The sequence below is a fragment of the Siniperca chuatsi genome, linkage group LG22 (assembly GCF_020085105.1).
Source record: "Siniperca chuatsi isolate FFG_IHB_CAS linkage group LG22, ASM2008510v1, whole genome shotgun sequence".
Taxonomy (NCBI): Eukaryota; Metazoa; Chordata; class Actinopteri; order Centrarchiformes; family Sinipercidae; genus Siniperca; species Siniperca chuatsi.
In genome coordinates this window covers 12,119,499-12,261,265 of record NC_058063.1, presented here as the reverse complement: position 1 = coordinate 12,261,265, position 141,767 = coordinate 12,119,499, and the positions used below count along the sequence as shown (strand labels likewise).

The following is a 141,767-nucleotide window of genomic DNA, read 5'->3' as shown; positions in this document are numbered from 1 at the left end:
CTACAAATGCTTCTTCCAAGGTTGCTGCGAGAACCACAACCGGTGAGGGAGCTGCGGTGCCTCCACTTGTCGTCGGCCCGGTAGTTGTTGTTGACCCGCCAGTTGTTGAGCCTACAGGTGTTGTAAATTAGTGATGGGTGACAAAAGGTAAATATACGTTGCCCAGCATTAATACTTACTGGAGAGAAATTTAGGTTCATGTATTACATGTTTACTTACGAATCACTTGGATGGAGGTGGGATCAACAGCGAGGCCGAAGGTGTTGTTGGGGTTATTTAGAGCACTTATTAAGGTGTCTGCAACAGCATCAGCCTGTGGGATTTGATCGGGTGACGCCACGTTGTTGAACTGGAGCCCCAACTCTGCATGGATGTTGCCCCTTTGTGGCCTTCCGACAGAAAAGCACACATCTTCGTCAAATGATCATATTTCAAAATTGCAGGGGGTTCTTTCTTTATTTCAGAGTGTATATTTTTTCATCACTCACACCGAAAGACTTTAATACATGTGACCATTGCCCAAAAGGTAGCGTTCTAATTATGAGCTGATGCCGTTTAAGTCAGAGACTTTCAAAACTTAAAAGATTACCAAATCCGATGACAAAGGTGCGGATGAAAAGGAGGCCAAATCTCTCACTGAAGATGGAGTCGAACTGTAAGCGGGAAACAAAAACGAGAAACATTAAGCACAGTAAAGTGACAGTGCTTTTCTAATGAAATCAAACAGGATGGCAAATGGACTCAAGACAGCATCAAATGTTATAAATAGCTTCAAGTTGTACGCACCGCTGTTTCAACTCGTGTTTCGAGAGCTCTGTATTGTACGCTGCTGCGATTGTTGAGTTCTTCTACAAATGCTTCTTCCAAGGTTGCTGCGAGAACCACAACCGGTGAGGGAGCTGCGGTGCCTCCACTTGTCGTCGGCCCGGTAGTTGTTGTTGACCCGCCAGTTGTTGAGCCTACAGGTGTTGTAAATTAGTGATGGGTGACAAAAGGTAAATATACGTTGCCCAGCATTAATACTTACTGGAGAGAAATTTAGGTTCATGTATTACATGTTTACTTACGAATCACTTGGATGGAGGTGGGATCAACAGCGAGGCCGAAGGTGTTGTTGGGGTTATTTAGAGCACTTATTAAGGTGTCTGCAACAGCATCAGCCTGTGGGATTTGATCGGGTGACGCCACGTTGTTGAACTGGAGCCCCAACTCTGCATGGATGTTGCCCCTTTGTGGCCTTCCGACAGAAAAGCACACATCTTCGTCAAATGATCATATTTCAAAATTGCAGGGGGTTCTTTCTTTATTTCAGAGTGTATATTTTTTCATCACTCACACCGAAAGACTTTAATACATGTGACCATTGCCCAAAAGGTAGCGTTCTAATTATGAGCTGATGCCGTTTAAGTCAGAGACTTTCAAAACTTAAAAGATTACCAAATCCGATGACAAAGGTGCGGATGAAAAGGAGGCCAAATCTCTCACTGAAGATGGAGTCGAACTGTAAGCGGGAAACAAAACGAGAAACATTAAGCACAGTAAAGTGACAGTGCTTTTCTAATGAAATCAAACAGGATGGCAAATGGACTCAAGACAGCATCAAATGTTATAAATAGCTTCAAGTTGTACGCACCGCTGTTTCAACTCGTGTTTCGAGAGCTCTGTATTGTACGCTGCTGCGATTGTTGAGTTCTTCTACAAATGCTTCTTCCAAGGTTGCTGCGAGAACCACAACCGTGAGGGAGCTGCGGTGCCTCCACTTGTCGTCGGCCCGGTAGTTGTTGTTGACCCGCCAGTTGTTGAGCCTACAGGTGTTGTAAATTAGTGATGGGTGACAAAAGGTAAATATACGTTGCCCAGCATTAATACTTACTGGAGAGAAATTTAGGTTCATGTATTACATGTTTACTTACGAATCACTTGGATGGAGGTGGGATCAACAGCGAGGCCGAAGGTGTTGTTGGGGTTATTTAGAGCACTTATTAAGGTGTCTGCAACAGCATCAGCCTGTGGGATTTGATCGGGTGACGCCACGTTGTTGAACTGGAGCCCCAACTCTGCATGGATGTTGCCCCTTTGGCCTTCCGACAGAAAAGCACACATCTTCGTCAAATGATCATATTTCAAAATTGCAGGGGGTTCTTTCTTTATTTCAGAGTGTATATTTTTTCATCACTCACACCGAAAGACTTTAATACATGTGACCATTGCCCAAAAGGTAGCGTTCTAATTATGAGCTGATGCCGTTTAAGTCAGAGACTTTCAAAACTTAAAAGATTACCAAATCCGATGACAAAGGTGCGGATGAAAAGGAGGCCAAATCTCTCACTGAAGATGGAGTCGAACTGTAAGCGGGAAACAAAACGAGAAACATTAAGCACAGTAAAGTGACAGTGCTTTTCTAATGAAATCAAACAGGATGGCAAATGGACTCAAGACAGCATCAAATGTTATAAATAGCTTCAAGTTATGCGCACCGCTGTTTCAACTCGTGTTTCGAGAGCTCTGTATTGTACGCTGCTGCGATTGTTGAGTTCTTCTACAAATGCTTCTTCCAAGGTTGCTGCGAGAACCACAACCGGTGAGGGAGCTGCGGTGCCTCCACTTGTCGTCGGCCCGGTAGTTGTTGTTGACCCGCCAGTTGTTGAGCCTACAGGTGTTGTAAATTAGTGATGGGTGACAAAAGGTAAATATACGTTGCCCAGCATTAATACTTACTGGAGAGAAATTTAGGTTCATGTATTACATGTTTACTTACGAATCACTTGGATGGAGGTGGGATCAACAGCGAGGCCGAAGGTGTTGTTGGGGTTATTTAGAGCACTTATTAAGGTGTCTGCAACAGCATCAGCCTGTGGGATTTGATCGGGTGACGCCACGTTGTTGAACTGGAGCCCCAACTCTGCATGGATGTTGCCCCTTTGTGGCCTTCCGACAGAAAAGCACACATCTTCGTCAAATGATCATATTTCAAAATTGCAGGGGGTTCTTTCTTTATTTCAGAGTGTATATTTTTTCATCACTCACACCGAAAGACTTTAATACATGTGACCATTGCCCAAAAGGTAGCGTTCTAATTATGAGCTGATGCCGTTTAAGTCAGAGACTTTCAAAACTTAAAAGATTACCAAATCCGATGACAAAGGTGCGGATGAAAAGGAGGCCAAATCTCTCACTGAAGATGGAGTCGAACTGTAAGCGGGAAACAAAACGAGAAACATTAAGCACAGTAAAGTGACAGTGCTTTTCTAATGAAATCAAACAGGATGGCAAATGGACTCAAGACAGCATCAAATGTTATAAATAGCTTCAAGTTGTACGCACCGCTGTTTCAACTCGTGTTTCGAGAGCTCTGTATTGTACGCTGCTGCGATTTGTTGAGTTCTTCTACAAATGCTTCTTCCAAGGTTGCTGCGAGAACCACAACCGGTGAGGGAGCTGCGGTGCCTCCACTTGTCGTCGGCCCGGTAGTTGTTGTTGACCCGCCAGTTGTTGAGCCTACAGGTGTTGTAAATTAGTGATGGGTGACAAAAGGTAAATATACGTTGCCCAGCATTAATACTTACTGGAGAGAAATTTAGGTTCATGTATTACATGTTTACTTACGAATCACTTGGATGGAGGTGGGATCAACAGCGAGGCCGAAGGTGTTGTTGGGGTTATTTAGAGCACTTATTAAGGTGTCTGCAACAGCATCAGCCTGTGGGATTTGATCGGGTGACGCCACGTTGTTGAACTGGAGCCCCAACTCTGCATGGATGTTGCCCCTTTGTGGCCTTCCGACAGAAAAGCACACATCTTCGTCAAATGATCATATTTCAACATTGCAGGGGGTTCTTTCTTTATTTCAGAGTGTATATTTTTTCATCACTCACACCGAAAGACTTTAATACATGTGACCATTGCCCAAAAGGTAGCGTTCTAATTATGAGCTGATGCCGTTTAAGTCAGAGACTTTCAAAACTTAAAAGATTACCGAAATCCGATGACAAAGGTGCGGATGAAAAGGAGGCCAAATCTCTCACTGAAGATGGAGTCGAACTGTAAGCGGGAAACAAAACGAGAAACATTAAGCACAGTAAAGTGACAGTGCTTTTCTAATGAAATCAAACAGGATGGCAAATGGACTCAAGACAGCATCAAATGTTATAAATAGCTTCAAGTTGTACGCACCGCTGTTTCAACTCGTGTTTCGAGAGCTCTGTATTGTACGCTGCTGCGATTGTTGAGTTCTTCTACAAATGCTTCTTCCAAGGTTGCTGCGAGAACCACAACCGGTGAGGGAGCTGCGGTGCCTCCACTTGTCGTCGGCCCGGTAGTTGTTGTTGACCCGCCAGTTGTTGAGCCTACAGGTGTTGTAAATTAGTGATGGGTGACAAAAGGTAAATATACGTTGCCCAGCATTAATACTTACTGGAGAGAAATTTAGGTTCATGTATTACATGTTTACTTACGAATCACTTGGATGGAGGTGGGATCAACAGCGAGGCCGAAGGTGTTGTTGGGGTTATTTAGAGCACTTATTAAGGTGTCTGCAACAGCATCAGCCTGTGGGATTTGATCGGGTGACGCCACGTTGTTGAACTGGAGCCCCAACTCTGCATGGATGTTGCCCCTTTGTGGCCTTCCGACAGAAAAGCACACATCTTCGTCAAATGATCATATTTCAACATTGCAGGGGGTTCTTTCTTTTATTTCAGAGTGTATATTTTTTCATCACTCACACCGAAAGACTTTAATACATGTGACCATTGCCCAAAAGGTAGCGTTCTAATTATGAGCTGATGCCGTTTAAGTCAGAGACTTTCAAAACTTAAAAGATTACCGAAATCCGATGACAAAGGTGCGGATGAAAAGGAGGCCAAATCTCTCACTGAAGATGGAGTCGAACTGTAAGCGGGAAACAAAAACGAGAAACATTAAGCACAGTAAAGTGACAGTGCTTTTCTAATGAAATCAAACAGGATGGCAAATGGACTCAAGACAGCATCAAATGTTATAAATAGCTTCAAGTTGTACGCACCGCTGTTTCAACTCGTGTTTCGAGAGCTCTGTATTGTACGCTGCTGCGATTGTTGAGTTCTTCTACAAATGCTTCTTCCAAGGTTGCTGCGAGAACCACAACCGGTGAGGGAGCTGCGGTGCCTCCACTTGTCGTCGGCCCGGTAGTTGTTGTTGACCCGCCAGTTGTTGAGCCTACAGGTGTTGTAAATTAGTGATGGGTGACAAAAGGTAAATATACGTTGCCCAGCATTAATACTTACTGGAGAGAAATTTAGGTTCATGTATTACATGTTTACTTACGAATCACTTGGATGGAGGTGGGATCAACAGCGAGGCCGAAGGTGTTGTTGGGGTTATTTAGAGCACTTATTAAGGTGTCTGCAACAGCATCAGCCTGTGGGATTTGATCGGGTGACGCCACGTTGTTGAACTGGAGCCCCAACTCTGCATGGATGTTGCCCCTTTGTGGCCTTCCGACAGAAAAGCACACATCTTCGTCAAATGATCATATTTCAACATTGCAGGGGGTTCTTTCTTTTATTTCAGAGTGTATATTTTTTCATCACTCACACCGAAAGACTTTAATACATGTGACCATTGCCCAAAAGGTAGCGTTCTAATTATGAGCTGATGCCGTTTAAGTCAGAGACTTTCAAAACTTAAAAGATTACCAAACCGATGACAAAGGTGCGGATGAAAAGGAGGCCAAATCTCTCACTGAAGATGGAGTCGAACTGTAAGCGGGAAACAAAAACGAGAAACATTAAGCACAGTAAAGTGACAGTGCTTTTCTAATGAAATCAAACAGGATGGCAAATGGACTCAAGACAGCATCAAATGTTATAAATAGCTTCAAGTTGTACGCACCGCTGTTTCAACTCGTGTTTCGAGAGCTCTGTATTGTACGCTGCTGCGATTGTTGAGTTCTTCTACAAATGCTTCTTCCAAGGTTGCTGCGAGAACCACAACCGGTGAGGGAGCTGCGGTGCCTCCACTTGTCGTCGGCCCGGTAGTTGTTGTTGACCCGCCAGTTGTTGAGCCTACAGGTGTTGTAAATTAGTGATGGGTGACAAAAGGTAAATATACGTTGCCCAGCATTAATACTTACTGGAGAGAAATTTAGGTTCATGTATTACATGTTTACTTACGAATCACTTGGATGGAGGTGGGATCAACAGCGAGGCCGAAGGTGTTGTTGGGGTTATTTAGAGCACTTATTAAGGTGTCTGCAACAGCATCAGCCTGTGGGATTTGATCGGGTGACGCCACGTTGTTGAACTGGAGCCCCAACTCTGCATGGATGTTGCCCCTTTGTGGCCTTCCGACAGAAAAGCACACATCTTCGTCAAATGATCATATTTCAAAATTGCAGGGGGTTCTTTCTTTATTTCAGAGTGTATATTTTTTCATCACTCACACCGAAAGACTTTAATACATGTGACCATTGCCCAAAAGGTAGCGTTCTAATTATGAGCTGATGCCGTTTAAGTCAGAGACTTTCAAAACTTAAAAGATTACCGAAATCCGATGACAAAGGTGCGGATGAAAAGGAGGCCAAATCTCTCACTGAAGATGGAGTCGAACTGTAAGCGGGAAACAAAAACGAGAAACATTAAGCACAGTAAAGTGACAGTGCTTTTCTAATGAAATCAAACAGGATGGCAAATGGACTCAAGACAGCATCAAATGTTATAAATAGCTTCAAGTTGTACGCACCGCTGTTTCAACTCGTGTTTCGAGAGCTCTGTATTGTACGCTGCTGCGATTGTTGAGTTCTTCTACAAATGCTTCTTCCAAGGTTGCTGCGAGAACCACAACCGGTGAGGGAGCTGCGGTGCCTCCACTTGTCGTCGGCCCGGTAGTTGTTGTTGACCCGCCAGTTGTTGAGCCTACAGGTGTTGTAAATTAGTGATGGGTGACAAAAGGTAAATATACGTTGCCCAGCATTAATACTTACTGGAGAGAAATTTAGGTTCATGTATTACATGTTTACTTACGAATCACTTGGATGGAGGTGGGATCAACAGCGAGGCCGAAGGTGTTGTTGGGGTTATTTAGAGCACTTATTAAGGTGTCTGCAACAGCATCAGCCTGTGGGATTTGATCGGGTGACGCCACGTTGTTGAACTGGAGCCCCAACTCTGCATGGATGTTGCCCCTTTGTGGCCTTCCGACAGAAAAGCACACATCTTCGTCAAATGATCATATTTCAAAATTGCAGGGGGTTCTTTCTTTATTTCAGAGTGTATATTTTTTCATCACTCACACCGAAAGACTTTAATACATGTGACCATTGCCCAAAAGGTAGCGTTCTAATTATGAGCTGATGCCGTTTAAGTCAGAGACTTTCAAAACTTAAAAGATTACCAAATCCGATGACAAAGGTGCGGATGAAAAGGAGGCCAAATCTCTCACTGAAGATGGAGTCGAACTGTAAGCGGGAAACAAAAACGAGAAACATTAAGCACAGTAAAGTGACAGTGCTTTTCTAATGAAATCAAACAGGATGGCAAATGGACTCAAGACAGCATCAAATGTTATAAATAGCTTCAAGTTGTACGCACCGCTGCTGTTTCAACTCGTGTTTCGAGAGCTCTGTATTGTACGCTGCTGCGATTGTTGAGTTCTTCTACAAATGCTTCTTCCAAGGTTGCTGCGAGAACCACAACCGGTGAGGGAGCTGCGGTGCCTCCACTTGTCGTCGGCCCGGTAGTTGTTGTTGACCCGCCAGTTGTTGAGCCTACAGGTGTTGTAAATTAGTGATGGGTGACAAAAGGTAAATATACGTTGCCCAGCATTAATACTTACTGGAGAGAAATTTAGGTTCATGTATTACATGTTTACTTACGAATCACTTGGATGGAGGTGGGATCAACAGCGAGGCCGAAGGTGTTGTTGGGGTTATTTAGAGCACTTATTAAGGTGTCTGCAACAGCATCAGCCTGTGGGATTTGATCGGGTGACGCCACGTTGTTGAACTGGAGCCCCAACTCTGCATGGATGTTGCCCCTTTGTGGCCTTCCGACAGAAAAGCACACATCTTCGTCAAATGATCATATTTCAACATTGCAGGGGGTTCTTTCTTTTATTTCAGAGTGTATATTTTTTCATCACTCACACCGAAAGACTTTAATACATGTGACCATTGCCCAAAAGGTAGCGTTCTAATTATGAGCTGATGCCGTTTAAGTCAGAGACTTTCAAAACTTAAAAGATTACCGAAATCCGATGACAAAGGTGCGGATGAAAAGGAGGCCAAATCTCTCACTGAAGATGGAGTCGAACTGTAAGCGGGAAAAAAAACGAGAAACATTAAGCACAGTAAAGTGACAGTGCTTTTCTAATGAAATCAAACAGGATGGCAAATGGACTCAAGACAGCATCAAATGTTATAAATAGCTTCAAGTTGTACGCACCGCTGTTTCAACTCGTGTTTCGAGAGCTCTGTATTGTACGCTGCTGCGATTGTTGAGTTCTTCTACAAATGCTTCTTCCAAGGTTGCTGCGAGAACCACAACCGGTGAGGGAGCTGCGGTGCCTCCACTTGTCGTCGGCCCGGTAGTTGTTGTTGACCCGCCAGTTGTTGAGCCTACAGGTGTTGTAAATTAGTGATGGGTGACAAAAGGTAAATATACGTTGCCCAGCATTAATACTTACTGGAGAGAAATTTAGGTTCATGTATTACATGTTTACTTACGAATCACTTGGATGGAGGTGGGATCAACAGCGAGGCCGAAGGTGTTGTTGGGGTTATTTAGAGCACTTATTAAGGTGTCTGCAACAGCATCAGCCTGTGGGATTTGATCGGGTGACGCCACGTTGTTGAACTGGAGCCCCAACTCTGCATGGATGTTGCCCCTTTGTGGCCTTCCGACAGAAAAGCACACATCTTCGTCAAATGATCATATTTCAACATTGCAGGGGGTTCTTTCTTTATTTCAGAGTGTATATTTTTTCATCACTCACACCGAAAGACTTTAATACATGTGACCATTGCCCAAAAGGTAGCGTTCTAATTATGAGCTGATGCCGTTTAAGTCAGAGACTTTCAAAACTTAAAAGATTACCAAACCGATGACAAAGGTGCGGATGAAAAGGAGGCCAAATCTCTCACTGAAGATGGAGTCGAACTGTAAGCGGGAAACAAAAACGAGAAACATTAAGCACAGTAAAGTGACAGTGCTTTTCTAATGAAATCAAACAGGATGGCAAATGGACTCAAGACAGCATCAAATGTTATAAATAGCTTCAAGTTGTACGCACCGCTGTTTCAACTCGTGTTTCGAGAGCTCTGTATTGTACGCTGCTGCGATTGTTGAGTTCTTCTACAAATGCTTCTTCCAAGGTTGCTGCGAGAACCACAACCGGTGAGGGAGCTGCGGTGCCTCCACTTGTCGTCGGCCCGGTAGTTGTTGTTGACCCGCCAGTTGTTGAGCCTACAGGTGTTGTAAATTAGTGATGGGTGACAAAAGGTAAATATACGTTGCCCAGCATTAATACTTACTGGAGAGAAATTTAGGTTCATGTATTACATGTTTACTTACGAATCACTTGGATGGAGGTGGGATCAACAGCGAGGCCGAAGGTGTTGTTGGGGTTATTTAGAGCACTTATTAAGGTGTCTGCAACAGCATCAGCCTGTGGGATTTGATCGGGTGACGCCACGTTGTTGAACTGGAGCCCCAACTCTGCATGGATGTTGCCCCTTTGTGGCCTTCCGACAGAAAAGCACACATCTTCGTCAAATGATCATATTTCAAAATTGCAGGGGGTTCTTTCTTTATTTCAGAGTGTATATTTTTTCATCACTCACACCGAAAGACTTTAATACATGTGACCATTGCCCAAAAGGTAGCGTTCTAATTATGAGCTGATGCCGTTTAAGTCAGAGACTTTCAAAACTTAAAAGATTACCAAATCCGATGACAAAGGTGCGGATGAAAAGGAGGCCAAATCTCTCACTGAAGATGGAGTCGAACTGTAAGCGGGAAACAAAAACGAGAAACATTAAGCACAGTAAAGTGACAGTGCTTTTCTAATGAAATCAAACAGGATGGCAAATGGACTCAAGACAGCATCAAATGTTATAAATAGCTTCAAGTTGTACGCACCGCTGTTTCAACTCGTGTTTCGAGAGCTCTGTATTGTACGCTGCTGCGATTGTTGAGTTCTTCTACAAATGCTTCTTCCAAGGTTGCTGCGAGAACCACAACCGGTGAGGAGCTGCTGCGGTGCCTCCACTTGTCGTCGGCCCGGTAGTTGTTGTTGACCCGCCAGTTGTTGAGCCTACAGGTGTTGTAAATTAGTGATGGGTGACAAAAGGTAAATATACGTTGCCCAGCATTAATACTTACTGGAGAGAAATTTAGGTTCATGTATTACATGTTTACTTACGAATCACTTGGATGGAGGTGGGATCAACAGCGAGGCCGAAGGTGTTGTTGGGGTTATTTAGAGCACTTATTAAGGTGTCTGCAACAGCATCAGCCTGTGGGATTTGATCGGGTGACGCCACGTTGTTGAACTGGAGCCCCAACTCTGCATGGATGTTGCCCCTTTGTGGCCTTCCGACAGAAAAGCACACATCTTCGTCAAATGATCATATTTCAACATTGCAGGGGGTTCTTTCTTTTATTTCAGAGTGTATATTTTTTCATCACTCACACCGAAAGACTTTAATACATGTGACCATTGCCCAAAAGGTAGCGTTCTAATTATGAGCTGATGCCGTTTAAGTCAGAGACTTTCAAAACTTAAAAGATTACCGAAATCCGATGACAAAGGTGCGGATGAAAAGGAGGCCAAATCTCTCACTGAAGATGGAGTCGAACTGTAAGCGGGAAACAAAAACGAGAAACATTAAGCACAGTAAAGTGACAGTGCTTTTCTAATGAAATCAAACAGGATGGCAAATGGACTCAAGACAGCATCAAATGTTATAAATAGCTTCAAGTTGTACGCACCGCTGTTTCAACTCGTGTTTCGAGAGCTCTGTATTGTACGCTGCTGCGATTGTTGAGTTCTTCTACAAATGCTTCTTCCAAGGTTGCTGCGAGAACCACAACCGGTGAGGGAGCTGCGGTGCCTCCACTTGTCGTCGGCCCGGTAGTTGTTGTTGACCCGCCAGTTGTTGAGCCTACAGGTGTTGTAAATTAGTGATGGGTGACAAAAGGTAAATATACGTTGCCCAGCATTAATACTTACTGGAGAGAAATTTAGGTTCATGTATTACATGTTTACTTACGAATCACTTGGATGGAGGTGGGATCAACAGCGAGGCCGAAGGTGTTGTTGGGGTTATTTAGAGCACTTATTAAGGTGTCTGCAACAGCATCAGCCTGTGGGATTTGATCGGGTGACGCCACGTTGTTGAACTGGAGCCCCAACTCTGCATGGATGTTGCCCCTTTGTGGCCTTCCGACAGAAAAGCACACATCTTCGTCAAATGATCATATTTCAAAATTGCAGGGGGTTCTTTCTTTTATTTCAGAGTGTATATTTTTTCATCACTCACACCGAAAGACTTTAATACATGTGACCATTGCCCAAAAGGTAGCGTTCTAATTATGAGCTGATGCCGTTTAAGTCAGAGACTTTCAAAACTTAAAAGATTACCAAATCCGATGACAAAGGTGCGGATGAAAAGGAGGCCAAATCTCTCACTGAAGATGGAGTCGAACTGTAAGCGGAAACAAAACGAGAAACATTAAGCACAGTAAAGTGACAGTGCTTTTCTAATGAAATCAAACAGGATGGCAAATGGACTCAAGACAGCATCAAATGTTATAAATAGCTTCAAGTTGTACGCACCGCTGTTTCAACTCGTGTTTCGAGAGCTCTGTATTGTACGCTGCTGCGATTGTTGAGTTCTTCTACAAATGCTTCTTCCAAGGTTGCTGCGAGAACCACAACCGGTGAGGGAGCTGCGGTGCCTCCACTTGTCGTCGGCCCGTAGTTGTTGTTGACCCGCCAGTTGTTGAGCCTACAGGTGTTGTAAATTAGTGATGGGTGACAAAAGGTAAATATACGTTGCCCAGCATTAATACTTACTGGAGAGAAATTTAGGTTCATGTATTACATGTTTACTTACGAATCACTTGGATGGAGGTGGGATCAACAGCGAGGCCGAAGGTGTTGTTGGGGTTATTTAGAGCACTTATTAAGGTGTCTGCAACAGCATCAGCCTGTGGGATTTGATCGGGTGACGCCACGTTGTTGAACTGGAGCCCCAACTCTGCATGGATGTTGCCCCTTTGTGGCCTTCCGACAGAAAAGCACACATCTTCGTCAAATGATCATATTTCAAAATTGCAGGGGGTTCTTTCTTTATTTCAGAGTGTATATTTTTTCATCACTCACACCGAAAGACTTTAATACATGTGACCATTGCCCAAAAGGTAGCGTTCTAATTATGAGCTGATGCCGTTTAAGTCAGAGACTTTCAAAACTTAAAAGATTACCAAATCCGATGACAAAGGTGCGGATGAAAAGGAGGCCAAATCTCTCACTGAAGATGGAGTCGAACTGTAAGCGGGAAACAAAAACGAGAAACATTAAGCACAGTAAAGTGACAGTGCTTTTCTAATGAAATCAAACAGGATGGCAAATGGACTCAAGACAGCATCAAATGTTATAAATAGCTTCAAGTTGTACGCACCGCTGTTTCAACTCGTGTTTCGAGAGCTCTGTATTGTACGCTGCTGCGATTGTTGAGTTCTTCTACAAATGCTTCTTCCAAGGTTGCTGCGAGAACCACAACCGGTGAGGGAGCTGCGGTGCCTCCACTTGTCGTCGGCCCGGTAGTTGTTGTTGACCCGCCAGTTTTAACATTTCGTTAAGACTAGATTTTAAGTTTATGTCATTCAATCGATAGAAATATATAGGTGAAAGCGTTGACATTGAAATGAGTGGGATCATTACTTGGTCTGGCCTCGTAAAAATCGGCCCAGAAAAACACTTGGACAGCTTCCACCACAGCTTTTTGATCTACTATGTGAGCTGTTCTTCTGTTCTGCATCATGGATGCGCTGTGGTATATAAACTGTTTCAGAAAATTTCTCAGGACTCTATAATCCGACGAAATCTGAGGTATTATCTCCTATGGAGTTGAGTAACTCTGAATTGAGCAGAGAGAGCTGTATCAACATCAGAAATACTGATTTAGTGAATAATATACTGCTGTTGGTCTTTTGGATTTAAATACAGAAACACCTGATATGTGTGAATATCGACAATAAGATTAATAATAATGAATGAATAAATTTATGAATGTCCAAAAACCAAACCTGGTTAAAGGCTTTGATTTTTCTCTACATTGATTTATGATGCCTTAATAAATAATCAATAACTTCAAATACTGGATGAGCTTGATCTGTTTTTTGGTCGTTAATATGGTAAATTAGGAAAAATAAATTAATCTGGAAGAATTTTTTTTTTTTTTTAGGGATGGCAAATGTCGGGCTGTATATTATTATTATTGGATACACACATTCGTGGCTGCCATACGATGAAGCCTAGTGACTTGGGGTGATCCTCTGACTTTCCTCTAGCACCACTCCTGAGTGAAAAGGTCTCAAATAACAATATGATGGATTAAAAATTTGGTACAGACATTTAGCCCTCAGGATGAATTCTGATAACTTTAGTCATCCCTTAACTTTTCATCCAGCCTCAGCTGTACCGCATGTTGCCAAAACAGGGCTGCTATTAGTTGCTTAATGGGAATGATATTGGTTGTTAAAATCTTTTTATTTGTTTCACGTGCAACTTTATACAATGCTTAATTGTTGAGTACTCTTTAAATGTATATATATTACAAATATTAGAAAATTATCCCATAGAACCACAACCGGTGAGGGAGCTGCGGTGCCTCCACTTGTCGTCGGCCCGGTAGTTGTTGTTGACCCGCCAGTTGTTGAGCCTACAGGTGTTGTAAATTAGTGATGGGTGACAAAAGGTAAATATCGTTGCCCAGCATTAATACTTACTGGAGAGAAATTTAGGTTCATGTATTACATGTTTACTTACGAATCACTTGGATGGAGGTGGGATCAACAGCGAGGCCGAAGGTGTTGTTGGGGTTATTTAGAGCACTTATTAAGGTGTCTGCAACAGCATCAGCCTGTGGGATTTGATCGGGTGACGCCACGTTGTTGAACTGGAGCCCCAACTCTGCATGGATGTTGCCCCTTTGTGGCCTTCCGACAGAAAAGCACACATCTTCGTCAAATGATCATATTTCAACATTGCAGGGGGTTCTTTCTTTTATTTCAGAGTGTATATTTTTTCATCACTCACACGAAAGACTTTAATACATGTGACCATTGCCCAAAAGGTAGCGTTCTAATTATGAGCTGATGCCGTTTAAGTCAGAGACTTTCAAAACTTAAAAGATTACCAAAATCCGATGACAAAGGTGCGGATGAAAAGGAGGCCAAATCTCTCACTGAAGATGGAGTCGAACTGTAAGCGGGAAACAAAAACGAGAAACATTAAGCACAGTAAAGTGACAGTGCTTTTCTAATGAAATCAAACAGGATGGCAAATGGACTCAAGACAGCATCAAATGTTATAAATAGCTTCAAGTTATGCGCACCGCTGTTTCAACTCGTGTTTGAGAGCTCTGTATTGTGCGCTGCTGCGATTGTTGAGTTCTTCTACAAATGCTTCTTCCAAGGTTGCTGCGAGAACCACAACCGGTGAGGGAGCTGCGGTGCCTCCACTTGTCGTCGGCCCGGTAGTTGTTGTTGACCCGCCAGTTGTTGAGCCTACAGGTGTTGTAAATTAGTGATGGGTGACAAAAGGTAAATATCGTTGCCCAGCATTAATACTTACTGGAGAGAAATTTAGGTTCATGTATTACATGTTTACTTACGAATCACTTGGATGGAGGTGGGATCAACAGCGAGGCCGAAGGTGTTGTTGGGGTTATTTAGAGCACTTATTAAGGTGTCTGCAACAGCATCAGCCTGTGGGATTTGATCGGGTGACGCCACGTTGTTGAACTGGAGCCCCAACTCTGCATGGATGTTGCCCCTTTGTGGCCTTCCGACAGAAAAGCACACATCTTCGTCAAATGATCATATTTCAACATTGCAGGGGTTCTTTCTTTATTTCAGAGTGTATATTTTTCATCACTCACACCGAAAGACTTTAATACATGTGACCATTGCCCAAAAGGTAGCGTTCTAATTATGAGCTGATGCCGTTTAAGTCAGAGACTTTCAAAACTTAAAAGATTACCGAAATCCGATGACAAAGTGCGGATGAAAAGGAGGCCAAATCTCTCACTGAAGATGGAGTCGAACTGTAAGCGGGAAACAAAAGCGAAACATTAAGCACAGTAAAGTGACAGTGCTTTTCTAATGAAATCAAACAGGATGGCAAATGGACTCAAGACAGCATCAAATGTTATAAATAGCTTCAAGTTGTACGCACCGCTGTTTCAACTCGTGTTTCGAGAGCTCTGTATTATGCGCTGCTGCGATTGTTGAGTTCTTCTACAAATGCTTCTTCCAAGGTTGCTGCGAGAACCACAACCGGTGAGGAGCTGCGGTGCCTCCACTTGTCGTCGGCCCGGTAGTTGTTGTTGACCCGCCAGTTGTTGAGCCTACAGGTGTTGTAAATTAGTGATGGGTGACAAAAGGTAAATATCGTTGCCCAGCATTAATACTTACTGGAGAGAAATTTAGGTTCATGTATTACATGTTTACTTACGAATCACTTGGATGGAGGTGGGATCAACAGCGAGGCCGAAGGTGTTGTTGGGGTTATTTAGAGCACTTATTAAGGTGTCTGCAACAGCATCAGCCTGTGGGATTTGATCGGGTGACGCCACGTTGTTGAACTGGAGCCCCAACTCTGCATGGATGTTGCCCCTTTGTGGCCTTCCGACAGAAAAGCACACATCTTCGTCAAATGATCATATTTCAACATTGCAGGGGGTTCTTTCTTTTATTTCAGAGTGTATATTTTTTCATCACTCACACGAAAGACTTTAATACATGTGACCATTGCCCAAAAGGTAGCGTTCTAATTATGAGCTGATGCCGTTTAAGTCAGAGACTTTCAAAACTTAAAAGATTACGAAATCCGATGACAAAGGTGCGGATGAAAAGGAGGCCAAATCTCTCACTGAAGATGGAGTCGAACTGTAAGCGGGAAACAAAAGCGAAAACATTAAGCACAGTAAAGTGACAGTGCTTTTCTAATGAAATCAAACAGGATGGCAAATGGACTCAAGACAGCATCAAATGTTATAAATAGCTTCAAGTTATGCGCACCGCTGTTTCAACTCGTGTTTGAGAGCTCTGTATTATGCGCTGCTGCGATTGTTGAGTTCTTCTACAAATGCTTCTTCCAAGGTTGCTGCGAGAACCACAACCGGTGAGGGAGCTGCGGTGCCTCCACTTGTCGTCGGCCCGGTAGTTGTTGTTGACCCGCCAGTTGTTGAGCCTACAGGTGTTGTAAATTAGTGATGGGTGACAAAAGGTAAATATACGTTGCCCAGCATTAATACTTACTGGAGAGAAATTTAGGTTCATGTATTACATGTTTACTTACGAATCACTTGGATGGAGGTGGGATCAACAGCGAGGCCGAAAGGTGTTGTTGGGGTTATTTAGAGCACTTATTAAGGTGTCTGCAACAGCATCAGCCTGTGGGATTTGATCGGGTGACGCCACGTTGTTGAACTGGAGCCCCAACTCTGCATGGATGTTGCCCTTTTGTGGCCTTCCGACAGAAAAGCACACATCTTCGTCAAATGATCATATTTCAACATTGCAGGGGTTCTTTCTTTATTTCAGAGTGTATATTTTTTCATCACTCACACCAAAAGACTTTAATACATGTGACCATTGCCCAAAAGGTAGCGTTCTAATTATGAGCTGATGCCGTTTAAGTCAGAGACTTTCAAAACTTAAAAGATTACGAAATCCGATGACAAAGGTGCGGATGAAAAGGAGGCCAAATCTCTCACTGAAGATGGAGTCGAACTGTAAGCGGAAACAAAAACGAGAAACATTAAGCACAGTAAAGTGACAGTGCTTTTCTAATGAAATCAAACAGGATGGCAAATGGACTCAAGACAGCATCAAATGTTATAAATAGCTTCAAGTTATACGCACCGCTGTTTCAACTCGTGTTTGAGCTCTGTATTGTGCGCTGCTGCGATTGTTGAGTTCTTCTACAAATGCTTCTTCCAAGGTTGCTGCGAGAACCACAACCGGTGAGGAGCTGCGGTGCCTCCACTTGTCGTCGGCCCGGTAGTTGTTGTTGACCCGCCAGTTGTTGAGCCTACAGGTGTTGTAAATTAGTGATGGGTGACAAAAGGTAAATATCGTTGCCCAGCATTAATACTTACTGGAGAGAAATTTAGGTTCATGTATTACATGTTTACTTACGAATCACTTGGATGGAGGTGGGATCAACAGCGAGGCCGAAGGTGTTGTTGGGGTTATTTAGAGCACTTATTAAGGTGTCTGCAACAGCATCAGCCTGTGGGATTTGATCGGGTGACGCCACGTTGTTGAACTGGAGCCCCAACTCTGCATGGATGTTGCCCCTTTGTGGCCTTCCGACAGAAAAGCACACATCTTCGTCAAATGATCATATTTCAACATTGCAGGGGTTCTTTCTTTATTTCAGAGTGTATATTTTTCATCACTCACACCGAAAGACTTTAATACATGTGACCATTGCCCAAAAGGTAGCGTTCTAATTATGAGCTGATGCCGTTTAAGTCAGAGACTTTCAAAACTTAAAAGATTACGAAAATCCGATGACAAAGGTGCGGATGAAAAGGAGGCCAAATCTCTCACTGAAGATGGAGTCGAACTGTAAGCGGAAACAAAAGCGAGAAACATTAAGCACAGTAAAGTGACAGTGCTTTTCTAATGAAATCAAACAGGATGGCAAATGGACTCAAGACAGCATCAAATGTTATAAATAGCTTCAAGTTATGCACACGCTGTTTCAACTCGTGTTTGAGAGCTCTGTATTGTGCGCTGCTGCGATTGTTGAGTTCTTCTACAAATGCTTCTTCCAAGGTTGCTGCGAGAACCACAACCGGTGAGGGCTGCGGTGCCTCCACTTGTCGTCGGCCCGGTAGTTGTTGTTGACCCGCCAGTTGTTGAGCCTACAGGTGTTGTAAATTAGTGATGGGTGACAAAGGTAAATATCGTTGCCCAGCATTAATACTTACTGGAGAGAAATTTAGGTTCATGTATTACATGTTTACTTACGAATCACTTGGATGGAGGTGGGATCAACAGCGAGGCCGAAGGTGTTGTTGGGGTTATTTAGAGCACTTATTAAGGTGTCTGCAACAGCATCAGCCTGTGGGATTTGATCGGGTGACGCCACGTTGTTGAACTGGAGCCCCAACTCTGCATGGATGTTGCCCCTTTGTGGCCTTCCGACAGAAAAGCACACATCTTCGTCAAATGATCATATTTCAACATTGCAGGGGGTTCTTTCTTTTATTTCAGAGTGTATATTTTTCATCACTCACACGAAAGACTTTAATACATGTGACCATTGCCCAAAAGGTAGCGTTCTAATTATGAGCTGATGCCGTTTAAGTCAGAGACTTTCAAAACTTAAAAGATTACGAAATCCGATGACAAAGGTGCGGATGAAAAGGAGGCCAAATCTCTCACTGAAGATGGAGTCGAACTGTAAGCGGGAAACAAAAACGAGAAACATTAAGCACAGTAAAGTGACAGTGCTTTTCTAATGAAATCAAACAGGATGGCAAATGGACTCAAGACAGCATCAAATGTTATAAATAGCTTCAAGTTATGCGCACCGCTGTTTCAACTCGTGTTTGAGAGCTCTGTATTGTGCGCTGCTGCGATTGTTGAGTTCTTCTACAAATGCTTCTTCCAAGGTTGCTGCGAGAACCACAACCGGTGAGGGAGCTGCGGTGCCTCCACTTGTCGTCGGCCCGGTAGTTGTTGTTGACCCGCCAGTTGTTGAGCCTACAGGTGTTGTAAATTAGTGATGGGTGACAAAGGTAAATATCGTTGCCCAGCATTAATACTTACTGGAGAGAAATTTAGGTTCATGTATTACATGTTTACTTACGAATCACTTGGATGGAGGTGGGATCAACAGCGAGGCCGAAGGTGTTGTTGGGGTTATTTAGAGCACTTATTAAGGTGTCTGCAACAGCATCAGCCTGTGGGATTTGATCGGGTGACGCCACGTTGTTGAACTGGAGCCCCAACTCTGCATGGATGTTGCCCCTTTGTGGCCTTCCGACAGAAAAGCACACATCTTCGTCAAATGATCATATTTCAACATTGCAGGGGTTCTTTCTTTATTTCAGAGTGTATATTTTTTCATCACTCACACGAAAGACTTTAATACATGTGACCATTGCCCAAAAGGTAGCGTTCTAATTATGAGCTGATGCCGTTTAAGTCAGAGACTTTCAAAACTTAAAAGATTACGAAATCCGATGACAAAGGTGCGGATGAAAAGGAGGCCAAATCTCTCACTGAAGATGGAGTCGAACTGTAAGCGGGAAACAAAAACGAGAAACATTAAGCACAGTAAAGTGACAGTGCTTTTCTAATGAAATCAAACAGGATGGCAAATGGACTCAAGACAGCATCAAATGTTATAAATAGCTTCAAGTTATGCGCACCGCTGTTTCAACTCGTGTTTGAGAGCTCTGTATTGTTATGCGCTGCTGCGATTGTTGAGTTCTTCTACAAATGCTTCTTCCAAGGTTGCTGCGAGAACCACAACCGGTGAGGGAGCTGCGGTGCCTCCACTTGTCGTCGGCCCGGTAGTTGTTGTTGACCCGCCAGTTGTTGAGCCTACAGGTGTTGTAAATTAGTGATGGGTGACAAAAGGTAAATATCGTTGCCCAGCATTAATACTTACTGGAGAGAAATTTAGGTTCATGTATTACATGTTTACTTACGAATCACTTGGATGGAGGTGGGATCAACAGCGAGGCCGAAGGTGTTGTTGGGGTTATTTAGAGCACTTATTAAGGTGTCTGCAACAGCATCAGCCTGTGGGATTTGATCGGGTGGCGCCACGTTGTTGAACTGGAGCCCCAACTCTGCATGGATGTTGCCCCTTTGTGGCCTTCCGACAGAAAAGCACACATCTTCGTCAAATGATCATATTTCAAAATTGCAGGGGTTCTTTCTTTATTTCAGAGTGTATATTTTTCATCACTCACACGAAAGACTTTAATACATGTGACCATTGCCCAAAAGGTAGCGTTCTAATTATGAGCTGATGCCGTTTAAGTCAGAGACTTTCAAAACTTAAAAGATTACGAAATCCGATGACAAAGGTGCGGATGAAAAGGAGGCCAAATCTCTCACTGAAGATGGAGTCGAACTGTAAGCGGGAAACAAAAACGAGAAACATTAAGCACAGTAAAGTGACAGTGCTTTTCTAATGAAATCAAACAGGATGGCAAATGGACTCAAGACAGCATCAAATGTTATAAATAGCTTCAAGTTATGCGCACCGCTGTTTCAACTCGTGTTTGAGAGCTCTGTATTGTGCGCTGCTGCGATTGTTGAGTTCTTCTACAAATGCTTCTTCCAAGGTTGCTGCGAGAACCACAACCGGTGAGGGAGCTGCGGTGCCTCCACTTGTCGTCGGCCCGGTAGTTGTTGTTGACCCGCCAGTTGTTGAGCCTACAGGTGTTGTAAATTAGTGATGGGTGACAAAAGGTAAATATACGTTGCCCAGCATTAATACTTACTGGAGAGAAATTTAGGTTCATGTATTACATGTTTACTTACGAATCACTTGGATGGAGGTGGGATCAACAGCGAGGCCGAAGGTGTTGTTGGGGTTATTTAGAGCACTTATTAAGGTGTCTGCAACAGCATCAGCCTGTGGGATTTGATCGGGTGACGCCACGTTGTTGAACTGGAGCCCCAACTCTGCATGGATGTTGCCCCTTTGTGGCCTTCCGACAGAAAAGCACACATCTTCGTCAAATGATCATATTTCAACATTGCAGGGGGTTCTTTCTTTTATTTCAGAGTGTATATTTTTTCATCACTCACACCGAAAGACTTTAATACATGTGACCATTGCCCAAAAGGTAGCGTTCTAATTATGAGCTGATGCCGTTTAAGTCAGAGACTTTCAAAACTTAAAAGATTACCGAAATCCGATGACAAAGGTGCGGATGAAAAGGAGGCCAAATCTCTCACTGAAGATGGAGTCGAACTGTAAGCGGGAAACAAAAGCGAGAAACATTAAGCACAGTAAAGTGACAGTGCTTTTCTAATGAAATCAAACAGGATGGCAAATGGACTCAAGACAGCATCAAATGTTATAAATAGCTTCAAGTTATGCACACCGCTGTTTCAACTCGTGTTTGAGAGCTCTGTATTGTGCGCTGCTGCGATTGTTGAGTTCTTCTACAAATGCTTCTTCCAAGGTTGCTGCGAGAACCACAACCGGTGAGGAGAGCTGCGGTGCCTCCACTTGTCGTCGGCCCGGTAGTTGTTGTTGACCCGCCAGTTGTTGAGCCTACAGGTGTTGTAAATTAGTGATGGGTGACAAAAGGTAAATATCGTTGCCCAGCATTAATACTTACTGGAGAGAAATTTAGGTTCATGTATTACATGTTTACTTACGAATCACTTGGATGGAGGTGGGATCAACAGCGAGGCCGAAGGTGTTGTTGGGGTTATTTAGAGCACTTATTAAGGTGTCTGCAACAGCATCAGCCTGTGGGATTTGATCGGGTGACGCCACGTTGTTGAACTGGAGCCCCAACTCTGCATGGATGTTGCCCCTTTGTGGCCTTCCGACAGAAAAGCACACATCTTCGTCAAATGATCATATTTCAACATTGCAGGGGGTTCTTTCTTTTATTTCAGAGTGTATATTTTTTCATCACTCACACCGAAAAAGACTTTAATACATGTGACCATTGCCCAAAAGGTAGCGTTCTAATTATGAGCTGATGCCGTTTAAGTCAGAGACTTTCAAAACTTAAAAGATTACGAAATCCGATGACAAAGGTGCGGATGAAAAGGAGGCCAAATCTCTCACTGAAGATGGAGTCGAACTGTAAGCGGGAAACAAAAGCGAGAAACATTAAGCACAGTAAAGTGACAGTGCTTTTCTAATGAAATCAAACAGGATGGCAAATGGACTCAAGACAGCATCAAATGTTATAAATAGCTTCAAGTTATACGCACCGCTGTTTCAACTCGTGTTTGAGCTCTGTATTGTGCGCTGCTGCGATTGTTGAGTTCTTCTACAAATGCTTCTTCCAAGGTTGCTGCGAGAACCACAACCGGTGAGGGAGCTGCGGTGCCTCCACTTGTCGTCGGCCCGGTAGTTGTTGTTGACCCGCCAGTTGTTGAGCCTACAGGTGTTGTAAATTAGTGATGGGTGACAAAGGTAAATATATGTTGCCCAGCATTAATACTTACTGGAGAGAAATTTAGGTTCATGTATTACATGTTTACTTACGAATCACTTGGATGGAGGTGGGATCAACAGCGAGGCCGAAGGTGTTGTTGGGGTTATTTAGAGCACTTATTAAGGTGTCTGCAACAGCATCAGCCTGTGGGATTTGATCGGGTGACGCCACGTTGTTGAACTGGAGCCCCAACTCTGCATGGATGTTGCCCCTTTGTGGCCTTCCGACAGAAAAGCACACATCTTCGTCAAATGATCATATTTCAACATTGCAGGGGGTTCTTTCTTTTATTTCAGAGTGTATATTTTTTCATCACTCACACCGAAAGACTTTAATACATGTGACCATTGCCCAAAGGTAGCGTTCTAATTATGAGCTGATGCCGTTTAAGTCAGAGACTTTCAAAACTTAAAAGATTACCGAAATCCGATGACAAAGGTGCGGATGAAAAGGAGGCCAAATCTCTCACTGAAGATGGAGTCGAACTGTAAGCGGGAAACAAAAACGAGAAACATTAAGCACAGTAAAGTGACAGTGCTTTTCTAATGAAATCAAACAGGATGGCAAATGGACTCAAGACAGCATCAAATGTTATAAATAGCTTCAAGTTGTGCGCACCGCTGTTTCAACTCGTGTTTGAGAGCTCTGTATTGTGCGCTGCTGCGATTGTTGAGTTCTTCTACAAATGCTTCTTCCAAGGTTGCTGCGAGAACCACAACCGGTGAGGGAGCTGCGGTGCCTCCACTTGTCGTCGGCCCGGTAGTTGTTGTTGACCCGCCAGTTGTTGAGCCTACAGGTGTTGTAAATTAGTGATGGGTGACAAAAGGTAAATATACGTTGCCCAGCATTAATACTTACTGGAGAGAAATTTAGGTTCATGTATTACATGTTTACTTACGAATCACTTGGATGGAGGTGGGATCAACAGCGAGGCGGAAGGTGTTGTTGGGGTTATTTAGAGCACTTATTAAGGTGTCTGCAACAGCATCAGCCTGTGGGATTTGATCGGGTGACGCCACGTTGTTGAACTGGAGCCCCAACTCTGCATGGATGTTGCCCCTTTGTGGCCTTCCGACAGAAAAGCACACATCTTCGTCAAATGATCATATTTCAACATTGCAGGGGGTTCTTTCTTTTATTTCAGAGTGTATATTTTTTCATCACTCACACCGAAAGACTTTAATACATGTGACCATTGCCCAAAAGGTAGCGTTCTAATTATGAGCTGATGCCGTTTAAGTCAGAGACTTTCAAAACTTAAAAGATTACCGAAATCCGATGACAAAGGTGCGGATGAAAAGGAGGCCAAATCTCTCACTGAAGATGGAGTCGAACTGTAAGCGGGAAACAAAAACGAGAAACATTAAGCACAGTAAAGTGACAGTGCTTTTCTAATGAAATCAAACAGGATGGCAAATGGACTCAAGACAGCATCAAATGTTATAAATAGCTTCAAGTTGTACGCACCGCTGTTTCAACTCGTGTTTCGAGAGCTCTGTGTATTGTGCGCTGCTGCGATTGTTGAGTTCTTCTACAAATGCTTCTTCCAAGGTTGCTGCGAGAACCACAACCGGTGAGGGAGCTGCGGTGCCTCCACTTGTCGTCGGCCCGGTAGTTGTTGTTGACCCGCCAGTTGTTGAGCCTACAGGTGTTGTAAATTAGTGATGGGTGACAAAAGGTAAATATCGTTGCCCAGCATTAATACTTACTGGAGAGAAATTTAGGTTCATGTATTACATGTTTACTTACGAATCACTTGGATGGAGGTGGGATCAACAGCGAGGCCGAAGGTGTTGTTGGGGTTATTTAGAGCACTTATTAAGGTGTCTGCAACAGCATCAGCCTGTGGGATTTGATCGGGTGACGCCACGTTGTTGAACTGGAGCCCCAACTCTGCATGGATGTTGCCCCTTTGTGGCCTTCCGACAGAAATGCACACATCTTCGTCAAATGATCATATTTCAACATTGCAGGGGGTTCTTTCTTTATTTCAGAGTGTATATTTTTTCATCACTCACACCAAAAGACTTTAATACATGTGACCATTGCCCAAAAGGTAGCGTTCTAATTATGAGCTGATGCCGTTTAAGTCAGAGACTTTCAAAACTTAAAAGATTACCGAAATCCGATGACAAAGGTGCGGATGAAAAGGAGGCCAAATCTCTCACTGAAGATGGAGTCGAACTGTAAGCGGGAAACAAAAACGAGAAACATTAAGCACAGTAAAGTGACAGTGCTTTTCTAATGAAATCAAACAGGATGGCAAATGGACTCAAGACAGCATCAAATGTTATAAATAGCTTCAAGTTGTACGCACCGCTGTTTCAACTCGTGTTTCGAGAGCTCTGTATTGTGCGCTGCTGCGATTGTTGAGTTCTTCTACAAATGCTTCTTTCAAGGTTGCTGCGAGAACCACAACCGGTGAGGGAGCTGCGGTGCCTCCACTTGTCGTCGGCCCGGTAGTTGTTGTTGACCCGCCAGTTGTTGAGCCTACAGGTGTTGTAAATTAGTGATGGGTGACAAAAGGTAAATATACGTTGCCCAGCATTAATACTTACTGGAGAGAAATTTAGGTTCATGTATTACATGTTTACTTACGAATCACGTGGATGGAGGTGGGATCAACAGCGAGGCCGAAGGTGTTGTTGGGGTTACTTAGAGCACTTATTAAGGTGTCTGCAACAGCATCAGCCTGTGGGATTTGATCGGGTGACGCCACGTTGTTGAACTGGAGCCCCAACTCTGCATGGATGTTTCCCCTTTGTGGCCTTCCGACAGAAAAGCACACATCATCGTCAAATGATCATATTTCAACATTGCAGGGGGTTCTTTCTTTTATTTCAGAGTGTATATTTTTTCATCACTCACACCGAAAGACTTTAATACATGTGACCATTGCCCAAAAGGTAGCGTTCTAATTATGAGCTGATGCCGTTTAAGTCAGAGACTTTCAAAACTTAAAAGATTACCGAAATCCGATGACAAAGCTGCGGATGAAAAGGAGGCCAAATCTCTCACTGAAGATGGAGTCGAACTGTAAGCGGGAAACAAAAACGAGAAACATTAAGCACAGTAAAGTGACAGTGCTTTTCTAATGAAATCAAACAGGATGGCAAATGGACTCAAGACAGCATCAAATGTTATAAATAGCTTCAAGTTGTGCGCACCCGCTGTTTCAACTCGTGTTTGAGATCTCTGTATTGTGCGCTGCTGCGATTGTTGAGTTCGTCTACAAATGCTTCTTCCAAGGTTGCTGTGAGAACCACAACCGGTGAGGGAGCTGCAGTGCCTCCACTTGTTGTCGGCCCGGTAGTTGTTGTTGACCCACCAGTTCCACCTGCAGTCGATGTTGGTCCTGATGTTTTTGATCCATCACTTGTATTTGTTCCAGCAGATGTAATTGATCTGCCAGTGGCTGCTATCATTGTTTTTTGCCCCTTTGTCAGGGATGTCCCGCCTGACTGTGCAGCAGCTGGTGTTATCGCAAGCTCAATGGCCACTATTTGCAGAAAATATGGAAATGTGTTTAATATAAGACCTTTGGGTTTTGTGAGCAATGTTTTTTACTTTCTTGTTTCTCTAATTGCTAACTTACCCATAAATATCATCAAAATTGATAAGATGGGTCCAACACCCATCTTGTCTGCCTTTGAATCTGTAAAATCATTTAGTACATAGTTGTTTACATCAGCAGAATATTAACAGCCAACATGTTAATATTGTGTTTCGGTCCCTATAAAGTTCCTTTAATTCATTGCCTTATTGCCCTGATGACAGTTCACACTAATTTCAACATTTAAGTTCTTTATCTATGCTGTTGTCTTAATTTAATAAATACATTATCCGCTTCCAATGTTCAGAGGCATACAAAAATTTAATTTAACATTTGTTAAGACTAGATTTTAAGTTTATGTCATTCAATCGATAGAAATATATAGGTGAAACGTGACATTGAAATGAGTGGGATCATTACTTGGTCTGGCCTCGTAAAAATCGGCCCAGAAAACACTTGGACAGCTTCCACCACAGCTTTTTGATCTACTATGTGAGCTGTTCTTCTGTTCTGCATCATGGATGCGCTGTGGTATGTAAACTGCTTCAGAAAATTTCTCAGGACTCTATAATCCGACGAAATCTGAGGTATTATCTCCTATGGAGTTGAGTAACTCTGAATTGAGCAGAGAGAGCTGTATCAACATCAGAAATACTGATTTAGTGAATAATATACTGCTGTTGGTCTTTGGATTTAAATACTGAAACACCTGATATGTGTGAATATCGACAATAAAGTTAATAATAATGAATGAATAAATTTATGAATGTCCAAAAAAACCAAACCTGGTTAAAGGCTTTGATTTTTCACATTGATTTATGATGCCTTAATAAATAATCAATAATCAAATACTGGGATGAGCTTGATCTGTTTTTGTCTGTTAATATGGTAAATTAGGAAAAAATAAATTAATCTGGAAGAATTTTTTTTTTAGGGATGGCAATGTCGGGCTGTATATTATTATTATTGGATACACACATTCGTGGTTGCCACATGATGAAGCCTAGTGACTTGGGGGTGATCCTCTGACTTTTCCTCTAGCACCACCTTGAGTGAAAAGGTCTCAACAACAATATGATGGATTAAAATTTGGTACAGACATTTAGCCCTCAGGATGAATTCTGATAACTTTGGTCATCCCTTAACTTTTCATCCAGCCTCAGCTGTACCGCATGTTGCCAAACAGGGCTGCTATTAGTTGCTTAATGGGAATGATATTGGTTGTTAAAATCTTTTTTATTTGTTTCACGTGCAACTTTATACAATGCTTAATTGCTGGAGTACCTCTTTAAATGTACATACACAATATTAGAAAATTATCCCATATTCTTTACTAAACTTGTCATAATGTTTCTTCAAATTGTCTTTTTTGTCCATTTTTTTTACAAGCTATAGTATTTCTACTACAGTAGCTGTCCCTGACCTGCAATCTCACTATGGAGAGGGATATTAAAATAATGTCCATACAAGAATCAATACAGCCTCCAATTGTTATTTTTCAATATATATATATATATATATATATATATATATATATATATACATTGTAAAAAGGTGTATATATTTAAAGATTTACTTACCCAAATTAGAAGAATAGAATAGATACCACTTAATCGACAGTCGTTATTTATTTAATCTATTTCACATCGGTGACATTGAAAACATTTTTCCTGTTATGGCAGTCCTCATCTATTAAAGCCTTTATATAATGGAGCTCTATCACCAACAAATGGTGTGACTAATTTTTCAGAAATGTTATGACACCACAGCAAAGAACAAATCAACTTTGAATCTGACAGTTTCTTGGCTTGATCTCATAGTACACTCCCTTCTTGTGACATCCGAGTTCCAACAGTGTACCAGTAAGTTATGTCAATGGATGAAAGTTAAGTAAATTGGAGCTTTATGAAATTTTAAACAGTGATATGATGAGGGAATTGCATAATTGAGTATGTCCATATACTACAGTCGAGTTCTACAAAATACAAAAACAGCAATGATTTTATGCACCAGTAAATTTGCATATACTGGTTGCTGACATGGTGTGTGTGTGTTTATGTGTGTGTGATGTGGGAGTACCTTAGAGATGTCAAAATACTTACACCTGGTGTGCATGTGTAGCTTCAATTAAACTTAGAAAATAATCCCACAAAGCCAACAACTGTTTTGGTCCAAGATAAACTGCCTTTAATGGAAGTATCTTCAATATAATATGATGCACTTTTTGTATCCACTAGATGGTAAAAATTTAACTTTTTTGTATCCTGATCATCCTGAAGACCTAGTATTTTTTACTCAAGTTGTACAAACATACAGGCAAGCTCACAGAATACATATGATAATATAAATACATTTAAATAAGAAGAGTGACTGGATAATAATACAGGGCATTGTTGAGACATCATATATTTCATGAATCCCACGACATTCGACATAACTCTGACTGCTGTACAACTTTACTAATTAAGCAGCTCTCATATGGAGTAAATCTGATTTTAATGTAAATAATCTTGGGTTATATTCATTTCAAAGGATTTACCTTCATATTCACTTTAAATGTTATTGGTTCTAAATTGTGTTTTTATAGAATAATAAGTTGAAATTATATTTGTACATAGTGAAAATTGTATGTGTGGTGTGATATACAAGATTTCTATGGTCATTATTCTCATTTTCAAGCCATTAATTTCAGTGATAACAGTGAGTGTGATCATCCCAACTTTCAATTTAATATCTAGAAGTTCTTTCAAAGCCATATTACAGTTTCAGTCCTCAGAGGTCTTCTAGGATTTTAATGGGAACAAAGTCCTTTTTCATACCCGTGATAGTAGTCACTTTTTAATGGGGTTTCACATGGTCATCAGCACTGACTATTGCTGGCTTGACAGTAGCCATGAGAACAGCACAAGGAAGGATGCAGTGATGAGACTGATCTTGTGGCTTACTCCACTTGAAACTTCTGTAAATCGGGAGAAAACGAAACAAGATATTGCTTTAACAAACAGTTCTGTAATAATGTACATTTTTGATGAGATAGCATTCAGTATTGCTTACGTGCGCCATCCACAGAAATGGAGTTGGTGTCAACGTTGAAGGCTGTGATGTTTGAAGCTGCACTGACCAAAACATTTGCAATCTGAGTGTTACTGGGAACCGATGTGGATGCAAAACTTAGGTCCAGATTGTTGATGATTGATCCATTACTGCAAAAGGAATGACCAAAAAATATAGTTTTATTCATATGAATTTATGACCAATATTCTTTCAACACAACATTAGCAAAATTATTACCTGAATGAAATCACTGTCAAGGAGCGGAATGAAGAAAATGCTATTTTGTAGAAAGGTTCAAGCTGCAGGTATACAAGCAAACAAATTGTAAGTACAGAAATGAAATGCCATCTTTTAAAAACATGTAGGGTTTCCAGTTTCCACCCAATGTGAAACGAGAAACAATCTAGTGCCATTAGGAAGTATCAGGAGAACCAACACATAAATGTTGAATTAGAAATGTGTTTGCATTAGACTGGGCTATTTTGAAACATGTGTATGATCCATCAAAGTGTGATGGAGTTAGACTTTATAAAGTAAATTAGAGAAAAACCCTTAAAAAACGTTTTAAGGGTTTTTCTCTAATTTACTTTATAAAGTCTAACTCCATCACACTTTGATGGGAAATTTACTATGTGCAGACTTGAGGTTAAAATCATAAAGAAATGTGTTTACAAAGGAGGATGAATGTATGAATGAAAAGAAAAGATGGAATATTGCAGAAATACTGTGACATTTTAGATATCTTGTAAAAAGTTTCCAATTAATTAGAATGCATACATTTTGCTAGGTTTACTCTAAGAGAGAGACTTACTGTCGACTTTATCACTGAGGCTCGTCTTCTAAACGCTGCGGATGACTTATTCTGCAAGTCACTTATAAATGTCTCTCCAGCAGATCTGAAAGTCATCCGCCTTCTTGTGACTGCCTCAGCAGTTGTAGTAGTTGTCGCCACAGATGTGGTGGTTGTAGGACTCGTCGTGGTTGTAGTTGCAGCAGTGGTAGTTGTAGTTGCAGCACTGGTAGTTGTATTTGCAGCACTGGCAGATGTATTTGCAGCAGCTGAGATTACTGTATTTGTAGTATTTAAAGTGGGGGCTGCAGTTGATGAATTTGATGGAAGATTACTTTCTGTAAAAAACAAATATGGAACAATATTAAGAAATATGGAGAAAACAACATTGCAATATACTGTATGTTTATGTATGGTAAGTCACATTTAAAGTGGTCTCACAGCAGACTTCATAGTAATTATGATTGCATGTGCTCTTTGACGACCCAGCAATTTGTCAAAAAGGGATCAGGAAAGGAATCGATAATAATTTTGATAGCAAAGTCAGTAATGGTATTGGCACTGAAAAATATCCTTTAAACCCAATCCTTAATTGTAGTAGGACATAAAACTAGGATGGTTATTTTCAGATGAAATTTTGGAGAAATCAATCACTTTGTATTGTTAATTGAGAGAGCTAATCACTTTGTATTTAGACAAAAGAATTGTTTTACTTTTTTACTGTGTTACTTCACCAAAAATAAAAAATAAACACACCCACACTAACACAGTCATGTCACAGACAATGAAAAATAAACGAATAACAATGGGTGTATTTCAATGATCAAAAAACTACTAGAGTAAAGTGTAGGGCTACTGTTTACTTACGAATTACTGCGATGGAGTTGGTATCAACAGTGAGGTTGAAGGTATTGTTGGGATTTGACACAGCATCTACTAAAGTTTTAGCAACAACATCAGGCTGTGGGATTTGATCTGGTGATGAAGTATTGTTGAACTCAAGCCCCACCTCTGCTTGAGTATTATCTATTCGTGTTGTGGCCACAGCTGATCTGCATAAAAAATGCACATATCTTAATCAAATGATATTAACATTGATAACGTATGCATATCTGTAATTAAGCCATTGTTTTTGTCTTGTTAACATTAAAAATTATATTATTGATGACCATAACTCAGAAAGCAAAGCAAAGTTAGTCGGACTCTCAAAATTTAAAATGTTACCTAAACTGTATGACAAAACTTCTGATGAAAAGAAAGCCAAATCTTGCTCTGTAGATGACATTGTACTGTGGGAAGGAAACAAATAGAACAATATAAATAAACAAATACAGTATGCTCCAAATGAAATTAAGAACTGAAAACTCACTTAATACACCTAGAAAAATAAGGGGAACATTGTACTCACCACCGCTACAACTTTTGCCTCAAGAGTCTTAAATTGTTTGCTGTTTTTATCTCTAAGTTCTATTACAAATGGTTCTGCAATAGTTGCTGCAAGAATCACAACTGGTGAAGGTGCAATAGTTGTAGTAGTAGATGTTGTTTTTGTTGTTGCTGCTGTTGTTCCACCAGTTGTAGTTGAAGCTCCAGTTGTTATTGATGAACCAGTTGTTGTTACTACACCAGTTGTTGTTGATGCACCAGTTGGTGTTGTTGTGACACCAGTTATTATTGATCCTCTAGTTGCTGTTGATCCTCCAGTTGTTGTAGACCCTGCTGTTGTTGCTGTTGATCCTCCAGTTGTAGCCGAGGCACCAGTTGTTGTTGATCCACTAGTTGTTGTTTTTGAACCTCCAGTTGTAGTTGAGGCACCAGTTGTTGTTGAACCTCCAGTTGTAGTTGATGTACCAGTTGTTGTTGTTGTGGCACCAGTTGTTGATCCACCTGTTGTTGTTGAAGCTCCACTTGCAGTTGAAGCTCCAGTTGTTATTGATGAACCAGTTGTTGTTACTACACCAGTTGTTGTTGACCCTGCAGTTGTTGTTGATGCACCAGTTGTTGTTGTTGTGGCACCAGTTATTATTGATCCTCGAGTTGTTGTTGAAGCTCCAGTTGTTGTAGACCCTCCAGCTGTTGTTGATGCACCTGTTGTTGCTGTTGATCCTTCAGTTATTGTAGACCCTGCTGTTGTTGTTGATCCTCCAGTTGTAGCCGAGGCACCAGTTGTTGTTGATCCACTAGTTGTTGTTGTTGTTGAACCTCCAGTTGTTGTTGAGGCACCAGTTGTTGTTGAACCTCCAGTTGTTGTTGAAGCTCCACTTGTAGTTGATGTACCAGTTGTTGTTGATCTACCTGTTGTTGTTGAAGCTCCACTTGTAGTTGATGTACCAGTTGTTGTTGTTGTGGCACCAGTTGTTGATCCACCTGTTGTTGAACCTCCTGATGTAGTTGAAGCTCCAGTTATTGTTGAAGCTCCACTTGTAGTTGATGTACCAGTTGTTGTTGAACCTGCAGTTGTTGTTGATCCACCAGTTGTTGTTGAAGCTCCACTTGTAGTTGATCCACCAGTTGTTGTTGAAGCTCCACTTGCAGTTGATGTACCAGTTGTTGTTGAACCTGCAGTTGTTGCACCACTTGTTGTTGTTGATGCACTTATTGTTGTTGTTGTGGCACCAGTTGTTGATCCACCTGTTGTTGAACCTCCTGATGTAGTTGAAGCTCCAGTTGTTGTTGATGCACCAGTTGTTGTTGTTGATTCTCCAGTTGTTGTTGAAGCTCCACTTGTAGTTGATGTACCAATTGTTGTTGAACCTGCAGTTGTTGCACCAGTTGTTGTTGTTGAACCTCCAGTTGTTGTTACTACACCAGTTGTTGTTGATGCACCAGTTGTTGTTGTGGCACCAGTTGTTGATGCACCAGTTGTTAATCCTCCTGATGTAGTTGAAGCTCCAGTTGTTGTTGATGCACCAGTTGTTGTTGAAGCTCCACTTGTAGTTGATGTACCAGTTGTTGTTGAACCTCCAGTTGTTGTTACTAAACCAGTTGTTGTTGACACACTTGTTGTTGTTGATGCACCTGTTGTTGTAGACCCTGCAGTTGTTGCTGATCCTCCAGTTGTAGTTGAAGCTCCAGTTGTTATTGATGAACCAGTTGTTGTTACTACACCAGTTGTTGTTGACCCTGCAGTTGTTGTTGATGCACCAGTTGGTGTTGTTGTGGCACCAGTTATTATTGATCCTCTAGTTGTTGTTGAAGCTCCAGTTGTTGTAGACCCTCCAGCTGTTGTTGATGCACCTGTTGTTGCTGTTGATCCTCCAGTTGTAGCCGAGGCACCAGTTGTTGTTGATCCACTAGTTGTTGTTTTTGAACCTCCAGTTGTAGTTGAGGCACCAGTTGTTGTTGAACCTCCAGTTGTAGTTGATGTACCAGTTGTTGTTGTTGTGGCACCAGTTGTTGATCCACCTGTTGTTGTTGAAGCTCCACTTGCAGTTGAAGCTCCAGTTGTTATTGATGAACCAGTTGTTGTTACTACACCAGTTGTTGTTGACCCTGCAGTTGTTGTTGATGCACCAGTTGTTGTTGTTGTGGCACCAGTTATTATTGATCCTCGAGTTGTTGTTGAAGCTCCAGTTGTTGTAGACCCTCCAGCTGTTGTTGATGCACCTGTTGTTGCTGTTGATCCTTCAGTTATTGTAGACCCTGCTGTTGTTGTTGATCCTCCAGTTGTAGCCGAGGCACCAGTTGTTGTTGATCCACTAGTTGTTGTTGTTGTTGAACCTCCAGTTGTTGTTGAGGCACCAGTTGTTGTTGAACCTCCAGTTGTTGTTGAAGCTCCACTTGTAGTTGATGTACCAGTTGTTGTTGATCTACCTGTTGTTGTTGAAGCTCCACTTGTAGTTGATGTACCAGTTGTTGTTGTTGTGGCACCAGTTGTTGATCCACCTGTTGTTGAACCTCCTGATGTAGTTGAAGCTCCAGTTATTGTTGAAGCTCCACTTGTAGTTGATGTACCAGTTGTTGTTGAACCTGCAGTTGTTGTTGATCCACCAGTTGTTGTTGAAGCTCCACTTGTAGTTGATCCACCAGTTGTTGTTGAAGCTCCACTTGCAGTTGATGTACCAGTTGTTGTTGAACCTGCAGTTGTTGCACCACTTGTTGTTGTTGATGCACTTATTGTTGTTGTTGTGGCACCAGTTGTTGATCCACCTGTTGTTGAACCTCCTGATGTAGTTGAAGCTCCAGTTGTTGTTGATGCACCAGTTGTTGTTGTTGATTCTCCAGTTGTTGTTGAAGCTCCACTTGTAGTTGATGTACCAATTGTTGTTGAACCTGCAGTTGTTGCACCAGTTGTTGTTGAACCTCCAGTTGTTGTTACTACACCAGTTGTTGTTGATGCACCAGTTGTTGTTGTGGCACCAGTTGTTGATGCACCAGTTGTTAAACCTCCTGATGTAGTTGAAGCTCCAGTTGTTGTTGATGCACCAGTTGTTGTTGAAGCTCCACTTGTAGTTGATGTACCAGTTGTTGTTGAACCTCCAGTTGTTGTTACTAAACCAGTTGTTGTTGACACACTTGTTGTTGTTGATGCACCTGTTGTTGTAGACCCTGCAGTTGTTGCTGATCCTCCAGTTGTAGCCGAGGCACCAGTTGTTGTTGAACCTCCAGTTGTTACTACAACAGTTGTTGTTGAACCTCCAGTTGTTGTTGATCCACCAGTTGTTGTTGAAGCTCCACTTGTAGTTGATGTACCAGTTGTTGTTGAACCTGCAGTTGTTGCAGCAGTTGTTGTTGTTGATGCACCAGTTGTTGATCCACCTGTTGTTGAACCTCCTGATGTAGTTGAAGCTCCAGTTGTTGTTGAAGCTCCACTTGTAGTTGATGTACCAGTTGTTGTTGAACCTGCAGTTGTTGCAGCAGTTGTTGTTGAACCTCCAGTTGTTGTTACTTCACCAGTTGTTGTTGATGCACCAGTTGTTGTTGTGGCACCAGTTGTTGATCCACCTGTTGTTGAACCTCCTGATGTAGTTGAAGCTCCAGTTGTTGTTGATACACCAGTTGTTGTTGAAGCTCCACTTGTAGTCGATGCACCAGTTGTTGTTGCACCTCCAGTTGTTGTTACTACACCAGTTGTTGTTGACACACTTGTTGTTGTTGATGCACCAGTTGTTGTTGTTGTTGATGCACCTGTTGTTGATATTGTTGATGATTCTCCAGATGTAGTTGAGGCACTAGTTGTTGATCCACCAGTTGTACTGGATCCACCAGTTGTTGTTGAACCTGCAGTTGTTGCATCAGTTGTTGTTGTTGATGCACCTGCTGTTGTTGTTGTGGCACCAGTTGTTGTTGATCCACCTGTTGTTGAACCTCCTGATGTAGTTGAAGCTCCAGTTGTTGTTGATGCACCAGTTGTTGTTGATTCTCCAGTTGTTGTTGAACCTCCAGTTGTTGTTGATGCACCAGTTGTTGGTGAAGCTCCTGTTGTAGTTGAGCCACCAGTTGTTGTTGTTGAACCACCAGTAGTAGTTGATCCACCCATTGTTGTTGAACCTCCAGTTGTTGTTGATCCATCAGTTGTAGTTGATACACCAGTTGCTGTGGACCCTGCAGTTGTTGTTGATCCTCCAGTTGTAGTTGAGGCACCAGTTGTAGTTGATGCACCAGTTGTTGTTGATCCCCCAGTCGTTGTTGACCCACCAGTTGTTGTTGATGCTCCATTTAGTCCACCTGTTGTTGTTGTTGTTGTTGAATCTCCAGTTGTTGTTGATCCTCCAGTTGTAGTTGATCCACCAGTTGTTGTTGAACCTCCAGTTGATGTTACTGCACCAGTTGTTGTTGACACACTGGTTGCTGTTGATTCGTCAATTGTTGTTGTTGATCCTCCAGTTGTAGTTGAAGCTTCAGTTGTTGTTGTTGATGCACTAGCTGTTGTTGTTGATCCTATAGTTGTTGTAGACCCTCCAGCTGTTGTAATAGCAAACTCAATGGCCACTATTTGTAAAGAACAGAAGGATTCATATGTTTAATATAACATTCTTATTTTTCAGAGCACTGTGAACACCTTCACTTTATATTACAGTAATCACTAACTTACCTATAAGTATCAGCAAACTTGATAAGATTGGTCCGACACCCATTGTGTCTGCTCTTGAACCTGCAAAGTTTGACAGTACAGTGACTCATTCACAACAGCAGTATATAAATAGCTAATATCTTAACATGTTTTATTTTTAACTTTTAATATAAATGTAATTATATGTTATGTTCTCTGTGTGTAACATGAAGGGACTACAAACTAATTTAGTTGTACAACCTTGTGTTGTAAAATGATAAAGTACCTTGTACCTTATGTTAAAGGTGGCAGCCTAGCAATATAATGGAAATGCAGAGAAAAAAATATTTCTTGCATTGTTAAATAAAACTGAGTAAAATATTTCATTTAATAATATAGAAGTATAGTAATATAGATATGGTAGAGCCATTTAGTTTTCATTCTTTCTAGAACGCTCAAAAAAATCAGAAATGTATGTCATGATTATAATGCAGCCTTTCAGACCTTTGGTCAAGTATGCAAAAATACAAAAATAGCACATTTATCTAGAGGACAAAGATATATGTAATGTATTTACATGTGTACCGATTGGAGAGACTACCTTTTAACCACTAAACACTCTACAACTGTTAAAGCTCTTCAAGCTACAACCCTGCGACCAGCAGACCCTGTCCTCTGACCTCACTATGGGGAGAGGGACAAGCAAAAAGAGGCTTCTCCAAGAACCAATAAGTTATTGCATTACGTTTTTATCATAGCTATAAGATGGATGAAATCAAAATAAGAAGCAAAATAACCTAATAAAGCAAAATTTCACAAAAAAATATCCAAAATAATGCATAACACTACATTATATTGAGGCATAATTTACAATTCAAAAAAACCTCTATATAGAATATAGACACAAAAATGTACTTACCCCAAGCAATAGTCACAATTTGAAAACTTATTCAGAGGCTCAGTCTTTACTCTACCCTGGTGTCTCTTGTGATACCACCTGTTTGTTTAGGTCTTATTTATTGCTGCAAAGTAAACTGACGTAATGTGACATGGGGGATGAAACAATGAAAACAAAGGAGGAAAAAACTGCCCAAATAGCTACAGATTGATTGTCACTCTTATGGTTCAGTCACTAGACAATCCTGAGCACTATTGTTTATGCATTCCACTCAAGTGAACTAACCAGATTTCATTTTCTTATCTCTTACACAGGTAGAGCTGCAAGATACTTACAAAATCAAGTATTTTCGATTAATTATCTCTGTATTAATATAACTTGATTATATTTTGAAGATGACCTCTGAATTTTTTGAATTTCCACAAATTTTCGGTAGAAATTAGAGTTTCTGTGGTTGACACTCTTCATTGTTCAGCCACCGTGGCTATCACAACTGACTACACAATCCCTCCTCTAGTACAAAAGACTGGTTGTTGTATCACTGTACATTTTTATGTTATCACCAAAGTTCATTGAAAGTCATGTGAAAAACATGATAGTGAAAGAATACAAAGGCAAGGCAACAATGTCATGTCTTAGCATTGTAGCATCGGATCCAAATTTAGCATTGACCCACTGTGTTCTGATAGACATTCATACATAGTAAAATAATTTTCTGGTGGTTGGGGATTACTGCAAGATAAACACACTTTCTGTGACTTCAGCAAAACGTCATAAAGGATCCCACAAAGCCAACATCTGATCTGTCCCAGGACAATAAGAGCATACTGTCATACAGTATTTAGCAGTATGTCATGTATTCATATGTCAGTTGGCATTAACCTTACCCTAAAAACCACACCAGCTAGTAGAGTCAGACAATAAGAGATGACTACAGGCATTTTGGACATGTGTAATATATTACATTACACTGTTGCCTTTTTTATCTGATCCACTGGCTTTCAATGTGAGATCTATGGGATTAAACTGCCTCCACAAATACACAGGCAGAAATCCAGGTGTGTTGGTGCTAGAGCCAATCCCAGTGGAGAAGCTTCAATGGCATTACCCAGACAGACAGTCACTTTCACATTAATGTCTCTACCTGACCTGAATACAAAGTTTACACAAAGAGAAAAGAAAGAATATAAAAATAATAAATAGCGACAAAACATGACACAGAGGCATCAGTTTATTGGAATTGCAATTAATTGCAGTGTCCTCAACAACTAAGCTATTGTTTTCAGAAGATTTAAAAAAAAACAATGGGATGAACAGAGAAAGAAAAATAAGCACAAATTGTGCTTAAAACTCAACATGAAAGAAAAAAAGTCACATCAAATCGATTTTTTAGTAAAGGCATACCTCTACCACAATGTTTAGGTTAGAACTATGGATATCATTAGAGATACAGAGAGAACCAAAAGTATTCTCTGATTTTCCAAGTCAGATAAGAAATCCCAATGGGCCTCAGAAATATCACACCTCAATGTCAATAAATAGTTAGAATGATTCTGTTGCCACAGATAATGTACTTTGCATTGTGAGACCTGATGTTGTCAAAGATGTTGGATTTTTTAATAGAGTTGTGTTGGATTTTGTATTGTTTCTGTTGGAATTGTATAATTTATGAGTTGTGGTTGAGGCAGATTCTGTTACTATTGGTGCATTAATCTCAGCTGGAACTATGGTATGACTTGAAGTTGGTATGAGTTCTGTGGCTGTTGCTTTGGATATTGTTGCCACTGACACTGTAGTTGAGGTTGGTATTTCTGTGTGAACTCTTGTGGATGCAGTAGTTTGTCTTGTTGCTATAGGTGACACTGTTGTTACAGACACTGGAACATGTGTCAGTTGGATGATCGACGGGGATGTAATGGGTTCTGTGATTTGTTTCTCAGTGGCTTGAATGGATTCTGAATTCTGCCCTTGAATGACATTAATTTGATTGTAGCCAGATGTTTGATATGTGGAAGAGAAATTTTCACCTCCAGGGGATGGACTATACAGCGCTGATGTGCTGCTCCTTGTTAAGGTAGACAATGTGTTTTGCTCTGGAAAACGTGTTTGTAGTTTTGTTCTGAGGTTTGAGGTTAACATTGTTAACTTTGGCTGTACTTGTGGCTTTCTTTGGAGTAGTGGTCATCTCTTTCACTATCACAGTTGGTATAATTGATGAACTCTTCTCAATTGAGCCTCCAAATATGGAAGAGGATAAGTTTAATGCTGTATTAACCAGTACTGAATTCGACTGTGTTCCAGTGGATGCAGAAGTTACTGTTGCCACAGATGGGCTCAAAGTTGAACTTCTGGCTTTGACGTTAATCAGAGCTGACAAACTCTGTGATGCGACCATTTCAGATACATTGTTAGCTTTTTTGGAGGTTAAATTTGGTTCCTCTGTCGGTGTTTTGTCTTGGAATTTGCTTGTAGATATGCTACTGTTAACAAAGGATCAGTTTGTGATAAATGTGAAATGCTGGTTGGCTTGTGGTCATATCAGGTGATAGAGTGGTTTGACGTAGACTTTCCTCTTTTGATGTTGCATTTATTTCCGCTGTTGATTCTGATGTTCCTCCTTTGACTCCAGTTACATTTGACGTTAATGAAGCTCCTACAGTTTCCTCTTTACTTGTGGAGCTAGATGTTGTTACCCCAGTAGTCAAGTAAACATACTTGACTACATGGGTGGAGCTGTTGTTTTTGGTGTAGGGGAATGTTGCCAGTTGAATTGCTGAGGTGTTAAAAGTTTACTGACCTCTGGTACTGTTGTAGTCGAAACATTTGTTGAGTTAATTTCAGGAAACTCAGTAGAGGCTGTGATCCTGAAGTGAAGTGGGCATACAGCTATGTGAGAGGGAAAGGCAGAAGGTTTCATATCAATTAATTTTGCACATCAGGGTTTACATTATAAGCAATAGCAGCAATTAACATTGAAGTTGTACTGAAATTACAATTTCTTAGCAATTCATTTTTGCTAAGAAATCATATATCTCCTTGGTGTTTGTTTTGATTTGTGTACTTGGTTGATATTTCTGTATTTGCTCAAATTTGTAATTACCAAAAAAAAGAAAAGCCTTTCATTTATTTTTCTGCCTCCTACGTTAGTGTTCTCGAGGAGCTGTGAAGTTTTGGTTTCGACTGACACTATCAGTACTGGTATTTTTTGTGCCTGTGTGGACAGGCACAAAAAATACACAAAAAATTAGAGATTTTTGTTTTTCTAGAATATTATCTGGACTTTCTAGAATCTCATGAACATGTTTGACGTCAGGGCTATAAATATAGAGTTAGTCAGGTCATGGAACAATTGATGCAGTGTAACCTGACTCACCTGACAATAGGCTGAGAAAAATACACAGTTCATGGTGGTAAGTGATTCATGAGCAGCAAGCATATCTGATAACAAAGCAACAACAAAAGGCAAAAAATTCAAGGCATTTGTCTCGTATTATCTGTAGCCAAACACTTTATTCCTACATGTGTTGCATACTTGCATCCATGCCTTTTATTTTTTACATGACATCTCTCATGACCCCTCAGAGTACCATATATTACTTTATTTTGTTATTCCTGATTCTGTCTCCAGATTGTCAGCATCCTTGGAGAAACCAAGTGATTTCGCGCAGCTCCCTCTGGAGACACAACGTTTTTCACATAGGGTTGTAGCACCTGAGGAAAATGACTGTGTTGCTGTAGACATTGTTTTTACAGATCCTGTAGTTTGTGTTGTAAATGCTTTTTGTGTTGGTCTAGTGACTGATCCACTGTGTGTTAGTGTCAAGCTGTGAATTGCTGGTGATCGAGCACTTTGTTTTGCAGCTGTGTGTTGTTCTGTTGTTAATGATGCTGATGTTGACATTTGTGAAGTCACTGATTCAGTTGTTACAGATGATGCAGCTTCTGCTGTAGTTGCTGATTGTGTGGTTACAATTGTCATTTGTGTTGATCTTTGTGGTGGTGAAACTACGAATGGTGTAGTTTGTGTTTGTATTGTTGATGATTCTATTGTGGGTGGAATAGATTGTGTTGGTGTAATTGTGGACACAGATCCTGTAGTTTGTTTTATGAATGAGGTTGCCATGCCTGGTGTAGTTTGTACTGGTGTAGTTACTGATCCACTGTGTGTTGGTGTTGTGCTGTGAATTGTTGTTGATCCAGCACTGTGGGCCATTCTTTTGTTAATGATGTTGATGTTTGTGATGTGGCTGATTCATTTCTTACAGAGACTGTACTTTGTGGTGATTGTGTGGTTACAATTGTCATATTTGTTCTTCCTCTCTCTGTTGTTTCATTAGCTGTAGTTTTTGGTGTTGCTGTTACAGTTGATGAAGTTTGTGTTGAAGTGATTCGTGACGGTGTTTTGACAGATATTGCTTTGTCTTGTTTGTTTGTTGTCGATTCTACAGTGTCTTTTGGTGTCCTGAATCCTGTTGCTATGGATGGTGTAGAAGGTTTTGTTATCATGGTTGTTTCTGTTTTAGATGATTTAGACTGATTCGGTGTTGGGAATTCTGTCAGGTACGCTGCAGATTGTGTAGATGTAAAATTTGGTGTAGATACGTGAACATTGGTCGATATTTCTTTTGATGATTCTCTTGTTACAGAAGATGTAGTTTGTAGTGGAGTAGTTGATTGTGGTGAATTTGATGTAGTGATTCTGTTGTCAAAGAGACTGTACTTTGTGTTGATTGTGTTGTTACAACTATATTTTGAATTGATCTTCCCTCTGTTGTTTGATCACTTGTCATTTGTTGCGGTACTGTTACAGATGATGTAGTTTGTGTTGAAGTCATTTGTAATGGTGTTGTGGTTGAGATGCACTTCGCATAGATGTTCTGATACTTGGTGTAGATATAAGATTTTTGGTTGATTTGGTGGTTGATCCTGCAGCTACAATTGGGGAACTTTGTTTTGGTGATTCTTTTGTCACAGATGATGTAGTTTGTGGTGGAGTTGTTGATTGTGTGTCATATTGGATTGATTTTGTGGATGCTATGGGCTGTGTTTGAAGAGTTGTCAACTCTCTTGTAAATGGCATGCTGTGTGTTGGTGTTGTGCTGTGAGTTACAATATCTGTTTGTTTTTGTTCTTTTGATTGTGGTGTACGTATTTGTGTTTCTGTTCTTTTGCTAGCTGTAGTTTGTAGTGGTGTTAACTTTGGCTGTACTTGTGACTTTTTTTGGAGTAGTGGTCATCTCTGTCACTGTCACAGTTGGTATAATTGATGAACTCTTCTCAATTGAGCCTCCAAATATGGAAGAGGATAAGTTTAATGCTGTATTAACCAGTACTGAATTCGACTGTGTTCCAGTGGATGCAGAAGTTGAACTTCTGGTTTTGACGTTAATCAGAGCTGACAAACTCAGTGATGCGACCATTTCAGATATATTGTTAGATTTTTTGGAGGTTAAATTTGGTTCCTCTGTCGGTGTTATGTCTTGGAAGTTGCTTTTAGATGTGCCGGTTAGCAAAGGATCAGTTCGTGATAAATGTGAAATGCTGTTTGGTGTACTGTGATCTGTGACGTCTGAGGCCTTAGGTGTGGCTGCCATGGCAGTTACAAATATATTTGTCGGTGAGTCAATAATGTGTGTATTTTCCAGGGTTGTGGATGTGGGAGTTTCATGCACTGATGCTGAAGGGGTATCACTGGATACCACTGTATACATCACAGTTGAATTTGGAAAAGGTGAGCTAATCTCTAGCATTGCATTGAGCTTGGCTGGACTTAGCTGTAGTTGAGGCTGGAAGAGTTTGTGTGGAGTCAGTATGAATCTGTGTTGCAGTCACTGTTTCTGCTGAGAAATTCATCAGTCCTGAGACATTATGCACCACTGTGGAAGTGTCAGAGCCAACAAAAGATGAATTTTAATTTCCATCCATAAGAGAAGTCCTAGGATTTACCACTGATGATTCTGAAGCTGGTTGGCTTGTGGTCATATCAGGTGATAGAGTGGTTTGACGTAGACTTTCCTCTTTTGATGCTGCATTTATTTCCGCTGTTGGTTCTGATGTTCCTCCTTTGACTCCAGTTACATTTGCCATTAATGAAGCTCCAACAGTTTCCTCTTTACTTGTGGAGCTAGATGTTGTTACCCCAGTTGAAGTAAACATACTTGACTCCATGGGTGGAGCTGTTGGCGTTGTCCATGTTTTTGGTGTAGGGGAATGTTGCCAGTTGACTTGCTGAGGTGTTGAAAGTTTACTGACCTCTGGTACTGTTGTAGTCAAAGCATTTGTTGAGTTAATTTCAGGAAACTGTATTTTTCTTGTCAGGTGAGTCAGGTTACACTGCATCAATTGTTCCATGACCTGACTAACTCTATATTTATAGCCCTGACGTCAAACATGTTCATGAGATTCTAGAAAGTCCAGATAATATTCTAGAAAAACAAAAATCTCAGCAAGCATATCTGATAACAAAGCAACAACAAAAGGCAAAGAATTCAAGGCATTTGTCTCATATTATCTGTAGCCAAACACTTTATTCCTACATGTGTTGCATGACAACATCTCTCATGACCCCTCAGAGTACTGTATATTACATTATTTTGTTTTTCTGTTTGTTCAATTATTTAGACTATTCCTGATTCTGTCTCCAGATTGTCAGCATACTTGGAGAAACCAGGGCTAATTTCTTTCTTTTCCCAACTGTATTGATATTCATTATTGTATGATGTATAAAAAACTACCTACAGTAGATTTTAGAGTTTCTTTGTCAGGTGGGGAAGAGGTTCATTTAAAGCAAGATTCAAAAGCATAAGGTTTGTATTTAAAAGTGAATTAATATGGCATGCATGGCAGAATGAGGTAAAGTATTCTCTGTTAATACATGATAAATTCAAATATACAACCAACATTCAGAGCTGTTTCATTGTGCATTTATGTCAAAACTTAAGAAGCATTCATTATCATTCATGGAGCAAAAATACAGTGTCAGAGAGGTTGATCCAGCTTGATTGTCAATTAAGGCCTTTTTATGATAAGCATTTGACATGCCATAGCAGGAGAAGCATGGGTGTAATTAAATGACTACTCCACCAATTTACATTGTGTGGCACACAATGGAGAAAAAAAGATGATCAAAATCGATACTGCAGAACCAGAGATATCATCTTTTTTATACAATCTTCTTCCTTGTCAAGACCTAGCCTCTACATTACCCACAATGCAACTCGACAGTTCAGTCGGAGATTTGGGTGTGTTATGCTAGTAGCGGCTAATGTAGCCTCAACTGCTGGTCTCAAGCAGAGCTGAGGAGCAGGGACTGGTAAGCACACTTCTTTCTAATTTTACACCCACAGATTTTTTTCATTTTCAAGTTTGTAGTCTTCAGCACCAACCGACACTGACTCAGATGACATCACTTGAGGCAGTGATTTCACGCAGCTCCCTCTGGAGACACAACTTTTTTCACATATGAAGTAGTACTCCCCAAGACCTGTAAACAGACTTTCATGTGTGAAATAATAGCTGCCTTCCATTTAGGTGATCCAGGCATCATAACTGGCAGCACTTACTGGAGGACTTAAATGTATCACCACCCTTGTTCATTGTATCATATGTGCTTTTTTTACTATGACACATGAAAAGAGGTCCATTCCATTCAAAGTGACTCACACCTGCATAAAATAATGGTGTAAGTGGGAAGTCATTATTAAAATATAATTGTTGTGTTTTTCATATACTGTGAATGATCAAGAATTTCAGTTTTGTTCTTTATTCTAGTACAAAACTGTATGTCCCAACACCATGCCTCAACATTGTATTTATTTTTTAGTTCTGTATGCATGAATAATATGACTAATTACAAAGTCCAATCTCTCACCTCACCTGAACTGCATTTTTGTGGTACAGTAACCATGATATTATATTTCATGTCAGGAAGGAGGTATTACATTTAATACAAAGTGCTTCCTGTTTTCACAACTGTTCTTGAAGTTACACACATCACTCGCCTTAAACTATTGTGTTAAATTATGTGTCTAACATGTCAGCAGTGGTGGAAATTAACTAAGTACATTTACTCAAGTACTGTACTTAAGTACAATTTTGAGGTACTTTTACTTTACTTGAGTATTTCAATTTTATGCTACTTTAGACTTCTACTCCACTACATTACAGTTTTTTTTACAATCGCTATGACAGTTTTTTCAATACAATTAAACAAGTTTCCTAAACTCTTAACACGGTTAGCACAACATCCGTCTTTGTAGGCTATACAATTAACACATTTCTTGTTGCTTTGATACAAAATGCATACAGTTAACACCAATTTAAAATGCTTGAACTTCTTTTACACACAAGCTCAACCAAGACCAAAACAATGTAATGCTTTCACACTGTATGTCAGAACAGATAACATCATGTTCTAAACATAACTTATATAGGCTAAAGTCAAAGATAACAGCTGTTCATATTGTGAATTGAAACACAAATATATTCCCTGTATTTTATTCCATTGCTAATGAGAAACAGCTTATTCCAATTATGCAAATATATAAATCACAGCTGATCACTGCCAGGGGTGGATAAGGCATGCCAAAAGATTCTTCCCACGGTGCCTTGCCAGAGAAGATATCAGGTGTGATGTGGATGAGAACATGTGGCCAAATGCAGAAGACCAGGCAGATTAGAAGATTACTTTGTTTTTTTATTATAATTCCAGTTCTTTTTCTGTTTGTATATCTTGCAGTAATGTCCTTTTGCAAATAAAGTCTTAACTGCAGCAATTCTGTGTCTGTATTTTTTTTTTTTTACATAAACTGTACATTTTATAAAGCTACTGTGAGATGGTCATTCAATTTTTGTATTGAATTTCTGCAGCAAAAGAAACAAAATGCATGCATTTACTAAACCCAACAAAACAAAAATGTAGAGAGGCATAAAAAGAAACTACAATGCAAAACACAATCTATGATCAATACAATATACTGTCTATTGTATAAGGGCAGACCTGACACATAAAATAAAGCAGTTTCTGTAATTTTAGCTGATGATAGTGTTTTTTTTGTCATTGTGTTATGATTGACTAAATGTTCCTGTTGGAAGAGAACATGTGTTAGTGTTTTGAATAATTATTTGTTTGCAGTGTTTTGTTAGACATAGTGTATTGTGTTAGTTAATTATTGTATTTTGAAAATTAGTTTTGGGGTTTAGTTTACAATGTGTGATTTTGAGCATGAAATTAACCATTTTGCCAATTGTGTGTTTTAGATGTGTTGGTGCATTAAGAGTTTAGGAAAATTGTTAAATGTATCGAAAAAACTGTCATAGCGATTGTAAAAAACTGTAATCTGACACCTGGAGTTACTAGTTACCTTACAGATTAAGATTTTACAAACAAAACATTTGATCAATACAAAAGACCCACCACAAATGTTCTGAAATGTAGGAGAACAAGAATTGTTATAATCTGCAGTGAAAACCTTTTAAATCAGTCGGCCTGTACAGCTGCATTACGATGTAATTATAACTTTGAGAAAAATAAATGGCAAACATCATGATCACTTGGAAGAATTATGTAACTAACTTAAGCAAGTTTGATACTCTAAATTCATTAACCAACTATTAGGAGCCATGACCTCAATACATTTTCTTCTGTGCCAAGTTTCATTGGATGACAATAGCTAAATGTTTAGAAGAAGCAGTGTTCAAACCCGAAAAACATGTTTGGTCCCACATGTTTTGCTGGGTGTTAACCGTGTGCAGCATGCCCAATGAATAATACAATGGACAATTTGAGTATTTGGCAAAATGACATTACACTGGCACTTCTGAGAACAAACTTGTACTTCCCAACCTTCAAATCTCAGCGTCTCAATCATACCCAACCTTATGACACTGTTGTCATTCATGTCAGGACAGTGTCTTCTTTACTTCATCATTTTATCCACCATTTTGCCTTGAATACTCAGAACTGTTGTGATACAGCCACACCCGGGATCAGACTGTGCTGCAGAAAGTTGTGTCTAGTGTGTGTGGGGTTTTTTTTTAAAAAAGGACATTATTTTAGATCTAATTTATGTGTGCCATATAATAGAAGAAGAATAAAACAATAAAAAACTTAATAATTATTTTCAGTATTTTATTATTGAAGATATCATTTCTGTGCCATATAATGAAAGAGGCTAATCAGTCTAAAATAACTTTTAAAAAGTTTTTAATTACTCATAGAACCAAAATAACTGCTATTTTAACAGGTTTAAGGGTTTAGCACAATTGCATAAACCTAAATGCATAAATCCAACTGTTTTAATTATAACTATATTTCCCATAACCACTCTTTTTAATTAGTATGGAAGCCCGTTAGTCCAAACATAATAATTTCGCATCTCCGCGCTACTGCTGCTGTGCTCTTAAAGGAGACGCATCCCAAACAGGCCTAGCCGCGGCAAAATAAATATGAGGTTTGCTATAGCTTTAAGAAGTAAATAATGCTGAATGTTTGTAAAATTATATTTATCATACAACGTAACTTTTTTATTAATAAGCTAGGTAATGAAATGCTTGCGTAGTGACCGAAAATTTACTCTTGACCGAGCTAACAAAACTTGGTTAGGGCTAGGGCCTTCTACGTTACGTTGATCTTAAATTTTCTATGTTCATAACTGACTAATATCAAAAGTCTGTAAGGGTCATAACAGTTAAATAAGAGCGACATGGACTCGGAGGAAGACGAGGTTTCAGGTAGTCGTCCTGGGATTGAGACAACCGGAGACTCAACGGAGGCCGCCAACCCATCCCCGGACCCGACTGAACCGTCTAGCGGGAGAAGAGGTAGTAAAAGGCGCATGAAAACCGCAGTGACCTCCCCGGACTTCGATGACTCTCGGTCTGGTACCGGGGGTCCAGCGCATGTTTTGCGAGCCAGGGGAGCTGGAGTTGGCAGGACTAGTGAGTCTAAGAATGTCCCTTGCAAGGAAAAACCTACGAGTCTGCACCGTGGACGTGGGAGACCTGCGGGATCACGCTCCAAAAACACACCTGTCATGCAGTAAGTGCGTGCACAAAAGCACATCAACTACTTTGCTGTACACTGCTATTGCAACAAGACAGCTACATCGCTTGCAAGAGGGCTTGTTAGAAGCACTTGTGAGATTGCACTGCAAGAAGGCTTGGGGCTGTAATTGTCGGAAGTGTGTAATATAACTGGGGTTTCTTAAAGCTATAGGTTTACCAGATACTGAAACCAAAATAAATGAGTTGAATGCATGCGTTTTCCTGTCTGTGCTCTTGTTATCATGTTCTTGTTCATTGTCAAAGGGCTGTAGAGTTAAAGCATACTATGTATTTTCCTAGGTATAAGTATACTACAGATTTATTTTGATTTGCACCTGGCTGTCATTTACTGTAGACTCTCTCTCACACAGACTTGCAAAGTCCACAGCCAAAAAAGGTACAAAGACACATACTTTAGTCCATTTCAACTATAAGCAGAAATTGTATTCCTGTAATTTATTACATCTATCACTATTACATGGGCACTCTGACTTCCTCAGCATCCAAATACGCTCTTGGACCAAAGCTGTCCAAATCTAGAAAGGGCAAAGAGAGACCTCCAACCCAAGCCTCTTGCACCACACCAGCAACAGCATGCAAGCCTGAAGCAGAGATGGAGGCTTCATCATGTGGTAAAACAAAGACCACTTCCATTATTTTTACTACATACTGTACAATTGTACAAATGTCATGACAATAAGACTAAAATATTAAACAACTGCAATCATCTGAAACTGAAATGACATTAATTATCTCTGTTTTTCAGGAGAGGAAACAAGTGCTTTGAAAGGAAGCAATGACAAGTGAGTGGTATACAATTTATTAAATGAGCAGCAGCGAAAATGTTGGATTTCTGTTTGATTTGCAAATGGGAATTTCATTGTGGCCAGTATGATGTTGATATCCATATTAGCGTTGCAGATCCTGACGCAGCTCTCAACAAGGACCCTCCATTCAGAGATGACCCAAATGACCTCATCTATAAAGCAGAGACAAAGACGTACGCTGAGCTCACTGCCTTTCCATAATGAGTATTAGTCAAGAATGTTACTTTATATGAAGACTTCCATCATGATGAATGTTAAAATGTTAGTTTTAATAGTAAATTAGGCTTTATCTCTTAACTCCTTAGGGGAAAATCAAGGCGGCGTACAACGTTGCAACAAAAGGAAGTCAAGAAAGAGGAGTCAGAAAAAGAGAAAGAAGAAAATGACATTAAAAAGGAAGAATCAACCAAGATTGTTGTGGAGAGTGAAGATGGAGTGGGCGATAACACAGAGCCACCCAGAAAGTAAGCAGCGTATCCATTGATAGGACAGAAGGACTGATGGCACGAACTGACAATAGGTGTATTTCACGTCTCACTGGTAACCAAAGCCACACGCCCCCACCAAAGCAGACCTGTTTTCGGTCTGATAGCCTGCTTACTTAGAAAAGGTTTTGCTTGGTGCACCATGAAGGAAGTTAACAGCATATATATGATCCTAATCTGCTTATGATATAAACAGCTTCATTAATTTAACATTATTCAGGGCAACATTAAATGAGTCTCACACTGGCACTACAGCGCCTCTTTCTCACACTGAGATAATGTCAGAATTTTTTTTTAAATTAAAGCTCAGGACACACTTTTTTCTGTTGTCTTCTGGAATCTTCTATCCATCAAAATGAAAACATTTTAGATTTTATGAAGTCAAGAGGAAAAGCGGAGCAGATCAAAACCCATTTAGTATTCGAGCTTTGTCATGCAAAAAAATTTGAAGCAGTAAAACTAACACACAAAATCACAATACATGTTACCACCTAGAGACGGAGTCAAAACAACCTGTTGTTGATGCCAAACTGAACCCTCAAGGTAATATTATAGCAGCACATGTTACTTCTTGATCAGTCATGATATATTTTGTTAATGTTGATAATATATTTTTATATAATGATTTTGCTATTGTGACTGTTAATATTGTCAATACGAGTCATTATTGTTTTGTAATTGAATCATAGCAACTTAAATTAAAATCGAATTGTGCACTACTTAGGGGTGAATCATCCTGACTGTAATTGACAGTTAGAAGTTTGGGAAGAAGGATTAAAGTGTTGTTTGACAATTCAAATTCTGTTTTGCAATCTGTTTTCATTTTAGGAGAGGTAGACAACAAAAAGATGACAAAGCCCCTCGGCCACCAAAACGAAGGTAACAGTATTAGTTGTATTATTCACTGTAGATGACTGGTACTATTTGGATCAAGTATGATTATTATATAGTTTCCCTTTTTTCTGTCTTCATAGGAAAAAACCCCCAGTGCAATACGTCCGCTGTGAAATGGAGGGCTGTGGTACTGTCTTGGCCCACCCACGCTACCTACAGGTTTGCCATCCTGTCAACTGTAACCATGACAACCCTGTCTTACCACTGTCTTAAATTTGGCACTGTAAAGTAGCAACAATATTAGCTCAGCCATAGAAACCAAATTGATATACTGTATTTTTACATACTATTTAAGATCTGTGAACATACCTCAAGGTGCAAAGTATCAGAGGTTGGGTGTGTTTACTGTAATATTTAGAAACCAGTGATATTAATGTTTAAATGATTAGTTTGAATATTAGAATGAATAGTTTCACCTGTAAATGACTGTGAGTGGCATTGTACACTTAACCAGCTTACTCTTTATTACTTTACTCTCATCTCTTTATTTCAGCACCATATAAAATACCAGCACTTGCTAAAAAAGAAGTATGTGTGTGATCACCCCTCGTGTGGGCGATTGTTTCGTCTGCAGAAGCAGCTGTTACGCCATGCTAAACACCATACAGGTGATGTTAGGACACAGCTGTTCATTTACAACGTGTTTAGACTGGCACCATACCTTATGTTTATTTGATTATGAAACTAGTTAGACCATTTCTGATCTGCTTGAAATGTCTTAACAGTACATAACAAGCCAAGAGATGGTTAATTTCTGCATGCCATCTGATTTCAGATCAAAGGGACTACATCTGTGAGTATTGTGCTCGAGCCTTCAAGAGCTCCCATAACCTGGCTGTGCACCGGATGATCCACACAGGAGAGAAGCCAATACAGTGAGTAGACATTTTTCATGTCACAGTGTGTGCTGTGGACACAGACACAGTGTGCTGTTCAGTTTACAGAATTAACAGGATAATGCATACACTTTATACCATGGTATATCCGGGTTTGAATGAAGAAATAGATTAACCGCATTTATAAACAGCCTTCTTAATTGTACCTATTGATGAGTCTGCAGCATCCCGAGCGATATGATTAGTATGGTCATTATTTCTTTTTTATGACATTAATATTTCGATATCATTGTGATAGAAGTTTTTTTCTGTATTTAGAGTACCAGGTGTAAACAACCTGTTTTGCTAGCTCTGCCCTGATGAAGACCATATGAAGTTGAAACCGATCTGCTTAAGACTGCCTGAAGAACATTTTCTTTTCTATAATACATAAATTGTCCAGTGATATATGTAGTTATTTTAGTTTTAGTTCTGAGCAGTGGTGGAGTACATGTCACTGAAGTACTTTTAAGATTTGTTGTGAGCAGTTTCATGTAGGAACTATTTTCTTTCTACCGATAGTTCCTACATGAAACTGCTCACAACAAATCTGGGGATTATCTTGAGTAACCAGGTCATGATTTCTGGAAAGAGACGTTGCTGTTGAGTTTTTCAAATTTTTTTTTTTTTTGCCGCTTTGAGCACCTCAAGCTAAGGACTATATATTATATTTAAAAAATGCAGACATCGCTATGGCTGATAACTCCAAAACTCACACCAAAACATCCTTGATGGATAAATAGCACTACAGACAAGAGGAAAAATATGTATTTTTGATTTTGGGTGAACTGTCCCTTTAAGTACTATTTTGAGGTACTTGTAATTTATTTGAGTGTTTTCATTTTGTTACTTTATACTTCTACTCCACAACATTTTATGGGGAAATATTGTACTATTTACTCCACTACATTTATATGACAGCTGTAGTGACTAATTACTTTGCAGATAAAAATATAAAATATATATTATGAGTATATAAAATACAATGCATTGTTATACAGTCAATTAAACCAACCAATAGTATATAAAGTAGCTTGAATCAGCTCCATCTTGCCAATACTACAAAATGTATTAATAATATTACAATGCAGTATTTAAATGCTTAATATTAATGTATCAGTAAAAATAATGATCCAGTAGTATACAGTATTATGATATAACTCTGACCATTTTGCCTGCATAGTGAGTACTTTTACTCACTCACAGTAAATTTTGCTGATAATTCTTTTGTGTTTTTGCATAAGTCAAATTTTAAATGCAGGATTTTTACTTGTAATGGAGTATATTTTACACTGTGGTGTTACTACTTTTACTTAAGTAAAGGATCTGAATACTTCTTCCACCACTGGTTCGGAGTAAATTGCCGTGAAATCAAAAGTAAAGTGCCATGGATGAGACTCAAGCTTCAAGTCAGCTGGACTATAACCTGGTCTTTGTCTCCCCCCTGTGACAGGTGTGAAATCTGCGGCTTCACCTGCCGTCAGAAGGCCTCCTTAAACTGGCACATGAAGAAGCATGATGCAGAAGCCTCCTACCAGTTCTCTTGCTCCATTTGTGGCAAAAAGTTTGAGAAAAAGGACTCAGTTGTTGCCCACAAGGCAAAGAGCCACCCTGAGGTGCTCATAGCTGAAGCCCTAGCAGCTAATGGGGGCTCGGTAATAAGCAGTCCCACCCTGATCCCAGAGAGTGTCCCAGTGCTCACCCAGCCTGACCAGCCCTCTGTCAGCCAGGAAAGTCAGGAAGCGGTGAGTGGTATGCTCACTCCACTGCATCAGGTGGTGCTCCCGCTCGCTCCACAGACTCAGATAGATGTATCTCAGGGCCAGTTCTTCCAACTGCCCACGCATCATGTGGTGCAGGTGGCACATCAGCAGCAAGCCCCCACCATGCTGCACCTCACCACTGCTTCTCCTGCTCACCTCCTCTCCACCCTTCCTGCCAGCACTGTCACATCTATGTCCACTGCCGACCCCCAGAGCACCCTCCTCACCCTGAGCTCCGTCACCACACTGGCCTCCACAGCCTCCCTGGCTTCCCAGCAGGCTGTGCAGTGGGGCAGGGAGGCTCATGAGGATGCACAGCTGCCTGGGGAGGGTGAGCTGTGGGACCGGGTGGTGGTGGGTGGTGGTCATCAGGATGTAGGGGAAATGATGTGGGAGGGTAATGGGGAGAGGAGGAAGGAAGATGAGGGTATTATTTGGGAGAGAGAAGGAGAGAGACAGATTCTGTTACAGTGTGCCGAGGTTAATGGAGATTTAATCTAGATAAAAGGCCAAAAAATTAGCTGAACGGGAACGTCATGCACAGTATGCTGAAGGAGACACAAATCAGAAGAAAGTTTTGATTTAAGAAAGGAACAAAAGACTGAAGAACCTGTCAAAAGTTGCTACTTTGACTTTATAAATATTTGAAAAAAGAGACTTTATGTCCATGGAGTGTAACACAGTAGTCATATACAGTACATAGCTACAGAGAGCTACTTTACATCAGGGAGTATGATTTATAATACTATAGATGACATACACTTCTTTTACCACGTAATGAATATTTTATAACTTTTTGGTTTTGTCACCCTTGTGTTTGTATATATGTGTGTATGTTAAAACATTTTTAGGAATTAAAAAGACTGAAAGATGATTGTACATATTGTACAAGAACGTCAAAATGACATTTATGTCCCAATAGTATCCCAGTTGTTGTTTATATGCATCTTTTTGCAACGTGAATGTATGAGTATCATTGACACACTCTAGTAGTTACTTGAAAAGTTACAGGAAAAAATGTACTGTGAGCAACAACTACAACCAAATGAGGTTCTCTGTGTAAAATCATTGTTGTTAAGACATAAAAAACATAAACATAAAAAAAATGTATTGAATTTTTAGTCTGGACCTTTAGATGAATCTATGTATTTGTTTTGTTTGGGGGGTTTTTGCTTTCACTAGAGGTTTTGACAAAGAGAAATCAGACAAAATTTAAAATAAGTAGATTTCAAAAACTACTTATTAAATCCTTTGAGAAAGGTGAGATCTTTTCTTTACAACATGAGTCAATGGACCTTTTTCACAGCAGACATTTTGACTTGTCATAGTAGGAAAGGCACAGGTGTTACTAATAACATTAACATGACAGTGTGACAATGAGCCATCATGCATAATACCAGGACCCTGATTTCCTACTGTGACATGTCAAAAAGGTATTTGATTCGTATTCACTTTCCAGTAGTGTCACTTCCCTTCCAAATTGTACCCTATGCCATCTGATTTTAATTTCCCATTCTTGCTTTAATATTTTTTCACAGTTAAGACTATGCAGGCAGCAGTATTATGATGGAAATAGTTTTTGTCAGCAATTTTGTTTTGAAGCGATAATAAAATATACCTCTGTACACTGCCACTACTACTGAGCACTCCTAATCTTACAATTTTAATTTATCTGAAAATGTACTCAGAATAACTATAATAAACAGATTATGTTCTGAAGTCTTTGTTTATTATTCTTGACTCATCCTTTAAACAAGGTGATACAATTCTAGTTTATTTATGTATCAGGCTCATTACACACTAACTAACATCAATATGATGTAAATATGGCAGATTTAGCCAAATGACTAGATATCTGCAAACTGAACAGGTTGATGTAAACATTTTGAAGAGACGAACAAGACAAACAAAAAAGCAGACAAACAGCATCAAAGCACATATAGGAGGAGTTAACATATTTGAAAAATAGCTAATGAAAACCACAGACACATAAGCACACATGACAATCATAACTTTATAATAACAAAGGACTACAAGACTATAATCTTACAAGAAAATACTAGTCAAGTCAATTTTATTTATATAGCCCAATATCACAAATCACAAATTTACCTCAAGGGGCTTTACGATGTGAACAGCATACGACTCTGTCCTTGGACCCTCAATTTGGATAGGGAAAAACGCCCCCCAAAAAAACCTCTTTAACAGGGAAAGAAATGGAAGAGCAACAGAGGAGGATTGTAAACATATGCATATATATATGTATATATATATATATATATATATATATATATATATATATATATATATGTGTGTGTGTGTGTGTGTGTGTGTGTGTGTGTGTGATGCTCAGGACTCATGACACACATAAAAGGGTACACAAGGCAACCAATATCAGACATAACATATGGCATGCAGACTTAAAATACACTGTAATTCCAACATTTATATGTAATAATCCACTGCAGTTTCATAAATAGCATATACCCCTACAGTTACTTGATTTTTTAGGCTCTGATACCAATAGGCTAATATCGGCAGATGTATTGGCCCAGCTGATTTATCAGTCTAGATCTATAATAAACAGTACACATATATATAATAACAAAAGAAATCCATAATTAATACACATATTGAAAAAGCATTATAATAATTCAAACTGTTTAGGCCATAGTAAACCAAGAACCAACAAAACCGAAATATTAGCTTTTCTAAGTTATATAATTAATAGCTAAAATTTGCTCTTTGTGTATCAAACAAGACTTTATATACATATATAATATACATTTTTATTCCAACTTTATTTACAACAATGGCCAGGGCAGTGTCTTTACATGAAAACATCCAAAAATAAATAAAGAATAAAGAAAATAAACAAAAAAATCAATTGATAACAGCTTTCTTTTTGTTTTAAGAGGAGATTGTGTGTGGTTACAGGGTAAAAAAAAGTTTGGGTTTTTTTATGTTTACAGTATTTAGTTTTGTGGAGATGGTATTTTGCCAATAATATAATTTTTTTGTTGTTGCAAATTTTTATGTTGATAAAAGATAAGTAATGCATTGTAGAAACCAAATTACACATTTTGTAAACATGTCTTAAAGTTAGAGACTATGTAATCAGTTATACATCTCGTAATATCTTTACATAAAACAGAGCAAATCTGCATAAGGACAATGCAAAATAGTTTCTGTTCTCTCTACACAAATTCCTACACTTGAAAGAAACTCAGTATTTTATTGGTAAGAAAATATGTAAACATTAAACATGTGGTTTTCCACATAAGCTTACATTGACTGAGAAAACCATCCCAATAGAGTTTTTATTATTTGTGGACGGATGGGTGGACCATATGGTGACGTTTTTTGGGAGAAAAAAGGCCCTCCTGTGCGTCCCCCTAAAACGCCCCTGTGGCTTGCGGAACCAATTAAATCCCCTGTCGTTGCGTGCATGCCAACATGAACACCGACATAAACACGCTTCACTGAGGCTCGCTGTAAGGATCTCCGGTTCGCGTTCAAACCGCTAAAGTATCCAAAAAAAGACTCCGTTTCGGTGCCAACATTTACGACGTTGGTGGTGGTGGTGGTGGGGTTATTTCTCTGCTCGGTGTTCATCCAGCTCGCTGCTAATCCACCTATATAACCAGGGCTGCAGTACAAATGGCAGAGCAAGAGGAGCAGCATCAGATAACCGTGCTGGACACGCCGGTGCCTGGCCGGTCGCAGACGGGGAGAGCGGTGGCTCTTGCCCGGCTACTGCACCACGAATGTACTCATCTGCTCCAGCTATACGTGAGTTATCAGCTTACACAGCCGTTATGCTTACCTCATACTCGTCAGGCGGTGTTACACGCTCCCCTTCCCGTTACTTGTGGCTTGCTTTAATGCAAGCATGTTTTTTACTGAGGCAGCTAGCTACCTGTCGCGTTTGAAGGATTTATTTGACTTTTACTGTCGTTATTATTCACCAGTATGCACAGGTGTGTTCTTAAAAGGGATGCTGTGGTGCAGAGTGTAATCATACTAAAAGATATGGTTGTCACTTAGTGTTAAATTTGTAATTGATCTAAAATAAAAAATTAAGTGCAAGGCCAGTAGCACCTTGCATCTGTCTGCTTTGCACTCAGCATTAAGTGGTGGTGGTGGTGGTGGTGGGGGAATCTCTTTTCCTCGCCCTTTCAGAAAGAGAAGGAGACCTTCTTGTTGGACCACACCCCAGGCGACGAGCGCATCGTGTCCCTGCCCCCTGACTCGGAGGGGCCTAGCGTGGAGCAGCAGGTGCAGTTGCTGCATGCAGCTCTGCGGCAGTGCCTGGGGCTGCTCCACTGTGTCATCCTGAAGGAACAGGAGGAATGGGGTGAGCTGGAGGGCGACTACGAGACCATGAGGAAGAACGTCCGACTCCGGCTGGAGCACTTGCTCTACAGTACCAAAAGTCTGGCGGAGACTGAGAACAAGACCCTGGAAGTTACCCCAGACCACCAGTGTAATGAGGTGCAGTATTTGTTATAGTTAGTTTTTATTCCATCCTCTCATGCAATTACAAGATACTGCTATTTAAAAAGTTATATATATATAACATGCATCTTCTTTTAATTCATTAACTCATACAAAACCATAAGGTACTCTTATATACATTCAAGTAACATACTTTTGTGAAAAATGTCAAATAAGGTCTACATTGACTAGCAGAAGAAAGAAAGAAAACAGTTTTTCTTCATTTCCCAGGCTTTCTCCAAGTAACTGGCTAATTTAATTGTTTCCCATGAGAACAGCCAACTCAGTCTTGGTCCATTATACATGTTTAAAAAATGTAGATCCATTTTTTAAAATCATACTTAACAAAGCAATGCGCAGTTCCCAGTAAAAAAGGACAATAGAAGACAAAATCCCCCTAATATGCCATCATACAGGTGGCCAAGGAACTCTCATGCTTTTCTCCATGAAACTCGGTTTTGACTCCTACATGTGTTACATATATGCATTTATTATATCAGGACAAGAATTAGCTCATTTACATCAAATCTGTTAGAGACATTCAGCACAAAAGAACCCCACAATGTAGGATGTTTCTAAGCTGCCAGCCCTCTATTATGTCTTAATAACATAAGTAAATGGAAAACTTAAAGCTCTAGCAAGGGTGTGACTAAACCCTGTATTATATGAATACCTTTATGTGAATATGACTAATGCTGGGAACAAAGATTCAAATCATTAACTTAATCGCTTAGATATCCAAGACGATGGATAAAGCTGCACCAATTACTATTTTTATATTAAGAATCGATTAAATGACTACATTTAATGTGAGAGGTGTCGCTCATAGTGACGAATCCACAAAGAATTATCACCCATCTCTAAAGTTCTCCTCAGCTTTTTAAAATCTTTTAGCTCATTGTTTTGGTTTTCCGACCTGCAACTTTACTATTTTGGTTCACTCGTTTTGGCCGCAGCAGGCAGCTGTTTTCAGCAAAAAAGTTCTGATAAACTCAATGTACGCTACCTGCTCAGCTCTACCTGTGTGTGTGCAGCTGTGTGCAGTAAGAGATAGAGGTGTAGGTGTGTGTGTGCGAATATATCCAAATCCCAAATTCCAAATCAAATACATACCCAACGAACGAATATCCAAATAATCAAATATTCGGGTCAGCCCTACTAAAGAGACATATATTTCCCTCAGTAGGTGGTGGAGATCAAAACAGAGCTAAAAGGAGAGTGAAATACTGGACTTATATTCGTCAGGTGGACACAGACACGACTAAAGATGAATGATAATGTTGCTCCCTATCTGCTGGACATGTACAAAAGCATATCAGCTTAAAAGGTGACAATATTTCAGTGTTGTGTTAATAGCTTGTTTCTGCAGCCCCCAAGTGGTTAAAAAAAGTTATTGCAGGTTTAAATTTATTTTTTTACTTTTGTGAGACTTTGACATAGGAACCAAATACGAACATATTCATCTAGAAATGGCAAAATAGGTCCTGCATTTTTTCTTCTTCCACATCTTCTTGCTTTGAACATCCAGGGTTTTCCCGGATTGCGTCCTCCAGCTCTCAGACATTTAACGTAGTATAATGAAACTGGACACTTGTTACTCGGAAAGTTTTAAGTGTGACCACAGCATAAACAATGTTTTACTTTATCCCACTCATCCACTAAACACCTTGTCTTGTTCTTTTGTACCGTATCTGGAAAGGCAGTTAACTTGCTCTCTTCTGTGTAGGAAACCGATGGTGCTGGGGGAGTTTTTGAGCTCAAAAAGTGGATCCATCGAGTGCTGCTGGAGCTAGTCCACTGGGCTGACCATGCTGTGCAGACCCTCCATGTCTTACACACAGAGAGGGAAGGAACAGAAGAGATCTAACTTTCTTTGTTTCAATCCAACTATGAATGAACTCACTCGACACTAACAGCCAGCCTTCCCTTTTATGTATTCCAATTTGAATATTAAGCGGTGTGGAATATACTCTGTGTACACTAGAGGTTAAAAAATGTACTGCTTAACTAAAATCGCAGCTAAGCTCCTTTAATAAAGCCCAGTAGACAGCTTTTCCCAGACGTTGGTATTTCCACAGCAAGTGCTAAAATGACCTCTAGTTTGCCACAGTTGCTATTTCCTTTGACAAAGAAGTGAGTGCAGACTTTTAACTGTATAAAGGTTGGTTTGCTTTGTGCAGTGGCAGAGTTTGACTTTTTTTTGTAAACAGTGTGTAAATTATTTAATTTAAGTTGATGACTAATTATCTGCTGTTCCTAACACTCCAAAATCTACTAACTGGTAGAATGTAGCCAAAAATACATGATAAACTGTGATTGATGTGCAGCTGAATCTGTAGCCAGTTGCTATTTTAATAGGTTTCTTAGCTTTTAATGTACCGCCTTACTAACATATCTAATATAAATAATTCCATGTTTTCATGTATTGACTGAATGCTTGGATTGTTTATGGTTTGGCACAATCTATGATGATCAAGTGTCATGTTTGCTGCTCTGGTCACCAAGTTCTCTCCTGATGTTACACTTGAATGTGCTGCTACACTGTTCATAAGACTTGAGAAGTGGTTCTCAAATCTTTTCTGTCACGCCCTCCTTTGGAAGCAGAACAAATGTTTGAGAACCACTGTATTAGACTAATAGTTTACAGTAGGACTGTAGTGCCTGTCGCCAAAAGTATCAAACACTCTGAACCACAACAACGTCACTGTAGTGTTAAATGCCTGCAGAGACTCACCGAGTGAATGAGCTGCGACTTCCAGACTTGCTGGTATGGTGAATTTTTTAATGCCGTGCTTTTCTTTTATCTGTGATGAATAACTGGATGCGTATTAAAGATTAAAACCCAGTGTTAACCCTTACATTTTGTGGACATTATTTGGTAACACTTTATTTAAGATTTCCCTAATAATTAGTTCTTCTAATAAGAAGTTTCCTGGAAAGAGCAATATAATTGCATACATATTATAGGGAAAAGTAGAGACAGGGTTGAATCAGGATACTTCCAGTTAGGTAATTCCATTTAATGGCTCCCACAATCTAAAGACTCACATGCACAGCAGGTATGCGCAACATACAACCGTGGAATTTGTCTAAAGGCAAACATTCAAAATATTCAAACATATGAAGAATACTTTCCTATAATAAATTATTAATACATTAATATTTCCTTGGGTTCTGTGTAAAATTAATTTTAGATTTTCCCTATAATTAAAACCAAATTAAATAGGTCTTTCCAGGAAACTTCCTAGGACACTTAGAAAATGACTAGAAAAAACTTTTTTTTTCTTATGATGTTATCGAAACCCTATCTGTAGAAAAGTATTGAAGTGGTAACCCTTCCCTTTGTCACAAACTGGGCTTGCACATTTAATGAAGGTGACACTACAGAAATGACAATAAAGCAAAGTTATTACACAGCATAAGGAAATATTTAATGTTTTATAAATTACATTGGCTCCTTTTGTTTTCCAAAATGTAATTCCCTGACCAATAAATGTATGTTATCCTACATAGTGATTTTGCTTATCTTAGGAGTCAGTTAGACTCAATTAACTCCTTGTTAGACTTTATGAGCACATGTATTTGAGACTTGGGATGGGTTGTGCTGTGCAAAAACTACTGTCAGCACCAATCACAGATATAGAGCATTTGAATAGTCATAGACCCCTATGGGTTGGGAGCATAGACTGTATAAAACAGGGAGGCACTGGACTAAACTACCTGGCTGTATATAAAGTAGCTCCACCAAGAGCATCTACAACAGTAAAATCCTACTCACGCACTGATGCATTAGTATTAACAATCTAACAACATTATATATAATAATCTAGTAGTTACAGAGGACATTTTCCTGCAGAATATGTACTTTTACTTTTGCGGCCTACTTAATTTCAAAGCATTGATTTGACTGCACTTCCACGCGAATGCATGACAGATCACACGCCCTACTGAATAGCTACAATACTGTATTTTCAATCAGTGCATCCACTGAATTTGAATCTCGAGGTTGTAGGTCTTTATCTTGCTCAGAGGTGAGTGCACCCCATTTTACCATTAGAACCCCAAAGGATGTTGTGCACATGCGCGTTGTGCAATCTACCGGAGCGCGAGAGGTAGGGAAGGGAGTCCTAATGGCGGAGACTGTACGGTCGCCTTTTGACTACCGGGAACCACCGACCCTCGACAGCGACGGGGATGGGAGCAAACCGCCGCCGCCAAGGGGGTGAGTGAGCACAGCCTGCCTCCGGTTTTTCGCCGCGCTGGGTTGTTTTCACCGGGGATTTGTGAGCAAAATGCAAGAGCCCGAGACGCACGCGCTGCGAGCGTGCACGTTTGTTTAGTTAACGTTACAAGCCTTTATTCGCGTGCATGATTTCATCGTTATATTGCAAAAAACGGAGCAGGGAACGTGATTTTTGTTTGTTTTTGGTTGCAGCTGTTGTGTCCTGTGAGGCGGCGTCTTCCCCTACCCGCCTCAGCTCGCGTTTAATCGCCAGCCTTTTATTTTTGATGTTTTGACGGGACAGAAGTCTCAACGTTAGCTGCTGGAAGCTAACTGGCTAGCCGTGGTTTAGCATTAATGTTAGCATGCAGGAATCATCCGTATGTAAACTGGCTGGCCAGTGAGCTGCTCTCTTGTCGGTAATCCCTGTCATGTCAGATTTCTTAGACTGCAGATACCGGAACATAATATTTATCAAACCACCTATGCTAGTGTTATTATGCTCTTAACGCTGCTTGACTGCTCAGCTGTTGCAGATCCTGACTCGTGGCTTGTTTGGCTTTGAGTAAACAAAGTTGCTGACCATGACCAAAATGCATCCGAAAACAGTTAACTGTCACCAGGCTCAATGAATTAGGGACGCTTTGTTGCGCTGATCAGACCTCTGTAAATGCATTTATACAGTCTGACGTGACTGGATAAAGGGGTGGGGCCATTTCCAATATTTAGACAATAAATCATAATGATAACCGAGATAGCTGAAATAATTTCTCCATAATAATTGCCTGTTTGCAGTAGATTTGTGTTTCTCAACCCTGGTCCTTGCTCACCACATCAAATCGGGGACAGATTTACTCCTGGATTGCTGCTGAAGCTTCTGCAAGGACGGAAAACCAGCATTGATGTGGTACTAAACTCTAGTTACAAGGTAGAGCAAGTAAAGCAAAGGATGGGGGTCAGGCTGCAATCATGAAAATGTCAACAAAATGCATTTAAATGGGCTGCGATGAACTGACACCTGCGTGCAGTCCTCACTTGAAGGAAAAACATGTAGTTAGTGCAGAAATATTTCTTCAATAAGTCGATTGACGGAAAATACATTGTCTACTATTTTGATTGTTGATTAATCGTTAAAGTCATTTATCAAGGAAAAATACCAAACGTGCCGTTTCCAGCTTTTCAAATATGAGGATTTTTAGCATTTCCCTGTTTAATAATGACATAGCTTTGGGTTCTGGACTGTTGATTAAATATATCTCCTTTGGCTCTTGGAAATTGTGATGGATATTTTTCACACTATTTTCGTAAAAATGAACCAAAAGACTGATCAATAATGAAATTAATTAATTAACACTGGTAAAATTAAAAGCTGAAATGTAGCTGGTGTCTCCTTCTTAGTCTTTCTTAGTCTTAGTTTTTCCAGGCCTGCTTTTCTTCTGCTAGACTCTGTATGCCCAAACCAGCAATATATGCAAGTTTTGTTTTTGTTGTGATTGCTTGTCAAATCAAAGACATTTAAAATTTTCTTAAGTGGAAGAACAACAAATGCACTGTTGTCACCACTGCTGCCACCATCACTAGTTAAGCAGTTCATAGCCTTATTGTTGTGGATGAGTCACCCACCTAAGAGAAGTGTTGCGTGAACAGATTCAAGTATTGCTTTGCCCATTGTATCACATGCTCTGCTTATTTCGGCTGCCCTCCAGTTTAATACTTACAAGAGGAAAGTCTTGAGCACTGCTTTGTCTGAATGCATCATTATGCTAAATGAAGCCCTGGTTTTGTTTTTGCAGCCGCGTGTGTGGGAGAAAAAGGAAGGGGACGCCTGTGAAGGTGTGTGACCGAGCGTATGTAACAGAAGATGAGGAGGAGGAGAGCATGTCAGAGCACAGCTACAGTCCTGGTATATATAGAAACACGCACGTTTTGCCACCTGCTGTTTGTGTTTTTATCTACTGTGGTGCTTATGGAAAACAAGTGTACCATGTTGTAATTAGCAGTGTATTACAGTAAGGAGCACCACCTCTCATCTTGCAAACATAAGGCCTGTGCTTGGTGATAAAGCAGTTAAGATGTGCTAGATTTAAACAGTCCACTCTGTCCCAGGTGATAGTCAGTATCCAGAGGGTGCAGAAGACCGCCTCCCTCCACCCGGCAGTCCCTACTACCTGCCTGATCCCACTCAGCTCTGGTAAGGAGGACCCTCACCATGGTAACTGTGCTCTTTTTTTAGGTTGGGGATCCATATTGCTAATGTCAGTTTATGTGTTCCAGTGTGCCAGAGTTGGGGGAGGAGGGAGCAAGTGGTGTACGGGGACCTGTGCTCTTCCATCCGCCGCCAAACTGCCGGATTCGAGAAGTCCACTGTGGGACCCAGGTGCGGTTGGTTGTCATAGCAATCCGCGACATCGTCAAAGGGGAGGAGATCACAGTGGACTACAGCCTGACAGACTGGGGCGAGAATGCAATGGTGAGCTACTAACTGAATAAAGTGGACAAGGATTGCTTATAGGATAAGTCTGGTGATATATATATTTTTCTTATTGTCAACAAATCCCATTAAAAGACCAAGTGTTGTCTCTGTCGCCGAAGCCTGATATATCTTATTCCATTGTTGTCCAGAAACTATGAACCTGAGAGCCACAGAGGTTAGGGAAGTCTGAACACATTGTTTTTTCTTGAGATTTGTTGACAGTAACAGAATAATGAAAACTGCCACTTCAACTTAATAAGAATGTAGATCCTGTTATTATAGCTACATGTTGAGCTAACGTAGTTTGTTTTCATTTGAAATCTGTCGTAACTAGGAGGAAGAGGCCGGCCCCCACCCACTGTCCCTCTCCGTTTCTGATTACCTTACCCCCTCCTGGTCATTATCACCTTCATCCTCCCCACTCACCCACTCTGAGCCCAGTGACTCGGACCGTGAGGAGGACGAAGAGGAGGAAGACGACGATGATGACGATGATGATGAAGAAGAGGAAATGGAGGAGATAAGGGGTCGAATGCTCCGCCGCCGCAAGAAGCGCAAGCTGCCCGCGGTGGTCAATGCAAAGAAGAAGAGCTCACCCACCTCCTCCAGAGGACCTGGGCGCCCCTGCTCATCCTTTTCCCGCCCGACACCTGTGGCACCCCCAGCCAGATCCCAGTCTCAGCCGCCAGTCAGCGCCCTGTCACCCCCGACCACCAACATCAACAACAACATTAACATAAACATTGGCAGCTCCAGCGGTGCCACAGTGAGCCGGCGGCAGCACTGCCCATACTGCGGCCGCCACTATCGCTCTCTGGCACGCCACCTGGAGAAGCACCACGCCAACCAGCCAGAGGTCAGAACAGCCATGGAGCTGGCACACCTGCACACGCACAGCTCTTCAAATGGCAGCGCCTCACACCCTCACCCCTCATCGTCCTCCTCCTCCGCTCCTCACAGTCATTCCTTTGCTGTCCCTCAGTCCTCGGCCTCCAACCCTGCTCCACCCTCTCTCTTCGCCAGGGAGAGGGAATCACCAGCTACACGCTCGAGCACAGGCAGCGTCTCGTTCTCCCTCTCGCTTTCACCGCCTTCTTTGGCTCAGCCCGCAGCCACCAAGAAGGGGCCTAGCTTACCACTGCCCACCACAAAACGTCCTGCACCCCCAATGGTGTCACGAGTAAAGAGTCCGTCACCGCCTCCCCCATCTACTCCCAGAAGGGGTCGGAGGATGAAGAGAGAAAAGCATGAAGAGCAGCAAACAGTTGAGGTGGAGAGCTCGAGAAGTCAAGAGGAGCTGGTTCCACCTCCTACTCCAGAGCCAGACATAGATCCAGATGAAGATCTGGAGCTGAGTGGAGACGGAGAAGACGATGCACCAGAGGAGAAGAATGGAGAGATTGTAAGGTGTGGTTAGATTATTGTCTTTTTCTTTGCACTATTGTCTCTGAAAGACTTTTTGCAGTCTTATTACCAATTAGATATTTATTGGTGATGTTTTGGGTGATGCTTTGTGATTTCAACTGTTACTTAAAGGCATTTAATCCTCTCTCTCTTTCGTTTCCAACACACACAGACATCACATGTCTCCGCTGCTCTCTTCCCTCTCCTGTTTGGTCGTCTACCTCCGCCACCAGCAGCACTCCTCTTTCCTTTCTTTAACCCGTTCTCCTCACTCTGCTGAGGCCTGGCGCCTGCTCTGCCATTCTAGCCTCTCTCTACTCATCCTCTACAACCGCCACCGGGAATGTGAGGTGGCCAAGCTCACTATCCAGGACTACCGCAACCGTATCACTCCCCAGGCCAGCTCCAGCAACAGCTCCCCCTCTGGCATGGAAGCCATCCTGTCCCCCTTTGAGCGCCAGGTCCTCTGTAACCTCCCGCGGGCTGGTGTTTTGGGCAAGCGTGGTCGCATCCAGCCACTTATTTTCCCGCCACACTGTGAGTCCTGCCTGGACCTACTCCTTCAAACCAGCCCCAATGTGGGTGTGGACCCAGAGAGCCCCTATGTCTTCTCCCGGCCCTACCACTCTCCTGCCACCCCGCTCCGGGGCACGGAGGTTCTGAGAAACCTGGCACGAGCCAGCGGGGCCAAGAACCCCGGAGCACTGACAGCGACGCGTGTGCGGCGGCAGGTAACAATACTTACTCAACTGCTACTATTAGAGGAGGGCGAGGGCCAGAGTGGAGCTACCAAACGGCTGGAGGACTTCCTGGAACGAGAATACCATGTGACCCAGAACTGCTCCACTATCATTCGGGATCCAGCACTGATGGGTCGTGTTGGTCGTGTTGTTCTTTATGGTGAGAGGGAGGGCGTGCTTTTCCGAGGGATGAGCCTGCAGCACATCTGTCTAGAGTTGGATGGTAAGGAGTGACATCATGAATTTTCTGTCTGCAGTAGAAAATGGTGACGGAACTTAATTTTAATGGAAAAAACTGTTTTTTTAAAGTGGAACTATTAATATGTATAGGACTATGGGAGTAATGTCAGCCTCTTAAATGAACTTTTAAAGGGTCCAATTTAAAAAAAAAAAAAAAAAAAAAAAAAAAAAAAAAAAAACCACAACAGTGTTGGCACTATATAAATATATAAATACAATGTAATTAAATTGTTGAATAGAATTTGGTTCAATAATCCACAAGTCAAATTGAAAACAGCTTTACTTAAGAAAGAAAATGCTTAGATGTTCATGGCAAAGTTTGTGAATTACCCCCAATTTACTGGGACATTTTTTCTGGAAAGAGACATTGTTACTGAGTTTTTCTGCAACAGAAGTCTCAGCAGCAGATATTTTAAAACCTGTTTAAAATAAACCAGAATTATCTGCATTGCTGGATACCATTAAGGGCATATAGGAAATTGATCTGTGTGTGAAAATGTTTCTTGTAATTTTTGTGTGTGTGTGTGTGATTTTGATGAACTGACCCTTAAAGTACTTCATGTTGGGGTTATGTGCCAGACTATTTCTTGGCCTAGAGCAGTGATTTCCTGGAGTCTGGTTGTCATCGCGAGGTTGCCAGGTAACCAGCGAAGACTCCCAAAAAGTCACTGTGCTCTCTGGCACATAACCCACCATAAAACCACAATGTGTCCTTTTTACCCTTTTGGTTTTTGTAAGGATTAAATAAACAAGACATAATGTGTTAATTGGTGAGCTTTAGATGGATTTATTATTTTTTTACCTTTGTACAAGCCAGGCTAGCTGTTTCCAGTATTTATGCTAAGCTGAACTAACCAGCTGCTGGCTATAGCTTCATATTTAGCATACAGACAGGAGAGTGGTATCAGTCTTCTCATCTAACTCTCGGCAAGAAAGCAAAAAGGCGTGTTTCCCAAAATAAATAACTATTCCTTTTAGTTTCCCCTTCCGAGTTGAATAAAAAAAAAATTTGGACAACATAACATATATTCTGTATCCTGCATCTCATTTAAGATACAATACACTCATGGCTGGATTATTACAAATCTAAGTCACCATTTAATGGCTGCACATTATGTTAAGGAAAAAGATAATATTTGATTTGAAGAAACCTTATCTCCACAAGTTTGTTATAATGAATCAGCCAGAAGGTCTGTTGGTTTATGAGGTTAAAGCACAACATTTTATAGCCAGATTTATTAAGAGACATTTTTAATGTGTAACAGTACTGCAGTTTTTCTTTTCTTAAAATGTTAAGCTATATGTTAGTCATTTGATTTGGGTTAACTTCCCTCTATTTTATCTCTGTCCCAGTAATGTCTGGCAACTCAGCAGACTCCTTTTCAGAAGATTCAGAGGCAGAGGAAGAAAAGGAAGAAGTTAAGGAGAAAGCTGAGGTGATGGTGAAGAAGAAAGGACCGGGGCGACCGCCACGGAAGAAAAGAGCACCCATTCCTTCTCCAGTCAGCCCATCGATAGCTAATGTTCATAAGAGGAGATGTATTCCACCAAAATCAGGTAATCTGTCAGTATTAGTGTATGACTTCCCAAGCTTCAGTCACATCCTTATACATTTGATCCTATGCATTCTGTTTATTTATTTATTTATTTAACACCTACCCCTCTACCTCACAGGGAAGCGTGGTGTGCTGAAGCGCCCCTGGTCAGAGGCGGAGCGTGTAGCAGTGGAGACTCACTTAAAGAGAAACCTCCTGGAGCTGCGAGTCCCTGCGAAGGCGGACTGTGAGCGCTGCCTTGAACTCTGCCCTCTGCTGGTGAGCAACCAGCGAGACTGGAGGGCCATCAAGTTTTACGTCCACAACCGCATCCAGCTGCTGAAGAAGCAGGGGAGGAGGGAAAGCGCTGCCGCGGTCTGCTAGGGCAAAACACCGACACGGCAGAGGACACGTACCATAATGTATAAACCACCAGCAAATCATAATGAAGAGAAAAGGTCTTGGTCATGGTGGAGTGCAGCTTCTCTTTTGTTCTTTTCTTTCATGGGTGCAGTACCTGAAGTTAGGTGCATCCCCAGTCTCATCACCCTGGGCATAAGTGAGTAGAGTAATAAAACTGACTAAGCTAAGAAAACAGATGAGTTGCTCCAGTTAAGGATCATTCATACTCAGTATTCAGGATGCCCAATGTCTGTTTTCCATATGTATTTTTAAGCGGTTGGACAAGATGTATCAAAAGTGTGAATATGAGTTCAGACACAGTGAATGCATTTTTTTTTTTTTAAGATTACTTTTCATGTCATCTTTACTTTATTATAGTTGACAGTGGAGAGTGGTAGGAGATATGAGAGAGAAGGTGACATGATGCCAATCCAGGAGGTTGCAGTATGCGCTTCAGACCACCAGGACAAGCTACAGCGAAAGCTCCTTGGTCTTGTGTTCGCTTCCAATGAAGGCTGATGACCAAACATGAATGTGTAAAGCTTTGGAGGAAGAAACCAATGGTTCTGAACTTAAAAATTTCCTCACAGATAGACTACATGTCTTCAGGACTGAGACATGTATAAACTTGTAAAGTTTGTGTTTGATATTGACTGGCATTTTGCTCCCAACCCATGGAGCCCAACTGACGAGTGGATTAAAAAGTATTCTTTGAAGTCTTGGACCATGATGCACCTGTAAAGTGGTTCTTGCGTACCCCTTATACCATGATCATAGTCAGACTATTATGTATCAAGGCACGCCTACTTGAATTTATTGCGCATCAGAATTTTAAACAAGAAAATGATTTCAGAATCAACATGTGGTCTTATTCATAATGTAAATACTTCCAAATCTATTAAAAGTATACAGTAGTGATGAAGTTAGTATTGTGTTGTGTATATACTGTAAATACTACCTGTACTTATTAAAGTGTATGACATTTTGCTGTGTTTTCTTAAACTGGATTGTAATGAGAGTTTTACACTGGACACAGACCGAGACAAAGAAAATAGAAATTACAAATAAATACATCATCCCATATATGATTGAGTTTATTCAAAAAGCCGACAGTTACAAAACACACACGTAATATGAAATTATTTTACATTTTAAAATCTGCAATGACTAGAAAACAGGATGAAAAAAATAGTAAAGCCATTCTGTACAACAAAACAAGGTGAACTGACACTTGAATACAGCCCATCAACTCAGCTTGAAAGTAAAGCTGCCTCATTCTAGATACATTCATTGTAACTGCACCTGTAATCAGTGGTAGTACCAGAGTTGGGTTATTCTTCCCTTTTGTCAGTTTCTAAATAGTTGATACAATAAGTATGTCAGCCATTTCACACCTAGGTAATTCAATGATACATAAGAGGAGAGAGGACAATAAAACCTGTGACTTTGGGATATAACATAGTGACACAACAGCTAGAAATATATATATCTCACAAGGTGGTTTGCTTTTCAAAAATACTGAAGGAGCATGCTTAAGATAAGTTGGCAGGCTTAAAACAACCCCTCTCTCAACTGAGAGAGGGGTTGACACTGTTCTGCATTAGGCAAGTCAAATGGTACCAGACAACCTGAGTGACCTGGAAAGCTCATAATCATCAAGTGTGTTAGAATATGATGCCACTGAGAACTTCGTAGTGTACACTGTACAGTGAGAAGGATCTTGATTCTAAATTTCACATGGAACCCACAAAGCAATTTAAGAAGAGAGAGGGTTTTATGTTCACATTTCGTATTCCTACTCAGGTGCAACAAAGGTTCTTGACTGCAATCAAACCATAGACATTGCAAACACAATATATGGTATGCGTCTTAACCATTAGGCTATCATGCCCAACTAACAGACACTTGAAGCAGTAGTTTGGGGAAATACGCCTATTTGGGGTGTTTTTTACGGAGGGTTAAATCAGAAGATTGATACCATAGTTGTTTCCCCATTTGCAGTCTTTGTGCTAAGCTAAGCTAAATTTAGCACACAAATGTGAGAGTGGTATCAATTGTCTCATCTGACTCTCGGCAAGAAAGCAAGTAAGTGTATTTCCCAAAATGTCAAACTATTTGTTTAATGGTATATTTACTAAACGTCACACACTATAAACTCACATTTGATCATCGAGCTGAGCTGTCACATCTTACAGCTTTAACACAAAAACCAATCATTATGAGCTTCACAAAATTGGTTCTGTGGATTTAGTGTAAATCCTCCTATTATTTTATCCAGTGCAGAATTGGTTTGGAGTTTGAGTTAGTATGACTATCAATATTTCAGACTTGACTCATGACTTATTTACAAATGTTGGGTGGTCACCCATTTCAGTCACTCAACAGATAAAACTACATGAACTGAACTAAATAAAACCATAAAGTAAAAACAACACTTAACTTGTTCAATTAAGTTTTTGTATCCTCGTTTTCCCTTCAACGCAGGGTATGTGCACAGGGCTGAAATATAAAACAGATTCGGAGTGCTTTCATCTTGCTTTCTTACAGCACGTTACTGATTATATTAAGATTCAGTCTCTATTGCTGGTGAATCTACAGTTTCCCTACACTGTCCACAAGACTGACCCTGTTCTATCTCCTGTAATATCTCCATAACTGCCCTGTCACCTTTACCAGGATTGAAAAGTGGAAAGACTTCTCCTGTGATTGTAGCTGTTAAACTGCCAATGAGACGCTTATCTTCCACATTATAAAAGGAAAGCTCTCCACTGTCATGATCAAAATACACACCAACTGTCTGCGGCCTGGAAAAGACAGGCAGGAAAACTTTTGGTTCTGTGCTCAACTGAAAGCTGTCTGCTCTGTCAGGGGAAGAGGACAGGAACCAGAAACCATTAGATGTAGTTGGAGAAAAATCCTGCTCCTGAGGGAAGACAGTTTCACTTGTAACTCCTACCCACCAGGACTGTTTGAAGTCTGTATTGGTATTCCCCATAGAAACCTCCCAGTAGTGTTGTCCAGAAGAGAAGCCAGGTGTTCCTTTGATAGCTGTGAGACAGGTAACCTTTTGTCCATCAGGAAAATCGTTACGGTTGGCATCTCTCAGTTTATCATCCTTGATTGTGAGATAAGCATTATCCACCTTGTCAAGTTTAACATTTACTGTTGAAAATTGAAAACAACATTAGAATGAAATCAGAAGAAGTCCAGTAAGACAAACACTTCAGTAAATAATTGTTATTTACAATAAATTCTTAAGTAATTACCATAATACTTCCTAGCTGTTGATAGATCTGTTGGTTTGTTCATTCCTGTAACAGAGAATTAAAAAAATAGATTCTATACCAATACAATTATCTGTTCCTATTAAAATCATTACAGGAAGCAGTTTTTGTGACACAGTGTTTTGCTTTGACTTTATGAACAGCGACAGAGTTACTTCTCACCTTCTGGTAAAAGTTTCTGATTCTCTGGGGGGAAAAAAAAAGTTAATCCATGCGTTATTTTATGGAGGCACTCCACTGATTTTACACATAAGCAAGTTCAATTTCCTTGTCATGAGATGTACTATGCATTTTGGGAAATGTAAGATCCACTGTTTTTGGAGCTTGACTCATAGTAAGTGCTTTATCTTTTACAGAAGTGCTAAATACTAAAATCTAGTACAAAATCGCTGGAGTGCCCATTTAATACACATTTCGTGAACTTTCACTGAAATGTAAGAGTAATAAATGATGTTTCTAATGAGACTGTGGTCCTTCTTACCGTCAGCTTGGTCACTTCCTGATTTGGTTTTCTTCCCTGAAACACCGAACATTTTTAGGATTTAGATTTGTTTGGTGTTTTTGCTTTTGCCACTTAATTTATTCAATTTACCCAAGCAGATCAATTAAAACACATTATTGTATCATTGTATGCCATCAAATAAAGCTGTCAGAGTTTCTAAACTATTTATTAGAATTATTTGAAATGTATGACATATTGTGGTCATCTATGTCATCTGATTTAGGATTTTATTCATCCGTTTAATGTATCTTTTTAAAAAAAAAAACATATATAACAAACATTTATATAAAACCAAACATTTACCTCTCTTTTTGAAGTACAGCACTCCAAGTACAGCTAACATGGCTATGAGGAGTAGAGCGAAGGCCACCCATCCAGCCGCTGAGGATCCAGACTCTGAAAAAAAGCAAAGAAATCTTGTATTCTTGTTGTTCTAAGTGAAAAAAAGAATAAAGAAAATGCAACTCTTGCACTCATGCAAATAATTCTCTTTACTCTCTTGTTTACCAGGTTGAGGAGGGTTTTCCAGGCACACTCTTGCCTCCTTTTCCTCTTCACCAGAGAGGCCGACTGAGCAGGAAACCTCAGAGGAGCTGGAGACAAGAAGCCAGCTGTGGACTGACAGAAGACCAGATGAGCCTTTGCTGTACTTCAGGTTTCTCGTGGTCAGAATCTGCTTTTGGTCCGACCAGCGCAGACTAGGCTCTGGATACCAGCCTCCAGACTCACAGCTCACATTCCACATGTTATCTTCTTTCCACGCAGCTGACAGAAGCAGAGGGGATCCCGTTTCTAGCAAGAGGGTTTGAGGAGGAACACAATCGATAGAACAGATGAAGACAAGTTTTTTTTTTTTTTAAACCATCCTTGTGTGTTTTCTCCACTTTCATGATACTCACCTGTCACGACGAGACTGACGCTTGCACTGTCATAACCCTGATCACTGCTGACATAACAAATGTAATCTCCTGCGTCCTTAAGTGTGACATTTACCAGCTCCAGGCTCACATCACCTGCCGTCAGCCCGCCAGACGCTGCATCCTTTAAACCAAACGAGACTCGGCCCACGTACAAAGCTTCCTGGGATGAATCCTCAACCTTTTTTGCCCGGTAAAGCATGATCGGGGAATCAAAGTGATCAGGACGGTACCAGCGTACCTCCAGACCCTCTGCACTTTGTGGTGGATTGAGCCAGCATGGTAACGTGGTTTTGTGGCCGTGGTGCACTGCAACAGGGGACTGGATCAAAACCACAAGGCTATCTGAAACTGTGAAACAGACAACATAAATGTTGTTAGTTAAATTTATGTTTTTTGTAATTTTCTCTTGTTTTTGGTAACAATTAAGATAAGTGCCATTTTTAGTAGGCTAATGAGTGAAGATACAAATTACCTTTCTAATATATACAGTATACTACAGCATGTTTATATTTATTTATTATAAGTTTTGTTTAAAGATAACACAAACTCTTCTACACAAATAAGGCTTAATGGGGTTTAGTGGAAAAATAAAAGCAAAGTTTACAGGTTTAGCACAAAAAGTAACAATAATAAGAATGGAGAGTAATACATGGTAAAATACTACGATAAGGAAAACCACACTAATAAAACAGATGTGAAGATGCAGGTTTAGGGAAACAGGGACTTACCAGGGGCAGCACTACTTAATGCTGCACCGACAGCAGCCACACGGAACATGTGCATCATCAATGATCCTGCAAAACGGGAGGAATACCGTTTATGACGAGCGTTAAACCAACCGTAACGTCATGATGAAGCACACAGACCTGCACTCAACACCTTACAATCGGGCTTAAATCAATATAGCTTCAATAAAAACAGAATAAAAGCGTAAAAGACTAATATTTCGCGACCGATAAACCGTGCAAATTGAGATCTCGGCCTACCCATTGTACTGTGCTAACTCCAGGGCGAAATATCCTTCATCCAATTCGCTGTATTCCTTTAAAGACAGAAATTAGGACGTAGGCTAATTCAAATTTAGATATATGGTTTTGAAAGTCAGTTTCGTCTTTTAAGCGTAATTTTTTCCTGGAATAATGACAAAAAAAAACCCCGCACTCTAAACAGCCCCGTCCCAAGCGACAGATTTACTTTCACTTTCACTTTCACTTTTGAAGGAGAACAAGGGCATTCTTCCACTTGTTCATTTGAGGCTTCATTTAAATATACCTACGTCTATGGATAAAATGTTTACCTGACACAATCAAAAGAAATAACTGAATCCATAATCCAAATTTTCTTCTTCATGAACACAACCTCTATGTCATTAAGTCGGTGCAATATTATATCCCTTTATATTCTGGATGGACAACCCACTGGATGACAATGTGTTCCATATCAGTATGGAGGCTCAAAGTGTTCAATATGAATAAATTTGAGATAATGAAATAAATCATATGAATAAATAGAGTATAGTATATAAACAGATCATATTAAAAACAAATAAATTGTGAACTAATGTGATTAATGATTACAACTAAAAGCGCAATAACAACATCAACAACTACGGAGCACCCTAAAGGTCACGGCAAGATTTTTTTCTTGAGGACTACTTTTGCGTTCCCTTGCAATACTTTTCTTCTTCCGTTCCTTCAGAGCCATGTCTATTTCCGCTCAGCTGCTCCCAGCGCAATGCAACAGTATATCATCAGATCATTGAAATTTTACTGAATTGGGCATTAAGTATGCTGATATAGTACTACTGCTCAATAGGAATGCATGGTTATGTAATTAGTGAAAGTAAAATTAAAAAAAAAATTTTGATCAAGATGTCTCTTCAGAAGAAAGCAGTGCGGTAATCTGCAGGATGCTGTCAGTTTCATTCGTGAACAGTTACTGTATCTGTACTGTAACCCAGAGGGGTTTCACTGAGGAAAAGGAGCCTCCAGAGGTGGAATTACACATGTGCAGTTGAATCTACTTCATAAAGCTAATGCGCTGTATTGGTATGAGTCAACAAAAGCAACAAACAAGAAGGTGACTGAAATACTGCAAACAGAGTCTGGGGTTCTGTTACAGAAAGAGCAGACAGCACCGAGATACATCAGGAATGTAGACCAACGCAAGTTGAAAAGCTTTTTGCGTTTTTGTCCTCTTGTCATATAATGCACAATCTAAGGACCCAAATGCAGAACACAAGGAAGTGGTATTTGGATGAGGTAGCAACCATATTTATTATATACTGCAGGCAAACACTGGGGGATTCCAGAGCGGCGAGGGCAGAACAGGGACAGAACATGGAAGCTGCGACCAATGGCAGGGAACGACCACGGGGCCTAAGGCAGGCAAAGGTCAAAAAACAGGGAACAAGTCCAACAAGCAAACAAAATCCGACAGGGAGCAGACAAAAATACAAAAGTCCACAGTACAGGCAAGTTCCAAGGAAACAAAGTAAGTCCAACAAAACTTAAAGGTAACAAAAGCCAGGATGCGTGACACAGGAACAAAGCACAACCAAAATGCCCATGACAAAGGCAACAACCCAACAATGAACAAAGGAAAAACCCCGGACTAAAAACACTGAGGTAAGGGAGACAACGAGACACAGGTGCAAACAATCAAGGTGGGGCCCGGCCAACACTCAAAACTGGAGGGAAAGCAAACAAAGACAGGAAGTAAAACCACAAGACACACAAGGAGAGGAGGACACTACAAAATGAAACAGGACAAAACCTCAAACCATGACACCTCTGTTCTTTGCACAATACAAATTAAAGTAACCTTCAATGCTGAAACAGGTTTTGGTAGGAGGCCTGTTGCTATAAGTGTAGAGCAATAATTGATGTTCCTTATACATACAGCTGCTACCTAGAAGTTTGATAATGTTCTATCTGCTAACTTCTTTTCACTGGACATCACATAAGGTGAGGTGTCCATAAACATTGCTAAATGCATTAACTTGAGAATCTCCTTACACCTTCCATTATAAAAAAGACATATGGCTCAGACGTATTGTGAGGTAATGCAAAACATATTGCAAGGGAATGCAAAAGTAGTCCTCAAAAAAATTCTCGCCATGACCTTTAACGGGCTCTGTAAATAAAGGGTGTTATTGGTAATTGGTGTTATTGTTTTTTGTCATTATAGAAAATTTAAAGATTTAAAATCACCATTGAAATTTAGTTCAGACATTGATGTTCCCCTCAGGATAATTTGTCTTTGATTATCCTCTGACTTCTCCTCTAGCGCCATCATCAGGATATAATGATAATTTGTCTAATATTTGGCCTCAGCCTCATCTGTACTTTGTATTTAGTGCTAATTAGCAAATGTCAGCATGCTAACATGCTACACTAAGATGTTGAACTTTAAACATTACACCTGCTTAACATCAGCATGTTGCCATGGTCATTTTGAGTATGTTAGCATGCTGGCATTAGCATTTAGCTCAAAGCACCATTATGCTGAAGTGCAGCCTCACAGATCTGCTAGCATGGCTGCAGACTCTTAGTCTTGTTGCTTTCTGTCCAGAGGCACAGAAAACTAGAACATAACAGATCCAGAAGTATTTTACACTTGCCTTCTCACTGCCTCTCTCTTAACTAATGGCATTAGCATTATTTGGTTGCTGTTTAAACCTTTAGCACAGGTTAGGGGTACAATGCTTCAATATGAAACACATTGTATTACATACAGAACAGGAAGAAGTGTTTTCATCTTGCTTTTTGTATAGATATATTTATTGGAAATATACAAAGTATAAAATATGCAAATGAACTAGAAGCAGGCTATAAGTACATTCCATTTTCTCATCATAACAATTTTAATAAAAATAACAATTAACAAAAACATAACTTGTAAAAATATATAGAGAGAGTACACCTGTCAGAGAGCCAACACAGACACCACCAGCTCCACCCACTGCAATCAGCAGATCGCACTCACCTGAGTATTGATTACACACCTGCCACTAATCATCTACTCCACACTATATAGTCTCACTCCCCCGGTTCACTCACTGTCTGGTCTCAAACCTCTTAAGAGAACTCAACCCGACCACAGCGGCTCTTGACAACCCCTTTTGGACTTTGGACTGCTCCGTTGTGTGTTTCGTCAGCTCCCGGCTTTCCTGCCACCCGTCTCCTCCAGTGGATCTTACTACCAGCGCTACATCAAGATAAGACCCATAAACTTTACTAGCTTAGCTCCTGTCATTGCTTTTCTCTGTCTGGCTGTTTAAATGAACTCCCTCGTCTCAGTACTAATCTGTGTCCCGTGTCTGTCTGCTGACAACACCAGTTACCATCATCATAAGAACACTCCAGGTCCGATTCCCATTTTTGTTTTATTGAAGATCTATGGTATGCTGGGAGGTTATTAATTGGGGTGTTAACTAATATGCTTTACAGATATTTGAGATTTACCAGGGGATGCACAGAGGGCAGCTACAAGGCAGAAATGCTTCACATGTAGACCTGTAGAAATGGGAGCTTTATTAATCAGGACTGTAGGCTTTAAAACAGCACTGGCGAAACAAACATTTTCAACTCAACAATATATTTCACCTACAGTATGCAATAATGCACCTAACGATCAAGTAGCCTCAATGTCAAAAGAGTATCAATAACCATAACAGAATGAAAGCTAACTACTAATATAGGAAAGTTTTAGAATTGGAATCGTGCTTACCCATGGTATTATAATACTTATCGAAACATCCCTCAAGCAACTCAAGGCACAGTCCTGAAGACAAAAAAAATATGGGACATTCACTAGATTTGAACTGTTTTGTAGTCGACTGATGGAACTAGAAACCAACGTCTTTCCCCCTTATCGTTTTTCACTTTCGTTCTTTTGTTGAATGAAATAGTTGATGGGGGTGGATAAGTGGGTATAATACCTGCCCTGGTGTAGTCTACTGTCAACACCAGCAGGCTGTAGAACATTTCAGAATACATTCATGCTTAAATATACAAACACAAAATAAAGGAACTAAATTAATAAAAGACAGAAATCTAAATGCACACCCATGTGTGAAATCAAGAAGAGCTTTAGGGCATTTTGTCCTTCATACACTGTAAAATGTTGCATTAAATGCAGTTCATATTTCCACTTTATCCATTTTTCATTGTAATTAGGTGCAATAGCCTATTATAACACAATTTTTACTTTAAGAACACACTAGATGGTTAAATACAGTGAGTTAAATTTCAGAAATTTAAAATGCACCATTTCTGTTGTCAGGTAACAAGAGAATTGTTTTGTTTTTATTATTTTTACGTTTCTTTGATTAATTGAAAACTATTGTTTTCCTCCAGGTATTCTTAATTTGCTAAATGTACATCTAAAACAAACTGTGTTCAAACCTGGCACAATATTAGAGTATAAAAGATGCTCTTTTATACTATAATTAATATTTTTGTGCTAAAATGATGGTTAGAACCCGTGGACCATGTGTAACACAGATGTGCCAAAGGACAGGAGTGTGGTTTGTGAACGCGAGAGCGCTGCGTCAAGAAAAACTGAATGAACCCGGATGTTGTGCGATATTGGCTTCAAAATAAATAAATACAAATTATTATTATAAAACTTTATTTATTGAGCACTTATCAAAACAAAGTGCTTCACAACAAGATAAATAAAATACCACAGTGAATGATGAAATATAAAGAAATAAAATACATAAATTACACAAAAGCAATAAAATAAACAGCCAGTTCAGGTAAAATCAGGATATGCTTTCAGATAAAAACGTGTTTTAAGAAGAGACTTAAACGAAGACACTGACTCAGACAACCTAATTTCTTCGGGCAAGTTGTTCCAGAGCCTCGGGGCCCTGATAGCAAAAGCTCTGTCCCCCTTAGTTTTCATCCTGGACTCAGGAACAGACAGAAGACCCCTGTCCGAAGAAGGTTCATAAGGGATTACAAGTACTAAAATATAGTCTGGAGCCAGGCCATGATGAGCCTTAAAAGTAATTAACAAGATCTTAAAATTAATCCTAAAACAAACAGGGAGCCAATGTAAAGAGGCTAAAACAGGTGTGATGTGATCGTACCTCTTGGTCCTGGTTAGCAGCCTAGCAGCTGAGTTTTGTACCATCTGCAGTTGTTTCAAAGTTTTTTTGATTAAGACAAGTGAACAGACTATTACAATAATCGAGGCATGAGGAGATAAAAGCATGTACACTTTCTGCATCACTAAGATATAAAATAGATCGGACTTTTGCAATGTTTCTGAGGTGATAAAAACATGATTGGACAAGCTTAGTGATATGTTGCTCAAAACATAAATTGTTATCAAACAGGACACCAAGATTTCTTGCAACAGGCTTGATATGTTGTGACAGGTTACCAGTAGATGGCAGTATTTGTTTAGTGATGTACTGGGGGGCCAATAACAAGGATTTCAGTTTTATTTGAGTTGAGCTGAAAAAAAATTATCGACATCCAATTAAATGCGTATAGATGGTCACGGTTGAAAAACAACAATATTCATATTAACAAACTATTTGAAGTATTTGGTTAAGCTACGAAGTCCACTGTGAAAAGAAACAAAAAATATTGTAATTTAATTCGGATTCACCTTATTTTGAAAAGTTTAGCCGGAAGTTGCCGTTTTAACTGTGCTTGACTAAACAGTAGCCAGTTCTAGCTGTCTGGTGTCAAGTTTTGTAAGATTTTTTTGTGGCGTACATTCGTGAATTGACTTTACCGTCGGTTGGAAACTATTCCACTTAACATTAGGTGTGGTATTAGTTAAGGTAACGTATATGTAAGAATGTGCAATGTTAATTTGAGTTGCTACCGTTAGCTGATACTATAGCTAGCTTTTCGGAAGAGCTGTAACGTTAGTTCACTGACCCTCGGCTACATGGCGACTTAACAACGCAACATAATTTTGCTGGATTGCTGTTTTTAGCAAAAATGCCTGAATTTGTTGACTCCGACGAAACCACTCCATTGCTCAGGGATGATGCAAGCAGGTGAGTGCAGAGTTCAATTAGCCCCTGTAACCTTAGGTCACGTAAAAGTTAGGTGGGACATTCAGCACTCAGGTAGCTCTACAAGTGCATTGTTTACCAAAAAGGCTGTGGAAGAACTAGCATTACTCGCCCTGTACTGTATGTGATCCGTGCTTTATGTAAACCGTTTGGGTCAAATTGGTTTGCTGATTTGTGGGTCAGTCATGTTTACGAGCCTATAACAATAATCTCAAATCACCTGTACTGTCTTGTCATCTTCCCTGTGTACAGTGATGACTCTCAGGATGAAGATTACAAGAGTCGGTGGAGGTCTATCCGAATCATGTACTTCACTATGTTTCTCAGCAGTGTAGGTGAGGATGCCCACGAGTTACAGGGATTTTTGACTCTTAAACTTGTGTAATGTAGAAAGGCAATTGCAGAGACACTTCACTAGGGTTTCAACAAGTTGCATATGTGTGGGGGAAAAAGGCCCTCTTCCATACTAAGGCCGTGCTCATTACTAAGGAAACTACCCTCTCTCTTGATGGAGACACAGAATCAGTGCCAATAGTGCTGTTCTGTAACTTAAAATACATCTGACATGATATCCCTTTAGAAAGACAAACCAATCTGGAACACTGGATGAACAAAACATATTCCATCTTTTTAATGAGGTTCTGAGTATGAACAATTATATCCATCCACTCAGAGATGCATACAGAACCACATTTTTCATCTTAATCAGCTAAACAAAACAAGCAGCAGGCATGACATTTCTGCACCCCGAAGGAATAGTAACTTTTATGAGTAACGTTTTTTGTTTTTGCAATAAGTACTGTCACTGAGTATGATGCAATGAGTGTTTGTCTGGCTTGTGTTTAGTATATGATTTGTAACATTGTTTAGGATCTTTGACAGCATGTGAATATCAATATATTATGTGCCCTTTCAGGTTTCACTATTGTCATCACATCACTGTGGCCCTATTTGCAAAGGGTATGTATGGCACATTCTGGTTATGTGTCAAATGTAAGTGCATGCATCAACAATGGGACTCTAAAAACTGTCTCATATTTGCATTGAAGCAATGTCATCATAATGTCTTAGTAAGTTAACTGCGGGGTCTTCCATAGAACATGCTCATGTGTTTACATGTTTTAAAAAATTTTTTTGGTAATGTTTCTTATAGATTGATGATGGCGCCAATGCCACCTTCCTGGGATGGGTGGTGGCAGCCTACAGTCTTGGTCAAATGGTGGCCTCACCCATTTTTGGTCTTTGGTCCAACTACCGGCCACGCAGGGAGCCACTGGTGTGCTCCATCCTCATCAACCTGTCAGCCAATATCTACTATGCCTACGCATACCTGCCCAGAACCAACAACAAGTTCCACATTCTCATGTCCAGAGCCTTTGTGGGCTTTGGAGCAGGTGATTTGTGAATAAGTTTCACATTATTTATTTTTGAAATGTCCACATAATTGTCTGTGAATAACTGTCCTTCTCATTTAATGCCATGGCATTTGCTCATAAACTGTACATATGGCTCTGCTCTACCATATAATGATGTGATCCATGTCACACAACTCCTAACATTAGCTTTGGTCTTTCCATGGCAGGTAACGTTGCTGTGGTGAGGTCCTATGTTGCTGGAGCTACATCACTGAAGGAGAGGACCAGTGCCATGGCAAACATGAGTGCCTGTCAGGCCCTGGGTTTCATCCTGGGACCAGGTAAAGATGGCTATATTGTATTCATATTATGTAAACAAGGCCAGTATAGAGAGCAATAATGCGAGTGTAGTGTATGATGGGGGGGAAAAAAACAAGGAAAAAGTTGTTTGTGTTGTGTTTTAACACTTGCATATCTTTGTATATGTCAGCTCTGCAGGCATGCCTGTCATTCATTGGTGAGCGTGGTGTCACGGTTAAGATCATAGACCTGCAGCTCAACATGTACACTGCTCCTGCTTTCCTGGCTGCAGCTTTTGGCCTCATCAACATCCTACTGGTTGTTTTGGTGCTGAGGTGAGGCTTCCTCTGCATGTATAAACAATGTGTCTCCTTGTGTTCCTGTAGATTTTGTCATTTGAGCACATCGACTAAAGATCCCCATACTGTTTACGCCACAACCATAGATCCTTGGATTAAGCTAAGCTTCTGTCAGTTTATGGACAGTATTAAGCTTCTCAATGCTATTTTAAATGGCTAAGATGTCGGTTTTGATTCTTGTCAACAGAGAGCACCGTGTTGATGACCATGGAAGGCACATGCCAGCCATCAACTACACATCGGAAGGTATTTATTGTATTATATAGATAGATATAGATAGATATAGATAGATAGATATAGATCTCTAGATAGATATAGATCTCTATATAGATAGAGATCTCTATATAGATAGAGATCTCTATATAGATATCTCTAGATATCTCTAGATATAGATATAGATATCTCTAGATATCTCTAGATATAGATATCTCTAGATAGAGATAGATATAGATATCTCTAGATATCTCTAGATATCTCTATCTAGAGATATCTCTAGATATCTCTAGATATATATAGATATCTCTATCTATAGATATCTCTATATCTCTAGATATCTCTATCTATAGATATCTCTATATCTCTAGATATCGATATCTATAGATCTAGATATCGATATCTATAGATCGATATCTATAGATATAGATATCGATATCTATAGATATAGATATCGATATCTATATCTATAGATATCGATCTATATATATCGAGATATAGATATCGATCTATAGATATCGATATCTAGATCTATAGATAGATATCGATATCTATAGATCGATATCTAGAGATCTATATCAGGTAGTGATATGGTGTACAAACAAAGAAGTTGGCTGCAGAGGCCCAGTTAAGTGATCTACAGAAGTGATAAATGTAGTGGACAGTGTGTGACATTACCAGGAAAGATCATGACACAAGGCAGCCCTAGTCCACGCTAATGCTACTAGTACCTCTGAGAATTATAGAGTCAAGATAAGAAAGTAAATTTATAATATTTGTAGTTGTCATTGCAGGGTATTGGTCTTTGTTTTTGGGTTCAAGCCTTTATTATCATCTTCCCTTTCCTGTAGACAGCGTTGACATAAGTGAAGAAACTGAGGAGACCATCGATCAGGTAGCGGTCCTGACTTCCAACATCCTCTTCTTCATCGTCATGTTCATCTTTGCGGTCTTTGAGACGTATGTATTTCATTACAGACTAATGAGGCAGTCAAGTTAGAATATAACAAAGACACTCACTGCTACTTAACCCCTGCCTCTTTATATACTCAGTTGTATAAATCTGACTGTATATTTTTGTAATTTTTCAGAATTGCCACCCCTCTGTCCATGGACATGTTCGCTTGGACAAGGAAAGAAGCCGTGTTATACAATGGCATCATCATCTGCTGCATTGGATTTGAATCCATATTGGTGTTTCTAGTTGTAAAAGTGGCCTCTCAAAGGTACCCTCCCCATGCATGTGTGGATTAGATAAAAATATATTTCAGCTTCAGTGAATTTGGTTAATCAAGAATGTTTATTTCCTTCCAGAGTCGGGGATCGTCCTGTGTTGCTAGTTGGCTTGGCCATTATATTCTGTGGCTTCTTTATTCTGCTTCCATGGGGAAATTATTACCCTAAAATCCAGTGGGCAGGTATGCACTCTTTTAATTGTAAAGAGAGTGAATTATAACACATTGAAGGTCAGTTTGGCTCTTCTGCTTTTTTTTAATTCAACTAATACTGTTTTGGCCTCTGGCTTTGATCATTAGAGATTTTTAACAGAAATGTTGTTTGTCATAGTGTGGGGACATTACAATATTGGTGTGTCGTGGTGCCAATTCTTGGGGCTACAAGAATACAGCTGAGAGTTACACTGGATAACTGTTGAAAATTAGCAGTCTGGCTGAGAATTCAAGTGTTCTGTTTTTCTTTTCAAAATACAGACCTCAAAAACAACTCCTTGGTCAGTCAGATGTCTGAAGCCAAGATAGCCTCCAACAGCTCTTTGGAGCCAACAGGCTGCCCGTATGAACAGACCTGGTGCCAGTATACTCCTGCCATCAGTCTGGCCCAGTACATCTCATCTGACATCCTCATCGGGGTGGGATACCCAGCCTGCAACGTGATGTCCTACACACTGTATTCCAAAATTCTCGGACCCAAACCTCAGGTAAGAAGACTGTAGGCTAATGGAAGTGTTGTTTTAACAAATAATATTCTCAAACATTTGTTTTCTTTGAAATGTAATAAAATGACTATATTAAGATGATGCATCTTTTGAGAACCCAGAAGATGTTTACTGTTTTCTGCAGGGTGTGTACATGGGGTGGTTGACAGCCTCAGGGAGCGGGGCCCGGACATTGGGCCCAGTTTTTGTCTCCCAGGTCTATACCATCCTGGGACCCCGCTGGGCATTCAGCCTCATATGTGGTATGGTGGTAGGGACCATCATCCTCTTCGGCTCTCTTTACCACAGACTCATTGCCTTTTCTGTACGCCACGGAAGGACTGCAGAATAACAAGTGCAGACTTCCCACTGCAGAGACTCCTACATTTATTTTCAAAGACTTTGAGAAAATCCAGGCTATGCTCTGTTGCTGTTACTTACTTTAAAATGTGGTAACTGATAAGCTCTGAGAGTTTCTGACTCAGGGTTGACCTTTAAACTCTAAGGCAAAGAGATAAGGCCAGGTTCTTTCTTACAACTGGACCAAAAATGGCTGCTTTGCAAGTTAAAAGGGAGCGACCACTGTATGGCATTGCTTTGTAAGAGGTGGGTCAATGATATCAAACCAATTGTAGTTTGAAATCGAGTGTTACTAAATATTTTGTTACTGAATGCACAAGTTTTATGTAATTGCATAGTTGGTCTCAAAGATAAATTAATTATATTTTTTTTTAATACAGACTAATTTAGCAAAGCCTTTGTAAGACCTAAAAAGGTTCTCAGAATGTATTTGAATTAAATTATAACATTTGTGAAATCTACCGGCACACAGGAGCAACCATGACCATAAAATAAATGATATCAAATTATTTGATATTTAGTTTTTACTGACAGAAAATGTGTTGACTACTGAATTATGTTTGATTCACTGGATGTGGCATTCCCTATACTTTATTTACTGATTGAACGTCTTTGAAATTGTGATTTTGATGGTTAAGTGGAGAATAGAAGAGACGTTGGTTTCACTGTGCAATGATGGTTCTCGTGGAATAAATGTGACTTGAGAGAGAGAGATGCAAACATTACATATGGGGTTTAAATAAAACATTTCCACATTCAGTTGTTCTCCTCTAAAGGGAGATGTTGATAATATTTTCCTATTATATTTTTCCTATTTCTGTTAATGGCTGTTTGTGGTTTAAAACTACAAGTTGTCTACCTGAAATAATTCAGAAAGTGATGTGTGGATGCTAATATTTACTGAGTGATGCATTAAACAATGATTGTGATCTTAAATGTTCAATGTCACTTTATGTTCAGTTTTATCAGGATTGATAAAGCAGTTGAGTGAGAAAAGGCTTTTTCATCCCTTATGTGCAGGATGCAAGATAATATACAGTAAACACATACATTAGCCTATATATAAATTAATTGTGCATATATAGTAGTAGTGCAACTGCAAAAAAATCCGTATATAGGTAGTGTAGTGATTTCTTAAGTCATACCAATGTTGAACATAGCATAGGTATGTAAGTATATGTAATATCCAATAAAATAGACTAATATAATTTATGAAATATGTGACATAGTATGATTTGAAGTCATTTTATTTCAAGTTTTCTTCAATAACATTTCAAACCATGACTTTACAATGTAGAGTTTTTTTATAGGGCATATGGTGAACATCAGACATTTTGTTTCAAGGATTCAAATAAAACCCATTACATCCAAATGTTAATTTTGAATAGACATTAAAAATTATTCATTAAACGAGTGTACAGTACCTGCTCTCTGTGACAACAGCATGAAAGCAAAAGTAATGTGGAGTGGTCTATAAATAATTTCATGGAAGGAGTGCAGCTGTATGAACATGCGTCCGGCAGGGGGCAGCAAAGGTGCTTTGCCGGGAAGTAGTCACAGCGCGCATGCGTGAAATAAAAGCAAGTTCCGTCTGTTCACGCGATGCAGAAAGTAGTTGAGAGCGCGCAAACAACATGCACGTAGGAAAAGTTAGAGGCTGCAAACATTAGTGTTAAATTAATGCAGTTTTCTGTGTAATTAACTCGAATGTAAGAGTATAATAAGCTGTGGGAGGGCATACATTACTAACCATGGAGATATTTAGAGACGAGACGGGTAAGAAACTGCTTATTTGCCTCTTATAAGAGAGTTGGTGGCTACTTAGCTAACATTAACAAGCTAACGTTAGCTCGTCCGGACCTTATTGTCTTAGTTGGACGTTACCGCTAAATACAGATAAATTAGGCCAACCCTGGTGGTTTTATTTAACGCTGATACTGCAAGATTTTACATTGTTTGCTTGTCTTCCTCTTTTTCAGAGTTTACAGATATCCGAATGGTCGTAAGTACACCTTTAAAACTCTTTGATGTGATGTATGTGTCCAGAAGCGAATACATTAGGGAAGCGCCCATATGTTGGCACTTGTGTGTGGCGATATTCGCTAACTTAGATATTATATTGCCATCAGCATGGGCACATGTCCTCAATGTAGCAGCAGCCGTCGTGCATCCTGTAATGTTACTTTAAAGCTAGTAATGGATTAATCAGAACATTTCAACTTTGATCAGTCTTGCTGACTAATGTCTTTTTGGATACACTTTAAACAGTGCACGTACTCGCTTCCTGTGTATATTCAGCATTCAGAAGTACGTTGTGTGCGTAGCTAACTCACTTCTCATACAAAACAATGAGCCAAACGGCGTTTTTACACACCACAAGCCGCGAGTTAGCTTTGCAACATTACAAATGACTCTGACACTCACAGGAAAGGAAAGCAAAGCCCCCTTTCCTGTGCCGAATGCCACTCTACATTGTTTACATTTGATAGCGCTGTCTTTTCTTTGCTCATGGCTTGCATGTTCTACTCTGTGCACTGCTGGAAGAGCACCAGATACAAAACAATACAGGGACTGGCTCAAAATATTACCGAACAACATCGTAAGAGCTTTTGAACTAGATCACATTATCTCACTTGATTACACAACTCTAAAAAGTTCAAATTGTGTAGCACGGAAAACAAACTTGGTACCACTGTAATTGATTTCCTGGCCCTGTGATAAACAAAAACGTTAGCCTGACTTTGTATACATGCTATATTGTTTCACTCCCTGAGGCTTTGTCTCATCATGTAGCATAGTGTTTTCCTCATATGCCTAACATTACTCCACTACCACAAACTACTTTTAAAGGGTGTTGTTGGCTTTTAGAATATGGACATTTTCACCAGATTAGATATAATCTTCAGAGTTGTTCTTTAAATGTGTTTACTGTTGTACCAGTGAGTCAGCTTACCCTGGGTAAAGGAAAGTGAAACTTAAGGATGCAGTTCTCCAGTGTCAGTAAACTCACTGCAGCTCGAGGTCACAGTCAATACTGGCATTGGCACACAGCTTTGTATGTAAAGAAAATTAAAGTTTCAAGGCTGAAGGTGCCGAGCTTATCTGATAGTTGTAAGAAACTATGTGGAACTGACATTCACATCTCTCTTTCTCCTGTCTAGCATAGGGTTGTGGATATGTTCGAGAGACGTCCTGCTATTCAACGAATAGTGAGACTTGGCCTTCTTGGTAAGAAAATATCACATTACAGACACATGTCTGTTTTCAGTGTTTTATTTGTGAAATTGCATTAACTTGGTTTTACGCATTTATTCAGGAATTCGGTTTATGAAATGTGTTGTGTCAAACTTATAAAACATTCTCTTCCGTAGCAGGGATGGACTATGGTGATGAGCTAGATGTTACAGGTGAGGATGATTACGAATATGACAATTGGGTACATGGTCATAACAATTCCCATGGATACCCGAGGCTGCCTGACAGGCGTAGTGATAGAGGATTAAGTGGGAACCGTACAAGGTCATCCAGCTCTGGTTATCAGCCTCCACAACATTACTACACTTCAGCTTGTGACCTTCCTCACCTACCCTCTGTGAAAGTTCAGGGAAAGGAGAGCGTAAGTTCACTTCTATTTTGTCTGTCTTGTCAAGTTAGATGACTTCATTATGATGTGAAGTGATTCTACAGAGTTCAAATGGTTGAAATTTGTTTTATTTGCGACTTTTAGGATACTGAAAGAAGAGCCAGATTATTACAAGAACCGAAAAAAAACAAAGGAAAGGCAGAGAAGAAGCGGCTTAAGAAACAGGTAAATTCTGAAGCCTCCAATGTGAGTTTTACAGTAATGAGTGAAAATTGTGTAAATTAAACTTCATTGTGTGTTATTCTTTCCAACAGAAACAGAAGGAAAGAAAACGTCTTGAGAAGGAAAAACAGAACCCCATAAAAAGTGAAGAGGTAATGGTCATTTGTGTGCAACATCTTTTAAAAGTAGTGCAAATGGCAGCCTCCAAAAAAAAAATAATTAAGGTGCGCACTCATATTTTAACAGGCTTGTTTTTGTTTTCTGTTTTACAGGAAAAAGATGATGCACAGCAATCTAAAGCGGAGGAGAGTAAACTAGTTAATGATAAATCCAATTTGGCTTCAGCAAAAGATACAGACAACAGTGACAGTAGTGAAGACGAATCCAGTGATGAAGATAGTGACACCAAGAATGACTCGGGCGACTCTGAGGTACCAAGTGCTCATCTTATCGAATTCATACTCTTATCATTTAAAGAGTGTTAAGCAAAAAGAGAGGTTTTGAATTTACCCCGATGTCTTTGGGTGATATACAGTGGTGTGAAAAAGTGTTTGCCCCCTTCCTGATTTCTTATTTTTTTGCATGTGTGTCACACTTAAATGTTTCAGATCATCAAACAAATTAAAATATTAGTCAAAGATAACACAAAATGCAGTCTTTAAATGAAGGTTGTTATTATTAAGGGGGAAAAAATCCAAACCTACATGGCCCTGTGTGAAATAGTGATTGCCCCCTAAACCTAATAACTGGTTGGGCCATCCTTAGCAGCAACAACTGCAATCAAATGTTTGTGATAACTTGCCATGAGTCTTTTACAGCGCTGTGGAGGAATTTTGGCCCACTCATCTTTGCAGAATTGTTGTAATTCAGCCACATTGGAGGGTTTTCGAACATGAACTGCCTTTTTAAGGTCATGCCACAGCATCTCAATAGGATTCAGGTCAGGACTTTGTCTAGGCCACTCCAAAGTCTTCATTTTTTTCTTCTTCAGCCATTCAGAGACCCCAGAACAACATCCAAAGAACTGCAGGCCTCACTTGCCTCAGTTAAGGTCAAAGCAAAAAGAACATTAAGGCTCGTCTCATTTTTGCCAGAAAACATCTTGATGATCCCCAAGACTTTTGGGAAAATACTCTGTGGACTGACGAGACAAAAGTTGAACTTTTTGGAAGGTGTGTGTCCCATTACATCTGACGTAAAAGTAACACCGCATTTCAGAAAAAGAACATCATACCAACAGTAAAATATAGTGGTGGTAGTGTGATGGTCTGGGGCTGTTTTGCTGCTTCGGGACCTGGAAGACTTGCTGTGATAAATGGAACCATGAATTCTGCCACCAAAAACTCCTGAAGGAGAATGTCCGGCCATCTGTTCGTGACCTCAAGCTGAAGCAAACTTGGGTTCTGCAGCAGGACAATGATCCAGAACACACCAGCAAGTCCACCTCTGAATGGCTGAAGAAGAACAAAATGAAGACTTTGGAGTGGCTTAGTCAAAGTCCTGACCTGAATCCTATTGAGATGCTGTGGCATGACCTTAAAAAGGCAGTTCATGCTCGAAAACCCTCCAATGGGGCTGAATTGCAACAATTCTGCAAAGATGAGTGGGCCAAAATTCCTCCACAGCGCTGTAAAAGACTCATGGCAAGTTATCGCAAACGCTTGATTGCAGTTGTTGCTGCTAAGGGTGGCCCAACCAGTTATTAGGTTTATGGGGCAATCACTATTTCACACAGGGCCATGTAGGTTTGGATTTTGTTTTCCCTTAATAATAACAACCTTCATTTAAAAACTGCATTTTGTGTTTAATTGTGTTATCTTTGACTAATATTTAAATTTGTTTGATCTGAAACATTTAAGTGTGACAAACATGCAAAAAAATATGAAATCAGGAAGAGGGCACACACTTTTTCACACCACTGTACTGATATGTGTATAGTTTAGTTTGGCCACTTAAAGTGAAAAATATGATACTGAAGGTATAATTTGCATATGATGTGATGATAAATGTATATGCTGCATGCCTGAAGTGTAAACATGACATTTGCAAACCATTAATGCTAAACATGGAGTTATTCACAATGACTGTCATTTTGTAAACTATTTTAAAGTGGTAATCCTTAAAGTGCCCCTCCACTCAAAAATTTGATTTTTCTCATGTTTATGTCCCCTAAAATGTCAGACGTGGACTTTATTGGCTTGTTATCTGTGCAAGGTTTGCCACTAGATAGGTGTTTTCACATTTCTCTACTGAAGGGGGAGATGTCTGTACACAGACACCTAGTTTGTAATACTGCAAATATATAATAATCAATGGGCCATAGGCTCAATCACTGTTCTCTTAACTCATTCAGCGATAGTGATTTAACAGACATTTATTTAAATTAAAATCTTCAAGATTGCCACTTTAACTGCTTCCACAGATTAAAATTAACTAACACTCTTCTGCTTTGTAAGCCATAACCACTTAGGAAGGTGACTAATTGTGTGTCTATTCTTATTTTATTTTTTTAAGGAATTGGATATGACAAGTACTTTTGTGAATAAGGCTGCTCTTATAGCCAGGCGTAAACTGGAGCAGAAGCCCAGGCCTGAGAGGAGGGAGAAAAAGAAGACCCCAGTTAAAGAAGAACCTAAAACCGTCCCTGACAAACCCGATGAAGACCCGGAGGTTGAAAAGAAGGTGAGGTATCTTGTATATAAGTCTCAACGGAAATGTCAGGTGATGATTACTATTGACCAATAACTACAAATCCTGTGATGCTTTTAATTGATCATCCCTTAATTCCATTATATCCCCTCTCAATTGGGATGCATTGTTAAATTCATTAAACGGTCAGTGCCTATCCATCCTTAACCAAATTGCATCGTTTAAAACTAGGGAACAAAAATCAAATAAACTCCCCTGGCTGAACAATCACACTCGAGCCCTTTAAGACTGCATAAAATCTGAATGTCAATGGAGAGTCAACAAGTCTGAAATAACACCCTCAAAAACCAAATGTTAATTTATCAGAAAGCAGTTAAGGATGCAAGATCGCCTTACCTTTCTGAACTTGTATCCAGAAAAAACCACAATCCTTAAGTTCTTTAAGGTAATTGACTCTATTTGTAATACTGCCAACCCTTTTCCTGAACCTCATGTTGAGCTATCGGAATAATTTCTTACTCATTTTAATATCTGGATATTCTGACCCAAATTCAGCCTCACCCTTGCATTCTCTCCATTCCCCATGTTAATTCTGTCTCTTACCCACTTTCAACCCATTACAATTTCAGTGTTAAGAGAGTACAGTCTCCCATATGAATCCTATATCATCCCCACTATGCTGCTCAAGGATGTATTTCCTACTGTTAGCCCTGTTATTTTGCAAATCTTGAACAATTCACTGGCCTCTTCTTTTCCCGCATGTTTTAAGCATGCCATTGTGCACCCATTGCTAAAGAAACCTAATTTAGATCCCCTGTCCTTAAGTAATACAGACCTATCTCTAAATTGTCTTTTTTATCTAAGGTTCTGGAGAAAGTAATCTCATCTTAATTAATATCTCTTGATTGATAGGCTCTTACCTCTACAACTGAACTTTTCTCTACTTCCTCTACAGCTAAGTTGTGGTCTCTCTCTCTCTCTCTCCAAAATCATGATGTACCTTAACATCTTTATGCTGACTGATTTACAAAAAGTTGTACATGCTTTTATCTATTCTCGGCTTGATTATTGCAATGCACTTTACTTGGGTGTCAGCCAGGGCTCCCTCTACTGTCTCCAGCTGGTACAAAACGATCACATTACCCCAGTGCTTGCCTCCCTGCACTGGCTCCCTGTTAGATTTAGAATTGATTTTTAATATTGCCCACTTTTAAGGCCTTAAATGGTGTTGCTCCTAATTACATCTGACTTTTTGACTTGGTATGTCCCCTATCGACCATTGAGATCTGCGGATGGGGCCCTGCTGGTTACTCCCAGGTCAGTTTGTGAGAGAGGGTGATTGGGCTTTTGGTATTAAAGCCTACTGCCTGCTGAACTCAGACACACTAAGGCTCTAGCTTATTTTAAATCTCTCTTTGTGAAAGCTTTTGGAAATGTTTTTTTTTTTATGTTTGGGTTTATTTTTTATGGTTTTTATTTGTATTTATTTTGATTTTATTCATTGTTTTTACTTCCTCCTTGCTCATGTTCTTAAGCCGTATTCTCATTTTATCTGCCTTATCTGGTTTTATTTTTGTTTTGTAAAGCACTTTGTAACCTTGTTAAGAAAAGTGCTATATAAATAAAGTTTATTATTACAGATTGACCATGATACAGTAATAATGACTTTGATTTTGCCTTTTGGTATATGGGATAAGGTTGCTCATCTCATTTCTTTCTTACTGGCTGAACAGGATGCTGTTGCCCCCAGCAGCCCCACTTTTGAAGATAATGTAAAAATAAGTACTGATCTTGCAAGTAAGTTTTCTCCATCTCATGTACACAAAGTCTCTGCATTTTTATTCATCTGTAATTTATGTTATCAACGAGAGTTTACTTTTCTCATTTTTTCTATAGATATTGGAAATAGGTTTGCAAGTGCTGGAGACTTCAATATGGCTGTGAAGTATTTCACGGATGCAATTAAATACAACCCTAAAGAGTTTAAGTAAGAACAACTACCCTTTACTTCATTTAAAGTTAACTTACTGACCGTGCTTACACCACCACTGGTGTTTATGCAATGTTTTAATTGTTATTTCTGTTGCAGGTTGTTTGGCAATCGTTCCTTCTGTTTTGAAAAGATGCAAGAATATGTGAAGGCACTGACTGATGCAGAGTTGTCTCTCAACATGTGTCCAGGCTGGGTTAAAGGTCTGTTTAGGAAGGGCAGAGCTTTGGCGGGTCTAAAGGTAAATGGTCTCCAATAAAATCTGTCACCCATATGTGCCCTGTTATAAATGTCATGTCTTAGTTAAGTCATTGTGTGACATGTGCCTTTTCTAAATGACTCTAAGACTTATCTAAATGTATTCAGCGTGCACATTCAGGCAACAGTATCATCCAGTTTCAAGCAGCATCTATCATGTTTAGCTCAGAGTGCTTGAGCCCACTACCATGTTCCTTCATATGAAAATATTTTTGTAATCAAGGCAGGAAAATAATGATATTGCTTTTTGCTGTATTCACCATATTCAGACATACACTTTTGTTGTAATTATGGCCCATGAACCACTGTTTAGTGTTGGCTTTTCCTCTCTATATTGAACTGTGACCACAAAGCCATGGTACATATCAAAATGTTTGTACCATAACACCCTAAATATGATCCAACTCTTAGCAGCTTTTGTAGCTGTGACTAGCTTCTAAGTTAGTCATTTTTCATTAGTGTTTACATTGTTTTGTTTACCCCCAGTATTTCAGGTTGGGATGACTTTGTGATCACTTTGGCCTTGTTGCAACACCATTGAATTAATTCCAAGTGTCACTGAGCTGCACAGGCTCACATTATTTACTCAGACTTGTTTTGACTAGCTACTGCTGTTAACATTAATAACCTGGCTGATTAGTCCAGCAGCATGATAGTCAATGAACCTGAAATTTGATTTATTCCTGAAGTAGCAGGTGCTGTTCAACTTTATTTTTTTTTCTCTTGCTCTCTTCTTCCTCCAGAGGTATGATGAGGCTACCCAGGCCTTTAGGGAGGTTCTCAAACTGGACAGTTCATGTGCAGAAGCTGCCCAGGAGCTGATGCGGGTGCAGATAACACAACTAATGGTGTGTAACTGGAACTGGTTGGTGTGTAGTCACCAATGGGGAGGTAGCTGGGGAAATGGTATCAAAGTGCTTTGTTTCTCAGCTCCTTAGTTTTATTTGACTTGCAGTCATCACACAAAAAAGCAATGTGAGAAAATGACTGATGCCAAAATTGTTTCACATTGAAGAGAATTGCAGACAAATTGATAATCATTCAGTGAAAGTGTTTAACCTGGAATTCTGTGTTTTGTTAAAGGCGTATGGTTTCAGTCGGGAGCAGAGCTCAAATGCTTTAATTATTCATGGGACAGTGAAAAAAGCACTAGAGGTGCTGTCCAAATTAAACCATCAGCCAGGTGAGTGTCTGCCTGTCTGTGATTTTTGCTTTCAAGGATTAACTTTAAATGCTGCCATGCATCAGAGGAAATGGAAATCCCCTTGTTTTGTTGTTGCTTACCTGTATAGAATACATTTCACAAAAGCCCAAATGCTATTGGTTACTTAATACTACTTGTGTGTCTGTTTGTACACTATACCAATTTTAAACACTTGTGTTTAGGAGCTACTCAAAATGCCACACTCCCACCAGCTCAAGTAGCGAATGTCACTGGAGTGTCTCCAGTCCTTTCAGCCAGCACAAACACTGCTCCTCCTCAGTCCCAGGGTGCACCAACAACAGCACTTAACAAGCCTTTAGGCCTAGTCCAGAATATGTCAAATGTCCGGAGTCAACCAAAGCCCATGCCAAATCAGGCCATGAAGACCAACAAAGACCGTCACCCACCACAGTGAGTATAGATTGTCGCACTACGGTGTTCAAAATGTCATGTGTTATTTAAAAATGACTTAAATCAAAGGCTTTCCAGCATATTTTGCAGATCTAATACTAATTGCTGTAGAGTGTGAACCTTCTGTGCAGTTCTGTTTCAATAACAATTTAAAAAATATGGCCATGTCTCAAACTTGAATGTTTCCTTGGTTGAATATTTGCCAGGTCTTGAAAGTATCCATAGTTATCTGAGATTACATTTGGCAGTATATTAATCACAAAGCTTTTGAGATCAGCTCTGCTCGTACACGCTCTATACTCCTGCTCATAACAGTTCTAACTCACCCTCCTCCCTTTAAAGGCAGAATAAGTAGGATACAAAAATAATCCCTCTCAATCATCACTTATGACCCACTAGAAGTGTGTGGCGGTGTCTGTATCTGCAGAAACCCTGCCCTGTATTTTCTTAGCTTGCTGCGTTCGGGATGTTTCTGGGCATCGGCCTTTGGACAGTGGTGCGTAGCCCCAGCCAGTAACAGCGCACAGGCTGTGAGGTCGGGACTATAAAAAAAGTAGCTATCGCTGTCTTTGACTCTCCTCTGCTTTGTCTATGTGTGGGGCTGAGCTTCACTCACACAGTGCAGACAGGATGAAGCCTGGCTTTGGCTGCATTCAATGTGACTCCTTCCCGTAGTGCTGTGCTGAGGTGTGGGCAATTTTTATTTGTGCTTTAGAATGTAACCGCTGTGAAACAATCAGAAAATAACGTTTTATTTCTCTGATTCACTGCTTTGTTCTTGCCAACATTGCTCCCTCTCTTCATTCACTCTCTAGCTCGCTCTCTTGCACGTTGAGATGGGAAGGAAGGGCCAAATCCTATTCTGCCTTTTAAAATAATCAAAATCACTAGTCTGGGGCTAGTTTGGTTCTCTGTCAACTGTTAGATTTCCAGTTGGAGGAGGAGGTGACTTGGTCTGAAAACCTTTCTGTTCTATATCTTCTGAAACTGATAATGAAAGCTAATGTCTGTTCTCTACTTAGTTGAAGCATCTGGTCCTGAGCTGTGTGGGATAAACTGTATAATGACAACAGACTTGCAGGTGGTGCAGATCTTTTTAAGTAATCCTCAACTATCTTGCACATGGAGTCTTAAAAATTGTGATATTTGAATCATGTTTTAGACTGGTTGCATGTTGTAGGGAAAACAGATTAAAATCGTGAATTGACCCCAAGATGAAAAAAAAAAAATCAGGCTTTTCTTTTTTGGCCATACTGCCTAACCCTAGTGACAAGTTTAGTAGTGCATCAATGTGTGGTGTAGAAAACATCCAGTTCCTACTCCTTGTATGATACTTGGGGTTGTTGGAGCTGTACTGGCAGTATTAATGCTTGTATGTGGGAGATTGGATGATGCTCGATCAGTTCTCGTATTGGACAAGCTTAAGTGCTCTACAGGCAGTATACTTGTGGTTATTGGTATTGCTTCTTTAATTAGACATTATATTGTAAAAGCAGAAAATCATTGAATGCTTTCATACAGTTCAAACTTTGTTCTGACTGATGTTTATCTACAAAATAACAATCAGGATCTCTGAATAGGTTGTGCCACATTGTCACCATTGACTTTTAAACATGTTCAATTAATCAATATTTTCTTTCAACAGGGAGCTGTTTCCAGTTTGGGTGGGAAACTTGGTTTACCCAGTCACTGAGCTTGTGATAACCAACCTATTTAACCAGTAAGAGAATGTTGGTTGTTGGAATGTTGTTCATTTTAGTGAGACAATAATGAACCTGACTTTCATGTTATTTCTTATGTTGCTATTATTTATTTCCAGTTCAACCTTTGTAGTCAGAGATATACTTGTCTTCTCTTGCAGGGTTGGGGATGTCCATAGTGCGAAGGTTCTGTCTTACAAACGATGTGCCTTCGTAAATTTTACAAAACAAGAGTATTGTGACGAAGCAATCCGACGCTTTCATGTAAGCACACCCTGAACTCTGACTAATGGTCTTACATTACAATGTGACTACAGCCTGCCTACTTTAGTTGCACTTGATGGGTGTTGTGATTGGGTGGCAGTCATTTTGTTTTCATTGTAAATTGCATGTTTCCCTTCCTGTATACTCCTTTTTCTGATCTCAGTGAGGCCAGTTCAATGCACAAAGGTGTGTGTGTATATATGGGGTCGGCAATGAAACCATAAACCAGTTTAAAAGTTTCTGCAATTAATCCCCTCATATTCAGGTCTGCGATAGGAAATTGCTGCTTTTTGCAACTACAATTTCAACTGGTTGTCTCCAGATTTGTGTTCTTATCAGAAAGTCACAATCACCTGTTGCTCTGCAAGACTGGTCACAAGGCCATGTTTATTACATTTTACTGGTTTCATCTCTTAATTCAGCTACAAATAGCTCATTAGGACTAATTTAGTAGCTATCTGTTCACTCTTAATGACTGGGCTCTTCTGAATTTGGTCCCCCAAGACAAACTAATTATTGCTCCCTCTCCTACATGTACACAATGAGGAATAGGTCTCTTCCAGGACAGTTTATCCGCTTTGTTCTAGCCTACTGCTATTTACCACTCCTATAAAATATTTTTCTTTGTTCATTTCTCCAGGGCTTTGAGCTGAATGGTATCAAGATTGCTGTGAGATACCCTGACCGGATTCCTCAAGGCATGGGCATTTCCAAATCTGCCCTCAAAGCCGACGACCTGCAAGATGAGAATGTGAGGTGAGTGCTTTTATATCTAGCCTAGCTAAAACCAATGCAGTCTGATACAACAAGTCCTGCAATAAATCCTATCATCATGAAGGTTATAATGTTCAGTTTTTGTTGGGGATGTTGATTCATCATTTGAGGATGTAGTTTTGTGGTGCTGTTGAATTATATCATGTTTCAAGAAAAACTGATTAGAACCTTCATGAAGGTAGAATTTATTGCAGGTCTGTTTGGTGTGAACGCATAGTCCCGAGACCCTCCTTTTTAAGTGATCAGGGTTCAGTGGACAACTTTCGCACCAGAGTTCGTTTTATCCAAACCAAATGTGTCGTGTGAAAGCATAGTGTAAATGAGTCACATCTAATCCATTGGTTACAGGCAAAACGAGTACGTTGGTGGGAGGAATGCAGTCGGAAGCCGAAGACCTGTTCGGCCTTACAGACACGTCCCCGACTACAGAAGCAACCACAATCCCTGAAAAGGAACCAGATGCCCATGAGCTGCTCTGGGACTGTCCTCAATAAAAACAATCACTTATACTGTCCAATACATATTAATCAATGGTATCTACAGGGTTTCAGTATTTTTAGTGGATCACAGAACCAATGCTTATTTGGTAGAAGTTTTTAAAGAAGGAATGTTAGCATCAGTCACTGAACATCCCTTTTTTGGATTTTTTTTTTTTTTTTTTTATATAAACCAAATGTAAAAACTTAAAGATTTATGTAAGCTGATGATTCCAGGTATTAACAAAAAAGCTTCTTAATGCCAAAATTGTTAAAGCCGTACCGGTATATTGAAGGGCCAATATTATAGGTATTTTAGGATATTGGTATTTTAAATGTAAGTATACAGGAAAATAAGTTTATAATTTACACATTTCATGTGCTAAAATAATTAGAAATGTGTCAAATGAATGTCTATACGAGACTCTATTCATAAATTATGGTATTGGGCCCCAAAATCCAGTATCCTCTAAAAATGATTGCCATTGCGTTAAATGGTCTTTTTTAATTTTTTACAGTTGATAATACAAACAGATGCAGGAATCATTTTTGGTATACTTATTAGTGATGTTGAACATGTTTTACAAGAGCCTATAGCCTGTATCTAAAGGATCTGTATTCAGAAAGGTATTTACTATCACTATACTTCTAAAACAAGTTGCAGATTTTTCCTGTCTTTCTATAAACAATCCTTGTTATCCTCTATAATACAATAAGCACTATTTTGTTGAATACTTAATTACTGTTTAATTGCTCATGGTTCATTTTCATTCATAAGTGGTTGATCATGTGGTGGCATATCTGGTGTATTTTATTCAGATGCCCTCATTAATTATGGAGTTTGTGTTCTTAATTCAAGAATTAAAGATTCTTTCACATTCTGAGTTCCTGTCTCATTATTCCAACATGGTTTTTAACCACTAGGGGGCCCAGAGTAAAGACGGGCTGTTGCCTCTGAATTGTTTACCCAATTTCCTTAAGTACAGAAAACACAAAGGACATGGCAGCTTCCAGTTACATTTTGCCTAAACCAAGAACCCAAAATAACTGAAAATGTTTGGATAGTAAAACATGGCATATTGGAAAAAGATGTTTAATTTTGATGGAACTGCGTAGTAATGTGTCACATGAGCACAATATAAACTGAATTAATGAAATGGTATTTAAGATTACAGATTAATGCAGGACCCACCTTGAGGTGCTCAAAATCTTTAATTGGTGTATTTGAGTGGTGCATATTTCTCAACAAATTTGCAATTAATTAAATTATGGCAAACTAATTGACTTACAGTGGACTTGGGGCTTTCAAGGCCCCTGGGGACATGTGCCCTCTTTGTCCAGGCAGTAATCTAGCTTTGAATTTGAGTTGACTGGATTTTCTAAATGTAATCTTGAGGTCCACAAGCCATTAGATGGCAGCACAAGCTAAGTATTGGATCTGCAGTGAACTGGCAATTTGAAGACTCTGAAATATGTCAAAATAATTCCTAGATAGTGGAAACTGTTCTTATTACAGCACAACTTTGTGTAAGATTATTAGATTAGATATTCTAAACATACCATTATGGCACACTGAGATGAAGTCCTGTGCTGGATACAGAGCACTTCTCCTGCAGTACCTGGAACAACAGCACAAACAATTTGAAAACTAGTCATCACTATAATTTGGTGTACAGTGTTTCTTCAGTTTAATGTGAAACTGAAGTAATGAACAGTAGTGCTGGTAAATACTCTACATATTATAGGTTTGTGTACTTTTTCTAATCACATTTCCCTGCAGCCTCAATTTTGACAAGTTCAATCTATTGTGTGGGTGACCGTGCATAGCTGCATTATTTATAACGACATCTACAAATTTGCTTGCAATTGGTAGATAATGTGTTTTACATAGAGACACATAAGTAGAACATGTATTGCCTAGAAAGCTAGATAAGCTGCATTCAAGACATTTCTGCCTTGAACATCTTGAAAAATTACCTGTTTGCCTCATGGTTGATGTTGCATCATCAAACACTGTACAATCTGTGGATTGAGAGTGATATCATCAAAGTTTGAAAGGACACACGGCTGGCATCCTAACAATATGGCTACACCTTAAAACCATACCTCATCATCTTCAGCAGCTGTATACTACATCTGCAGATAATGTTCATCATTTCTGACAATACCAAATAAACCTGCAGAAATGTATTTTAATCCCAATGAGCCCCTGAGGATGTCACATTGATGTTTATGTTAAAGTGAGGTCTCAAGGTCGCAGTGAAGAGTTTTCTTACATACTGACCCCAACACAAATTAGTAGTATTAACAAAAAAATAAAAAATGATTTAAAATAAAAGTAGGAAACAGTTACATGCATGCAAAGCTCAGCTAAGATCATAAATACGGTACATTCCCCATAATTAAAAATGCACTTCACATACTGACAATGAAATAAAAACAGGCTGTATCTTCAGATAAAATGATTCTTTTCATTAATGAAACTCAGCATGTCATTCATCTGATGTGATCTGGATATCATCCACATTCAGTTTTTAAAATCATATGCATACAAAAAGGCATGAATCTAAAACAGCCACAATCTCTGAGGTCTTAAGCATCTGGTGCCTGTTGGAACCAAATTAATGTTTCAGCATGATTAGAAATGCAAAAATGAAGGTCTTTAGCCAGCAGCAACAACATTCAACTCCCTAATGTGAAATGCAAGTGTACACCACCTTTCACCTGTCATCCTACTCGCTTAATATGGGGTTTGTGTATTACTGCTGGTGGAGGAGAGTGAGTTATTAGTTTGGAGATTTGATGAGACTTTCTAAAAAGCCCACAAGTCATGCATATATGCAGAACAACCCTTTGTCTCAGTGTTAATTAGGTGATTTGTCAAGACAAACAAGTTGGTGTTAGACTTGCAACAGGGTCACAGGCTCCGTCCTCATTCAGGTCCTGTTTCAGCATCTGCTCTGGTTAATCTCAAACGTGTAAAATACTCTTTTAAAGTGTAGACTCAAAAGTCTCCCAAAGAAACTAATGACATCAGTTGACGTCACATATTCATAACTCTTGATCAACTGTCCTGCTGCTACAGAGCCTTTCCACGTTCTTTTGGAAAATGATATTTAAAAACAACAGCTACAGTAGTTCTTGCAACTGATCTGGCTTTTTGATGGTGACTTTGGGCTTAATTAGAAGCAGAGAACTTGTGATGTGCATCCGGCCGTGACCGTGCAGCAGCAGGCTACAATAATATCAGTTCTTAACCCGAGTCTTAAAGTCGTAAACGGGTCTTAAACACTCTCCTCGGGCCAGTTCTGTTCAGACTGGGCCAAGGAAAGCCTTTATAAATGTTCCAGCCTCCACCAGGTGAAATGCTGAAGCATCTTTCCTGTATAAGATGCAGAACATCAACATAACAGGAAAGAGGGGTAATGGAATATACCAGCTGATAGCATCTGTAGAAAGTAGGTTTGAGTAATCTCCTCTCCTTTTTCAATATGGAGTGCTGAGCAGGTTGTTGTTCTCTCTTCCAAACTGATTTTGTTGATCTGAAATCTCCATATTTTGTCTTAAAGCTTTCAAAAACTAAATTAAGAAGGATAAAAAACCTCAGACTGGATTTGTTTGGAGTCATTACACCGTGCTAACTTTTAGATTCACTTTCAGTCACTTCTCTGGATTCTTTTTTAAATACAGCAACACTCTGTAATGTTGTGTTGATTCTTTTTTGCTTAATAATCTCTTAACTCTCATACAGGCAATGAAGGCTTCAATTTAGAGCTGAAATGGTTTAATGATGTTTCAGCAAAATACCAAAAATTCTCTAGTTCCAGACTGTCAGATGTGAATATTTGCTGGTTTTCTTAGTCGAGAAAATAATCAACAGATTAATTGATAATGAATCGTTAGTTGAAAGTAATTGTTCCACATATTTCTAGAATTCAAGTTAGACTCTTAATATTTCAAACTTATAGACATGAGGTGACATCACCATATGCACAAGTCACCACGGTTCACTCATCTGGGTGGTCAACACAAACATTCTGCAAGAAAACGTGGCTGAAATGAGCTGTGGTACAATGTGCGGCACAAATATCGGAAGAAAGAATTCAGACACATACATTTTCATTGACCGCTACAGGCTGTCTGTAAAACAGAAGAGAAGAAAGGCTAATGGATCACTGCAATTTGGTGAGACAATTGGAATCCAGGTGGAAAACTACGTAATTTCCATTTTGTGTCTGGTATGATACATGTACAATCATACCGTAAAACTGTTTTTGGTCTACTCAGTTAATTGCCTGACTCTCTCATATGACAATTATCCTTTTACTTTGTGATATATTTCTTTGTTTTCCTCCTGGTACAGGTATCAGAGCACACAGTTTTATTTCCAACATGTCTGTTTTATCTTATATTGTTGGGTATTTTATTCCATTAAATGTTTGTATTATTTTAATTGTCTTATTTCATTTGCCTCATTGCAGTCCTGAAATGTTTTAATCCTGGGTCAACCACGTAAAGCACTTTGTAACTTTGTTTTGAAAAGTGCTGTATAAATTAAGTTTAATATTATTATTGTTGTTATTGTTATTCACAGCAGCCATAACTGCTTTGTTTTGCCACTCAGTGGTGGTGAGGGGAGCTGTATCATATTAAAAAGTCAGTGTGTAAGCTATATGCATGATTTACAGACACTGGATTAAATACATTTAAAGTTTAAATTAAATGTAATAATTATTTTGGGGATTTTGGATTTGTCACTATATTTGTCTTGAAAAGCATCAGTACAATATGTGACACCAGAATGTCATTTAGGCAAATGAGTTGAATCTGCAGCATCTCAATGAACACCCTAAATAGCAAACAAAGAAACTTTCATAGTGCATCTTTGCAGCATAAAAAACATCACAATGCCACTTAAAGACTCAGTGAGCGGGAAGCGGACGGGGCGGCTAAGTTCTCATTAGAATGCCATCATGGCTCTTACCAAACCGGCCTGCCTCTGCCGCAAGGCGATGATGGAGGACGAGGAAGTGGAGTGGAGTGAGTCTTTGCACCCAGTCAGGCCTGCTGCATGTGCATGACACATGGCTGCCTGCCTCGCTCTCAGCTGCAGCGCCAAGGTCAGCCAGCCTCTCGCGTCAAACTCCACAGTGGAGTGCTGGCTCGGAGAGAAGTACAGTTCACACGCTGAGCGGCATTTTAATATGCAAGAGTTACTAGCAGGTAATTAGTGAGAAATGTTTCTTTACATTTAGCAAGTGGATGAGTATCAAGACCTAAAAAGATGCAAGATAAAGAATTTACTGAATGAAATGTTTGTAATATTAAGTTTGTTATTATAATGTAATTCTTTCATGTTGTAATATCATCATCATCATCATGAAAAGGTAATTATTTACCTTAAAGTGAAGTCCTGTGAACCTTTACCTGAATCTTCAAAACAGCATGTTTATATGTTTTAACTGGTCTTAATCACAGTTAAACTTCAGGTACAATGTGTGCCACATAAAGACATGTTTAATTTCAAATCAAACAGCCGCTGACATAGTGGAAAAAAACAAAAATATCTATTGAGGTCATTAAAAAAAAAAAAAAAAAATCGAAAATCTGTTTTTTTGGGGGAAAAACATGACAGAATTGTGCTTACTTTCTACCATCACAACTGTAAAACCTTTAACTATCTCTCTCTGATTGGACGGACAGGTTCAATATTAGTCACAATATGACTTCTTTCAAAGCTGAAGGCACCTGTGTTTTACTTTTTCTCATCTGTTCTCTCTAAATCTTGAAAACAGTCACTGCATGTCTACGATGAACCTAAAGTAGAAAAATAAAGTGTGTCCTCTAATATAAGGTAGTGGAAGTGTTCCTGTTCGTATGAGATATTCCTGATTTCAGCTCAGACTGCCATTCCTTAAACACTATCAGCGGTAAAGTCCTGACCTCCAACAGAGACTCGGATGCTTCTGTACTAATTGAACTCTGACAGCTCAGACAGTGAAGAGTTTGAGCTCCAGCTCCGCCGTGGTGAGTTCCACTCTCCGTCAAATGTACCAACGGAGGAGACTCAATCTCAGCAGCTCCAGAGCAGATGTTAAAAGTGTCCCAGGTTCCCAACGCTGCTCCCAGGTCAGCTCCAGAGGCAGATGTTGCTCATAGCCTGGCAGGTGGAGCTGCTCTCTGCAGGAGAGAGGTAGATCTTGCCGCTGGGGCAGACGCACACCTCGTATACGGCCTGTTCCTGGGAGGCGTCGCTGGATGACGCTGTATAGATGCCGAGCGGGAGGCTACCCAGCTGAATGGTGTTGGCATCTAAAAGTATCTGGAAGGAAAAACATCAGAGACGTGCTGGAAGTCATTCAAATAACATCACAAACAAAGGTGCCCTGAAGTGATGCATTACTAGCTCGAACTGATAAATGACTCTGGTGCAATCACTAAATACAATGTGACAGATGGAGTGAAATACAACAGCACTGATCTGGCGTGTTAGGAAAAGCAGTGAAGGAAGAACTCCATCTCTTTATTAAATAGTTTTATTTTGGAACACAAAATTGCCCATTTTTAGCCATGCTAGCGGCATGGCTCTAGGGGTGGCACGTGCCAGTGTTAGTCGGTCAGTGCATCACTTTAGTCCAGACTGGAATATTTCAACAACTACTGGATGGATAACCAAGAAATCTCATTCAGACATTCATGTCCCCTCATGAATTGTAATAACTTTTAAACTGGTGCCACCATCAGGTTAAAATTTTAAATTTGTCCAATACTTTTGACAACCAAATACTTGGAAAATGAATGACATTCCCATCAGCCTCAACTGTACTTTGTGTTTAGTGCTAATTAGCAAATGTTAGCATGCTAACACGCTAAACTACGATGGTGAACATGGTAAACATTATACTAAACAGCAGCATGTTAGCATTGTCCTTGTGAGCAGGTTAGCATGCTGATGTTGGCATTTAGTTCAAAGCACTACTGTGTCTGAGTGCAGTCTTAATCTTGTCATTTAATATTTTTATTTGAAACACATAATTGTCCATTATTCCACAATTACAAGAGTAGCCATATAAAGTTGTTATACTTGATTAAAAAGGTACCCTGCGGAGCTTTTGACCAGTTTGGTATTGCTATGGAGCAATGTTTTTACATGTGCGAGCACACGGGCTCAGACAATACACATTCTTGTAGACTGTTTCATGCTATTCCGCTGATCTACAACTGGTGAAGCTCATGTGCAAGGAAGTGTAGCAATGCACCTGCAAACGCGGTGAGAAAGAAGACTGCTAGCAAGTAAACATGGAGCTAAAAAAATGCAGGATTTAAAATGTCACTGAAACAGTGAATGTAATCAGCTTTTGTTTGTTTACAAGGAAACTTTTTGTGGGACACTGGTAAGAAAAACACCAAGAACATATGTCCCATCTCACACACCAACCCTTTGGACAAAAAATGAAATATAAATTAGAATTAATAAAGAAAAAACTAAAAAGGATACAAATAAACAAGGGCACAAAAGAGGAACTTTTCACTCCCAGCATAACTTGCAATCTTCCTCACCTCTCCCTCTGTGGACTCCAGCTGTAGGTCCTTTCGACTGCTGACCTTCAGAGGCCCCTTGGCAGCGCTCACCTCCACCCCTCTGGGAGCCTCCATGGTCAGGGTCCGTGTTGGAGACTCCAGCCTGAAAAAAAAAAAAAAAAAAAAAAACGAGAGATTTATTATTATTTCTGTTTATACTTTCAGGATGTTTACTACAACTTTACCTTTCAGTATGATTTAATAGCTGAGGATACAAGATGCATTCCAGGTTAAATTGATTGTTATTCCGTTCATAGTTTATTTATATCCCTGTGTAATTACTTGTTTAGGGCAGGATGATGGAATTCAATCGTATCAATTGTTTCATAACAGACCCAAGGCAGCGAGTCAAAATGGCTCACATTTGAAAAAACAAACCAGCTTATTGATATTTCTGTTTGACTCTTGCTGCATAAATGTATTTTGGGTGTTAGTTATACCAATGGCTTCACCACCTGTGGAATATCAAAGCTGCTGTTCATGTTTAAGTAGCTCTTTTCATTATTCTAATCCAGTATGGCTCCTAAACAGCCCATAATTGTATCAGCTGATTTTGACCTTCAGCAACACTGAGGCTAATGCAGTTTGCATTTTCCTCCCGTGGACTATTTGTTTACACGGGCAAAGATAAGTGCGAGAGCCAATCAATGTGAAATTTGTTTTCATAACTGTTTCAAATTGATTTTCTCCTCCCCCCATCTTCCCCAAATCTGTTTTCAATGAATTTTAAATGTTAGACTTTAAGGAGCTGTCTTGAAATCGCTTAAATCTCCATACCCTCTGAAAGTGACACACATTTCGGATTATGCGCTATTGGAATAAGGCGGGGAAAAGCAAAGCAAATGAATTTCATCTGCATTTGAAAAGCCTCTGACTTTAAATCAGCTTTCAGTAGACACAGTTTGGAGACGATCTGTGAAATGTGCCTTTGACCTGGGACTGTTTGTGCCCTAGACCTGTAGAAATAGAGAAGGTAGACATCTGCTCTGTTGTTTTTTACTCTTCCTCTGCTCATTTTTCTTTTTTCTCTCTGAAAAACTGTTCAAACTAACAGCAGATATGCTTTCAATAAATGTACAATATTATTATGACATGTTTTTCTTTTCATTCTGTGGTTTTCAGAGTGGATTTGATCATTCACTGTGGATAAGTGACAGGAAATTAAACTATAAGTATATTTAACTTTATAATTATTTAAACATCCTCAGTCCATCTCCCATAGCAACACAACATATCAGTTCTTCTCCCAAACCCCAGCCGTTCATTAGCGAGCCACAAGAATCTGTTTGAGAGCTCTTCGGCTTCGTATGGTTCAAGCACCCACTGATTACCCATGGCTTGGATAGACGAGTCATTAAAAGACCCATTTAAAACACTTTGCACTGAGCTGTGAAGTAAGAAGTTAGTGATATGTGATGTGTGTGACATTTTCACTCCATTCAAAGCAGTTCTGTCATCGCCCACTGGACACACACACACAGCTTGGGCAATTCTGCCAGAAAACAAAGTGCTCAATTTTCAAGAGTGCTTGTTTCAGACTCAGTCCAAAATAAAGCATTAAATGAATTAAATTAAATTTTTAAATGTCTCTTGGGTTTTATAACCATCGCAGACTACTTCCATTTTCATGTACAGAACGCTTATGGTTTAGTTTCTGAGGCTCCAACAGCAGTATCAGCAGTATCCAGTTTCACCTTACTGTTGACTGGTAAACATTACTATTAATGTTAATGTTAAATTAATATAAATAAAATTTATGAAACACATGAAATTAGACTAAACATGTAAACTCACCTTTTAACCGCTGTTTACAAGGTCAAGAATGAACTTTGAACCTCATCTTTAAAGCTAACATGGACCAGAAGTCCTTAAAGTGCTTAGAAAAATGGAAATTTGAACATATGACAACTGGACAAACTTCATGCTGATAAATATCATCAGTATGATTGAAAGCTCCAGAACAGTACTAAATAGACCTTTTGGTAAGATTGTTTTCTAAGGTCAACAATGAACTCCGAACCTCAGCTAAAAATGTCAGATACTGTGTCTGTCATGGTTTGAGGGTTTATGTATAGTATTTCCAGTTTTATTTTGAGATGCTCTTTTCCCCTCATGTGTCTGGTAGTTTTACTTCCTGTCTTTGTTTGCTTTTCCCACCAGTTTTGATTGTTTGCTCCGCCCTGATTAGTTTCACTTGTGTCTCGTTAGCTCCCTTCACCTGAGTGTATTTAGTCTGTGTGCTTCCTTCGTCTTTGTCTTTTGTCAAGTGTCCGGTCTAGGATACCTATCTGTTTTGTTGGCTCCCTGTCAGATGTGTTTGCATTTGTTGGACTGCTTCCCTGATTTCTACCACTGCCTGCCTGAAATCTATGTAAGCCTGCACCTGCTCTGTCTCGGTGTCTGCGTCTGGGCCCCAATCCCATGTTTTCCCTACTAGACATGTTACAACAGTGTCCCATTTTCTGTGATGTGATGTGGTGACAGTAGAAGCTGATCAACACTATATATTATATATATGAGATGTTTGTAGATATGGAGATTCTTCTTGGGGGGCGCACAACTGCCTATAAGCTCAACACAACTAACAAAGCTTAAACTTCTAGTTCCCGTCCCATTTTTTTCACAATTGAGAATGACTTCTGGATGGGAGCCGAAATGTCTTGATTCTGAAAACAGTGTCCAGATGACTATGACTGAAACCCTTTTTACGATAGAACACTCCTGGGCGAATGAGGGACTACACCGTTTTATTTTGAACAACTAACAAAATAAAGTCTTGGTTTTGGTCTGGTTTGTTTAAAATGTCACAATGTCCAGAAACGTTCAGTTACCTGAAATAGAGCTCCATCCTTTTCAGTACCAAGGAGCTTCTTGTACCTAGAATATTTCAGGGCTTCTGGCTCCATCCAGAAGCTATGTAAAGCCCTCACTACAGATAACCTATGTGGTATTTACAGTCATAATGACTGTTTACAACAGGCTCTCCCGTTGTCAGAGAAATCTGACCAGTTTTTCTTGTTGCGTTTAGGATGACCTTTACATCCACAGAACGGTCACTGTATATCAAAGCTATGGAGAAAAGAGCTGCACAGGACCAAATGTGCTGATGGCTATTGCTGAAGTCCATGGTTTAAATACTGTGTATCTCCTCTGGTAGTGAAAGTCAAGTTAATTTTTTTAATCACACTCATAGTCTCAATGGGCTTTACAGACCCACAACAGCAATGGTCCACACTGGGCACATGTTCTCTAACTAGTTTGAGAACTAGTTAGGATTTAAAAGAGTTTAAAAAAAAAAAAAAAAAAAAAGAAGAAAAAAAAAGACATGGTCAAAAAAATTACTGTGTTTTCCATTGCCCTGTGTCCTTTATCTTGTCTTATATGTTTGTCAACTTTGTTGTTTGCTCTATACCCTTACATTGTTTAATGTAAATTTCTAATGTAAGACGCGACGAGCCACTGCTTTTTGCAGTACAAAAATATCAACCTCAATTTAACTTTATTGTCCACAAGGGGAAATTTTTCTTGCAGCTGCTAGAAACATAACTGACACTTAACTAAGATACATAAAAACAATTCTTTAATCCATCACAACACTATGCACACCAAGTGACAGCATAACATAAAACCTGGAGTACATCCAGCCATCATTTAAAACAATTGACCACTGATGATTGTTTCATCAGTGGTCAACCTTGTCGTCATTAGCTGACTCCCCATGAGCATTTAACAGTTTGATGGCATGACACAAAATAATCTCTCACTCTGTTAGACCTGACCTTTGGTACTCAATCTCCTTCCAGAGGGGAGAAGAATGAACAAAAGAAATGATTAATAAAATTAGTCAGTCAACAAAAAAAATTGCAAATTATTTTGATAATTGATTGTTTCTCATTCTTTAAGCAAAAATGCCAACTATTTGTTTTTTTTACAGCTTCTCAAATGTGAGTATTTGCTCTTCTTTCTCTTATGACAGTTAACTATATCTTTTGGGTTTGGGACTTTAGGTTTAAACAAAACATCACCATGGGTTCTTGGGAAATTGTGAATTTATCATTATTTTCTGACATTTCATAACCAAATCGATTTAATGGAGAATATATTCCACAGATTAATCAATAATAAAAATAATCCTTAGTTGCAGCTGTAATGGAGAGGACACTATAAAATGGACTCAAACCTTTTAAATCACTCTTGCGGAAAATGTGATAGATCAGGTAATTTACCACCAATGATCTTATTGGCCACTTTAACTATGTCATGCAGTTGACATATGTAGAGTTTTGACAGAGCCTGAACCTTGTGTAGCAATGATAGGTTTATTTATACAGACAGAACTTTAAACCAATCATCTCCACTGTATCTGTATGTAATGTTCTCTGTTGTCCAAACATTTCTCTCATGGGGGAAAAAAAGAATACACTATTGCTGCACTACATCTCAATCCCGCCAAATTGTTGGTAGAAAAGTCTGACCAGAGCTAAGTGGGACCAAGAAGAGTTGTTCTGTTCTGCCTTTATCTTCTTAATGAACCTGTCACTCTTGTGTGGACACAGCTACTGCAGAGACTGTCCTGCTACTCGGATCGACTAGAGAGGACAGTACGCAGCTGGCCGCACAGCAAACAGACTTTAAACCTTAAGAGGAGGAAAGCTCTAGTAGCAGAAAGTTGTTGAGAAAATCAAATGAAAAGCTGTCTTTCTGCTCTCTGAGGCTGGAAATGTACCATGTGATGTCTGCACTGTAAGAAAGCAAAGAGCCTTCAAATCCTGTCTGGTTCGCTTCTGCTTGCTAATGTCAGACTTGTCACTACAGATTCCCATGTGCTTTATAAGTAGCAGTTTTATTTACAGCATGCAAAAAACTGCAAACAATAGTTTGTTCTTGACACAATTGAGACCTGGAGACTTTATCAGACGTCCGTCTACCATCTGTCCTCCATACATGTCATGAGAAAAGTTTCTCTGAATGTGAACAAACTAGATGCCAGAGTTATCACAGGGAAATGTTCAGTGATACTACATTGCAAACTAGCTTTACTGAGTAAAATCACAGCATTTATCACACAGCTTCCCGCCTGTTCAGATGGATTTGGGACATGTGCGTCAGGAATCAGAGCACCATTCTCCAGAATGAGATATAAAATGATCCAATTATGCAATTGACCGAAATATTTTCATATTTAGCCTGGTAATTTCTGGTTGGAAGCTGCTACTATTATCAAACTGAGTGGGCAGCTAGCTGGGAAGTCAAAACAGGAATCCCTCAGAGCCAAATTTCCTGCAATTAACTATCTTGATTTCTGTCCTCAAACTCAGCACAGGAGGGTATTGTGAGAGTAAAATTGAACTACAGAGGTGACTGCTAGGTGAAGGAGCTGATCAGAGCCCGACAAGAGCTATGACTAAAAGGTAATGAAGCTGTGAGCTGAGAGCAGGACATGACAAACTGACACGTCTCTCCACTCCAGGACTATATCCACTTTATAACTACATTGCCCTTGTTTTAGAGACCTCAACATCAAGGTCTCTATTCCTGATAGCTCCTCAGTGCAATTATTCACAAGTCACCACACACAAACATGTTTCCCAGTTTTTTGGGCATTCAGTTGACAGAGAGGATGGACTGAAGAGTAAAAAAACAACAACAGTGAAATAGGAGTCGCAAGACGCAACCAAAACTAATAGACTATCAATCACGCTACTCAGCTGTTAACCTTCTGCACAACTGTCTTTGCATTATAAGATACACACTTCACTTCAGCCTAAATGATTAGTGGATTAATCGATTGACAGAAAATCGGCAACGATTTTAATAATTAACTATTTGAGTAATTTTTCAAGCAATAATGCCACTGATTCCCAGGGAGTACCTGCCACTTTGCTATGTTTCATGTCATTGTAAATTAAAAATGTTGGTGTTTTAGGTTGTCGGTTGTACAAAACATAACATCTGAAGATGTCACCTTGGGCTCTGGGAAATTAGGATGTGCATTATTCACTATTTACATTTTATAGACCAAACAATTAATGAATTGAGGAGATAATCATTAGTTGCAGCTCCACTTTTTGCTGCTATAAGTGCAATAACTGTATTTCATACTGCTAACACTGCTATCTATTGACAAGACACTTTACCCACCACTCAATTCCATTCTCATAAGTGCAGTTTTTGTATTTAAACTTCAATTGCAACTTTTCTTGTCTCCTCACTTTATTTGTGAGCATTTTTGTTTTGGTGTATATTGTGTTTGTGTAGAACATTTAACTTTTGTTTTTCAGGCTTCATTTTATGTAAATGTTCATCAAGTATACAGTATAATACTATTGTTTTTTTAAAGTTACTATGCATCCATTCTCATGCTTAATCTACTGCTGTGACAATTCTACTTAAATTTCTCTGTGCAGGATCATTTAAGTTCTATTCTGATGTAGTGCATACACAAATTGAAAAAAGTTTAGACAATTAATGGCATAGTAAGTGCTTTCAAGTCTTGCAATCTTTCACATAACAGTATCTCAATATTAATACTGTATGCTCATTGAACATTATGTATGCATCTACTAGAAGAAAACAAGCAGAAATCACAATCTTTGGAAGATATTTTGTGAAAGTCCAAAAATGAGAAAAGGGTTTGCCATACACCAAAACTGCTTTAGACCCACTTTAAGCATTATGCATTAATCTGAAATAAATGCAAACACAAATAAATGAAACAAATGTAAAAAAGTGATTTAAAAAAAAAAATAAAATACTAGTTTCACTTTTTTTGGCAGCAAACCTCATTTTTTAATCTATTAAATAATGCCTGTTTGATCAGCACCTGACTAAATTATAAACCTGAAATATAAACCTGTATCACCTTCAGCTCACAATCCCTAATAGACAAGAGAAGATTGAAGCAATCATGGATAAAATCCTGTGTACTTATTAACTACTTATAAAGTGCATGAGTAAACTTTTGTAAATTTGTCATTTTGGAAATGATGTAAATATAATTATTATACTCGGTATATTCAATTATTCAGAAATAGCATGATGGTGACAAAAAGACAAACTTGAGTGTACACAGATAAAGCACTCAGGGAGAAGAACAGGAGCTTCAGATTACAGGAACATCTCAGGTGAGTTTCTTTGATTTCGTCTCAGCTCTCTTCTCCCAGATTACCGTTGGTTTGCAGAGAAATAAAACACATCACAAAGAGAACGATAGTTCTTTTAAGAGGAAAATAAAGGCAACATGGATGTGAACCAAGCCATATCTGTCATCCAGAGAGGTTTACAGGTGGTGAGTGGTTTGCAAAGAGGATTTAACTTATCACACTTTCAGGGTGGTGGAGAGATGGCTGAAAAGTCCCAGAGCCACATACATAAATAATGCAAAAAAAAAAAAGTTGCAAATGCCACTTTTAACAGATGTTGGAGTTTTAGAAGAAACCTCTGTTTGCTTTACAGCATGCATAATCAGAGTCTTGAATCAGCTGTGTTGAGTGTAATATAGCAAAGTGGAAAAGAGAAAAATAATGCCAAAAGTACATTTTTGTGTTAACGAGTGTGTCAGTGTATGAGAATTTTTATTTTAGTAAGAGTCTGATACTGTCACCCTAATTATACAGTATGATGTCATCATATCGGATGATAAATTAGATTTATATATGTGTAATCAATCAACAGGCTATTCTGGCTCATAATTTACTGTCTTGCTTTATAATGAAAAATTGCCTGCTTTGGTACCATTAAAAGGAACCAGTGCAGGGAGAGTGAGTTGTCACCGATGATGCTGATTTTCTGCTCCTTGGTGGTGACTGGGTCGTCAAGTCAAATCATATTAAATAGGGATATAGACTAATCTGCCGGCAGAGTTAATGTATTGTGCTCTCTAGCGATGTCAGCTATACTTACGTAGTCTGAGGGCCTGGTAATGCTAGAAAAGAACAAGTACGATGTGTTGTCTGGCCATGTTGGGGTTTATTGGGGTTTTTATGTTTATTTTTTCAGACTTTCCTCTACTTCCTCTTCTTTCCCTGTGAATTACTGTCTATTTTTTACCAAAAAAAAAAAGTCCAAATAAGCGAGTCACTGGTGACGATTAGTCGAAAGAAGACTTCAGTTCTTTAATGGGTCACAAACCGAAAAGGTTTGGAAGCACTGAATGCAGTAACAGCACAATGGTTCAATTGTCAATGGTTGGTAATAACCCCCTCCAATGGATGAAGGCAACCCATCTCAAAACTCTGGTCTGAAATTGGACATGTACAAAGCCTCAGTTATTGCTCCACACTAACTACAGGCCTTCTACCAAAACCTGTTTCAGCATTGAAGCTTTCCAACTTGCGTTTGTCTGCATTCCTGATGTATCTCTGCAAGTGGTTCAATGTTGTCTGCTCTCTCTGTGACAGAACCACAGACTCTGTTTGCAGCATTTCAATCACCTTCTTGTTTGTTGCTTTTTTTGACTCAGTACAGTACAGAGTACAGTAACTGTTCACAAATTAAACCAGCAGCATCTTGCAGATTACCGTACTACTTTCTTCTGGAGAGACCTCTCTCGCATTTGTACTACTGCCATTTGGAATGACAGAAACTGGTTGTTTCAACCATTTACAGCATCTTTACTTTTATGTTTTTAATTGTCTTTTTTCTAACTAGTATTTCTGCAGTCTTAAATCAACTTACAGTTGACTCAGGTTGGTGGAAAACTGAGGCATGTCTTGTGCAGACTACCAGAGTTGGTAAGTTATTGTGACAATAACTATAAAGATCAGCATCACAATAAATGTGTAATCTTACTTGTGTGTTGTTTTGGTGATATAAATGTGAAGACATCTAGGTGTCTGTTTAAACTGGACAAAATTTTGATGACTATATTTTAACATGTGGCAGGTTCTACAGGATAACCTGCACATGTTTCTTTAACAGCTGTAAAAACGTAGTTAAAAAGTGAAATCTTTACTACAATCCATACTACAACAATATTGAAGAGGTTTACAAGTGAGATTCCACTGCATCCTGCATGCTTGTTTACTTTGCCCACAGCCCAATCAGTCTATAAACAGACACTAAGAATAAAACAAATGATGACAAAAATGTTGTTAGGCTTGAATTCATATCATTAATAGCCCACGATTCAGTTTTCTTCATTTTGCTTTTTTAATATGACTGTATGACTAAATATAAAAATGCTTTGACATGGTGTTTGGAAAATAAATTGGGTTTAGATAAAAGGAACATTTATTTAAAGTCCTGACAGTACAGTTTGTACATCTGCTTGTTTGGAAATATTTCAGTAATATGTTGTTTTTTTTACGCAATATGTTTCAAATTAAACCACACAAACAGAATCAAACTTTGACAACGCGTAAATTAAATGTCTTTGATGAAATATGCATTTAAATAGAAGAAAATCAGAATACTATTGAGGCAAACAACATGTTGGAGCTTTTGAGTCTCAACTATCTCCCGTTCGGTTACTCGTTAAGATTTTGACAACATTGCAGATGGTCACCCCTGAGCTGAGCCTGTGTGTGCGTGTGTGTGTGTGTGTGTATACGTGTGCTTGCTTTAAAGTGAACCTCATCAGTATTCCTCTCACTCTGGAGGAATTAGATGCCAGAACACTGCTTTTTCTGCCAACTTTGATCCCAGCCCTCCCTTCAGGACCAGTAAGGTGGACAACAAACCAAACTCGTTATAGCTCGTTAATGGACCGATACAGGGCTCAGAGCCTCAGGCGGAGTGCAGTGGGGATCACATGCACAGACGTGTACGAGTCTAATAAGCATCTCAACCTTACCCACTTTCTCCATGCTCTCTCGATGGTTTAATCAATTCCTGACTGGTATAGAGAATAACTAACAAATTAGCTCCCCCCTCGGCTGTGAAATTAATATAATGGTCAACTCTAGTTTTAAATTTATGTGATAACGAGCCAACCAGTAGATGCTTGAGTTGAAAAAAAGAGTGCTTGAGAATAATGATACTGGTGAATAATGGTCCCCCTCCAACCCAGGCATCAACTTTGAAATGCCATGGAACATTTATCATCATTATTTAAAGATCTTCATTTTAAATGAACAGGATATGAATACGTGACATTAAGCTTTAATGAATTTCTGTAAAGTCAATGAATATGAACTTACTTCAGGTCTTCAGAAGCCGTCGCCTGGATCAGGGGAGTTTCTACTGAATGTCCGAACATGGCGCCTTCCGAGCCTGCAAATAAAATGTACTTTTATAATTCACAAAACTACAGCCAAAGGTGTGTTTACTAAGGCTTGGTATCAAACCTTAATACTTACTTACTGACCATTTGGTTCCGTTTGTTTAAGCTGGTGTAAAAGCTGTCCATATCAAACCCTGACATGGACCAAATAGCCGAGAGTGAGACCTTCTTCCTGTTTCCAAGCGGGCTCTGGTTTTGTAGTTCGAAAGCAAAAAGGACCAAGCACAGGCTTTTGCGGTAGTATATATTCGATTTTAACATGAATTCAAAAGTTACTATAAGTCCATCTCCTGGCTGCGAACTGTCAAGTATGCAATCTTATAAGTGACTTGTATGAGCAGTGTATATATTTACGATGGATCATTTGGTAACCATAAGCGCGTCACCATGTGAGTGCAGGGATTTTCCCTGATCAGTCAAGAAAGTGTAAAGGAGTGTTGTGTTTATGTCCTACTTCATATGTCTTGGCAGTTCCTCATTAATTAGTGAGTGAAACGAAGCAACCACAAAAGGAAACCTCCCTGTAATATTATGGTTCAAGACACCTCTTTTTTGTCCTGTTTGTCAATATTAATAATACTGAGCAAGTCATGCAGCACTTTACTGCAGCTTATGCCTTTTTCACAGCCAACATTTTGACATGTCACAGTAGGAAAAGCACAGGTATAAATTGTAAAATGAATGATGGCCGAATTCCATTTAGCTGCTTCAGTTTCAGGCTCCTGTTGCATGCTGGCTCACTGTCACACTGTCATGACTTACTGGGACACTTTGAACAGAGATATGGTTAATGTTATTAGTAACTCCTGTGCTTTTCCTACTATGACAAGTCAAAATGTCTGCTGTGAAAAAGACCTATTTTTCTCCTCTGGTGTCACAAAGAACTCTCGAAGAAATCTATGAGCAGTTAAGACTGCAACTGGACCTCATATGTTATGATAGACAAGTAAATACAGATGAGGCGTCAAGTGACTTATAATCATGAGGGGATGATTACTGTGTGGCCACTACATTTCACTTACGTCCCAAAATACATGGGGTAGGAAACAAAATCCTTACAATTAACGTGCAGATGCCCCAGTTTGATGGACAGCTTTCACAACATCCTAAACAAACTGAACCAACAGCGCAAATACACAGTCTGCAAAGTTGTTGTACGGCTGCTTGTGTTTAGACAACATTTAAGAAGTTTTATTTATGTTAACTAAAAAAGAAGTTTTGTAGTGAAGTGATGTTTATATTGCTCAAAGTAAAATATCAGAAAAAGTGTTGTTTTGGTACCAAAACTCTGGTATTGTAGAGGTACTAGTATTGAAAAATCTCAAACGATACCCAGCCCTAATGTTCAATGTTTCTTCATTTCGGACATATTAACATTTCTCAGACATTAGAAGATTATAAATTAAGAGTACAGCACATTTTACCTGTGATGGTGAACTTTTCAGTTGTCATGACGACCTCCTCCTCATTTGCAGTGAACAGCAGTCTGCCTCCGTCTTTACTTCGTACCTCCACCCTCTGACACTGGGCCTCCACAGCCTCAGGTCCTGCATAGAAAAGATGTCCAGGTTGGAGCTTTTGGCTTTCAACAAAAACACTATTTAGGAACACTGCTGAGTGCAACGAGGTGCTAGAAAATAAAATTGCAAGACTTGGATGCTGAGAATTCAACCTATTTGTATTTGTTTCACTCTACTGCATTATTCAAGATTTTATGAACGTTTCCAGGACTAAATGTATATCTTAGTTTGATAATTAAAAAGCATTAAAGAACAGATTTCAACCTAAAAAGTCTGCAATGCTAACAATGTTCTTTTTGTAAATGGTGCTGTCAAATAAAAGGTTGCCTTATGTGTTTTTGGCCTTGCAAATCAGCTTCGAGAAACTATGTTTGGGCATGTAAGACTATTAGCAATCTGAAATACTGTGTAGAGTGCTTGGTCTGCAAATGAAAGGCCCCTTAGAAAGCTGGATGCTCCAATGGATGGAGACAAATCAGTAATTTGTTCCGCCGGTGAGGAATATTAATTCCGGTTTTCCAGACTTTGGTGTTTTTCCAGATGTACATGCAGAAACTTTTAACGTCTCCTTTTCTCGCTCTCTCCTGCTCTCTCTTCCATTAATCCATGGGCTGCGACGGCTGGGAAATTTAATTATTCTCGCCAAGTTTCATCTCATTTCAGACAAAATGCACTTTCTACAAAAGCAGGCACTCATTTTCGGGGGAAGGTCAAGCGTGACCAAAAAGTGTCATATCACCAGTCTTGTCAAATCAGCATCAACTCTCAACTTATGTTGGCTAAGATCAATAGCTATTAATGTTAATAAGCAGGTCATTTGCTTTCCAGTGGTCATTAATCATGTAAATGACTTTGGTAATTTGGACTGACTGATGGTTGAACTTGATGATAATAAGAAGAATCCATAGCCCTTTCAATAAGTGCATCAAAGGTTAGTGTCTGGAAGAAACTACAGCCTTTTTTGAAGGCGCAGAGAAGATTAAAGAGAATTTAAAGATGAATTGTTGTGCTTATCTTGATTAAAGTCATTAATAAAATAAGACTGATCAGGCAATTTACAGTCAGGGCCAGATTAATGCGAAGATCACTGTTTAATAAGTTGTACATAGAAAGAGAAATAAACGGTGAACCTAACCTTAAACTACCTTCAGGCCAAGTGTTTCCCATCAACTGTCGAAGGCAAGTGGAGATTTATCATCTTAAATGAAATGGCTTCCAAGTGGAGACTCACCCACTGTGAGCTGACCGGTCAGCTGGCCTTGGTCGTTCCTGACGTTCAGCGTTATGTTCTTCTCTGACCGCAAGACCAAAAAGCTGTCCTAGGGGAAGCATGAATGGGGAAGAGCAAGACAGAGAGAGGGAGAAAGAGAGAAGAAAAAATAAATGTTATATAAGAATCCTAAATCTTTTATTGGGATCCTTTAGCAGGAGAGAGAATCTTATTTAAGCGATTTCTCCTCTTACTTACATTTGTCATGATGCCACTGGCTTATTTAAACTGTGGTCATATGTTTGTACTTTTAGCCATCATTTATATTGGTTTTGCTAATATTGTACTCACTGACATGTGGGAACACATTGGGAACAGTTTCTCTCAGCTCTACAGAGCATTTAGCATTTTTCAGCTTACTGTTTTGGTTTTCTGGCCCACAAGTTTACCATATTGCTTCGCATTCACAGCTCTCAATCAACCCACTGTAAACTACCTGCCTAGCACCAAACAGCTGACAGACAAAGTTAGCGACTAGCTGGTGAACATGAACAATGGAGCATTTAGTAGCTAAAAAGCCAAATATTTTCCCTCAAGAGGTGATGGAAACCAAAACAAAGCTAAAAGGAGAGTGAATATTTATTAGATATTAAATCTGTTGGATGGCCAGAAACACAACTACATGTGCTATGAATGCTAATGTTGCTCTGTGTCTGCTGGATGTGTAACTTGTTTGCTAACAAGTTCACCATAATGATTTATACAGTGATAATATGTCAAAGTTGTATTTACAAGTGATTCTGCTGCCCCCAAGCGGCCAAAATAAATAAATACTGGGTCTAAGTTGAACCAGGGAGCCTTATGTATGTGTTTGGCTCACCTGGGGGTTTGTGTAATTCCTGTATGGGGTCATCTGACTGCTTGTTTTTCTTTCCTGTATTAAACCAGAATCATCCTTTAAAAAGGATAAGGAAAAAATGTGCTGAAAGACTATGGACTCCATTTTGGACTCTTGTGTCTCTTTTTTCCTAAAAGGTCAGCACTGTCAATACAGTTTGCATTTTTCAGTCCTCTAAAGTTGAACTGTACACGGAAGCACCAAACAAGTTTACTTTGCCTCTAAAAGCAAATCCACTGATGGTGCACACAGTTGAACTCCCGACCACCTTATATTTCATGATGTTCAGTTCAAGTTAATGTTGTTTTAGTTAGTTTCACATTTGAGCTAATAACTATGCTGTGATGCAGTCTAATAGGTTTGATTAACTTCATGCATTCCCAAAAGAGGTGTCAAATTGTAGCAGATTATCTCAAGTTTGTGCAGTGTGTAACTTTTGCAGAGGTCATTCGGTTCATTTTCATTCCCTGCCTGCTCCTTCCCAATATAAATGCACATCATGAACAGAAGTTCTCTAGGAAGCACAGCATCATTAAGAAATTTGAGTTCTTGATTTGAAGTATCCCTTTAAAGAGTTTATAGGTGTTAAACTGTTTCCTGAGGGGCCATGACTGAGACGCTGTTGCTCTCCTCAATACTTCTTTGGGATCACATAAAAAGGCTTTTTAGTCACTGCGCCTGTTGAGGAAGGTCAAGTGCAGATCAGAGTAAATGCACATAAATGGAGCCTGTTGTTGAAGGTGCAGTGGGCCCCATCAGACTGAAAAATTACCATGGCTGTTGTAAGGCAAAGGATGCTTCCCTGCATACAATGAATAACATCACAGCCGAAAGCAAGAGCACAGCACACTGCTTCGATGAAATGGTTTAAAACAAAGCAACCCCATATGATGGTACTATCTTTCTGTGAGTATAAAATAAAATGCAGGCATTTAAAGCATAGATAAAGAGCTCAGGGTTTAACTGTAATCCTAACCAAATATTTGCATAAAAATATTTCAATTTTAATTATATTTGATTGTTGTGCTAGAAGCTAATTTGCATACTGAGCTGAACAAGTAAATATAATGAAGAAAACATGTCATAAGTTGAAAAGGTACGCTTATCATGTTTTAATTTCCTCATTCAAATATCAAATCTTGCAGGAAGGCTCTTTGCATGCAGGGTACAGGCTGTTTTGGAACATGTTTGCAGGCATATTTAATATTTTTCATATTAAAAAGGCCCATGTATTTCAGTGTAATACTGTTAGCCAAATTAAATTGGTTTTAGCAAACTCAGTTTGAAGGCTGTTCAGATCTCTGAGGCACTGCTGCAGTTTGCTCCGAAAAGCTTTGATTTAAAACTGTGAGTTAAACAAGTGGACGACTTCAGCCCTCATCAGCAGACTAGAATTCAGAACTGGTGCTTAGAATCATCTTTGTCATGCATCTCCAATTCAAGTAGGTGAGACTCGGTGAGGGAAGTTTCACCCCAATAAAGATACACCTGCATCTGATGCTATTTATAGATCAGCCAGGGTCCCCAGAGACAATAACGAGAGCCAGCAGTCTGAACAGCAGAGATTTGATAAACTGTATCTGGGCACTATGTTACCTAATACAATGTTTTTCAGAATGAGGTGCAATTTCAGAGTTTTCACTTGATTTCAAATTGCAATAATAGTGTCATACTAAAAATAATAGAATAATATGAATACAACTGTATCAAGAGTTAAATGTTAAGATAATCACAAGTGGCCCTAACTATCTTATTATAACAATGCATATTTTGGCCTATACCAATTTACACATTGTGTTCATCACAGGCTTTATTATAATTTGCAAGGATTTTATATGATTTAGGGAGGCTTTGATATGTTTTTTTTTTTTAATAAAGCAAAAGACTGTAACTGCTCACATGTCCAGAGACAGTAGAGTTGTCAAATTTCACCTCTGTGGTAACGTCACTAATGGGGTGACCAGTCAGCAATGTTCCTAGAAGCCGAAACTGGGGGGGGTCCCCACAGAATTCAGCCATTTTAATATAGAAATGGACCGGCCCTCTGCCTCCTTTTATGTCATCCTACTGTTTGCATCAGTGGGCTTTAACCTTGTGCAATCGAATAAAAAGCCAAGGCTGCAGGCTGAACACACTAGCAGCTGATTTTCATTCAAGAAGAGAGGAAGAACTAATCAGTGAAATCAGCTATTGTAGTTCTTAACATAAATAAAACGGTCCATGATTGAAATTCACTGGAATACATCCATTTACAAAACACTAAAAACAACAAATCTGAGTGGACTGACCACTCTGCTAAAGATATATCACAGCTGCTCATCAAATCTAATTTGACCTCTGTTGTCCTTAAGCAGCAGCAGACATTATTACCCTAATGCAAGTGAAAAGCAGGAGCTATTCCAAGACAAATCGCTAAAACCAAAACTTGTCTCCTTTGTGCACTCCTTTCAAGTGTTTGCAGAAAATCTACCAGAAATCAAAACAATTACAGGGTCTTTCTCATGAAACCATTTAGTAATATAGTAAAATATCATTATAAAGATAACAGTGTTCTCTACCTTGCTACCTACCTCGTATTTTATTGCATTTTCTGCTGAATTTCTCATTACTGCAATGCGTCCAGCTCTATCTAAATGTATGTTATGTTGTAGAATTTACACAGAGTAAAATGAAAATATTCTGAAAAGAATAAATGGATGTTCTACTAGATGTTTTCAAATGACACAAATAATTAACTGAATATTCATGTATAATAATGAAAAAATAGTGTCCATGACTGATGTTTTCATCCTCCGCGACATTTTTGAAGGACTGCTTACACACTGCTTACAGAATTTTAAAGAAAGTTTGATTTTGAATGAAGCAACATAACTGTCAGTACCTTCAAGATGTCAGACTGCGTACACGACAATAGTGATTATCATTACCAATACAGGTAGTTTTCCACATGTAGAAAAATTTTAAGATTTAAAATTTTCTATGAAAATATATTTCATTAATGTTTAATTATGTACATTGAGTAAAAAATTGCTTAGTCATCATGGCTTCTTTATTGTTAGCAAAAAGCCTATGCCCTCATACCATGTCTATAGGAAGTCAGTACCCTAGACTGTGATGGTTACCGCCATACAAAAGCCATGTGCACCCTACCTCCAAGTTGATCTCATTACTAGGAAGCAGAGGGCCATTTAACCCCCTGGAGTACGGGTAACTCATTTTCTACTAGTGCATTATCCTGCTCATACCACAGCTACCTTGCCAAAGAAATTAATCCACAATTGTTTTGAAGTTTAGAAACAACTGTATATGAGACACAACCAATCAACATTGGGGGGAAAAAATAGTACCTGCTCCAAAATGAACTGGACTACTCCCATGAATTAGAAGTGTATTTATAAATTTGTTTGATATTTTAGCTGTGCGCAAATTCTACACATCTGTTCTTGTTAGCATGGTTGTTCAGAATTAATGTACCCCCACGTGACAAATATTGAAAAATCAGAATGTGGCATTTGCCCTAGGTGGTCAGTAATTTTTCAGTGCCGTGGTAAAATGGTTAACGTGTTTTTAGCACATGTTCTAATGAAGCACTGCAAAATGAAATTGATTGAACTTGAATCCATGATTGTGCCAATATTATCTCATTTATTAAGTTTTTAGCCATACCTCAGTCTTAGTTATATCATCATTACTGAAATCATCAACTTCATATCCGAAACCTATGTATCGTTACTGCAACAGTTGTTCATTTAGGCTAATGTTTAATTTAATGGAGAAAAATAGTAGCTAGCTTTTAAATGCATTTACAGAATCTATACGTTATGTTCTTTAAGGTTTGCCACATCATTTTGAAAATATGTCAGGTTTCAATGAAATATAAAAAATATTAGGTTGTGCGGAAGGTGTTACGATAATGAGAGAAATCAGTCAAAATAAATAAATAAATATATATATAATTTCAGAGTTTTAAGTAATTGTGCATAAAAATGTGAAAATGTATTAACTTTCCTAATTGTCTTGACATTCAGACCGTTGTGGTAATGACATTTTTAAGGACTTGTTTTGGAAAATATGTTCAAAAAGGTGTTAAATTGTCAGTAAATGTTTTTAAATTAACACAAACACTTCAGACCTAGTTATTTATGCCTAAAAAGGAAATTTGTTGATGCAAGTCTTTTTAAATATTTCATGAAATCTGTGACAGCCACACTAAAGCCTCACAGACAACATATTTGTCTTTGAACAAGCATTTTTTGATCCACCCTGTTTTAAGTTTGTGTGTGAGGAAAGTGAAAGCGGTAAGAAATGCCTGCCAAAACATTTGTTTTCACAAACACTCGAAGTTATGAATGCAACGTTCCTCTGTCAGGTGAAATTTCAAGTAGGATGCAGATTTCAAACCTGAAATTACAGCCACTTTGTTGCTTTCAGGCGGGTGAAATTTCAAGTGTCGAACTGATTTCACATGCCTGAAATTATAGTAGTATTGTGGCTTTTAAAGGTGTAGTCGGAGCTGTTGTGTGGCAATCATATGCTTGAAATTTCAAGTGTAAACTGGATTTCAAAGTTCTGATATTATAGTCGTCCTGTGGAATCTTTTTCATGGTTCTCATATTGGCCTCTTTTTACCATAACAATTCAAGTGTGTGTGTGTGAGTGTGTGTGTGTGTGTGTGTGCCCTCTGTAAAAGCTGACAGGCGGATAGATGGATGGATGATAGATAGACAGACATGCATAGGGGAAGCCCCCAGGGTGAGGAAAAATAATATACAGAATATTCCATCCATCCATCCATCTGCCTGTCAACTTTGACAGACAGCTTGGCACAGGTATAACTGAAAGCTGCTGCAAAAAGAGGCCAACATTAGTCACACATATTAAAACAATCATAATATTAGGTGTCTATAGTCCAATATACACTTGAACCTTCAAGCAGGAGTGCCACACAATGCCCATCATTTCAGATGTGAAAGCAACAATGGGGCTCTAATTTTTAAGTGTTTGAAATCAACGCTGCACTTGAAATTTCACCTGCCAGAGGCACACTGTTACCAAATCAGAAGTTTGGAGAGGCAGTTATGACCGCCTGGGTTCACACACTGCGGTGCACAGCAGTCAGGTAATGTGAAGCATCAACACTAAGGCACTGGAGCCTGCACTTTGACACCATAGTGTGGAAAATACAGTATATTTTATATATATATATATATATATATATATATATATATATATATATATATATAGTGTCTAGTCTTATCATTTAAAACTTAATTATATATTAATCAATTAATTGTTTTAATATAAACAATATTATGATAATACATTTTTAAAATATTATTATACAGTGTATCATGATTAGTATTAACCCATAATACTCAACAGGGGATTCTTGGTCAGATTCTCTCTGTTCTAACAAAAATGTTGTAAAAAATAAGACCAAACTTCTCTCACTTCCGCACTGCTTGCATACTGTAATATTTCCCTGTAAAAAGTTTCAGAGCAACAGAGCGTCCCCATAACCGTAGTAACTCACTGTCACTCCTGCCTGCCCACACGGTGCGAGAGGAGAGGGAGAGACACTGCTGCCAGAAGACCCACTGACTCGTCTGTCTGTGCGCTGTCAGTGTCCTCTTTTCTTGCCATTATCAGTTATAAATTTGTTTTTCACTGCGTGGGAAAATGGATGTGTGGTGTGAGAGCCTGTGAAAAGTGTCAATTGAGTAAGTCTCACGATCAGTGCGTAAGAGTTGACAATCCTGTGGATAACGCTAGTAAAAATGCTAAACTAACTCACCAACCAGCTAGGGTTCAACTTCTTTGGCGCTGGCTGCAGGCGTGCTTAACGCAGCTGCTGTGTTGGACTTGGCTTTCAGGCTATCAAACACGGTACACTCTTCAGGTTTTAGATATATTTTGTGTTTGACCAGGTGTTTCCTCAGGTTAGACGTGTTACCCTAGCCAGCTTTGCATGTAGCATTACAGCAAGTGTTGTCTGAGTTTTGAAAAGTGTAAACCACACTTGCGACCACTTTCGGCTCACCATTGCCCTGACTCACTGTGACTGTGTGTGTGTGATCATGATAGTAATCAAAATAATAATCAAATTGATGTTCAATGCTACTGTATACTGTTATGTATTAAATGAGAAAAAACTCTTCACATATCTAAAACAACTAAGACATACAAAGTAAAATTTATTTGAAATACAATAAAAAATGTGCTCAATAAAATACAATACAATTTCACTATATGGCTTCATTATATTGTTTTTTTTTATATTTTTGGATATTTACATTTATTTATTAATGTATTTATTACCTGTGTCTCTTATAGTTGTCAAGCTTATAGCCTTTGATTGCTTTTAGCTTTGTGATTAACAGTGTCTTTCCTTTCTTCCCCTTTTTATTGTGTGTATATTTGTTGACCTGGGTGGTAAACTGCTGCATATAATTGCTCCTTGCAGCGATATATAAAGTGGTATTGAATTGAAAGTTACATTATTGCCAAATATCAAATCAAATGGTCTGTAATACTGAATATCTGCAAATTACAAATACATAAAAAATATGCATCATAACAACATACATGTCTGTGCAGAAAAGTGTGGGAAAAGGGTGAAAATCCATATTTTAACCTGTAAAAATATCTACAGAGCATCACAGAACAGGGTTTTTTTTTTTTTAGTTTGGCAAGGATTGCAACCGGTGTAAAGCATATGTGCAAAGTTACCAGCTCTCATTACACAACATGCTACTGAGAGCGCTGATTTAAGGGGCTCCTTAGCCTGTAATTTGCTGCCAGCTATCAGAGTTCCTGCCAAAAACACTGCAGGAGCTATTTCCACTTGGTATTCACAGATTATGGCTTCAGTCACTGATGAAGATTCAAAGCAAAAGTAAAACTAAAGCTACTTTGAGTTCAGCCTTGACAACAGCTTGGACTCAGCGAACATATAAAAAATAATCATACTATATTTAACTTTAAGATATCTGTGGTGCACTACAGAGGTCACTGTTGTTCGTGGTAATGGCTTATTGATCAATGGTGGTTATCTGACTGAAGAACAGCACTGTGGTGTAAACTCATTGGATAACCATAATCCCCACTCTTGCAGTGCTTGACATATTTCCTCAGGTGAGAAATATCGAGTGACCCACAGAGATTTTTGTCCTGCAAATATCTCTGGTGCCAGTAGATAAGGGGGCTACTGCACAGCATGTCTGTAAAACAAGACAGTAAAAATGTCTGCAGGTGGTATTGCACCGGGGAATGAAATATTGGCTTTGTCCAATGTTGGGCTCGGGCGTCTGCTGTGGCCTTGAGGTGTTTGTTATTGCTAACCACGCGACTGTTATATTTAAATGAACATTTAGCTCCGACTAGAACATCAAAGAGCAAGAGTGGGCAATTCCAAGTTGTTTCTCAATCTGCTGTGGCAAATTGTACCCACTATCGAGCCACTTCCTCCATCGATGCCCCTCAAAAATCAAATTTACATGGAACCCCAGCTTCCAGTGCTTGAAATTGCTTTCTGCACCATGTCTAATCACTGAAAAAGGGGATGATCCAACTGAGCGTCTGTGATTCGTGTGGGAGAAGGAAATTTGGATCAACTTTACACTGTAGCTGTGTTGGTTAATCTACGGAAGATCAAAGAGGAGAAAGGGGAGAGAGGAAGTAGAAGAGGAGAATTTATGGCGTGGGCTTGATTGGAAATCCAGCGGGGGGGGACTCTGGTCCCTCTGTAATCGTCTGTAATCTCCTGTGGGGTTGTATGTGGCCTGAGAGGAGCCGTGAGGCAGCCTATTACCCATCTCCTGCCGATGGGAGGCCCTGATAGTACTGTTGAAGGATGACAGGAAATGAGGAGTAGGAGAGGGGCACAGAACAGAGAGAGAAAGAGTGCAATCTCTCCTATCCAGTCACAAATATAAGGTAACATCAAAGTATCATCAAGTCAGAGCTCAGAGGGAAGTTGGCCTTTGTTGTTAATGAATTGATCATAACTTCCTCAACACTGAGATCTATACCAGCTTGTCTGCTGCTTTGGAGATATTTTCACATGCTTTTCAGTTGATGGCCAGTTATTCCTAGTTCATCAGTGCTACAGAGTATTGATCAACAGGCAAGTTGAAGTTCTTGAGAGCAAAGGGAGCAACTTACACTTCTGGACTGGATCTCATTCACATAGAGAGGCAGGAGAAACTCAGAGATTCCCTCCAGGTGAATCCCATCCTGCTTCAACTGAAGGTTCCCCATTCCATCCTGAAACAAAATCATGATCATCAGTGATGTTGTGACGAGCAGTGCTGATTTTCCTGGTTTGATTCAAAAGAATTATAGCTTCCCAAATGCATAAAAAAATGTAATCCTGCTGTCACTGAACTGCATTAGGAAAAGCAGAAGCTGCTGCGTACCAGACAGGCCGGTGGATGGGCAGCAGTGCTGAGTGACAGGGAGGAAGTAGGACATGACATCGAGGTGACAATGCCACAGACATTCAGTGGTGTCAGGGTGACAGGCTGCATGCAGTGGGAGGCCGACTGAGGAGAACCAGGCTAATGTGGCAATTGAGGTGAATGTTGAGGAGACTCATGAAAATGACAAAAGAAAGTAACAGACGGTCATGCAGATTTACATGTATACATGTACTGTTGCTTACATTATTCAAATTATTATTATTATTATTATAGTGGTGGTAGTAGTAGTAATAATTAAAAATGTATTTTTTCACAACTAAGCTGATTTAATATCAGCCAGACATGACCAATCCACATTAAACACAGTTTTCTCATCAATATCATTGTAAAACTCTGTTTCCACAATCAGTTGCATTCACTCAGTCACAGCAGGCCGCCGACTAAAGCCATCCCTGGCCTCATGTCACCTTATATAAAATGATCCAAATGAGATTTAAATTTTGGAAAAAGGGAGCAATGATATCGGATCGTTACTTGGCATCGGCAGATATCTGGTTTTGAGGTATCAGAATTGATATTGGGAAAGAAAAAGTTGACAAAATCCTGATTAAATCCAACTTGCAGAAGCCAGCCTTAAAAAAGGACAATACCAGAATACTTTCAGGTTTTAGTTCCTTAACAACAAATTTCTAAATGCAGGCTGTAGTTTTAGATTATTGGATGTATATTTCCTACTAGACATTGGTTTGCATTCATTTCTGTGCAGTACAAAAATCAGTTAGCGGGCTCCTGAAAGTTGTGTATCCATCACCGTCAGCATCAAGTCTGTGTTGATTTTCATTAAAGATTTATTGCAGCCTGGTAATTGCAGTTTTAGTGCATATTGATTTTAAATGTCTGCAGTGAATTACCTCATGATTATAATGTAACTTTGACAAAAGTTAACGCAGACTTGATGTTCACTGTGATGAATTCAACAATTCAAGCAAGAGTTAAGAGTCTGCTACTTTATTTTCATTTTGTACACGACATGAATGGAAGGCAATGGCTGCCTGGACAGTGGGGAAAATAGCAGCAGCATGGTTTAAAAAATGGCTAGTTGTGATTTGTAGTAAAATGTGCAAAACTCGCTGATATGGTCCTTTAATAACTTATGAGCAGAGTTTTCCCATAATTATTTTAGTCTGGAAACCTGGATCACTCAGCTGGGTGTTCTTGGCTCTCCAAACTTGCGAACCCCGTCAATCGAGCTTTTTCACAGCAGATGTTTTGGCTTGTCATAGCAGGAAAAGCACAGGTGTAATTGACAATAGCTAAATTTCATTTAGGTGATTTTAAGATGCTGGCTCACTTTATGGAACTGAGCCATTGTTAACAAAATTAGTTTCACTTGTGCTTTTCCAGGTATATATATATATATATATATATATATATATATATATATATATATATATATAAAAAAAAAAGATCTCACAAAATGAGCACTTAAACTTTGTGCATCTTTAGTGTGTGTGTGTGGGCGTGTGTGTAACTAAAGTCCAACCAATAAGTCATTACAACTTTTCAACAGTCCCGCCTTTCAGCTTGTCCTGTAAAATCATGCTGCCTTTCTCTCAATAGCTAATAGCCTATGTTTACATTTAAGATTGGTCCATCACTGTCCTGTTTCAACATCATGTTTTAAAAATATAAATGAAGCATGATTCTGCAACTTCACTGCATAGTTTTCACCTCACGATTATATTATACAGGACCTGATTTGGGTGGTAGATTATTCAGTAGAAATTGGACATGGTTTTTTATAAGTGAAGTTTGAGGGCAGCTTTGTGAAGATGTGTGTGAACAGATGGACCCTGAGGGATGTGTTTGAATGAGTCCATAGTGCTAGCAGCACAAATGGATGGAGATAGTGAATTATAGAGGCAGAGTACAGCGAGGAGAGCTCCATCATACATGGAAGAGAGCCAGGACTGGGGACAGACAGGAAGACAAAGTCAGAGGAGCGGAGGAGGTGGGTGGGGCAGTGGAGTTCTTTGTATGTCAGCAGCTAGACGTTAAAGTCACTCCTGTGCTGAAGTGGAGGTGATGTGGTGGGTGTGAAGAGTTCAGTACAAGCAGCCGTCAGTCAGACGAGTAGGTGAGAGGCAGGACAAACAGGAGGGCGTTACGACAGTCCAGTCGTGATGCTCTGAAAGCCTGGATTAGTTCCTTAGCATCAGTGAAAGAAAAATGAACAGATACAGGTGATGTCTCTGAGGTGGAAAAATGACAACTAGAAGGTGTTTAAAAGGAAAGTGTAGAACCACCCAAGGTTACTCTATTGTCCTTAACAAGCAGGCATAAGTTTTGGAGTTGCTTTGTGAATGATGTGGATCTGCCTTGTCGCAGTTGGGTTTTACAAGGCTGTATGCCAAGTTTTGATCCAGTGCAGAGGATGAAGGGTCAAAGGTTGTGCAGATACAGATCAAGTTTAAAACTTCATCCAGACAAAACTCAACAAAAATGAAAAGAGCCCACATGACAGATTTTTCAGACCAGTGAAAAAGTCAGGAAGGAATGAGTCACATCTTTTCCTGCAAACATCCAGGTGTTTTTCTGAAATGTATTCTGTCCCCAAAGATGGGAAACAGTAATGGATGGACTGTGTATGGTTATTGAGCAGGAATTAGCAGTGGAGGTAGCACTTAAAGCACATAAATATGCATTCCATGTTTATTAATGCTGCCAAAGACATTATGTGGTCACTGTTACTTTGTTGTCTTTTTGCATGATATCTCAAAATCTTAGGAACACATTTCTGTTCATTTTGATGGACAAACTATTTACTTGTACTGTGATGTCTTAGATTTCTTAGCCAAATACCTTTTTTAAAAAGCCATGCATATGAAAGTAACAGACTGATTTAAAGCAGAACTCTACACTACACTTTACTTTTTACACATGAAAAGGTTAGTTTACTAGTTATGGGGGTTACTACTCAGCCTGTAGAAAACAGTTGTGTTATGTCTTTTGTGGCTCTGGAGGAGCTTTCTAGAGTCTGAGAAAATAACCCTAGGGACTTTTTAATATGGGTGCATTCACTCGATGTTGGCAAAATGAGAAGAACAAAAAAACCAAAAAAACCAATCTTTATTCTGAGTTGGGAAGGTTCATGCATTATTCCAAGATGGTTAGCCCTCGTTCTAACCTTGTAGTCACATCAGATAAATAGCCTGAATTAGCTACTTTAGTTGTTTAAGGTATGTATTTGTAGCAGTTTGTTACCAAGTGAAACCAGATACAAACAAACAGTGTATAGCTCCTACAAAATGAGCTGAATCAATTGCATTAGTGTTAATATCTTATTTTATTTTGATGTAACTGCCAGCGGTGGTACACTAAAACTAACACATCAACTTACTAAACTATATATTAAGTTTTAAAATACAAACTGCCTTAACATGTAAATATCATCCATCATTAACATGAACGTATTTTTCCCCCACTCGGTTGTTTATAATTTGTAAAATACAGTTAATACGATGTTATATTAAACTGTAATAACAAGCAATGTGTGAAATTTACCAGGCAGGGAGGGTCTAACAATAAGATAACAATAAGATACTATTTGTTGCAGTGTTGTAAGTGTAGGATCCAGCATTTTTGGCCAGCTTGACCAATAGTTGACTAAAAGTTAGGGTATCTCGACCACTGATGCTTCAACTTTGACTTTTTTTTTTCCAGTGACAAACTCAGCCACTCAAAATTGATACCAAATAATTAATACCCATACGGAGTGTAGTTTGGCACGTGTTTGCTTATTGAGTCCTTAGAGATGGGAAGCAGCAAAGTACATTTTCTGGAGTGACACCAACAGCACTGATAAGGTCTTTTACTCATGAAACAGATTGATGGGAGGCGAAGGAGTAGAGGAGTGATAGCAGTAGTCAGGGGATGCATCCATCACAGAGGGGGGGATGCTGCCATTGTGTGTTTCTTGACAAAATGGTAAATTGTGTGCATTGTCCCTGGAAATGTCACAGGAGCTCGTCTCATGTGTCCGTTTGGTTTTCGTTTGAGATTAACACATTCTGTGTCAGCCCGTCCTGCTGCCAAGTCCAAATCCAGATGAGACAAAGAAAACAACATGAGAGATGGTGCCACATTTCAAATGGGCCTGCATGAATAAATTCTTCCACTAAGGCTTTGTATTGAGGTTGAAACAGAGAAAGAAAGAAAACCATTACACTTGAACTGAGTAGGCCTGTCACGATAACTAGTTTTGTTGGACAATATATTGTCACAGCAATAATTGCGATAAATGATATTATTGTCATTTTCAGGGAATTAATTTGCATCGCATTCATTTGCATAAAGGTTGTCTGCGGCATGGGAGAGATAAGGTAGATAGAGAAATTAATAGCCAAATAATCAAACTCACTACAGGGACATTGTATTTTGAGATAAAAAAGTTGTTTAAAAAAATCTACCGAGGGAGAAGCTCAAACTAACTAAATATTTACAAAATCAAATGAACTATTTACATATTTACAAGCTAATAGGAACACTCTAATCCAGAGATCTGGAGAGAAAGAGTGAGAGAGAAGCTCAAACCTGCCTGCCCTATACGCCACACCTACTGACTGTCTGCACAAGGTGCAAGAGGAGAGTCAAGACCCTGACAGAAGAGCCAAGGACTGCAACTCTGAGCAGCATGCATGGGAATGAATTACAATATAATATATGAATATATTTATCGCCTTTCATGGTCTGAATGGGTCGCTAAATCTGTCGCGCCCCAAGTCTTATAATGGTAGGGAAAACCCTGCTGTTTATTCCGGCATCATGTTGGATAAAATGTTGGTGTTCTTATGTAAACAAACACATGTAAACACAACGGGCAATATCGAGGTCAGCAAAAATGATAGAGGTCATGGCCATATCTCGTAAGATAAGTCGATAACGTAATTATCGCGACATGTCTAGAACTGAGTACAGTAAAATCGATTAATTGATAAACTCTTCCTTAAAAAAGGTCCTGTATACAAGATTTTGAACATTAATATAGCAGCAAACAGCTATTTGCTATGTAAAGATATAGTGGAGTAATGGAATCCTGAGTTGTCATCCGAGCTTCTCTGATCTTTGGTTTGATAGCCAAACAACTGACATCAATTCACTTTAAGTTATTAAATATAAAGTTATTTTGGACGATGCCGTGCTGTACTCACCACTGAGAAATTCATGACCTTCATGATCCAGACAGTGAGGGCCAGGTTTACTATCATAGTGACCAGGAGCAGCAGCAGAAAGAAATAGAGACATCTTTTCCTCCAGCCATACAGGCCCACTGGGGAGACGGCATCGCAGCCTGGTCGCTGGAGGTGCAGGGACTGGGACGCGAGGATAAACTGCTCCTGGGTAATCTGGAAAACACACACACACGCACGCGCGCGCACACACACACACACACACACACACACACACACACACAGACACAGGAGTCTCTATGTTAGCTGGCTGTCAAGAATATATTCACTCCACAGAAGCAATCACATATTCTAAGTGGTTATTACCTTGCAAGCACCACTAAAAATGACTCTGGGCTAAGGCATGGCTGTGTAATTCTGCAAATTTTGAAAAGTGGTGCTACTACATAAAAAACAAAAGGTGAGAGCATGACATGAATGTAAGCTGGAGTATTACTACAGCCTGAAACATCCATGCTTGGTAATTAAATAGAGTGAGAAAGGGATATTTAGATCTGTAGGAACAGATTTTTTTAACATTTTGAATGAGCTTTGCAGAATGATTTTGGGAAAATGACTATTTTCCGTTGTTTGCAACTTTTGTAATGACATACCTGGGCACACCGGCCCTACACACTTTTAGAAATGGAATCAGTAGCAGAGTAATTCATCAAGCTCTTTGCCTAAAAGACAAGGTCATTTGGGTGACTTTATTTTATTAAAAGAGATACCAAATCAGAGTGCTCACTCTGAAAAAAAACCCCACAAGGTGGTGTGTTTTATTCCACTGCAGGAAAGGGGACTCATCACTCAAGTTAGCGATCATTTGGGGAATAACATGCCCAGAAGTGGAAAAGCTCTTAAATGGCATATTTACACTTCTTAAGTCAATAAGCAGAAATCTGCAGCCAAATCGAGACACTAATGAACTAGGCTAATCATAGCGATTAATGTAAGTTACAGTCCTGAAAAACAAGGTCCTTGACATTTCTGCTTGTATTTATGTACTTTACAATGAAATTTCATTTGTATGGATTTAATAACATGTCACAGCTTTGTTTATAAATGCTAATTACTTGTTGACATTTTGTCAAACTGGATCCCTGTGTTCACAAAGAAAGTCACCATGAGTGACAACTTCCTGCAGCTGACCTGTTTACCGCTCCCCTCTGGCTAAGATCTTTATAATGTTACTGCCCTTCACCATTTCACAGGAAAATATTTCAAATGCTACATGCACTAAGCAGCCTAAGTGCGCTATGTCCAGCAGAAGATGTGAAACTAACAGGCAGTCAAGTGCGTGACTTACATAAATGATATCTCTAAACCCCAGTCTTCACATATGAAATTTCACATTATGAACAAATTACCGGTTGCTTTTCTTCCACTCTAATAATGAAAACAGGAGGTGGATTATAAGACAAAGGAGGACTTTGGTACCAGAGAAATGTTCTCCAGTCTGGCTTAGTAGCCGAGTGCCTGCCAGCCACTGAGAAGCTGCTACATGCGAGCTCTGATCTGAGATCAGAGAGGATGATGTCTGTCAAGTGTGGTCGTCCAGGCGAGGGCGAGCAGTTGCTGTTCTCCAGCCGATCGTGACTGCGGGCTGACAGTGTGAAACTCCCCATCACAGGGTGCGAGGCTGGCTGAGCTCTAAACTGCTCTGTTCAGCTGTTGTTGGGACGAATTCATACTGAGGCGGCCTGCCTTCACACTGTCTTGCATAGATAATGAATAAAGCAGAGAGTCTGCTCGTACAAACCAAGATAAAATGCCCAGCAGCAGCAGAGTGTTTCATTATGTCCAATTATGTCAAAGACTTTTTTACAAGTTCCTCATACTTCCAAGGAGCAACTATTAATTTATTATGCCAGTATAAAATGCTTCATTGCATGAAACACACATCTATAATTGACACACCTGGGCACAGTTTTCCTCAGAGGGACCCCAGAAGTGTAAGGCATACAAGCATAACTCAAGTCAGAATCCATGCCCCACATGCTTTATTCACACTCATCATGTCATTAGCATTGGACACTGATGGCAGGTATCATTAGATTGTATGTTTTCCTGACAGGCTCTCATTAACTGTGGCGAAGCAAGCAAAGACTCTTTAACTCAGGACATTTTCCAAGAGGAACTAAATTACTTGTCCAATGTTTATATAGTGGCAGAAACTATCTTTTGTGCTCTTCTTTACCTCCTCAGTTCAGATATAGCTGCACTTAACGTGCTTACAGAAGGAGCGATGCTTCAGAAAGCGTCTGTTTTAACAACAGGGACACAGGAATCTCAGCCTGTGATGGTACTTATTATTGTTGCAAGAAATCAATATCTCTTACAAGGACGAACAGTTGATGCATTTTAGTGCTTATGTGGTGTGGCTGGTAAAAGGCTGGAGCCAGAAATAGGCATATGTCCTTCAGGCTGTCCAGGAATTCATAGAAACACCTGCATTTTCAGACATTAACGCAGAAGCCTTTACTTTGTGGCTGCAACACAAGACTATTTTCATTATTGATTTATCTGCTGATTAATTGATAATAAAAATAATTACTACAATCACTGTGACCAGTCAAACCTACTTAAAAGAATAAAATCAAAACTGCTTTTGATCGAGCATTTTACTGAAATTTCAGTTGTTTCAAATTTTACAAAGCCACCAAAATATAATGTCTGTGTCTGTGCACTGAAGCCTATATTTCCAAATCGTTCCCGTCATTGAAACCATTCCTTGGAAGGGCATGAATAACAATCTCTCTCTAAACCAGAACAATAATAACACAGGGTAACGCACTTCAAATATGGCATCTAACAAGAGTCTTCCACAGCCTTACCACTGCCTCACAACTTAATCCACTCTTTAAGTGACTGTTTCCTTGGATGAGCAGTTTAGGTCACGTCTGCCAGCGGTGGCAGATGTCTCACAAATGGATGTTGCGACTTTGCGGCAAATACAAATGACCCACATCGCTGGCCTAGAAATGTCAGTGATTCCAATTTAACCAGCGATACAGCTGAGGGACAAGAGCATTATGAGAGGTGCTTACACAAAGGCTGAATATAAACTCTCAATGCAGTGTCAGAAGACTTTTTTACAACAACTTTGCACAACGTTGGAAGATGCCTGACACACAGCGCTCAGTTAAACCACATACTGAATTACTACAGATTATCTTTGAGACACTTCTAACATCCTTACTCTTAACAGGAATAGAAAACATTGAAATCACACCAAGAAAAACAGTTTAAAACTAGTCTTTTAGCCTACAGCCATGCACCTGCTGGACACATTCAGTCTATTTTCACATCACTGTTGCTAGGGGAAACTTCAGCACTTGTAATTTCTATGGCAACCCACTGTTCCCAACACTAGTGGATCCTGTGATTTCTTTGCAAGAGTTTTAATGCATATATTACCCTCGGTCGAGTCATGCCTCCTAAAGCTCGGTTATTCACAGAGCAAATGGAGGAGTGCATAGTGGCTGGCGTTTTGTCAATCTGTCATTTCAGCATGCCGGTCACAGCTGACTCTCACCTCTCACAAACACGCTGGACTGGACTGATCGAGATGTCCAACTGCAGCGGGCGCGAGAAACAACTTTGACTTTTAAGAAACAAAATAGTGATTACAAAGCAAGCTGTGCTGCAGGCACTTCACACTGTTCAATCAGCTTTAGTAGGTCTGAGAATTAACACTTTATATCCAAAGCATTGCAAGTGACTGTAAAATTAGTGTCCACATTGTGGGTATGACCAAACTGTTCAAATAATAATTTTGCACTTTTAACATAGCAACTACAGAAACAGTCCTGATAATTAGAAAATAGCAGCAGTGGTCAGTTAAAGGCCACTGCAGGGACAGATGGAGGCTTAAGAGTTGGCAGCTATGATACAACTGTCTGGGGCCGGACAATAAATAAGTATAAATCATTTACCAACCTTAATATACTCATATTGCAATTTTCAGTAAAGAATCCCATATAATTAAACTGAGAATAGTTACAACAACCAATGACATCTCAACCTGGAAATTCAATTAACTAATCAGCCCAAGCCCAGGCCAAAATCTTGACCTGGACAGACTGTTACTAATTTGAACAAACAAATCAGAAATGAGCCATTACAAGGAAGGAAATAACATGCACTGATGTATTTAAAAAACATGTTAGTTATTGTGATATACTGTATATTTGAAGTCATATCGTCCAGCCCAGTGGTTCCCAACCTGGGGTAGGACCCCCCCCACAAGGAGTCACGAGACGAATCTAAGGGGTCACAAGATAATTAGTTGGGTAGGATTTGGTTAATTACATCCAACACGTGATGGAAAGTTAGTGTTTTGCACTCGAGTGGCCGAAAACAACGCCTAAGCTTAAATAATGTAAGTGATAACGTTGACAACAACCATATGTATGTGCGCGAGTCTGGGACTGAGAATAATTCAACTCTCAAACTTCCAATCAAAAAGTGTCTGAAGATCATTTTTCTCTCCACTCAGACAACCAAGATGAGAACACTTTTTCCAGTCCAACAATTATTCTGTCTGCAACCATCATCCAAAACGGCTTGTTTAGGCCCAGTCGTGCAGTTCTATCTATGATGAAATTATCAAGATATGTTCTAGTACGCTCGAGACAAATGTCAACAGATTATCACAAATAGATGGGTCTGAAATCTACTCAAAGCTACAGATGGTTTACCACCTACAGTCCTGATTACGTGTAGTTCCTATTAATAGAAACTAAACACCTACTCAGTAACTTGCTTCTCTAAGGTACAATAAGCTATAAAAACTGCTATCGCTGTAGATCTGTAGTGGATTTGTTGCACAACCATATTTGTCTTTGTATCTGCTACTTCATCAATCCCTTTCAAGTTTTTGCTGAGATCTGTGTCACTTTTCTTTTTGATGGGGGTCCTCAGAGCTTTGACTACAGACGTTACAGCTGGCCAGCAATTACCCAGTAGTCCCTCCCCACAGCCAGCATGCCTCATCTTCACCAATTAAGTAGATGGTGATATTCTACATGCTGTTTTGATCAAACAGTGACTTGCTGCAGCAAGCAGCAAAATGCAGCTGAGAAGCCCCTAATGAAAGAAAATGAGACATTATTAATGCTTCATAATCTTAATCAGCAAATCGAGCGCTCTCTCACTCAGTGGTGCCACAGGAGTCCCACAGGGCCGCCTCAGCTGGAGGTAAGAAAACATTTGAGATGCACTAATGACTGTAAAGCTTGTGCTAATCCATCCTGCATTCGAACACTGCACAACCGCTGAAGCAGCAACGGGGAAAAGGGATGGACACAATCATGCTACAAGTCTGACATACAGTATTAAAGCACCTATTTATTTAACTTCTGTGGGCTTTTCAGATTGACAGAAAGCCCAATCAAAGAGACAGAGAAGCCTGAATGCACATCTGTAACTGGGGAAAGCCAATTATACTTCTCAAATGTGCAACTCAATGCACTGATTTCGTTGATGTGACAATCAAGCATGTGGGTGAGGGTGCTGCTGCCAATAGTTGCTCCGCTTGGATGCGAAATCCAATTTTTGTGGCTCTGTCATGGAGGAGTTACAATAGCAGTGGAGCTCATCAATGCCTTCATCTTTTGCTGCATCGTTGCCCGTTATGGATGGATGGCAGTGTACTTCCTTCAACTGAAAGCAACAAGGTAACCCCACTGTAAGCACGAGACCGGCGGGGATCGGAGATCTCCAATAAGTCCGGCACAATAAAAAGGTTGCAGCTGTTCAAAAAGAGCACGCAAGCCAACAAGACTGAACATCACAGACGGAAGACGCAGCCCTGCTTTTGAAAAATATTTGCACTTGGCAACACAAAAAGTGGGCAACAAACCTCGCTGGCATGCTGCACCTCTGATCTTTGCATCATTTATTAATGTGGAGAGCAGGTTTTGTTAAGTCTCTGTATGTTTTGCACCTCTGTCAGTTCCTTCCTCAGTGTTGATGATGACTCTGGCAGGGGGAGAGAAGACGACAAAATGCTGATGTAAACAGACAGACACTTCTCCACAGTACACTAGCTTTCCTTGCTAATCCCTAGCAAATCCTTGGAGAGCCAACGGGGCCATTTTGGACAGCACCCCATAGGCGTCATTTGCATTCATCAGTCGAACGCACAGGGGGAAGTGCCAGACTGAACGCAGCATTATCAAAAACAAACCAACAAATTTATGATGTCACAAAGCATCCTGAACAAAGCCTGTTTTAATTACAGAAGATAGTGGATTCTTACACTTTTAAATCACCTTCCTAGAGTAAAAACAAAAGCACATTAAAGATGACAAATTAGCTGAGACTTGTCTCTAAGTGGGAAGTGCTGGATCAGCTCAGAGCCAGTGTGAGCAAGAGTGATTTCTTGACTGATAAGCGTGACCCAACCACTAAGCCCAGAGCTGTGTGTGTTTGTGTGTGTGCCAATGGATGGATGGACAGCCAAACAGTAGCTCTGCTGTGTGGGTTTCTGACACCAAGCTGCTTTTTTGCACTGCAGCACGGAGACGAGATGCACATACTGTATACCCAGGGGTTACTGCCTCCCCTGCTAGACCGGAATGATAATGAGAAACCATGCAGGCAGAATATGCATAGGCTACATTACTGTGATTCTTGAAGAGGAGAATGCATAGACTATGAGGTATAGTGCAAAAGGGAGATATGGAAAGAACTCCAGGCAGGCTTCCTGAGGTGTTTGAGCACTGGTTAGTGGTTATTAATCATCATGTTGCTGCCCGGAGAGATATGCAACCACTGCAAGACACAGTTTACATTCATCTTTAATTAGCTAGGATTTTAATGGAACAACTTAAGTGCACCTGTTGCAGAGAGGACTCATGAGAAACTTGAGTTTGGACTGCTGAAAAAAACAATACAATACCTAGATAAATAATTCATAACTAGCCTAGTTATGAAGTTCTAACTAGTCCTGTAAAGCAAGGTTGATAAAACTCACTTTCCTGTTGCATAATGTGACGTTCGTGTCAAACTATTACCCATAAAGCTACAAACTTGTCTGTTTCAATTAAAATGACATCAAACACGCACTTTTTCACCATTGTTAGCTTACCTTCAGCGTCTCTATGTCGAGAGTAGCCGACTGCTCCATGTTACAGTCTCATTTGTCACAGTTACATATTTCCACAAAGTTGAAACAAGCTAAACGCACGAGACGAAACGGCTGCGCGAGCTAGCTGCGCTTCTTCACCCCCACTCAGAAAAAGACATCCATATCCAATGATTTTAGGCACGTGGAGGTTTTTTAACTAACGTTACATATTAACAGCACTTTCAATATATTTTTAAGCCGTATTATGAACCTTTGCTTGTGTTCAAACAGGCTACCATCTAATTAAGATACGCGGGCGCAGGTGCTCCCGCCCGCTGCTCACTTTTCGTTCAACGAGCCGATGAGACGATTCGCTCTCCTTCAAAACTCAGCCACCGTCAACTTCGACAGATGGAGGAATTATACTTCCGCTGGGGAATTTCAAAATAAAGGTCATGACGCTGCGCAGACACGCATCTCTACTATATTACTTTTTCTGGGATGTTATTGTTTTAAACAGTGGTGGGATAAGTTACTCAAGTAATGTAATTAACTACAATTTTCAGGTACTTTACTTGATAATTTCCATTTTATGCTGCTTTATACTCCACTGCATTTTGGAAGCAAATGTTGTACTTTTTACTGCACTACATTTGACAGCTTTAGTCACTAGTTACTTTGCTTTAGATTATCAATACAATATATAACTCAACTAATAAATTTTGATATATTATTATAGATTAAGCTACCTTGCAGTATATAAAGTAATTCATTTTTCTGCTCTGTTTCTGCTCTTGTCACATAAAAGTAGGGGAGTAAAATTTACAATATCTTCCTTTGAAATGTAGAAGTAGAAGTATATAGTAGCATTTAATATAATAATAAGTACATGTACTAAACAATACTAATAGGACGGTCAGAGATCTGTCAAGTACAGTTTTTACATGCCCACAAGATCCTGAGAAGTCTAATTGGGCAAAATATGTGAAAACATCTGTGTGCAAACATAAATGTGTGAAGGGGCTTTAGCTTAATATCCAATATAAAGAGGGTTGTTTGGTTTAGCACTATCAGCAAGAATTTCATGGGCCTTCTGGCACAATTTGGCCGCGAGTGGTCAGATTTCACATCAACAGTCATCCTGGTCTAAGACTAGTATTTTTTTTAAATCGAATTTGAATTTGTATAACCAGTTAAACAGAATTAATAAATACATTTGACACAAGACTGTACCCAAAATGTCAACACATATTCAAGGCCGTATAGTAAGTGGTAGGCTAATAGTATTTATTTATTTTTGGTCACACATGGCAAAGTGTATATTTTATTCTGAAAACACGGCATTGTTAAATTTCCTGTTTTTATCATAGTGAAGTCTGGTTGACTTGACCCAATTCAACTCACAGAAGGGAATGCATTGGCTACAAGAACTATTTAAAACAGGGTTATGCGACCAGAGTTAGCAGCAACAGGGGTCACTCTTATTATCACATCAGGGGAAAACTCTCACTGACTCATTTGGATGCAATATACTGGTTCATTTGACCATCATTGAACACAAATAAACACATTTTCTTAGTAAATGTTAAGCAATTACCACGAGAAACTTACATACAAGTCTCTGGAGGAATAAAGCGGTATGATTTTCCTCCAAAAAGCACATACAGTAAATGTAACTGGCTTATTCTACAGCTC

The 141,767-nt window shown here is 39.6% G+C and overlaps 7 protein-coding genes and 7 long non-coding RNA genes across 35 annotated transcripts in view; 4 read left to right on the top strand and 10 right to left on the bottom strand.

Annotated features, from left to right (window-relative positions):
* The window catches only part of LOC122869888, a 665-nt gene extending 258 nt beyond the window's left edge, over positions 1–407 (bottom strand). Inside the window, exons 1-2 of the long non-coding RNA XR_006376432.1 lie at positions 220–407; positions 1–111 (exon numbers count right to left, since the gene is read on the bottom strand). The exon at positions 1–111 is cut by the window's left edge and continues 62 nt beyond it. This is a non-coding gene — a long non-coding RNA (uncharacterized LOC122869888). The remainder of the gene's footprint in view (positions 112–219) is intronic.
* Positions 408–590: 183 nt separating this feature from the next.
* Positions 591–1,255, bottom strand: LOC122869889. Its single transcript, XR_006376433.1, has 3 exons — positions 1,068–1,255; positions 787–959; positions 591–653 (listed from the first exon to the last, which is right to left on the bottom strand). It is a non-coding gene; the product is annotated as an uncharacterized LOC122869889 (long non-coding RNA).
* A 1,027-nt stretch (positions 1,256–2,282) lies between these two features.
* LOC122869890 lies at positions 2,283–2,946 on the bottom strand. The gene is made up of 3 exons (XR_006376434.1): positions 2,759–2,946; positions 2,478–2,650; positions 2,283–2,345 (listed from the first exon to the last, which is right to left on the bottom strand). It is a non-coding gene; the product is annotated as an uncharacterized LOC122869890 (long non-coding RNA).
* A 6,126-nt stretch (positions 2,947–9,072) lies between these two features.
* On the bottom strand, positions 9,073–9,736 carry LOC122869892. The gene is made up of 3 exons (XR_006376436.1): positions 9,549–9,736; positions 9,268–9,440; positions 9,073–9,134 (listed from the first exon to the last, which is right to left on the bottom strand). It is a non-coding gene; the product is annotated as an uncharacterized LOC122869892 (long non-coding RNA).
* A 4,897-nt stretch (positions 9,737–14,633) lies between these two features.
* Positions 14,634–15,273, bottom strand: LOC122869897. Its single transcript, XR_006376444.1, has 3 exons — positions 15,247–15,273; positions 14,879–15,048; positions 14,634–14,771 (listed from the first exon to the last, which is right to left on the bottom strand). It is a non-coding gene; the product is annotated as an uncharacterized LOC122869897 (long non-coding RNA).
* A 5,264-nt stretch (positions 15,274–20,537) lies between these two features.
* On the bottom strand, positions 20,538–21,376 carry LOC122869896. The gene is made up of 4 exons (XR_006376443.1): positions 21,353–21,376; positions 21,155–21,219; positions 20,784–20,953; positions 20,538–20,675 (listed from the first exon to the last, which is right to left on the bottom strand). It is a non-coding gene; the product is annotated as an uncharacterized LOC122869896 (long non-coding RNA).
* An 858-nt stretch (positions 21,377–22,234) lies between these two features.
* LOC122869895 lies at positions 22,235–23,071 on the bottom strand. The gene is made up of 4 exons (XR_006376442.1): positions 23,048–23,071; positions 22,850–22,914; positions 22,480–22,649; positions 22,235–22,372 (listed from the first exon to the last, which is right to left on the bottom strand). It is a non-coding gene; the product is annotated as an uncharacterized LOC122869895 (long non-coding RNA).
* A 10-nt stretch (positions 23,072–23,081) lies between these two features.
* Positions 23,082–27,156, bottom strand: LOC122870672. Its single transcript, XM_044185035.1, has 11 exons — positions 27,152–27,156; positions 25,598–25,766; positions 25,399–25,463; positions 25,028–25,197; positions 24,747–24,919; positions 24,549–24,613; positions 24,179–24,348; positions 23,897–24,071; positions 23,699–23,763; positions 23,328–23,497; positions 23,082–23,219 (listed from the first exon to the last, which is right to left on the bottom strand). Exons 1-10 carry the CDS (start codon positions 27,154–27,156, stop codon positions 23,397–23,399), a joined length of 1,158 nt encoding a protein of 385 aa, XP_044040970.1. The 3' UTR covers positions 23,082–23,219; positions 23,328–23,396.
* Positions 27,157–46,876: 19,720 nt separating this feature from the next.
* On the top strand, positions 46,877–54,322 carry LOC122870464 (E3 ubiquitin-protein ligase ZFP91-like). 2 transcript variants are annotated; one of them, XM_044184666.1, is made up of 11 exons: positions 46,879–47,754; positions 48,131–48,156; positions 48,260–48,391; positions 48,526–48,562; positions 48,673–48,759; positions 48,892–49,050; positions 49,900–49,950; positions 50,046–50,124; positions 50,459–50,573; positions 50,741–50,840; positions 52,294–54,322. In XM_044184666.1, exons 1-11 carry the CDS (start codon positions 47,420–47,422, stop codon positions 53,102–53,104), a joined length of 1,932 nt encoding a protein of 643 aa, XP_044040601.1. In that variant the 5' UTR covers positions 46,879–47,419; the 3' UTR covers positions 53,105–54,322. The 2 variants fall into 2 exon arrangements, with proteins under 2 accessions (XP_044040602.1, XP_044040601.1); XM_044184667.1 differs by lacking the exon at positions 48,131–48,156 and having other exon boundaries at positions 46,877–47,754.
* A 6,813-nt stretch (positions 54,323–61,135) lies between these two features.
* LOC122870730 lies at positions 61,136–69,101 on the top strand. 4 transcript variants are annotated; one of them, XR_006376651.1, is made up of 9 exons: positions 61,136–61,322; positions 63,116–63,225; positions 63,429–63,513; positions 63,597–63,792; positions 64,130–65,202; positions 65,372–66,162; positions 67,533–67,736; positions 67,854–68,273; positions 68,495–69,101. XR_006376651.1 is itself a non-coding variant. In XM_044185117.1 (8 exons), exons 1-8 carry the CDS (start codon positions 61,180–61,182, stop codon positions 68,096–68,098), a joined length of 2,847 nt encoding a protein of 948 aa, XP_044041052.1. In that variant the 5' UTR covers positions 61,136–61,179; the 3' UTR covers positions 68,099–69,101. The 4 variants fall into 4 exon arrangements, 3 of the variants coding, with proteins under 3 accessions (XP_044041052.1, XP_044041054.1, XP_044041055.1); XM_044185117.1 differs by having other exon boundaries at positions 67,854–69,101; XM_044185119.1 differs by lacking the exon at positions 61,136–61,322 and adding an exon at positions 61,364–62,229 and having other exon boundaries at positions 67,854–69,101.
* A 93-nt stretch (positions 69,102–69,194) lies between these two features.
* On the bottom strand, positions 69,195–78,514 carry LOC122870732 (butyrophilin subfamily 2 member A2-like). Of its 8 annotated transcripts, none has more exons than XM_044185130.1 (9): positions 77,554–78,514; positions 73,551–73,616; positions 72,802–73,170; positions 72,410–72,694; positions 72,206–72,298; positions 71,882–71,917; positions 71,563–71,586; positions 71,383–71,427; positions 69,195–71,278 (listed from the first exon to the last, which is right to left on the bottom strand). In XM_044185130.1, exons 1-9 carry the CDS (start codon positions 77,555–77,557, stop codon positions 70,680–70,682), a joined length of 1,521 nt encoding a protein of 506 aa, XP_044041065.1. In that variant the 5' UTR covers positions 77,558–78,514; the 3' UTR covers positions 69,195–70,679. The 8 variants fall into 8 exon arrangements, with proteins under 8 accessions (XP_044041065.1, XP_044041067.1, XP_044041068.1 ...); XM_044185132.1 differs by lacking the exon at positions 77,554–78,514 and adding an exon at positions 76,810–76,943; XM_044185133.1 differs by lacking the exon at positions 77,554–78,514 and adding an exon at positions 76,747–76,799.
* On the top strand, positions 77,051–85,323 carry mfsd8 (major facilitator superfamily domain containing 8). Of its 4 annotated transcripts, XM_044185135.1 has the most exons (13): positions 79,242–79,627; positions 79,786–79,849; positions 80,120–80,202; positions 80,784–80,827; positions 81,021–81,261; positions 81,450–81,563; positions 81,713–81,857; positions 82,069–82,127; positions 82,946–83,054; positions 83,186–83,320; positions 83,409–83,512; positions 83,804–84,030; positions 84,173–85,323. In XM_044185135.1, the coding sequence occupies exons 2-13, from the start codon at positions 79,791–79,793 to the stop codon at positions 84,377–84,379; spliced, it is 1,527 nt and encodes a 508-aa protein (XP_044041070.1). In that variant the 5' UTR covers positions 79,242–79,627; positions 79,786–79,790; the 3' UTR covers positions 84,380–85,323. The 4 variants fall into 4 exon arrangements, with proteins under 4 accessions (XP_044041072.1, XP_044041074.1, XP_044041070.1 ...); XM_044185137.1 differs by lacking the exons at positions 79,242–79,627; positions 79,786–79,849 and adding an exon at positions 77,051–77,189; XM_044185139.1 differs by having other exon boundaries at positions 79,241–79,849; positions 84,153–84,338.
* Positions 85,324–85,973: 650 nt separating this feature from the next.
* LOC122870731 lies at positions 85,974–98,802 on the top strand. 5 transcript variants are annotated; one of them, XM_044185122.1, is made up of 19 exons: positions 85,974–86,163; positions 86,367–86,389; positions 87,549–87,615; positions 87,762–88,003; positions 88,115–88,195; positions 88,285–88,344; positions 88,465–88,623; positions 90,707–90,874; positions 92,126–92,158; positions 92,575–92,638; positions 92,738–92,828; positions 92,931–93,072; positions 93,833–93,937; positions 94,173–94,272; positions 94,476–94,704; positions 96,350–96,424; positions 96,566–96,668; positions 97,309–97,424; positions 97,791–98,802. In XM_044185122.1, the coding sequence occupies exons 1-19, from the start codon at positions 86,139–86,141 to the stop codon at positions 97,888–97,890; spliced, it is 1,983 nt and encodes a 660-aa protein (XP_044041057.1). In that variant the 5' UTR covers positions 85,974–86,138; the 3' UTR covers positions 97,891–98,802. The 5 variants fall into 5 exon arrangements, with proteins under 5 accessions (XP_044041057.1, XP_044041056.1, XP_044041058.1 ...); XM_044185121.1 differs by having other exon boundaries at positions 87,759–88,003; XM_044185125.1 differs by having other exon boundaries at positions 85,977–86,163; positions 87,554–87,615.
* On the bottom strand, positions 98,106–140,475 carry LOC122870734 (zeta-sarcoglycan-like). 4 transcript variants are annotated; one of them, XM_044185142.1, is made up of 12 exons: positions 140,094–140,475; positions 138,864–138,982; positions 132,980–133,174; positions 127,767–127,907; positions 127,513–127,614; positions 118,473–118,560; positions 117,146–117,268; positions 115,639–115,711; positions 105,479–105,602; positions 102,903–104,240; positions 99,896–99,940; positions 98,106–99,537 (listed from the first exon to the last, which is right to left on the bottom strand). In XM_044185142.1, the coding sequence occupies exons 2-10, from the start codon at positions 138,897–138,899 to the stop codon at positions 104,049–104,051; spliced, it is 1,074 nt and encodes a 357-aa protein (XP_044041077.1). In that variant the 5' UTR covers positions 138,900–138,982; positions 140,094–140,475; the 3' UTR covers positions 98,106–99,537; positions 99,896–99,940; positions 102,903–104,048. The 4 variants fall into 4 exon arrangements, with proteins under 4 accessions (XP_044041077.1, XP_044041076.1, XP_044041075.1 ...); XM_044185141.1 differs by lacking the exon at positions 138,864–138,982 and having other exon boundaries at positions 102,903–103,076; positions 103,318–104,240; XM_044185140.1 differs by lacking the exon at positions 138,864–138,982.
* Positions 140,476–141,767: the final 1,292 nt, after the last annotated feature.

Excerpts from the sequence above, each read along its gene's own strand:
- LOC122870672 (XM_044185035.1), bottom strand. Across the intron at positions 24,349-24,548 it reads ACCTTTGTCATCGGATTTCG|GCCACAAAGGGGCAACATCC; the intron begins GTAATCTTTTAA and ends TTCTGTCGGAAG. Across the intron at positions 23,764-23,896 it reads AAACACGAGTTGAAACAGCG|TTCGACTCCATCTTCAGTGA; the intron begins GTGCGTACAACT and ends TCCCGCTTACAG.
- LOC122870464 (XM_044184666.1), top strand. The coding sequence starts at position 47,420 with ATGGACTCGGAGGAAGACGAGGTTTCAGGTAGTCGTCCTGGGATTGAG. Across the intron at positions 49,951-50,045 it reads CCTCGGCCACCAAAACGAAG|GAAAAAACCCCCAGTGCAAT; the intron begins GTAACAGTATTA and ends CTGTCTTCATAG. Across the intron at positions 50,125-50,458 it reads CCCACCCACGCTACCTACAG|CACCATATAAAATACCAGCA; the intron begins GTTTGCCATCCT and ends TCTTTATTTCAG.
- LOC122870730 (XM_044185117.1), top strand. The coding sequence starts at position 61,180 with ATGCGCGTTGTGCAATCTACCGGAGCGCGAGAGGTAGGGAAGGGAGTC. Across the intron at positions 63,514-63,596 it reads CCTGATCCCACTCAGCTCTG|TGTGCCAGAGTTGGGGGAGG; the intron begins GTAAGGAGGACC and ends TATGTGTTCCAG. Across the intron at positions 65,203-65,371 it reads AAGAATGGAGAGATTGTAAG|ACATCACATGTCTCCGCTGC; the intron begins GTGTGGTTAGAT and ends CAACACACACAG.
- LOC122870732 (XM_044185126.1), bottom strand. The coding sequence starts at position 76,119 with ATGATGGCGCTAGAGGAGAAGTCAGAGGATAATCAAAGACAAATTATC. Across the intron at positions 72,695-72,801 it reads CGTCAGTCTCGTCGTGACAG|AAACGGGATCCCCTCTGCTT; the intron begins GTGAGTATCATG and ends CCCTCTTGCTAG. Across the intron at positions 71,918-72,205 it reads GCTGTACTTCAAAAAGAGAG|GGAAGAAAACCAAATCAGGA; the intron begins GTAAATGTTTGG and ends TCGGTGTTTCAG.
- mfsd8 (XM_044185135.1), top strand. The coding sequence starts at position 79,791 with ATGCCTGAATTTGTTGACTCCGACGAAACCACTCCATTGCTCAGGGAT. Across the intron at positions 83,055-83,185 it reads ATCTTTGCGGTCTTTGAGAC|AATTGCCACCCCTCTGTCCA; the intron begins GTATGTATTTCA and ends GTAATTTTTCAG. Across the intron at positions 84,031-84,172 it reads TTCTCGGACCCAAACCTCAG|GGTGTGTACATGGGGTGGTT; the intron begins GTAAGAAGACTG and ends TGTTTTCTGCAG.
- LOC122870731 (XM_044185121.1), top strand. The coding sequence starts at position 86,139 with ATGGAGATATTTAGAGACGAGACGG. Across the intron at positions 87,616-87,758 it reads AGTGAGACTTGGCCTTCTTG|CAGGGATGGACTATGGTGAT; the intron begins GTAAGAAAATAT and ends TCTCTTCCGTAG. Across the intron at positions 92,639-92,737 it reads AATAAGTACTGATCTTGCAA|ATATTGGAAATAGGTTTGCA; the intron begins GTAAGTTTTCTC and ends TTTTTTCTATAG.
- LOC122870734 (XM_044185140.1), bottom strand. The coding sequence starts at position 140,132 with ATGGAGCAGTCGGCTACTCTCGACATAGAGACGCTGAAG. Across the intron at positions 127,908-132,979 it reads AGGTCATGAATTTCTCAGTG|CCTGGTTCTCCTCAGTCGGC; the intron begins GTGAGTACAGCA and ends TTGCCACATTAG. Across the intron at positions 105,603-115,638 it reads ACGGCTTCTGAAGACCTGAA|GCTGGAGTCTCCAACACGGA; the intron begins GTAAGTTCATAT and ends TTTTTTTTTCAG.